This window comes from Erinaceus europaeus, chromosome 1 (genome assembly GCF_950295315.1).
Source record: "Erinaceus europaeus chromosome 1, mEriEur2.1, whole genome shotgun sequence".
NCBI classification, from domain to species: domain Eukaryota; kingdom Metazoa; phylum Chordata; class Mammalia; order Eulipotyphla; family Erinaceidae; genus Erinaceus; species Erinaceus europaeus.
Genome location: NC_080162.1, coordinates 87,701,875 through 87,823,770, shown reverse-complemented (window position 1 = coordinate 87,823,770; position 121,896 = coordinate 87,701,875). Strand labels below are relative to the sequence as shown.

Genomic DNA, 121,896 nt, shown 5'->3' with positions numbered 1-121,896 from the left:
AAAAAAAAAAGTTGGGCGGTAGCGCAGTGGGTTAAGCGCACGTGTGGCGCAAAGCGCAAGGACCGGCATAAGGATCCTGGTTCAAGCCCCTGGCTCCCCACCAACAGGAGAGTCCCTTCACAGGCAGTGAAGTAAGTCTGCAGGTGTCTGTTTTGCTCTCTCCCTCTGTCTTCCCCTCCTCTCTCCACTTCTCTCTATCTTATATAACAACATCATCATCAACAATAACTACAACAGTAAAATAACAAGGGCAACAAAAGGGAATAAATAAATATTTAAAAAACAAAACCCAGGGCCAGGTGGTGGTACACCTGGTTGAGCATACATGTTACAATGCGCAAAGACTCAGGTTTGAGCCCCTGGTCCCTACCTGCAGGAGGAAAGCTTTGCAAATAGTGAAGCAGGGCTGCAGGTGTCTGTCTCTCTCCCTATCTCCCCCTTCGCTCTTGATTTCTGGCTGTCTCTACCCAATAATAATAAAAGAATTTTTTTTTTAAAATTTCCCTTCTGGATTCTGCTCCACTGCTGGTGAGAATGCAAACTGGTGCAGCCCCTTTGAAAGACTGTATGGAGAGACCTTAAACAAAGATCCAGCAATACCACTTTTAGGCATTTATCCAAAAGACATGCAAACACTAGTTCAAAGGGACTTATGCATCTCTATGCTCATAGCTGCATTATTCACAATAGCCAAAGAGTGGAGGAAGCCTAAATGCCCATTGACAGATGACAGGCTACAGAAGTCATGGGATATATATTCCACTTGCAAAGCTTTCCTCCTGCAGGTTGGGACCAGAGGCTCGAACCTGGGTCTTTGCACATTGTAACATGTGCACTCAAGCAGGTGCGTCACCACCTGGCCCCTGGGATATATATTCCAGGGTGGGGGGGATAGCATAATGGTTATGGGATATATATAATCCATGAATACTACTCTGCAATCAAAAAAGATAATATTGTGTTTGGGGGAAAAATAGAGAGGATTACGCTTAATGAAATAAGAGATGAAAGACAACTACCAGGGTGGGGGTAGACAGCATAATATTATGCAAAGAGACTTTCATGCCTGAGGCTCTAAGTCTCAGGTTCTATCCTCCACAACACTATGAGCCAGAGCTGTTCAGTGCTCTGGTTGAAAAAAAAAAAAAAAGACTTAGCAAGTGCACTATCTTGCTGGCCCAATGTTATTTTTAAAACTGGACACTTAACTGAAATTTCTGCCCCTGCCCATTTATAAAATGTCAAGGACCAGGTCCTTTTTTTCTGAGGGAATCTACCTTTTTATATTTATGTAAAAATTTTTCTTCAAAAATGCAGACAAATATACCCATCTCTACTTATCTTTTGCTTCTTTCTTCTGTCCTTTCTCCCTTTCTTTCCTTCTTTCTTTTTTAATTGCCACCAGGGTTATCACTGGGGCTCAGTGAGAGGTGGGGGAGAGAGGGAGAGAGAAAGACAGACACCTGCAGATGTGCTTCAATACTCTTTTTAAAATTTTTTTTAATTATCTTTATTTATTGGATAGAGACAGCCAGAAATCGAGAAGGTAGGGAAGATAGAGAGGGAGAGAGAGAGAGACACCTGCAGCCCTGCTTCACCATTTGCAAAGTTTTCCCTCTGCAGGTGGGGACTGGGGGCTCGAACCCGGGTCCTTGAGCACTGTAACATGTGCACTCAACCAGGTGCACCACCACCCGGGTGGTCCCGCTTAACTACTCTTGAAGCTTTTCCCCTGCAGGTGGGGAGCAAGAGCTCGAACCCAGGTCCTCACGCATGATAATGTGTTCACTTAACTGGATATGCTATTGCCTGGTTCCCTCTTTTTTTATATATTTAAAATAGATTAAGTATGTTCTTTAAAACACTTATCATCCAAGACACTGAATTATTCTTTAGTAATTATATGATGGATATTCATGTTGCTTTCTGGATAGTTCCCCATAGAAATAGACATGGACTCTCGTTGCATATTATCCAGTTGTTCAAGTTTATTTATGTTGTTTCAATACACTGACAAAACTCACCACATTTGCTTGTAATTTTTTTCTCACTCATGAGTCACATTAGTTTAGAGGATTGTCTTGAACACACACACACACACACACACACACACACACACACACACACATACACAGAGGCATGTATACACACAAATATAAAAGAAAACACAACCCCACCAAAAGTGCATGTGAATGAAAGTGCAAACAGGCTTCATTTTCAAACTCTGGGATCCTTTTCTCTACTTTCAAGTAAACAGAAAGATCCTCACTGCCCTAGGCCAGGACTGGGTGAGGGATGGGTGGAGTTGCCAGGGCCAAAGTGTCAGTGACTCCAGCTGCTGGCGCAGAGCACTGGGCACCACCACTCCCTCCCTCCCTCCCTCCCTCCCTGTGCTGCGATCCCAGGTCAAGGTGCAATAATCTCATTTAGGGATAGGTCAGAGGTGAAGGGGCAGCGGGTGGGCAGGAGGCAGACTTCTTATCACTTAAAAAAAATTTTTTTAATCTTTATTTATTTTTAATAGAGACAGAGAGAAATTGTGAGGGGAGGGGGAAATAGTGTGGAAGAGAGACAGAGAGACACCTGCAGACCTATTTCACCACTCATGAAGCTTTCCCCCAGCAGGTGGGGACCAGGGGCTTGAACCCAGTTCCTTGCGCACTGTAATTTGTGTGCTTAACCAGGTGCACCACAACCTGGCCCTCTTTTTTTTTTTTTTTTTTTTTTTATCACTTTTTAAGAGATTTGGTTTCTTTGCAGAGTTTGATGTTGGTGTAGGAAGTGCTGATGCCTAAGGGCTCAGAGGCCCCCTGGAGTCGTTTTCTCCAAGGGCCTGGTCCATTCTGCTTTTCTGGCAGGCCAACCCAACTGGTGAATCCCCATTGCAAAGCCACCTTTAACCCCCCTCCTCAGAAGCTGTGCAGTCCTACAGCCTGAGCATCTGTTGCCTTCTCACACCCCAAAGTCAGTGAGTGTCTCTCCTCAGTTTAGAGACAAGCAGATGAACCCAAGGAGCTTTGCCATCACTGAACCAAAATAGAAAGACCCAGATTGTGGGAGTTGGGCGGTAGTGCAGCAGGTTAAGCGCAGGTGGTGCAAAGCACAAGGACTGGCGTAAGGATCCCGGTTTGAGCCCCCAGCTCCTCACCTGCAGGGGAGTCGCTTCACAAGCAGTGAAGCAGGTCTGCAGGTGTCTATCTTTCTCCCCCCCCCCACCGCCTTCCCCTCCTCTCTCCATTTCTCTCTCTCTTATCCAACAATAACAACAATAATAACTACAACAATAAAACAACAAGGGCAACAAAAGGGAATAAATAAAAAAAAAAGAAAAAGAAAAAGAAAAAAGAAAGACCAATCCAGATTCTAGGTCAAATGGCACTAGTACAACCTCCATGAGCCCAACCCTGAGCCCAATGAAGAGCTGCCCAGTTTCCTCCCAGGAAGCTTGTGCTTAGAGCTGCAACTAAAGGAAGATGGGATGGGAGGGGGGGGGGGAGCAACTGGAGCCCTGTGGGAATTCAGTTGTGGAAGGTGGGGCTGAATGGCTCTCCTAACAATGCTTTAAATATATCTACTAGACTGTGGCAGGAAATTAGAAGGCCTTTGGGTTCCCCACACCTAAGAGAAGGGAAGATAAAGCTTCATATTTGAACAATAATAGCCCTTGACATCATTTTCCCAATGGAACGTCTCTCCTTCAGACCTGAACCCTGTCAAACATTTCTGATCATCTTATGCACACACATACAGTCTGGAGGCTGAGAGAAAGGGCCTGACAATTGTTCTTCACTTCCAAGCAGGATCGACACTTACTGGGGGCTCCCGTGCACTGCCCCCCACCCCCACCCCATGGGCTGGGAGGCAAGGCTGGCAGTAGCTCAGTGGAAGGTAGATCCCAACTTGGCCAGAAAGTTCCAGAACCCTAGAAGGCAGTTGACTAGTAGAGTAATACAGATGGAGAATGTATACCAAGAGCTAATGAATGGGGTAAAAGGATTCAGAGAGATTCACCTTCCCAGCTCGCTTCAAGTGATCTCTGTAAGGCTCCTGGAGAGCACAGCCTTTCAAGGTCTGGTTGAACAGGACCCAAGGCTCCCAAGCTTCCTCTGTTAGAACCTCCTCACCCCACAGTAACAACTTGGCAAGGATCCGCTGTGGTAAAGGATGCCATGCCCTGCTTTAAGAGCTGCCCATCAAAGGACCTAGATTGACATGCCCCCAGCCTGGCCCTTCATGACCATTCTGATCAGGCTGTTTCCTCTCAACCCTCAACCCAGTAGGGGTGTTGGGAGGACCCCAGTGGAACCTTAACTTGTGCTGTGAGGATGGGGGGAGCAAAGTAAGCACCTTCTTACTCTGCTGGAAAAAGGGCTTGACATGGGATGCTAAAATGCCAGGTGGTTCAGAAACTGGGCATATTCAAAAAGCCCTCTTGGCCCAGAACCCCCACTCCCCTACTCTGGGTAAAAACAAAAGGTGAAAGGTAGCCAGAGACTCTTAATGAATTTTACAGACACATTTCTGGGGCTCACACTTCCATGGAGCAAGGGTGAGTGGAGCAGAGCTGGGCTGCTGTTGGGGCATCTGCCCAGGAAACCAGTCAGCAGCCCCCAAGGGGGGTGGTAGCAGGTTGTCATTTGAGTAAATATGTTTACATCAGGGTCACTTCTTGGTAAAAGGAAATGAGACAAGGAGAGAAAAGCATAGAGAGATCCTGAGGAGAAAAGGACTTCCGGTTGGAGAACTCCCATTCTACCAGACTGCTCTCAGCTGCTAAGAAGACCCTTTGGTGGTGGCTGGCTGGAGAGGCGGCTGGGCACCTCCAGACATCTCCATTGGTAACATTCCCCCAGCCCTGACACCCTCGCTGGGGCTCCTGGTACAAATGAGCTCCCAGAGGCTGAGACTAGGACTTCAAGTACCCAAGGCTCCTGTGCTCCAGGGTGCTTTTGCAGGCAGCTTGGGAAGATGGGGACAGGGAGGCACCCATGATGAGAGACAGAGGGTGTGGGGGGCACACAGGTGGGGTGTGAGGAACTCAGGTTGGGAAGGAAACCTCAACCGCAGAGGGGGAGGCCCAGCTCAGCAGGAGGAGGGCCCAGACCCAAGCCAGTCACTTGAAGGTGTCATCAACGTTTTTGAACATGAGAATGGCATTATAGATCTTCAAGGCTGGGCCCAGCTTGACGCTCATGATCTTCACAATGTCCGCCTGTGTCAGCAAAAGGAAGGCCTCGCCGTCAATCATCTGAGGTGTTGGGGGAGGAGAGGAGGAAAGGACCACAGGGGAGGAGCAAGGTGTGTATGGGAAGGGGTTGAAAAGGGGTTGGATTAAAGGAGGTGTGGGAGAGGGGATAAGAGGAAGGAGCAGGGAAGAGGGAGGAAAAAGAAAGGAGAAGGGAAAAAAGGAAGACAGCCATGGGGACAGAGAAGGAGAGAGAGAGAGATATCACTGGCTTCTCCATGTTCACATACTGATTTTTTCTCTGAATGGGCTGCATTTCAGTGTGCATTTTTACATATTGCCCCTGACCCCTTACTGACAGGTTTTTTTTTTTAAGTTTTTCTATTTTTTTAAAAGAATTTATTTATTTATTGATGAGAAAGATAGGAGGAGAGAAAGAACCAGCCATCACTTTGGCACATGTGCTGCCGGGGATCGAACACAGGACCTCATGCTTGAGAGACTAATGCCTTAGCCAGTGCACCACCTCCCAGACCACGCTGACAGGTTTTTTCCCCCCACATTTTTATTTAATATTGTTATTTTATTTATTTATCATTGGATAAAGACAGAGAGAAATTGAGAGGGGAGGGGCAGATAGAGAGGGAGAGAGACAGAGAGACACCTGCAGGACTCCTTCACCACTTGTGAAGCTTTCCCCCTGCAGGTGGGGATCAGGGGCTTGAACATGGGTCCCTGTGCACTGTAATGTGTGCGCTTAACCATGTGCGCCACCGCCTGGTCCCCCCTGACAGGGGTTTTAAGATACTTTTGTCCCCAAATGAACCCACTGGTCAATCTTAGGCTAACAGTGAGAAAAGCAGATGCTGCAGGCTCTTCTTCAGTGAGGCCACATGAACTAAGCCTGTGGCCTATTGCTTCCGTAGGTGAATCTAACCAAGTCTTTGGATCAAATGGCCTATAGGAAATTCAAGTGATGGTGGAACAATTGAAACCACAGGGAAGCAATGAGACATCAGAAGGGTCCATTCTGCAAGATTTTCTTTTCCCCCAAAGTCTTGGAAAATAAAATAAAGGAGAGGGGACTATTCTAGAATAGAAGATATTTAACAGCTAAAACAGCCCAAACCAACTGTGTGGACCTTTGAGCTCCTAGCTCAAAAACATAACTAGGGAAAATAACTAGGGAAAGTGCGATAGAGACTGAGCACTAGATGATGAAAAGGAGTGACTATCAGTTTCCTTCTTTCTGATGTGCTGGGGTTTCATACCTGCATGACTCCAATGCTCCTAGTGGACTCTTTTCTTTTCTTTTTCAAACATTTTTTAAAGATTTTATTTATTAGAAAGATAAGAGAAAGAACCAGACATCACTCTGGTACATGTGCTGCCAGGGACTGAACTCAGGAACTCATGCTTGAGAGTCCAGTGCTTTATCCACTGCGCCACCTCCCGGACCATAACTTTTTCTTTTTTAAGACATAGAGAGAAAAAGACACAGAGGATAAATATCACTGTACCTGCTGTGCATGGTGCTCCCATATGACAGCCAGCACTCAAACCCAGGTCTGTGTGAATGGTAAAGTGTGTGCTTTACTAGGGGAGCTATCACCTGGCCCTACAGTCAGTTTTTTAGGTGGGATAGTGATGTGGGATAGTGATGTGGTGCTGTAGAGGTCTTTCATTTTCAGAGATGTGTGCTGAAGGAGCTCAGCAGTGAAATGTCATGATGTCTTTTACTTCCTTTTTTTTTTTTTTTCTCTCAGCTCTGGCATGGTGTGGGGAAATTAAACCTGGGACTTCAGAGCCTCAGGCATGAGAGTCTCTTTGCATAACCATTATGCTATCTTCTCTCACATCTCATAGGATGTCTATAATTTAGTTAAAATGACAATCTAAAAACATGCCATAGGGGGCTGGGCAGTAGTGACTGGGTTAAGCATACATAGAGCAGAGCACAAGGACTGGCATAAAGATCCCGGTTCAAGCCCCGGGCTCCCCACCTGCAGGGGGTCACTTCGTAAAACGGTGAAGCAGGTCTCCAGGTGTCTATCTTTCTCTCCCCCTTGGTTTCCCCCTCTTCTCTCAATTTCTCTGTCCTATCCAACAACAATAACAACAACAACAAGAACAATGGAAAAAAGATGGCCACCAGGAGCAATGGATTCATAGCGCAGGCACTGAGAAGTAAATTGACTGGGAAAGGGAGATAGAGACACCTGCAGCATTGTTTCACTGTTTATGACACTTTCCCATTACAGGTGAGGACTGGGGGCTTGAATCCCCAGTCCTTGTGCCTGGTAATGTGTACACTCATTCAGGTAAGCCACCACCCAGCCACTCTGTTTCTTAATGTGCCAGGTGCTATTCTTTTTTAATCTTTTTTAAAAATCTTTTTTCCATTTATTTATTTATTTTCCTTTTTGTTGCCCTTGTTGTTATTTATTGTTGTTATAGTTATTATTGTTGTTGTTATTGATGTCGTTGTTGTTGGATAGGACAGAGAGAGATGGAGAGAGGAGGGGAACACAGAGAGGGGGAGAGAAAGAAGGGACATCCCTGCAGGTGGGGAGCCGGGGGCTCAAACCAGGATCCTTATGCCGGTCTTTGCGCTTTCCGCCATGTGTGCTTAACCCACTGCGTTACCACCTGACTCCCTGTCAGGTGCTATTCTTAAGTGCTTTTCATATAGGAACTCATTTCATCGACACCTCACCACTGTGAAGCAGCACCACTGAAGCAGAAAGAGAAGGCATTTGCCTAAGGTGCACCTGACCCATGACCCGTAGGTGCTACTACCGCTATTCCAGCACCCATGCTCTTAACCACTGAGTTCTGGGTGGTTCATGAAGCTCCGTGGCAGATGCTGCCCCATGCCTGGCCCTACCCATAAGCCCTTCTTGGAACCAGCTTCACATCCTATGCTGCAGATGCTATCCCGTCATCAGATGTTTTTTTCCCTTGACCCCCTGTTCCCTGGCAGGTCTGTCCACTGTTGCCAGTGGGACACCGCTGCTTCCCCCAATGTTGAGAGCTGGCCACTCCTCCCACTCTGCCTGAGGCTCAAGCTACTCAAGCTTCACACTGCTGTGTGGGTCTGTTCACTTGCCTTTCAGGAGCCCTGGGAGGCTGCTTCTCTGACACAATGTGGGGGCCCAGGGGCTATAGGGGAGGGGAGTAAGGGATCTGAGACATGGCTATGAGCAGGGCTATATCACAAAGGGAACCACAACCTTAGAGTTACTCTCAGGTGGTCTGGGGTCCAGGAGGTGGCACAGTGGATAAAACACTGGACTCTCAAGTATGAGGTCCTGAGTTCAATCCCTGGCAGCACATGTACCAGAGTGATAGCTGGTTCTCTCTCTCCTATCTGTCTCATGAATAAATAAAATGATCTTTTTTTTAAAAAAAGTTACTCTCAGGGTGGCAATGAAGCCCATCATGGATACTGCCTGTAACTCTGTGTAAACAGTTACTAGGTTACTAGATTTGTTTACTATATACTAACCAAAGAAATTCTGAAAATGAATATTCAAACAATTTTGATTTAAAATATTAAATATTAACAATTTATATATAGTATGCCATGTCATGTGTCTAACAATTATATATTTATATATCATATAACTTTATAATGTAATAATGTTGTTAATATTAAATTATTTAAAAATAGATTAAAAAAGAATTTTGTTTTGTCACCAGGGGTTCACTGTTCCAAGCCACTTTTTTTCAGACAGCAAGGGAGAGACAAGGACAGTGAGAGGGAAAAACTCTGTACATAGAAGCTACCCCCATTGAAATATAACTAAAATATGCCCACTAGCTATCCACAAAATGGAGAACCCCCCACCTCCAACTCTTCATCTGCACTATTCCAGCCTTTAGGTTCATGATTGGTCAACAATTTGTTTGGCTTTGTATGTTAACTCTCTTTTCAGCCACCAGGTTCTAGATGCTAGCAGGATGCGACCAGACTTCCCTGGACAGACAACCCCACCAATGTGCCTTGGAGTTCTGCTTCCCCAGAGCCCTTCCCCACTAGGAAAAGAGAGAGACAGACTGGGAGCATGTTCAGCAGGGAAGCAATCACAGAAGCCAGACCTTCCACCTTCTGCATCCCACAATGATCTTGGGTCCATACTCCCAGAGGGTTAAAGAATAGGAAAGCTATCAGGGGAGGGGATAGGATATGGAGTTCTGGTGGTGGGAATTGTGCGAAGTTGTACCCTATCCTATGGTTCTGTCAATGTTTCCTTTTTATAAATAAAAAATTTAAAAAAAAAAAAAGCTACCTTCAGTGAGGGCTCAAACTTGGGTTACATGCATGGTAAAGCAGGTACCTTCCTGGATGAGCTATCTCACCAGGCCAAACTAGGCACTTCTGATGGCTAAAATCCTTTCAAAAAAAACAAAAGGGGGGAGGGGGTCAGACAGTAGCACAGTGAGTTAAGCACATGTGGCACAAAGCACAGGGACTGATGTAAGGATCCTGGTTTGAGCCCTGGCTCCCCACCTGCAGGGCAGTCGCTTCACAGGTGGTGAAGCAGGTCTGCAGGTGTCTATCTTTCTCTCCCCTCTCTGTCTTCCCCTCCTCTCTCGATTTTTCTCTGTCTTATCCACAGCAACGACATCAACAACAACAACAAAACAACAAGGGCAACAAAAGGGAAAATAAATAATAAAAAAATAAATAAACAGGAAGAAAGGAAGAATAGAAACAACCCTCGTAGCCCAAAATTCCTGGTGAAAGTGTCTTTATTATGCTTCCTTTCAAACAACCTAAATAAGTGAAAATGTAGCACATAGATTTGATGTCTGGGGTCTGCTGAGTAAGGGTATGTTTCTCACTCCTTTCACTTCACCCCAAGACAACAATTATCTGTCAACTAAAGTGAACAAATAAATAAGAGCTACAGTAAAGTTGACTATGAGAAGACTTTCTATAGGACCATCAGTGCTATAACCAGATTGGGGGGTGGGGGAAAAAAAAACAGTGGGAAGTCAGGTGGTAGCGCAGCGGGTTAAGCACACGTAGCACAAAGTGCAAGGACCCGACATAAGGATCCCAGTTCAAGCCCCCGGCTCCCCACCTGCAGGGGAGTCGTTACACAGGTGGTGAAGCAGGTCTGCAGGTATCTGTCTTTCTCTCTCCCTCTCTGTCTTCCCCTCCTCTCACCATTTCTCTCTGTCCTATCCAACAACAACGACAACAATAAAACAACAAGGACAACAAAAGGGAATAAATAAATACAAAAAAAAAAGTGGGGAAGCAATTACAGAAGTTAGACCTTCCACCTTCTGCACCCCATCATGACCTTGGGTCCACACTCCCAGAGGGATAATGAATAGGAAAGCTATCAAGGGAGGGAATGGGATACAGAGTTCTGGTGGTGGGAATTGTGTGGAGTTGTACCCCTCTTATCCTATGGTTTTTGTCAGTGTTTCCTTTTTATAAATAAAAATAAAAAAAAGATTGAACAGGTTGCCCATGAGAGTGTCTGTCTATCTATCTATCTATCTATCTATCTATCTATCTATCTATTTATCATCTATCTATCTATCTATCTATCTATATCTACCTACCCACCTACTTACCTACCTACCTACCTACCTACTACCTACCTACCTACCTATCCACTTTGTTCTACCTCCTCATGAACATCCCCCTAATGACTGGTCTGTGTGCCAGTAGGAGAGTGCCTTGGCCAGTGGGTGTCTCTGCATGCTCTCTGAGTGAATCTATTCAGTCACAGAGAACCTACTTCTGGAACAGAGACTTCCTTGAGGATGGAGTGGACCCTGGAGAAGGTCATCTTCAAAGCCCACAGAGGTCCTTCCTCTCCAAGATTTTAGCTGATGCTAAAATGGTCTACCAGCACACCTTCCTTTCTTGTGACCACTGTCCTTTTGAACTGAGATTGATAGCAGATAATCTAGGGAGAGACAGCTTCACCCAATAAGAGGAGAAAACTGGAGGATTACTTTTGGGTGACTCTGCAGATGGCTGAGCAATCAATTCAAATCAATTCATCTAAAGGAAAAGCTCTAGTGGGTACCACGTGGTCCTGGTCTGTCTCATTAAGCTTGTGTGGGTGAAGACTTAGTTGAAGACACAAAGGCTTACTTAGCAGACAGATAAATTATATGAGATAGGTAAAGCTTTCATTCATGTCAGAGGTGACAGAGCAAGGATTTAAAGACATGAGACTATGGAACCAATAAGACAACATTTAATAGAGATAAATGTAAAGCTTTATATTTACTTTTTCAAAGTACAAGTGATGTACTGAAAAAAACTGACTAGACTACACTTGATAGTTGATAATGAACACATGAAGTATTGGGGGCAATTTTGTGAACCCCACACTAGCATGTGTGGCTTAATAAAACTGATGTAACCTTCAGTTCTGCTAACAAAACTGTATGGTCCAAATGGAGGAAGAAGAAAAAAAAAAAGTCTCCTAATTGGGTTATTTATAAAGTGGAGTATTACTCAGCAGTTAAAAAAATCAATGAGTGAAAAAAAGAATCAACAAATCACTAGCAGACACAATATCTGGATAAACACTTTCCCTGCACCTTAGACATGTTGCACTGAGTGAAAAGAGATAAAGACCGAAAGAGTAGCTGCTGTATGAGTTCAATTATATGATGCTCAGAAGCAGGCCACACTAATCTCTGGTGTTAGAAATCAGAACAGTGGGCTCCCTAGGAGGGTGAGGACTGGTGAAAAGGGATGAGAAAGAATCTTCTGGTTTGATGGAAAATTTTTTTTAAAGATGTTATTTATTTATTAACGAGAAAGATAGGAGGAGAGAGAAAGAACCAGCCATCACTCTGGTACATGTGCTGCCAGGGATTGAACTCAGGACCTCACGCTTGACAGTCCAACGTTTTATCCACTGTGCCACCTCCTGGACCACTGATGGAAATGTTTTATATCTTGATGGGAATCTTATATTCCAGAGGTATATGCTTAATGAAACTTGCAGAATTATAAATATATCTTTTTATTATATAAGCTACACTTTATCTTCATTAAAATAAGCTAATGTAGTTAGTGTATTGCACGAAGGTAAAAGACTCTGGGGTTGGGGGGAGGGTTCAGGTCCTAGACCATGATGGCAGAGGAGGACCTAGTGGGGGTTGTATTGTTATGTAGAAATGTTATGCATGTACAAACTATTGTATTCACTGCTGACTGTAAACCATTAACTTTCCAATTAAAAAAATTAAATCTAGGACTGCAAAAATAGCTCACTTGGATAATGCACCTGCTTTGCCAGATTCAAGCCCAGTCCTCATCACACTAGAAGGAGCCTATGGTATCTTCCCCTCTGTCTCGGTATCTCTTTCTTTCTATCTAAAAAAGCCAACCAGGAGCAGTGAAACCCTGGTGACAACAAATATAAGTGATTATCATTGTGTGCAGTCAGGGCAGTGGCACTGTGGATAAGGTGTATTATCAGGCATGAGTTTGTGAGTTTAATCTCAGCACCATGTTTGACCAAGTGTTGCTGTGGTTCTCTCTCTCTCTTTCTCCTAAATCAATAAATCTTAAAAAGAAAGAAAGAATGGGAGGAAGAAAGAGAGAGAGAAAGGGGAGTCTGGCAGTAGCGCAGCGGTCAAGTGCATGTGGTGCAAAGTGCAAGGACCAGCGTAAGGATCCTGGTTTGAGCCCCCAGCTCCCCACCTGCAGGGGAGTCGCTTCACAGGTGGTGAAGCAGGTCTGCAGGTGTCTGTCTTTCTCTCCCCCCGTCTTCCCCTCCTCTCTCCATTTCTCTCTGTCCTATCCAACAATAATAACAACAGCAACAATAAAAACAACAAGGGCAACAAAAGGGAAAATAAATAAACATAATATAAAATAAATAAATATCATTTAAAAGAGAGAAAGGAAGGAAGAAAGAGAGAAAGAAAGGAAGGAAGGAAGGAAGATGTCTGGGGCTGGGCAGTGATGCACCAGAGAGAGCACACATGTCCCTAGGCTCAAGGATCCAGGTTCAAGTCTCTGGTCTCTACCTGTAGAGGGAAAGCTTCACAAGCCGGGAAGCAGTGCTGAAGGCGTCTCTCCCTCTCTATCACACCCTCTCCTCTCAACTTCCTTTGGTTTCTATCGAATAAATAAATATGATATTTGAAAAGCAATAAAATAAAATCTAAGGTCTGGAGATGCAACTCTATGATAGAGCACAAGATTCACATATAAGGGGCCCTGTGTTAATCCCTGGCACAACAACAACAACAAATCAAGGTGACAGGGTATCCCTTGTAGCAGGTGTACTGTCTAAAAAGCTGACAGAAGAGGAGGCCGTACATGCTGAGGAGGGCAGGAGGTATATGAGAAATTTACATAACTTCCTCGCAGTTTTGCTGTGAACCTAAAACTGATCTAAAAATTAAGTCTCCAGGGATGGGACAGTGCCACACATAGTATATCGCAAGCATTACCATGAACAAGGACCTAGGCTCATGCCCCCTGTCTCCACCAATGGGAGGAGGGAAGCTTCACAAGTGGTGAAGCAGTGCTGCAGGTGTCATTCTCTCCCCCCCCCACCTCCCTATTCCCTCTTGATTCCTCTCTGAGTCAGCATCTCCTTATTTATATAACAGAGATAGGTCTGGAGAGAGATCTTATGGACATGGTATGTTCCTTGTCATGTGCACAGCCCAAATTCAATAAATACGTAAGTAATATATAAAAATCTATTTTGAATAAATCTAGAGCAGGAACAACCCAGTGTGTTCTGTGCTGATCAAAGGGTATCTGACACACAGGACACAGCTCTGAACACACAAATACCCTAAGAAGGTCACCAACATAGAGGGAAAGTGCCCAGAATGAGGAGAAAGGAACTCTGTCACACAAGCATCTGATGAAGATACTGGATAAAGAGATTATGCCAGGGAGAGAGGCACAAACTTCTTTCTCAAGGGCCCCTGATCTGGAGTAGGCATCTATGGGGAGCTGAGATAACACTTTTCCTTAAGAAAAAAAAGGGTGGGGTGATTTTTAGCCAGATTCTTCACAAAGAAACTTCAGGGGTTCCTTCAGGTTCAAAATCTAGCAATGAGGAGAGTTATAAAGTTCTTTAAGGAAGGGCAACTATACATCAGAAGTCAGAACTACCATAATTACCATTAGAGGCCAGGTGGTGGTACACTTAAGTGCATACATTACCATACACAAAGACCCAGGTTCAAGCCCCTGGTCCCCACCTGCAGAGGGGAAGCTTTATTGGTGGTGAAGCAGTGCTGCAGGTGTCTATCTCCTCTTTCTTCTCAACTTCTCTCTATCCTGTCAAGTTAATTAATTAAAAAAAAATAACTACCATCTATTAGGTTTCACTGTCTCAGGCACTCAGGCATGGTGATCTGTTTTTGTTTTTTATTTTTATTTTTGTTTTTCTTTAGATCCAGATGGAGCGTGAAAGAGACCTCAGCACTGAAGCTTCCTTCAATGCATTAGGGATCTGGCTCAAACCTGGGTCTTGCACATGGTAAAACAGCACACTATCCAAGGGAGTTATTTTGTAGGTCCTAGGTGATCTGCTTTATGTATTATTCTATGGCACTGCTAGATAATCATATACCCATATGCATATACTAGTGATATCAAGTCTTGCAAGTTAGCATCATTATACCAATTTTATTTATGTTTATATTATTATTATTATTTCTATGGGAGATTCAAGTGTGCACAAATTTGCCATTCACAGGCCATCTTTTTCATTCAGAAAGAGACAGAAAGAGAAAGGGAGAGGCGCCACAGCACTGGAACTTTCCCTGGTGCTATGACACTTCCACATGGTGCTGGGCCTTGAAGCTGGGCTGTGCATGAGGCAAGGAACACATTGGAGCCCATAGCTCTCTCTTCAGACCTATCTCTGTTATATAGCTAAGAAGATGCAGAATCAGAGACAGTAAAGAGCTCAAACTGGAAGAATGGGGGTCAGACCCAGGCCGTCTGCAAAGTAAGTGTTCTTTGATCTATAGCTCACTGCTTGCAATCTTTGAGGAGCTCTTGAGTCTCATATTACTATTATTATTATTAGTAGTAGTAGTATTTATTGTATAGAGATGGAGAAATTGAGAGGAACAAGGGACAGAAGGGGAGAGAGAGAGAGAGACACCTGCAGCACTGCTTCACCATGAAGCTTCCTCCCTGCAGGTGGAGACTGGGGGCTTGAACCTGGATCCTTGCACATAATAACATGTACACTCAACCAGGTACACCAAGAGCCCCTTAAGCTCTTGGGTTTTGATGTGAAGTGTATGTTAGGGTCCTTGCAGTAAACTGTAGTCCCTGTGCTGTTCAAAATATAGATTAATATAGAGGTTGGCACTGGTGAGGTTAAGTTTGGGGAAAAAACGGTTGAGCAGAGAGCAGAAGGGTGAATGGAACCTGTCTCTAGGAACTCCAGCCTTCCTGTGGCTGGTCTGACCAGACTCCCCAAGCTGCACCAGAATCCATACCAGACTTTTCCTAGAGACAAGGGTCACTGTGACTTGGCCCTCCCTAGCCAGATGCCATGCTGGTGAGGCACATGCTTCCTGCCATGTCAATAACAGTGACCCTTCTCTGTCCCTGTTGTGCACTTGTACCTTACCTCATCTTTGAAGAGCCGTGCTTGGTCTTCACAGCCCGTCAGGGTCTGAACGAAGCCAAAGACCTTAGAAACGGAAGAAGACAAGTTGCTAAGGGAGTGGAGGCTTGGGAGTGCTGGGTCAAGGAAGCCATGGTGCCTTTGGAGCACTGACTGAATTGCTTTCTCACAGGAGCCTAAGAGGGGCCTTGCATCGCTGTGCTGCTGGGTGCTCAAAGTGGGGCCCCTGCTCTTGAGGCCCAGGGCTGACACCTGCCTCTCTGGCTCCATTTCCAGTATGTCCCTCTCCACCCATTCAGATCAAAGCTTCTTTATCCTCCCCTGCTGGGCAGTTAGGACAGACTGTGGCCAGAGGTGGAAAATGGCATCAGGAGCAGAGTTGGGGCTCTACTGGAGGAGGGTCTTACAAAAGCAGGCTGGGGGGTGCACACTGCTCACCTCATCAATGGTCCACTTGGCGACGGTCGAGGCCGAGATGCCTGCCACTCCTGGCAGGAGCTTGCAGTGCTGCTCCCAGCACACTGAGAGAGATCGATCAGGGTGAGCTGACAAGGCTGACATGAAGAGGGACTGGTGCATGACATCGGTAGTTAGTGCTGGAAAGCAGAGGCAGAGGCTGGCAGGCTAGTGCCAGGGACTAACCTGGCTCCTGAAGTCTGCTCGAACCCATCCACTGGAGAGCTGCTTGTAGAGTTGGCAGGACTGACCGCCCCCACCCCTACCTCTGTCTCAGAAGGCCTGGCAGAGCCAGAGGCTAATCTAGATTCCTTGACCCTTCCTTCCATCCCTCTGGCAAAGTAGGTTGCAGGACATTTCTCCCCCCACCCCATCTCATCTCTTTGTCACCTCAGGCCTGACAAGGACCCTCTGCTGAAGCTGCTGCAGCATTCTTAGTCTGTTTGCATAACCATTATCTATCTATCCCCAACCAACACCTTAAAAACATCACTCTTGGTGCCAGTTGGTGGCGCAACTGATAAAACACACAAGTTACAATCCTCGAGGACCAGTGTTCAAGGCCCCGTTCCCCACATACAAAGGGAAAGTTTCACAAGTGGTGAAGCAGTGCTGCAAATATCCTCTTATCTATCTATCTATCTATCTATCTACCTACTATCATCTATCTAGTTGTGTAATTCTCTGGGGAAAGAAAAAACAATGAAATAATATAAGGAGATAGCAAATAGTTATGTAAAAAGAGCTTCATGCCTGAGGCTTTGTTGTTCCACATTCAATCCCCCACATCACCATAGGCCAGAGCTGAGCAGCACTTTGGCAATAAGACTAAAAAAAAGATTATTGCTATCTTATATCCAAGGAAATGTAATGTATACAGCACATCTGATGTCCATACTATCTGCACGTTTTTCTTTATTTTTAAAATATTTCATTTTTTTCTCTCTTTTTTAAAATTTTTTTATTCCCTTTTGTTGCCCCCTTTTTTATTGTAGTTATTGATGTCGTCGTTGTTGGATAGGACAGAGAGAAATGGAGAGAGGAGGGGAAGATGGGGAGAGAAAGACAGACACTTGCAGACCTGCTTCACCACCTGTGAAGCGACTCCCCTGCAGGTGGGGAGCCGGGGGCTCAAACCGGGATCCTTACGCCGGTCTTTGCGCTTCACGCCATGTGCGCTTAACCCGCTGCGCTACCGCCCGACTCCCTAAAATATTTCATTTATTTTGGATAGAGACAGAGAGAAATTGAGAGGGAAGGGGGATTGTTGTATGCTCTCCTCCTGCCAAGAAAATTGGTTCAGTCCTGCTAATTTTCGCGGGCCCGCTTGTCCCCGCCTCAAGGAACCCCGAGAGGGTTCCAGAGTTCCAGACTTCTTGGTGCTGCTGCAGGGGAAGGAGGCAGCTGAGTTCTGTTTGGTGACTAGTTTGGGTTAGTTTATGAATCATTGTTCCTGAATAAAGAAATACAGCTTCCCTGCCCAGCCGTGTGTCCTCGAGTCTCTGTTACCCGCCCGTGAAGCTAGCCCGGCCAGCTGGAGCCTCTGAATCTTAACAACAGGGGATATAGAGAATAAGAGTGTGCAGGGGTAGATAGCATAATGCTTATACAAAGAGACTTTCATGACTGTGGCTCCAAAGTCCCAGGTTCAATCCTCTGCACCACCAAAAACCAAAGCTGAATAGTGCTCTGGCAAAATAAAATAAAAGAGAAAAGCCCAAAGAAGACAGATTCCCCCAAAACCTAACTCTGGCTGGACTCAACAAATGACACTCAATGCCTAAACAACTGAGAGAAAATCTAAAATCATCAGATAAAAAGAGGACTACAGGGAGTCGGGCTGTAGTGCAGCGGGTTAAGCGCAGGTGGCACAAAGCACAAGGACCGGCATAAGGATCCCCACCTGCAGGGGAGTCGCTTCACAGGTGGTGAAGCAGGTCTGCAGGTATCTATCTTTCTCTCCTCCTCTCTGTCTTCCCCTCCTCTCTCCATTTCTCTCTGTCCTATCCAACAACGACAACAACAATAATAACTATAACAATAAAAACAACAAGGGCAACAAAAGGGAATAAATAAATAAAATAAATATTTAAAAAAAAAGGACTACAAAAGTTGAATAAGGGCAAGAGATTGGCTCACTTAATAATGGCCTGTTTGGTCAATATCACACCATCTCTTCATCTGGGGCCCTAGTTAGAGAAGCCTTGGGTTCCCATACACATATGATGGGCCTAGACCTCTAAAGGGTCCCTCTCTCTACCACCACTGGTAGCTTGCATAAGGAACAGCATCTTGTGGGCCCTCCCAGGACCTTGTCCTCACCATAAAGCAATAATGGTAGGGATAACCACAGTTTCCGAAGGGAGGCTAGGGGTATCCTGCCCTGCCACTCAAAAAAGGCTGGTCCTGAAATAAGTGTAGCCTACAATGTTCCCAGTTGTGACCATGAGCTCTAAGCTCAGACCAGTAAGGACTTAGAGGTTACACAGGCTCTGGTGCTAAATATAAATATATATATATGGGCCCTGGAGCAGGTGTATGGAGGTGAATAGTTAATTTTAGCCACAGAATTTTTTTTTTCAAGAAAGGGAGCTACTTCCTGCACTAATCTAACTTTTTAACCCTTTTTCTCTACTCTGACATCATTCTGTCAGGCAATATTCTTATCCAACCTCAGGCTAGCTAACTAACTCAAGCAAAACTACCATCATTGTGTGTCCCCAGGAACATGCCAAAAATGGATTTCCTAGCTTTCTTCTACCCTAAAATCCCTAATCTCATCTGCTCTAATCCTACATTTTGGCTCCTGTTCATTAACCATTTTGTTTCAACTTAGGTTATGCCATCTTCCAGACACCAATTACAGATGCTACCATGACTCCATTCCAATTTCTCTGGGAAGACAACTTCACCAGTGTGTCCTGGACCCTCACATCGTCAGCACTCTGGTCCACTAGGGAAAGATAGAAACAAGCTGGGGGTATAGATAAACCTTTCAGAGCCCATGCTCAGCGGAGAAGCAATTACAGAAGCCAGAACTCCTACCTTTTGCTCCCCAAAACAACCTTAATCCATACTCCCAGCAGGGGAGAAGTGATAGGATGAAGATAAGAGGACTCTGAACTCCAGCTCCATCAGCACCCAGAGAGAGAGAAGGAAAAGAGAGGGATGTATGGAGGTAGTTATGTTGTCATGAGTGGCTTGAAGGAAGAGAGGATTGAATCAGGAAAAAAAAGGGCAACTATGTATAAATGAGGACAGATAATTGTAGTGATGATGGTTGGCCCATGTCTGCAACCTTAGGGGAACTGTGGTGGTTTGCAGTAGGGAGAGTGAAGACTCAGAACTCTGGTGGTGGGAATGATGTGGATTCAAACGCCTGTCAACATGTAATTCTGTAATATAAAAATAAATAATTTTTAAAAAGATGACTATAAAAATAATAAAAAATTTAAAAATTATTAAAAGAAATAAGTCCCCAACAACATTTATGTGCCAGGGTGATGCTCTGATTCTCTTCCAATTTCTCTTCTGAAACAAATAACAAAGAAAGAGCTATTTTTGTTATTTTCCTGAGTTATGATTGGCAGAAATTTACTTCCCTGGAGGTTGGGAAGTTTGAGATCAAGACACTGGCCAGCTGGGTTCCAGTGAAGTCTACCTGTCTTCTTGCTTTGCTCTCGCTTTGTGGAAAGAGTGAGGGAGTCTATTTCATAAAGGCATGAGTCAAGTGTTCTACCCCTCGTGTCCTAATCATCTCCTAGGAACCTGCCTCCAAATACTAGTACCTAGCAAGGAGTAAGTTTTAGCATTTGAATTTTAGAGTGGGACACAAATATTAGGTCTACAGCACTCTTACTAGTGGAGGTGAATAAACACAGGAGGCTGGGGGAGATAGTATGCAAACAGATTCTTATGCTTATAGCTCCCAGGTCACAGGTTCAGTCCCCAACACCAACACAGAACAGAGCTGAGCAGTGTTCTGGTAAAAATAAATAAATTAATTAATTAATTAAAAAAAACCCAAAGGATTCGACTTCCGGAGGTGGAGCTACGAGCAGCAGATCGCTTTCTCTCCTCTCCTCTCCCGGATCAACTAGGAATACCAAAGGAGACCACCCGGGACCGAAACAAGACAGGAATAGAATGACCACAGGAACCCAGTAAATCACCCGTGAGTACAAACACGCGTGGCTGGTGACAGAGAGGAGAGAGGGGCCTAAGGAGAGATTAAGTGACTGCTAACAGTTCAACAGTTTATCAGTGGAGACACCACCTCCAGTCTGCTCCACAACAAGGGGACAGCAGAAGGGAGGAGAGGACTCCCCAGAGACTCACCAAGTGCAACTCTGAGTCTCCATTGCTACTACCCTCAGAATCTGGAGCAGCAGCAGGAAGGGACACCAGGTGACAGAGATCTAACCAGGAAACTCAGAAGACCTATACCTCAGTGGCATAGCTGAGGGGCTGTGAAAGTCTCTTTGCATAACCACTGGATTATACGATCCCAAACAGCCAGGCTCTTTTCACAGTGCTAGATGGAATAAAGACTCGTCACCCGACCTGTGCTGGATTAGCACATTCAACGGCCAAGCCTTTCCCGCTACGAGACAAGTTCTCAAGATCTTCCCGCACAGTCATCACCGCCCAGCTATCATCCACATTGGTCTCCAGCTCCCACTGATTCTGTGCTCGGAGAAACTAAGATGGAACTTTCGGAAAGCAATCTGGCGTCTGTTCAGTGATCTTACCAACAAATCTATTCCTGCAATTCCAATTAACTCTATCCCCTCTGAAGATTCCTACAGGCGCTTCCGCCAAGCCATCTTCAAAGCAGCTTCCCAAGCCATTCCTCGTGGGAGACGTGCTAACTATACGCCTTGTCTTGATGTTGAATTCGAGCAACTACTAAAGCAGTATGATGAGTCGGGCGACACAGATGTGGCTGACCATCTCATTGCCTCCCTGGATGCAGCATGCCAAGCCCGCTGGCAACAACTCACAGAAAGTCTGAACTTCACCCACTCAAGTAGGAAGGCCTGGAAGCTTCTTCACAGACTGGGTGCCGGTAGCCAACCCCCTCCCGTCTCCCATCCTCCCGTATCTCCAAACTCAGTGGCCAGTCACCTAACTCAAGTTGGACGTGCTAAGATCGACCTAGTCTGGAAAAGAGAAATTTCCCATGAGTGGTCATCCCACTTCCGGTTATCTTGTCCATCTCCAAAACTCTCTCCCTTTACACTGTCTGAACTGGAAGACGTTTTGAAGAGGGTTAAACCGGGAACAGTTGCTGGCTATGATAACATCACCCCAGAACTCATTCTTAACCTGGGTCCCGTGGCAAAGAAGTGGCTCACTTCATTCCTGTCCCACATCTTGGAATCTGAGTCTATGCCCAAAGTTTGGCATCGTGCAAAGATTATAGTGGTTTTGAAACCAAAGAAAGACCCAACCAGCTATAGACCAATTTCTCTCCTCTCCATGTGTTACAACCTCCTTGAGAGGCTGCTTCTGTCACGTATTTCTCATCTTACAGAGAAATTCCTATCACCCGCCCAAGCTGGTTTCCGCCCAGGAAGATCTACCTGAGAACAGCCCTGGCCCTCTCAACTTACATTGAAAATGGATTCCAGAAGAATTTAAAGACGGGTCCTGTCTTTGTTGATCTCACAGCAGCCTATGACATGGTCTGGCACCGTGGTCTCCTAGTCAAGATCTCAAGATGCCTGCCTCCATGGGTGGCCAACACTATATCGTTTCTTCTCCAAAATAGAAGATTCCAGGTGTATCTGGGTGACAAGTCTAGCAGATGGAGACTTGTCTCAAGTGGCCTCCCCCAGGGCTCTGTTCTGGCTCCTACGCTATTTAATATTTACATCAATGACCTCCCAGAAACTTCTTCAAGGAAGTTCATCTACGCCGATGACATCTGCTGTGCAACTCAGGCATCCAAGTTTGACATCCTCGAGGAAACACTCACGAAAGACATGTCTCTGATATCTGATTACTGTAAAAAATGACGACTAATCCCTAGCACTGCAAAAACGGTATCATCTGTTTTCCATCTACACCATGCCTCGGCCTCACGTGAGCTTAATGTGCAGCTTGGCGATATGAAAATCCGGCATGAAGCCCAGCCAGTCTATCTTGGCGTTACTCTCGATCGCACTCTGTCATTTCACAAACATCTCATAAAAACTGCAGCAAAGGTGGGCGCGAGGAATAACATCATTGCAAGACTGGCCAGCTCCTCATGGGGCGCGAGCGCTTCCACACTACGATCATCATCTCTGGCATTATGCTATTCCACTGCAGAATACTGTGCCCCAGTATGGTTCTGTAGCCCCCATGTCCACTTGGTCGATTCCAAATTATATTCCTCCATGAGGATCATTTCTGGAACCATCCGTTCTACCCCAGTTCCATGGCTGCCAGTTCTTAGCAACATCGCCCCGCCAGATATTCGTTGGGATGCGGCATCATCTAAGTTCATTTCCCACGTCTATGCTCGACCAGACCTGCCAATATACGCGGATATCTTTGCCCACCCTGTCCAACGCTTGACGTCTCGTCACCCAATCTGGTCCCCTACGCCTACACTGAACTTCTCTGTTCCAGACTCTTGGAAACAGAGTTGGCAGTCAGCTGAGGTCAAGAACAAACACCTCATCACAGACCCCTGCAAGCGTCAACCCGGCTTTGACCTAGCACGTTATGATTGGGCCCTCCTCAATCGCTATCGAACAGGCCATGGCCGGTGCGCCGCTATGTTCCATCGTTGGGGAGCCAGAGACGACCTGAATTGCCCCTGCGGCTACAGAAAGACTATGACCCACATAGTCAACGACTGCCACCTCTCCAGATTCAAAGGAGGTCTCGAAACTTTACATCAGGCTCAACCTGACGCTGTTGACTGGCTATGGAAGAAGGGCAAATGCTAGAAGAAGAAGAACCACTGGATTATCTCTGCCACACCCTGCTTTATCTCTTGGTCAGGAGTCAGTGATTAAGCTAAGAAGCCTACTGATAGTTTAAAAGCCCTCAGGCTCCCATAGCCTACAGGGAAGGAAAAAAAAAAAAAAAGAAAGAGGCTTTTAAACCACTGAGCTCCAACTCAGGGATTGAAATAACTGTTAACTTCCACCACTGTGAACCCTTTAATTAACTTACTTAGACACAAGTCAATCCAGGCAATAGTGATCAATAATTTGAAAAGTACTGATAAAGGGAACTCATAATATATAAAATGGTTAAAACAACATGAAAAAATATTGGAGAATAAAACCAGGACAAGAGTCCACCTAAAAGTCCTCCAGAGGGTGAAGCACAAAACAACGAGTTCAACATCCAAACATTAGCTAAGGAAATAATAACAGGAGTGAATAAAGAATTTGAAAAAATTGTAACCAGAAATGCAGGAACAACAAATGAGAATATGGAAGAAAATACTAATTATCTCATGGTTATTAGAGAGCTGAAAGCTGAAATCGCTGAGCTAAGAATGCAACTAGCTGAACAAGCTAAAACAGTATCAGAGCAGGGCAACAAAATAGCTGAACTCCAGAAAACAGTAGAGGGCAGAGAGAATAGAATCAATGAGGCTGAAGACAGAATTAGCAAGATTGAGGATGAATTAGAGATAACTAAAAAAGAAGTAAGAGATCTCAAAAAGAGATTAAGAGATGCTGAAAACAACAACAGAATCCTATGGGATGACTTCAAAAGAAACAATATACGCATTATTGGCATACCAGAGGAAGAAAGAGAAGGAGAGGAAGAAAGCATTTTCCAGGCCATAGTAGTTGAAAACTTCTCTAGTCTAGACAATATCAAAGACATAAAAATTCAAGAAGCCCAGAGGGTCCCAAACAGAATTAACCCAGACCTAAAGACACTAAGACGTATCATACTTAGAATGGAAAGGATCCTGAAGGCTGCAAGAGAAAAACAGAGTCACCTACAAAGGAAAACCCATAAGATTAGCAGCAGACTTCTCCATACAAACACTACAGGCCAGAAGAGAATGGCAAGATATCTACCGAGTGCTCAGTGAGAAAGGCTTTCAGCCAAGAATACTATATCCTGCTAGACTGTCATTCAGACTAGATGGAGGCATCAAAACCTTCTCAAACAAGCAACAGTTGAAGGAATCAACTATCACCAAGCCTGCCCTGAAAGAAGTTCTGAAAGGTCTCCTATAAACAACCAGACCACCACAAATAGGACATATATCAGAACACTCTAAAACTCTACAAGAATGGCGTTAAAATATCTTTCAATCTTTGATATCAGTAAATGTCAATGGCCTGAATTCACCTATTAAAAGACACAGAGTAGGAAGATGGATCAGAAAATACAACCCAACAATATGCTGTCTACAGGAAACCCACCTCAAGACAAACACAGACTTAAAGTGAAAGGATGGAAAACTATCATACAAGGCAATGGCCCACAAAAAAAAGGCAGGAGCAGCTATTCTCATATCTGACATGATAGACTTTAAAATAGATAAGATTAAAAAATATAGGAATGGACACTACTTAATGCTCAGAGGATCAGTCAATCAAGAGGACTTAACTATTATTAACATCTATGCACCAAATGAGAAGCCATCTAAATACATCAAACTTCTACTGAAAGAGCTACAGCAATATATTAACAGTAACACAGTCATAGTAGGGGACTTCAACACCCCACTCTCTCAACTTGACAGATCATCCAGGCAGAAAATCAATAAAGACATAAGGGAGCTAAATGAAGAGACAGATAAACTAGAACTACTGGACATTTTCAGAGTCATTCATCCCAAGAAACTGGAATACACATTTTACTCAAATCCACATGGGTCACTCTCAAGCATAGACCATATATTAGGCCACAAAGACAGCATCAGCCAATTCAAGAGCATTGAAATCATCCCAAGCATCTTCTCAGACCACAGTGGAATTAAACAAACACTTAACAATCAACAAAAGATTAGTAACAGTGCCAAAATGTGGAAGCTCAACAGTACACTTCTTAACAACTTCTGGGTCAAAGAGGAAATCAAGGAAGAAATCAAAATGCTTCGAGAGTTCAATGAAAATGAAGATACAAGCTACCAAAATATTTGGGACACAGCTAAAGCAGTCCTAAAAGGGAAGTTCATAGCTATACAAGCACACATTAGGAAACAAGAAAAAGCACAAAAAAACAGCCTGATTGCACATCTTAAAGACCTAGAAGAAGAACAACAAAGGAATCCTAAAGCAACCAGAAGGACAGAAATCACTAAAGTTAGGGCAGAAATAAATAACATTGAGAATAGGAAAACTATACAAAAGATCAACAAAAGTAAATGTTGGTTCTTCGAAAGAGTAAACAAAATCGACAAACCTCTAGCCAGACTCACAAAACAAAAAAGGGAGAAGACCCAAATAAATCGGATAGTAAATGAAAGAGGAGATATCACAACAGACACTGCAGAAATTCAACATATCATGCGAGGCTTCTATGAACAACTATATGCCACCAAGCTAGAGAACCTGGAAGAAATGGACGATTTCCTAGATACCTACCAACTTCCAAAACTAAGTTAAGAGGAAGTGGATAACATGAACAGGCCCATCACAGCTAATGAAATTGAAACAGTTATCAAAAATCTCCCCAAAAATAAAAGTCCAGGACCAGATGGCTTTACAAATGAATTCTACAAAACCTTCAAAGAAGAAATAATACCTCTACTTTTAAAAGTCTTCCAGAAGATTGAAAACACTGGAATACTCCCTGCCAGCTTCTATGAAGCCAACATCACCCTGATACCAAAAGCAGACAGGGACACAACCAAAAAAGAAAACTACAGACCAATATCTCTGATGAACATAGAAGCGAAAATATTGAACAAAATTCTAGCCAACCGGATACAGCAGTATATCACAAAGATTGTCCATCATGACCAAGTGGGGTTTATCCCAGGCATGCAAGGTTGGTTTAATATACGTAAATCAATCAATGTGATCCACCACATCAACAAAAGCAAGACCAAAAACCACATGGTCATATCAATAGATGCAGAGAAAGCCTTTGACAAAATACAACATCCCTTTATGATCAAAACACTACAAAAAATAGGAATAGATGGAAAATTCCTGAAGATAGTGGAGTCTATATATAGCAAACCTACAGCCAACATCATACTCAATGGTGAAAAACTGGAAGCATTTCCCCTCAGATCAGGTACTAGACAGGGCTGCCCACTATCACCATTACTATTCAACATAGTGTTGGAAGTTCTTGCCATAGCAATCAGGCAGGAGCAAGGAATTAAAGGGATACAGATTGGAAGAGAAGAAGTCAAACTCTCCTTATTTGCAGATGTCAGGATAGTATACATGGAAAAAACTAAGGAATCCAGCAAGAAGCTTTTGGAAATCATTGGGCAATACAGTAAGGTGTCAGGCTACAAAATTAATATTCAAAAGTCAGTGGCATTCCTCTATGCAAACACTAAGTTAGAAGAAATTGAAATCCAGAAAACAATTCCTTTTACTATAGCACAAAAACAATAAAATATCTAGGAGTAAACCTAACCAAAGAAGTGAAAGACTTGTATACTGAAAATTATGAGTCACTACTCAAAGAAATTGAAAAAGACACAAAGAAGTGGAAAGATATTCCATGTTCATGGGTTGGAAGAATTAACATCATCAAAATGAATATATTACCCAGAGCCATCTACAAATTTAATGCTATCCCCATCAAGATCCCAAGCACTTTTTTAGGAGAATAGAAAAAATGCTACAAATGTTTATCTGGAACCAGAAAAGACCTAGAATTTCCAAAACAATCTTGAGAAAAAAGAACAGAACCGGAGGCATCACACTCCCAGATCTCAAACTGTATTATAGGGCCATTGTCATCAAAACTGCTTGATACTGGAACATGAATAGATACACTGACCAGTGGAATAGAATTCAGAGCCCAGAAATGAGGCCCTACACCTATGGACATCTAATCTTTGACAAAGGGGCCCAGACTATTCAATGGGGAAAGCAGAGTCTCTTCAACAAATGGTGTTGGAAACAATGGGTTGAAACATGCAGAAGAATGAAACTGAATCACTGTATTTCACCAAATACAAAAGTAAATTCCAAGTGGATCAAGGACTTGGATGTTAGACCAGAAACTATCAAATACTTAGAGGAAAATATTGACAGAACTCTTTTCCTTATAAATTTTAAAGACATTTTCAATGAAACGAATCCAATTACAAAGAAGACTAAGGCAAGTATAAACCTATGGGACTACATCAAATTAAAAAGCTTCTTCACAGCAAAAGAAACCACTACCCAAACCAAGAGACCCCTCACAGAATGGGAGAAGATCTTTACATGTCATACATCAGATAAGAGTTTAATAACCAACATATATAAAGAGCTTGCCAGACTCAACAACAAGACAACAAATAACCCCATCCAAAAATGGGGGGAGGACTTGGACAGAATATTCACCACAGAAGAGATCCAAAAGGCCGAGAAACACATGAAAAAATGCTCCAAGTCTCTGATTGTCAGAGAAATGCAAATCAAGACAACAATGAGATATCACTTCACTCCTGTGAGAATGTCATGCATCAGAAAAGGTAACAGCAGCAAATGCTGGAGAGGGTGTGGGGTCAAAGGAACCCTCCTGCACTGCTGGTGGGAATGTCAATTGGTCCAACCTCTGTGGAGAACAGTCTGGAGAACTCTCAGAAGGCTAGAAATGGACCTACCCTATGACCCTGCAATTCCTCTCCTCGGGATATATCCTAAGGAACTCAACACATCCATCCAAAAAAATCTGTGTACACATATGTTCTTGGCAACACAATTTGTAATAGCCAAAACCTGGAAGCAACCCAGGTGTCCAACAACAGATGAGTGGCTGAGCAAGTTGTGGTCTATATACACAATGGAATACTACTCAGCTGTAAAAAATGGTGACTTCACCGTTTTCAGCCGATCTTGGATGGATCTTGAAAAAATCATGTTGAGTGAAATAAGTCAGAAACAGAAGGATGAATATGGGATGATCTCACTCTCAGGCAGAAGTTGAAAAACAAGATCAGAAAAGAAAACACAAGTAGAACCTGAAATGGAATTGGCATATTGCACCCAAGTAAAAGACTCTGGGGTGGGTGGGTGGGTGGGGAGAATACAGGTCCAAGAAGGATGACAGAGAACCTAGTGGGGGTTGTATTGTTAAATGGGAAACTGGGGAATGTTATGCATGTACAAACTATTGTATTTACTGTTGAATGTAAAACATTAATTCCCCAATAAAGAAATAAATTAAAAAAAAATACTTCTAGGACAAGCACTGTGAAAGGCACAGTGGACTCAGGATCAGGTGATGGGGTCAGTTCTCCTAACTTGTTCTTTAATCCTGGACAAGTCAATGGGGTCCTCAGTTTCTCCATCTGTAACTGGGCTTGGTACAGAAATATCTGAGGTTTCCACTTGTCCTTTCAAACAGCTGAGGCTCATGGGGCTTGAGAGACCTGGTAGGTACCTGAATCCCATCCTTTCCAGGAGCCCATGCTGAGGAAGGCTGCCCACAGATGGGTGAGAAACCTCCTCCAGAATCATGGGTTCCAACCCAGCTCTGTCCATGAAAGGCCTAGAAGCCTGGGTTGAGTCCTTCTTCACGTTCCTGAGCTATAACCTCTCATTCTGGAATGACTAACTTCCTGCTTTGAGGATAATTCTGGAGTCAATGCAATGGGCACAATTCCTCTGGTGGTCAGAAACTGACTCTGTGATGAAGCTGGACCAGTAGGGCATACACAGGGTGCTGGGCGAGGGCCCCAGGGCAGTCCTTGCCCATAAATCCTCATTTTGAGGACCAGGTGGCCAAGACCCTTCTCACACAGGCCAGAGGCTGCAGGAATTACCTTCTGCTTCCACCAAGAGGAAACACTGTGAAACAGCAGCAAAAGGACCCTAGATAAGAGACAGAACTATTAATAATACCAGCAGAGGGGCTGGGTGGTGGTGCACCTGGTGCACATATTACATTGTACAAGGACCTGGATTCAAGCTTCCCATCGCCACCTGAAGAAGAAGCTTCCCAACTGGTGAAGCAGTGCTGCAGGTGTCTTTCTGTCTCTCTCCCTCTCTATCTTCCCCTTCTCATTCAATTCCTTTGTCTCTGTCGAATAAATAGATAAATATAATAATAATACCAACAGGTAGTTGTGCTAATAAGCAGTTTACAGGCACCATCTCATATACGCCCCCCCAACCCTCTACCTTTTGAAGACTTAAGAAGCACCTTCTCCAGCTGGAGACTGTCATTACTAGTGTTTTACAGATGAGGATGCTGAGGTGGTATTACCCTGCCCAAGGTGACAAAGCCTATAAAAGGCAGCCTGACTTTCGGGGTGTGCTTTCTATTTGGATGCTACACACCATCCAGGTGGCCAGTCGTTCTTGTAGTAGAACTGGAATAAACTGGGTCCTCTCACAAGACTGCAGTGAAAGGGGTGGCTTTGTGTGGCCTCTTCTAGTCTCTGAGCAATATGCTCTCACCTCACTGGAGGCAAGGTGCCCAGTGTCCCTGCTCTGGACAAGGCCCTTGGACCAGTGACCAAAGATGGGAGAGAAATCTGTCACCTGGCAGAGGGCTCAATCATGTGTTTTTTTCCCCTTTTTTTTTGTTTTGTTTTTTTCCCCTTTGAATAGTTTAAGGGCTGAAAAGGGAGGAGCCTGGGGAGACAGCATAATGGTTATGCAAAAGACATTCATGCCTAAGCCTTTGAGGTCCCAGGTTCAATCCCCAGCACTACCACCATAAACCAGAGCTGAATAGTGCTCTGGTCTCTTTCTCTGTATCTCTTTCTCAGAAAGAAAGACATCTGTGTCACAGGATGTGTGTGTGTGTGAATCAGTGCCAGTATATGTAAAGCACTTGAAACTGCTGGCCCACAGCAGATGCTCGGTTAATGGCAGTCACAACTATTGTTCTTCCAATTGGCTGACAAATGAATACAGGTGGCATTCGTGTTTTCAAACAGAGAAACCACAGCTCAGGGATGTCAAGTGATATGCTCAAGGTCACACAGTTAGAAGGTAAACAGCCATGGTCGCCCTCCCAGAAGACACAGACTGGAGAAGAACGGAGCTATGAGCGTTGTTTTGTCTTCAATGGAGAACCACAGGCCTGAAGAGACTGTGCCTTTCTGCAGGCTCACAGCAAGGCCATGGGTAAAATGTGGCTGGAACCTGAGGCCACTCAAGGCCCCATCTTGTGCCTCTTCCACTGCTCTTTCCTTGTATCTCAAAGGAGGGAGCAGCTTCCCTCTGATCCCTGATGGTGACTCACTCCACTAATTACTGAGCACTTGGTGGACACTTACTGGAGGGCAAGGGAGTAAAGAGCCTGGAACTTGAGGACCAACCAGGTGGTGGCATAACTGGTTGAATGCACATGTTACCATGTACAAGAACCTGGTTCAAGCCTCCACTTCCCCACCTGCAGGGTTTCAGGAGTGGTGAAGCAGAGCTGCAGATGTTTCTCTTTTCTCTCACTCTCTATCCCCCTCTCAATTTCTCTCTGCCAAATAAAATTTAAAAAAATAAATAAATAAAATGAGCCTGGAACTTACTGGGAAAATCTTCCTGTGGGATCTTCCGATACTTTGGAGGGCGTCCAATTCTGGAGAGAAAGGGAAGAACAGGTCCATGCAGGGAATCATTGCCTGGCCTAGCCCAGGAGGTCTCGAGGCCCTGCTCCCTCACCCTCCGCACCGGCCATGATGGCGAGGCTTCTTCCTCAGGGAGAAGCCTGAGAGGTTCCTCTTACGGGCTGAGGCCTCTGAGTCTGACAGCTCCGCCTTTAGCCGGCTCTGGTTCCTCTCTGCCAGTGGGCAGCCCGAGAGGCAGTGGTGGGCTGTGAACTTGCCTGTGACATGGCCAGAGCCATCACAGCCAGGAGTGGGGCACTTCCTGGGGAAGACAAGGGTTTAATTTACTTCCTTCTTCCATGCAAGGACACTGGTGCACACAGCAGCTGGGAAACAGATTCCTTAGACATTGTCATGGTATTCTGGGCAGAAGCCCTCCCTCACTCACCGGTGGTGAAAGCTGTACTTGGAGGTCCTCGAGTGGGGCAGGGTCCGGTAGCTGAGAGGGGGGCAGTCCCCCAGGGAGGCAGAGCTGGGCTCCTGAGGTCCTACAGGAGTAGGAAGAAGAGAGTCAGCATAGGTTTTGGAGGTGGTGATGGATAGCAGGGGAGGAACAGAGTCCATAGGAAAGGTCAGCATGAGGAACTAGGTCCCCAGGCACAGGGGCCCTGAACTAAATGGGGACATTAGCTCCTGCTGCTGGGTATCTGTCCCTCTGGGGGCTGAGGGTATGACTCCCATATATTCAGCTGAAACCAGCAGGCCACATCTTCTGTCTCAGAGAAGACTCCTAGGGAGAATGGACTCAGAGCTAGCAGACCTCAGAAGCCACACCAGTTAGTTCACATGACTCTCTTTTCCTGTGTGTGTACATGTACGTGTGTGTGCGTGTGTGTGTACACTTAGCATCATAGCCTTGGACATGTGTGATTCCACTGCTCTCAAGTTGGCCCCCTCCCTCCCTCCCTCCCTCCCTCTTCCCTTCTCTTTCTTCCATTCCTCCCTCCCTCTCTTCTTTCATTTTTAATTTCAGAGACAGACAGAGTAGGAGAGACACCACAGCTCTGTTCCACCATCCAGAGAGCTTTTCCAGGAAGCCATGTGGTGCCAGAGCTCAAATGTGGAGCTTCATATATGCACCCTAACAAAAATGAGCTATCTCCTGGTCTGTTTCCCTGTTTTCATCCTCAAGACTTTGATACCTTTTTAAAGGTTCTGTCTGTGCTTGGAAAGCAATTAAGCCCCCGTATAAAACAAGGGAGTGGAGTCCTGAGAATGAGGACTGGGACTGAGCCGGCCTCTAGCTCCCTCACGCGAGGGGGAGCAGGACATTTCCTTAAGGGAGCCAGCAGTTCCCTTAGCAATCACAGTGCAGCCTCTGTGTGGCTCTTTAGATGCTGAGAGGAAGCCGCCCGCCCTATGTAAAACTAACTACCTTTTTAAATTAAATTAAATTTAATTTTTGGCCTCCAGGGTTATCGCTGGTACTCCATGCCTACACTACAAACCCAGTGCTCTTGGAGGCCTTTTTTTCCCCTTTTGTTGCCCTTTTATTTATTTATTTTTTGTTTGTTTGTTTTGCCTCCAGAGTTATTGCTGGGGCTCGGTGCCTGCATCATGAATCTACTGCTCCTGGAGACTAATTTTTTCCCTTTTTGTTGCCCTTGTTATTTTATTGTTGTTGTAGTTGTTGTTATTATTATTTTGTCATTGATGTCATTGTTGTTGGATAGGACAGAGAGAAATGGAGAGAGGAGGAGAAGACAGAGAGGGGGAGAGAAAGACACCTGCAGACTTGCTTCACTGCCTGTGAAGTGACCTTCCTGCAGGTGGGGAGCTGGGGGCTTGAACCAAGATCCTTATGCTGGTCCTTGCACTTCATGCCATGTGTGCTTAACCCACTGCGCCACCACCCAGCCCCCAACTAACTACCTTTTAACCAAGCTAACTTGCCTTTTGACAGCTCAGTACCCCAAACCCTATATGGGGAGAGGGGTGGGCAGAAGGTCTACCTAATGTGTAATAGAGACCCAGAGCTCACTATGGGCACCAGGCAGAGCCCTCAGCATTAGGCCTGGGCACAGTGTTAGAAAGCTCTAAGAAGGGAATTGGGCAGTAGTGCAGCGGGTTAAGCGCATGTGGCACAAAGCACAAGGACCAGTATAAGGATCCCAGTTCGAGCCCCCAGCTCCCCACCTGCAGGGGAGTCGTTTCACAAGCGGTGAAGGAGGTCTGCAAGTGTCTGTCTTTCTCTCCCCCTCTCTGTTTTCCCCTCCTCTCTCCATTTCTCTCTGTTCTATCCAACGACAACAACAACAATAAAAACAACAAGGGCAACAAAAGGGAAAATAAATAAATAGTAAAAAAAAAAAAAGAAAGCTCTAGGAGAAGGGGTGGTCAGAGCTGGGGGATAGGACTGGACATCACACAGGAAGGAGGGGAAAGCCCCCTGGGTACACACGTAGAGGAGGCTGCAGAGGATGGCCAGTCTTGGAGCACCAGCCTGCGGGGTGGATGTCTGGGTGGTCAGCGTCGATCCAGAAATCATAGGCATGACTCCACCCATCAAAGTGGAGCTGGTGGGGAGGAGGGGGAGGAAAAGCCCTTTAAGGTCAGATGTTCCATAGGGAGGTCCGCCAGGCTCCAGGAGCAAGAGTCTGGATTGGAGGAACCCAAGGGCTGACCCCACAATAACCCATTTCAGCCGCCATATTCCCCAAGGGCATTGCTCACTGAATCATTTGTGTTCCTCATCAGTCCCTGGGTTCGCAGGGCAAGGTTATGATGCCTGCTTTTACAGGCAGGTTATGGATGTTTTGTTACATGGGTGAGAAGGTGAAGGTTCATAGAAGGGGAATGACTTGCTTGCAGCCCACAAAGGTGAAGTCACATTTGATCCATGATATCTGGCCTCAAGTTTAGAGATCTCTTTCTCACAGTATAAGCCTACCTAATGTCTCCTTAAAGCCATGCCCTTGACCTCTAACCGATATACAGAATACCTGCCCAAGGGGGCCAGGCGATCTCACACTTGGTTAAGTGCACACATTACAGTGCATAAGGAAGTCCCTGCTCCCTACCTGCAGGAGGAAAGCTTTGCAAGTGGTGAAGCAGGGATGCAGGTATCTCTTTCCCTCTCTATCTATCTCTCCTCTCTTGATTTCTCTCTATCTATATCCAATAATAAGTAAGTAAGTAAATAAATAAATATTTAATATAAAAGTTAGAGAATGCCTGCCCAGGACAGGGGTGGTAGCATAGCGACTATGGAAAAAGTCTTTCATGCCTGAGGCTCCAAAGTAACCAAGTTCAGTCCCCCACACCACCATAAGCCTGAGTTGAACAGCTGTCTAGTAAAATTAATTGACTGATTTAAGGGACCAGGTGGTGGTGCACCTGGTGGAGCATACACATTAGAACCCAAGCAAGCACACCACCATGACAAGGATCCCTATCTTGCAAGGCAGTGAAGCAGTGCTGTAGCCACCTCTTTCTCTCTCTCCCTCTCTCTCTTCCCCCTTCTCTCTCAATTTCTGTCGCTATCTGAAAGAAATAAAGAAAGAAAAGAAGAATTAAATAAAGAGTAAATGAATAAATTTCTGTCTAGGTCTCTAGTCTGAGGGTCCCAGAACCACCTTTATCCGATGGTCCTCCACATCCTCCACGCTGGCCACACGGATCAGAGCTGGGTTCCTGCAGTCCACGGCCTCCAATTTCATGTTGACCAGGAAGCTGTGTGGGGGTCGCTGCCGAAGGACAGGGCCTTCAGGTCAAGGCCCAGCAGAGCAGAGCAGAGCTGAACCCCCAGTACTCTGTATGGAAAACTGTGGGCTCCTAAAGAGGGAATCTGGAGTCCCACCTGGCTGACCAACTGCTCCCCACCTTCCTGACATTTCTAGGACAGGGAGAGCAGACTCACCACCTTGAAGGCCCAAGTAGGTACAGCAGAGGCCCCAGTTTCTTCCAGATATTTTTCCCAGCAGAAGCTATCAGGGTCTGGGTAGTCTGGAGGAAAGATGAGAGGGGTGACCAGGTGCCCAGGTATACTTGGGGACACTCTGTCCTCAAGCAGGACCAGGCACGTGGAAGGGACAGAGGCCCTTTGAAGAGTCTTCCCTCTGCATCACCAAGACCAGCTTCTTGCAGAGAGGTCCTGGGGCAGAGGGGTGTCAGTCAGAAGCAAGCATACCACCAAGGCAAGGACCCCAGGAACTATCTGGGAGGCCAGGCTCCCTGCTGATCCCTCTCTAGCCCAGGCCCATCTAATCCTCTATCTAGGTGAACCAGTGTAATCCTCCAAAGGGAAGGAAACACTTCCTTCACCCTCAGCTCCTCCCTGGCTGAGGTTGGGGGGAAAAGGGGAGTGAGGATCATCTAACGCTCTGCCCTTAAACCTCAGCGGAGTCACAATTTGACAGGACTCTCCTGAAAATCAAAGGATCCTTAACTCCCAGGCAAAGGAGCTGAGGCTCCAGGACACATCTGCCTTCTCTCCCTGACCTTAAAGATCCACTTAATAGGGCACTAGGCAGGGCTCAGGGGAGATGAGCCTAGGGCCAGGCCTAGGAAAGGGCATTTGCTTCAGCAGCAAGTTCACCTTGTGGAGGAGTGAGGGGCTTTCCTTGCTTCTGGCACCAGCCTACCGGGTGGATGTAGGGACTGCTGGGATCACACCTGAAACCCAAAAACACTTCACTGTCCCAAGTGAAACTTGGAGGCCCTGAGCCTGTCTTCTACAGCAGCCTGAAGGCTCCAGCCTTATTCTGTTTTGTTTTCTTTTTGGCAGAGAGAAATTGATAGGGAAGGAAGACAGAAAAGGAAAAAGAAAGACACCTGCTTCACTACTCGTGAAGCTTCTGCTTCACCAAACTCTGCAGGTGGGTTAGCCTGTTTCTTAATGGTGGTTCCACAGATGGCTGATGAGAAGTCAGAAAACTCCGGCATTAACTAATAACTCTCAACACCACTGTCATAGGTGTGTGGAGATAATGTACAGGGTTGGGAGGGGGACTTACTCATCTTAGCGTTGGGATTTGTAGATGAGATCCATAGTGCTGCACTGTGTGTCTAAAGACTTGGATCAAATCCACAGGATAACCAGTTACTCCCCCCACCCACCCTCTCCAGTGTCAGGACTGATCGGAGCCACATGGTCCCTGAGGTTTGGAAGTCCTACCTCTGCCCCCGCCACTCCCTCACCCCCAGGCCCAGTCTGGGCACTCCTACTACCAGTAGTCGTAAGTATCATCCCAGTTGTCGAAGTGCACCAGGAAGCGGCTGTCCACCACGTCGGTCACACTGGCCACACAGATGAGGGATGGGTTCATGCGGTCAACAGCCTCCAGCTTCATGCCCACCTGGAAGCCCAGGGGTGGGGGACTCTGGGGGCAAGAAGAAGGGCTTAGGGCCAGCGAGTGCTAGCCCTGAGCCACCCTCCTCCCTTCCTGGTCTGGAAAGAAGGAGTAGGCTCCCCAGTAGTCACACCTGGGGGTAGGTGGTAGGGGCCCAGGGGGAAATAGAGAGCAAGTCTAGGAAAGAAGGGAAACTCCAGTGGCGCAATCAGTTAGCGTACGGTACTTATACACGAAAGAAGGATCCCTCCAGGGACAAGCCCCAGCCCAAGCCACTCAGGACCTTAACCACCACAGTCACTGCAGCAGGAGGCTATGCAGTCACCCTGAGTGTGTCAGGGTGAACACAAGCCTCCCCTGTCCAGAAGTTGGGGTTCTCCAGTTCAAGCTTGGAATGGGTCAGTAGTGAGGTTGGAAGGGAGAAGGAGCTGGCAGGGGAGGTGGGAGGCTGGGGGATGGTGGGCCCTGCCATGTGCCAGGCATAAGCTTCAGAAATCTCGTCCCCTTTGATCTTTATAATATCCTATGAGATAGGCATCGCCATCTCCATTTTATAAGTAAAATAACTTGCCCACAGTGCTTGTGTCTGGCAGGAGCAGGACTTAAAAGTTTGATTTGGGGCTGAGGAAATACCAATAGCTTGCCTGGTGGAGCATCAGACTTGCAAGCCTGAGGTTCCCCGTGTGTTCCTGGCACTGCATGGACTTGAGTGGTGTACTGGACTGTTTGTGTCTGTTCTGTGCCTCTCTCTCTCTCCCTTTCTCTCTCTCTCTGTCTCTCATGTGTACCTCTGTCTTGTCTAATACTCTTTCTCTCTTACATGTAATAGATAAAGTAAATATTCTTTGTTACATACAGTTTGACTTAAACATCTGCATCTCCTGGGTGGGAATGTTAGAGCAGAGAATTTGCAAGCTTGAAGTCCCAATAATCCCTGACAAAGTGGATACCAGAGTTGAGTGGTGCTCTGGTTTCTCCCTCTCATAAAAATAAATAACTATGGGGTCTGGGAGGCAGCACACTCAGTTTAGTGGACACATTACTATGTGCAAGGATCAAGGTTCAAGTCCCCACATGGGGGACATTTCACGAGCGGTGAAGCAGGTCTGCAGGTGTCTATCTTTCTCTCTCCTTCTCTGTCTCCCCCCTTCCCCTTTCAATGTCTTTTTTTCCTGTCCAATAAAATAGAAATTTAAAAAAGGGGGGTGGGAGTGGAAATGGTGGATTCATAGTGCCAGTACCAAGCCTAAGTGATACTCCTGGTGGTAATGAAATAAATATTTTCTAAAAAGTCTGGTGGAGGATGGGGGAGATAGCAAAATGGTTATGCAAAAAACATTCGGGGCTAGGAGGTGGCACACTTAGTTGAACGTACATATATAAGGGCCCTGGTTCAATATATAAGGACCCTGGTTCAAGCCTCCTATATTCCATCCCAGCCTGCAGGGGGTTAATTTCACAAGTGGTGAAACAGTGCTGCAGGTATCTATCTATCTATCTAATCTATCTATCTATCTATCTATCTATCTATCTATCTATCTACCTATCTACCTACCTATCTATCATCTATCTATCTCCCTTTGCCTCTCTCTCTCTTTTTTCAAAGAGATTCTTATGCCTAAGACGCTAAAGTCCCAGGTTCAATCTCTCTGTTTTTTTAAAGACTTTATTTATTTATTAATGAGAAAGACAGGAGGAGAGAGAGAGAAAGAAAGAACCAGACAACACTCTTGTACATGTGCTGCCGGGCATTGAACTCAGGACCTCATGCTTGAGAGTCCAGTGCCCTATCCACTGTGCCACCTCCCAGACCACTCAGTTTCTGTCTTTATCAAAACTAAATAAATTAGATATATTTCAAACTTGATGTAACATATCCTTAGATTCAACCTGTTACATCAGTGTAAGCCAGAACTGAGTAGTGCTCTGGTATCACTCTCTCTCTCCCCTACCCCAGCTTTCTCTCTGTATCTTTCTCATTAAAATAAAACAAACAAAATATATTTTAAAAAATAAAAAATGTCTGGTGAAGTAGTGTAGCAGATAAAGTTTGAACTCTCAAAAGTGAGGTTCTTGGCTTGATCCCCAGCAACACTTTTGCTCTGGTTCCACCCTTGCTACCCCCTGACCTCCAATTAATAAAACTTTAATGATAAGAAGAAAAAAACAGCCTGCATTCCCTGTTACAATAGAGTATAGAAGGGCTAGACAGTGGCACACCTGGTTGAGTGACATGTTACAAAGGGCAAGGACCCAGGGTCAAGCTCCTGGTGCCCACCCACAGGCGGGAAGCTTCATGAGTAGTGAATCAGGGCTTCAGTTATCTCTCTGTCTCTATCTTCCTCTTCCTTCTTGATTTCTCTCTTTCTCTATCCAATAGACAATAAATAAATAAAATTAACAAACAAAGAAACATTAGAGGGTAGAATCCCATGGACTCCCCTTGGGAACCTTCAAGGATGGTGTTTGGGGTGATAGTGAGTGAGGCAAAGCTGGGTCTGCCTGGACATCATGGCTAAATCCCTGGCCCACGGGAACACTGGGCTGCCAGTGTGATCAGATTTTAACGGGAACTAAGAGAAATGTCAACTGCTGGATAAAGTTGCTACCTGCCTGAGAGAGAGAGAGAGAGAGAGAGAGGAAGGAAGGGAGACAAGGAGTTGTTGGCACTGAGTGGAAGAGTCTCAATGCCAGGCAAAAGAAAAGAAAAATCATTTCTAAGAACAGAGGGGCTCAGACTTTCTACCAAGAACTGCAGAGCAACCCACAGCTGGGAGGGAGCAGGAGCAATGAATGGCCTGTCAGTGACCAGGCTGACGTGGCAGGCTAGGGGGTGAACTACTCTGGCCCTAGGCCTGCCCCACTCTGCCCTTTTGGTATGACTAAAGCAAAGGAGCTGCTTCCTGATGAGTAGACACTGGGCCAGCTGCAGTGACCCTGTCCCAGGGAGGCGGGCCACTCTTGCTCAGGGGCACTCACGTGGCTTTGGCTCACAAACAGGTGCTTGGGGGCAGCCTGAGCTCTGGTGCTGCGCAGGTACTGGCTCCAGCTGAACTCCTCCTCCTTGTAACCTGGGCCCCTCGGGGGGATGAACAGAGCTCCGTGCAGACAGGGGCTGGGCTGAGGCGAGGGCAGCCCACACTGAACCAGCACAATCAGGCAGGACTGAGGTCCCCACAATCCCGGAGAACCTGCCCGGGGACGCCCGGTGAGGCAGGACACAGCTTAGGTGGACACTCAGTGGAGGGAAGACAGAGCGGAAGCCCTGGGGCCAAATCAAAGCAGGGGGCAGGGGAGAGAGGCTGGTTGTAAATGGAGTGGGAGGGAGGGGAGAGGGGAGCAGGAGAAAAGGGGACCCAAAGGAAGAAGGGATGGATCTGAGGGCTCGCTGCCTCAACTGATCAATCCAGCCAGGCCTTACCTTTGGGGGGCTGCAGCTTGTGCCCTGTCTTCTCAAACCAGCCAGCAGGGTGAATGTCAGGAGAGTTGGCATTGATCCAGAAGTCATGGCACTCGGAATACCCGTCAAAGTGCAGACGCAGACGGTAGCCACACACCTGTCCCCACAGGAAGAGAAAATCACAGGTACTCTGATGCTAGCAGATGCCCCACTCCTGTGCCCTCACCTATCTTGGCCTGGCAGTCTCAGAGGCTCTAATGATCATCTTTTCCTCGTTTCTCATCACTACTAGTTTACCTCCATGCTGAGCTCTGTCCTATATTCTTTCAGTCTGGGATGAGACAGTTAACATGAGTTCTGAGTTCTGGGTATATAAGACTGGTAGTTTCTTTATTTTTTTTTTTATTGTTGTAGTTATTATTGTTGTTTTTGATGTTGTCATTGTTGGATAGGACAGACAGAAATGGAGAGAGAAGGGGAAGACAGAGAGGGGGAGAGAAAGATAGACACCTGGAGACCTGCTTCACTGCTTATGAAGTGACTCCCCTGCAGGTGGGGAGCTGGGGGCTCAAACCAGGATCCTTACACTGGTCCTTGCGCTTTGCGCCACCTGCGCTTAACCCGCTGAGCTACTGCTTGACTCCCAAGATTGGTAGTTTCTATGACACCCTCCTGCCTTTCTGAACTCAGGACTGAACCCTAAAGGCACTGATCACAGCCATGGCCAACTCAGGGCACCGATGACATCCCCTTCTACCACCCTCTCTCGCCACTGGCAGACCCTGCTGTGGCCTCACCAGCTCTGAACGTGGCAGCTGGTTCTACACCCCCGGAGCCGCTGCTCACTTTGCTTCTTCTGCCTGAGGCATCTCAGAAACTGGCCTAGGACATCCTTCATTTAGGAAGGTCTCCTGTCCCCCCAGGGCATCACTGCTCCTGTCACCACTCCTACGGGTGTCACTCTATCCAGCTGGCTGATTCCTGCCTTAAGATTTCTCCTCCTCCAACTCTCCTTACACTGAAGTATACATGTGCTTAGTAATGTCACCACCCCTTAATACTTGTTCATTTTTTTAAAAAAATTAAATTTTATTTATTATTGGATAGAGACAGAAACTGAGAGATGAGGAGGGAAGAGAGGGAGAGAGACAGAGAGACACCTGCAGATCTGTATCACCACTCATGAAGCTTTCCCCCTGCAGGTGAGGAACCAGGAGTTTGAACCTGGGTCATTGTAAACAGTAATGTGTGTGCTTAACCAGGTGTGCCACTGCCTGGCCCCGTTCATTATTTATTTATTTATTTAGCCAGAGCACTGTTCAGCTCTGGCTTATAGTAGTGCACGGGATAGAACCTGAACCTGGGGCTTTGGAGCCTCAGGCATGACATCTACCCTCTGCCCTACTCTCCCCACCCCATTCTTTTTTTTTTTTGGAACCACAGCTCAGCTCTGGCTTATGAGGATGACCTCTGAGCCTCAGGCATGAGTCTATAGTGTAAAGTGAAGCGCTATCTCCTTGACTCACTTGTAATTTATTTACTTACTTACTTACTTATTAATGAGAAAGGAGGCAGAGAAAGAACCAGATATCATTCTGGTATATGTGCTACCAGGGATTGAACTCATGGACCTCATGCTTGAGAATCCAATGCTTTATCCATTGTGCCACCTTCCTGACCATGACTCACTTGTTCTTGTTCTTTTTTTTTTTTTTTTTTGCCTCCAGGGTTATTGCTGGGGTTTGGTGCTTGCACTACAAATCCACTGCTCCTGGAGGCTATTTTTTTTCCCTTTTGTTGCCCTTGTTGTTTATCATTGTTGTTATTATTGTTGTTATTGCTGTCATTGTTGGATAGGACATAGAGACATGAAGAGAGGAGGGGAAGGCAGAGAGGGGGAGAGAAAGATAGATACCTGCAGACCTGCTTCACTGTTTGTGAAGTGACCTCCCCTGAAGGTGGGGATCCGGGGGTTTGAACTGGGATTCTTATGCTGGTCCTTGTGCTTTGCGCCATGTGCACTTAACCCACTGCACTACCACCCAGCCCCCATCTTTTTCTTTTCTTAGCTTTATGTGTGCTCTACCTCAATCGCTAACTAGACTGCTTTCTGTGGGCAGGACAGGGTCTCTCTTATCTGAGTCCAGCCTCTACCCCTCCCAACCCCCCATACCCGTAATAAGCTCCATCCATCTATCCCAAGAGAGACCATCAGAATGGAGATGCAGGCCTCAGCTCACCTCGGCCACAGTGAGGATGAAGTACATGGACGGGTGCTGAGGGTCGATGCCTTCCAACTTCATGCCTAGTCTGAAGCCATTCTTGTGATGAGTAGCCGCCTGGTACTGTCAGGATTGGAGAGGACCAAGCTTCCATCCAGCCTTATCCTTGCCTAGTGGGCTTGGGGTGAAGGAGCTGTCTTTAGACCCCTCCTGTCTGATACTACCAAGAGGTAACTTATTTGGGAATTTTTTTTTTTTTGGTCACCAGAGTTATCACTGGGGCTCATTGGTGGCACTACAAATCCACCACTCCCAGCAGTCATTTCTTTCCATTTTTTTCCCTTCTTCTTCTTCTTCTTCTTCTTCCCTGTTTTATTTGATAGGACAGAGAGAAACTGAGAGGGGAAGGGGAGATTGAAAAGGAGACACCTGCAATTTGCTTCACCGCTTCTGAAGTATCCCCCTACAGGAGGGGGATGGGGGCTTGAACTCCAGTCCTTGGGCAGGTCTTTGCACAGAGTAAGGATTATGTGCACTTAACCAGGTGTGCCACCACCTGGCCCCCTCTATTTTGGAGTCTTTTTTTTCATTATATTACTTTTTATTATTTTTTAAAATATTTATTTATGCTCTTTTGTTATTTGTCCTTGTTGTTTTACTGTTGTAGTTATTATTGTTATTACTGATGTCATTGTTGTTGGATAGGACAGAGAGAAATAGAGAGAGGAGGGGAAGACAGAGAGAGGAAGAGAAAGACAGACACCTGCAGACCTGCTTCACTACCTGTGAAGTGACTCCCCTCAGGTGGGGAGCCAGGGGCTCGAACCTGGATCCTTACGCTGGTCCTTGCGCTTTACGCCATGTGCGCTTAACCAGCTGCACTACCGCCCGACTCCCATTTGGGAATCTTCAGTGCAGAAACTCAGGGTAGAATAGCTTCCAGGTTCCCTGAAAAACATAGGCTGAGACTGGGCTAGATTTAAGGGTGACCCCTCACCCAAGTAATGGGAAGATCAGCATATGGAACTAAGAAGGCCCCAGAAGAATTAAACCAGTAGGCACAGTGATGAGTAAACTTGGCTTCCACCTTCTAATGTTTTTTTCTTTTCTTTCTGTTTTTTTCTTTTCTTCTCAATTTGCCACTAGGGCTACCACTGGGGCTCGGTGCCTGAATGATGAATCCACCACTCCTGGTAGACATTTTTTTTTTTTTAACTGAGCACTAACCAGTTCTGGCTTATGGTAGTGCAGGGGATTGAACCTGGGACTTCAGAGCCTTAGGTATGAGACTCTGTTTGCATAACCGTTATGCTATCTACCCCCTGCCCCATTTTTCCCTTTTTAACTTTTCTTTTTTATTAGAGAGAAACTGAGAGGATTGGGGGAGACAGGGAGAAAGAGAGACACCTGCAGACCTGCTTTACCACTTGTGAAGCTTTTCCCCTGCAGGTGGGGAGCCAGGGTTTGAACCTGGCAATATGTGTGCTCAACTGGTTGCATTTCCACCCAGCATCTAATTTCTCCCCAGCTTGAAATTCCCTTACATGGATCTTGTCTTCTTCAGGCCTCTAGCCAGTCTCCTTGCCCTCCCCAACCTCTTCCATTTTTCCAGCCCTCTGAGGAGTGTTTATCCCAGAAAACAACAAAAAAGACCTGCATTCAGTGGTGAGTGCGAGTCTGAGAAGACAAGCTCTTGGGAAGTGGCAATTGTCTGACTCACGTCCTGGAAGAGGCTGACAGGGGCAGTGATGGCCTTCTGCTTCTCGAGGTAGGACTCCCATGACCAGCCTTCCTTCTTCTCTCCAGACGCTGTGAAGAGAGGACAGAGAGGCTGACTCCTGGGCTATTCCTAAACACTGCTTTCCTCAGCTTTTCCCTGATCTATTTCTTTTTAAATACTTTTTAATTTATTTATTGGATAAAGACAGAGGAATCAAGAAAGAAGAGGGAGATAGAAAGGAGGAGAGAGGGTGGGGATAGAGAGCATAATGGTTATGCAAAGAGACTCATGTCTGAGGCTCCAAAGTCCCAGGTTCAATCCCCCACACCACCATAAACCATTGGGATGCATTGGATCGACCTTCTCGTGGTGCATCCCGTGAGTACCCATTCATTGGGGAAACTGATGATCCTTCCTAGCCAACTGAATCCACATGGATCCCAGTCACTTTCAAAGCCAGCAACAAGCAGCTCCTGACACCTTTCAACCTGACGCTGTTGACTGGCTAAGGAAGAAGGGCAAACGCTACAAGAAGAAGAACCATAAACCAGAGCTGATCAGTGCTCTGGTAAAAAAAAAAAAAAAAAAAAGAGGAGAGACACCTGTAGCACTGCTTCATCATTCATAATGAAGCTTCCCCCTGCAGGTGACTAGGGGGCTTGAACTGTGCTTTGCACATGGTAACATGTGTGCTCAACCAAGTGTGCCACTGCCCGGCCCCTCACTGATCCATTTCTACCGTCAGCTCCAGAATAATCATGCTGCCTCTGTGGCCCCACCCAGCCTTCATGGTGCCCATGCTCCCTCCAGGGGCTTAATTAGCTGTCAGTGAGATCACACCAAACTTTTCCTCCCTGCCCCTACCCCCAGGCCACTGGCAGCAGAAATTCTTTGAGTTATATAGAAAGGAGCTGAGGCTACAAAGTCTCAGCCCAGAGGGATCCTATTCTCAGAGAAAGCTGAGTGACAAATCCTGGGGGAGAGAAATTAATCTCAAGTGCCACCTGAACTATATGGAAAAAAAAAAAAGAGAGGAAAATTAGAGGGGGAAACATGGAAATAGGGCAGAGAAGTTCACTGGGTAGGGTACCTGCACTGCTATATGTGCAACCCAGGTTTGAGTCCCAGCACTAAAAAGGAGGTGCTATGGCAACAGAATAAGCTTTGGTGCTATGGTCTCTCTCTCTGAATAAAAAACAAAAAACAAACAAAGTAACCCAGAGCACCCAGTTCCACCAAAAGCAAAACAAAAAATTACTATAGACATAGGGAGAAATAGAGATATGAGGATACACAAGACCCCCCCACACACTTTGTATTCTACTATCTCTGAACACACACACACACACACACACACACACACACACGGGGGGGGGGGGGATGAGCATTTATTCCAATGGTGTGCCCATAGAATAGAAACTGACTGATTCCACAGTCCTCTTAGACATACACCATACACACCAACACACACTCATAGGCACACAGAATCTCTGGGCCTGGGGGAGGGGACATGCTCTTCCCTGTGTGACCTTCAGTTTAGCCTGTGATGGAATTCTGGCTTCCAACACAGTAAAAATAGCCTTTAAACTCAACAATAGTTCCCAACATGGAAGGTCAGCTTGCAAGGTCTGTCTGAGTTGCTTTCAGCTGAAGGCCACAGATGGTTAAGGAACAACAGTTCAGCCAAATCAACTCATATCCCTTGGGCAAATAGTTCTAGCTCCTAGAAACCTCTTTACCTCAATTTTGTCATGGGTATGATGTAGATAACTGTGCCTACCACAGGGTCATCAGAAAGAGTAAGTTAGATGCAAGTAAAAGATCCTATAAAATATAAAATCCAAGGGCCAGGCGGTTGTGCAGTTAGTTGGTTAAGTGCACATGGCACAAAGCACAAGGACTGACATAGAGAGCCCAGTTCAAGCCCCCAGCTCCCCACCTGCAGGGGGGTCGCTTCACAAGCAGTGAAGCAGATCTGCAGGTGTCTATCTTTCTCTCCCCCTGTCTTCCCCTCCTCTCTCTGTCCTACCCAACAACAACAGCAGCAATGGCAACAATAACAATAATAACAACTAGGGCAACAAAATGGGAAAAATGTCCTCCAGAAACAGTAGATTCATAGAGCAGGCACCGAACCCCAGCAATAATTCTGGAGGGAAAAAAAAATCCTGGGTTCAAGTTATTGGTCCTTCCTGCGCCTCCATAGAATCTGTCTGATCTGAATTCTAACTCTGCCTTGCTCTGCCTCATCTGATTATTGCTCTGATTCATTTAGCTATGGACAAACTTTCACTCAGAAAAAACAGTTTCTTCTTTGAAATTTAATCATCAGTGAATCAGTGAGAAAGAGTAAGAGAGGAGAGAGAGTGAGAACTAGAGAATCACTGTGGCATATGCAACCCTGTGGGTTGGACTCAGGATCTCATGCATGCAAGTTCAGTGCTATAATCCACTGAGTCACCTCCTGCGCTGCTCAGGAAGAGACATTTTTCCTTAGATGGAACCTAACTGACTAGAGGCATCTGTCTAGCATTTGTCTAAATTCCCTGTCTACCTTACTGAACCTTAAGGCATCTGACCCAGTTAGGCCAAAGGAAGTATTTTCCTCATTAATGCATCAATGGGGCCATCAAACTCTGAGATCTATGCCAACACAACTATCTGGATCACGTTTACACCCCCCCAGACTCCTCCTCCTTCTCCCTGCATTCCCCTCACCCCCCACTTCCCCTCCTCATTCTTTTTTTTTTTTTTGCCTCCAGGGTTATTGCTGGAGCTAGATGCGTGATGAATCCACTGCTCCAGGAGGCTACTTTTTCCCTTTTGTTGCCATTGTTTATCGTTTTTATTGCTGTTATTGGATAGGTCAGAGAGAAATCGATAGAGGATAGGAAGACAGAGGGGTAGAGAAAGACACCTGAAGACCTCCTTCACTGCTTGTGAAGCGACCCCCTGTGCAGGTAGAGGGGAGGGGGGCTCGAATTGGGATCCTTGAGCTGGTCCTTGCGATTCATTCACACTAGCAATGTGCGCTTAACCTGCTGCACTGCCTGGCCCCCTGCCTCACTCTTTCTTTTGTTTGTTTGTTGTTTTTGTTTTGCCTCCAGGGTCATTGCTGGGGCTCGGTGTGAATCCACCGCTCCTGGAGGCCATCTCTTTTTATTTTCCCCTTTTGTTGCCCTTGTTGTAGCCTTGCTGTGGTTATTATTGTTGTTGACACCATTAGTTGTTGGATAGGACAGAGAGAAATGGAGAGAGGAGGGGAAGACAGAGAGGGGGAGAGAAAGACACCTGCAGACCCGCTTCACCGCCTGTGAAGCGACTCCGCTGCAGGTGGGGAGCCAGGGCCTTGAACTGGGATCCCTATGCTGGTCCTTGTGCTTTGTGCCACGCATGCTTAAGCCGCTGCGCTTAAGCTGCTGTGCTACCGCCCGACTCCCTGAATGTGCCTTTTAAACCTCAATTAAGGCAGGGGTAGATAGCATAATAGTTATGTAAAGAGACTCTCATGCCTGAGGCTCCAAAGTCCCAGGTTCAATCACCGGTACCACCATAAGCCAGAGCTGAACAGTGCTCTGGTAAAAAAATAATAATAAAAATAAATAAATAAATAAATAAATAAATAAAAATACTTGGGAGGTAGATATGATGGGCCCAGGCCTTTAATAGCTCCCTCTCTCCACCATCACTGGCCACTTCCATCAGCAATGTCATCATAAGCCATCTTGTGGGCCTCTCTAGGACTATGCCCTCAATATAAAGCATCAATGGTAGGGACTGTCTCACTCTCTGAAGGGAGGCTGGGCCATCCTACTCTGACACTCAAGGAAAATTGGTCCTGAAATGAATGCAGCCTAGATGTTCCCAGCTGTGACCATGGACTGTGAGCTCAGACTGAATGGGATGCAGAGGTTACACAGGCTCCTGTACTAAATATGAATAGATATGGCCCCAGGTGAGATCAATGGAGTAAACAGTCCATTTTATTTAATACTTTCTTTAAAAAACAAAACAAAACACTAATATAGCCCCTTTGGAATATAACTAAAATATGCCTATTAGCTATCTACAAAATGGAGACCCCCCCCCCCAACTCTTCATCTGCATTATTCCAGCCTTTAGGTTCATAATTAGTCAACAATTTCTATAGCTTTATATGTTAACTCTTTTTTCAGCCACCAGGTTCCAGATGCTACCATGATGCCAACCAGACTTCCCTGGACAGACAACACCACCAATGTGTCTTGGAGCTCCGATTCCCCAGAGCCCCGCCCCACTAGGGAAAGAGAGAGACAAGCTGGATCAACCTGTCAACACCCATGTTCAGTGGGGAAGCAATTACAGAAGCCAGACCTTCCACCTTCTGCATCCCACAATGACCTTGGGTCCATACTCCCAGAGGGTTAAAGAATAGGAAAGCTATCAGGGGAGAGGATGGGATATGAAGACCTGGTGGTGGGAATTGTGTGGAGTTGTACCCCTCTTATCCTATGGTTCTGTCAGTGTTCCCTTTTTATAAATAAAAATAATAAAAATAATAAAAAATTTAAAAAAAACTTTCTTCAATTTTAGGAGCTACACTTTGCCCTACTCCAGCTTTCTAGTTCTATCCTCAGCTCTGTCACCATTTTCCCAGACAGTTTTAGTCCACCTGCATGTTAGCTATCAGGCTCAAGAAAAAATTACTAAAGTCATAGGCCCTAGGAACATACCTAAAATAGACTTCCTAGCTTTTGACCATCCTATGATCCCTATTTTCATCTGCTCTATTTCTACATTTTGGTTCCTATTTATTAATCTTTTTGTCCCACTTTATATCTTACTGCCTTTAAGCCACAAGTTGCAGAAGCTGGGAGCCGGGCGGTAGTGCACAAGTTGCAGATGCTATCATGACTGTATCCTGACTTCCCTGGGCAGTCAACCTCACCAGTGTGTTCCAGAACCTCACCTCTCCAGAGCCCTACCCCACTAAGGAAAGACAAACAGGCTGGAGGTATGGATTGATCTGCCATCACCCATGTGCAGCAAAGAAGCAATTACAGAAGCTAGAACTCCCACTTTCTGCACCCCAAAAAGAATTTTGATCCATACCCCCAGAAAAGGAGAAATGTTAGGGGAAGATGACCAGAGGGCTCTGAACTCCAATTCCATCAAGACCTGGAGAGAGAAGAGGAAAAAAGGAAGGAAATTTGGAAGTAGCAATAGGTAGAAGTGTGACTTAGAAAGGAATAGAAAATGGGGCTGGGTGGAGGCACACCTTGTAGAGCACACATATTACAGTGCTCAAGGACCCTGATTCAAGCCCCCAGTCCCCACTTGCAGGGGGAAAGCTTTGCAAGTGGCAAAGTAGGGCTGCAAGTGTCTCTCTGTCTCTGTCCCTATCTCCCCCTTCCCTCTTGATTTCTTACTGTCTCTATCTAATAAATAAAAAGATTTTTAAAATATTTTTTAAAAAGAAAGGAATAGAAAGCAAAGCCATAGGGGAAAAAAGGACAAATATATAGTTATAGATAGTCATAGAAATAAGTTAACCCATATCTGTGACCCTGGGAGAATTATTGTAGTTTCCAATGGAGGGAATAGGGATACAGAACTCTGGTGGTGTGAACAGTGTGGAATTATACCTGTTACCTCATAATTTTGTAAATCAATATTAAATCATAAATAAGTGAATGTAAATCTCAATTAAAAGTGTTAGGAGCAGCAAAGAAAGATTTGAAGGAAATGGTAGACTGAAATGAACAAGTGAGAAAATTAGGAAGGCTGAAATTAATTAAATCTAAAAAATTAAATTTAATCTCCTATGAGGTTAGAAAAATAAAATGAGTTCAAAGAAATTTGAAGAAAGGGCAAATAAAATTAACAAAAGTTCTGGAAAGATTAATTAAAAAAAAAGAGATTGGATAGGGAAAAGAGAAGTTGTTGATTAAAGAGTACAAACTTCCAGTTGCCAGATGAATAATCCCATGGTGACTACAGTCAGTCATGTGTGTTAAACACTTGAAAGTTACTAGGGGGAGTCAGGTGGTAGCACAGTGAGTTAAGCGCAGGTAGTGCAAAGCACAAGAACCCGCCTAAGGATCCCGGTTCGAGCCCCTGCTCCCCACCTGTAGGGGAGTTGCTTCACAAGTGGTGAAGCAGGTCTGCAGGTGTCTATCTTTCTTTCCCCCTCTCTGTCTTCCCCTCCTTACTCCGTTTCTCTCTGTTCTATCCAAGAATAAAGACACCAATAACAACATCAATAATAACAACAACAACAAAACAAGAGCAACAAAAGGGAATAAATAAATATAAAAAAATTTAAAAAAAAAGAAAATTACTAGGACAGTTACCTTAAATGTTCTCACCACACACATAAATGGTAACTGTGGGAAATAATGCAGCTAGCTAGTACAGTGGTGGAGACCATTTGCAACATATAAAAATAATAAATCAACACACTGTAGAGGGCTGTGGAGACAGCATAATGGTTCTGCAAAAGACTTTCATGCCAGAGGCTCTGAGCTCCCAGATTTAACCCCCAGCACCACCATAAGCCAAAGCTGAGTAGTGCTCTGGTTTATTTTTCTCTGTATCTTTCATTAAAAATAAACAAGAGGGGGTTGAGCGATAGCTTAACAGTGGGTTAAGCGCACAGGGTGCAAAGTGCAAGGACCTGCCTAAGGATACTGGTTCAAGTCCCCGGCTCGCCGCCTGCAGGGGAGGTCGTTTCACAAGCAGTGAAGCAGGTCTACAGGTATCTATCTACCCCTCTCTGCCTTCCCCTCCTCTCTTGATTTCTCTCTGTCCTATCCAACAACAACAACATCAATAATAATAACCACAACCGTGATTAAAAAAATAAAAACAACCAGGGCAACGTAAAGGAAAAAAAAAAAAAAAAAGGCCTCCAGGAGCAGTGGATTCGTAGTACAGTCACTGAGCCCCAGCAATAACCTTGGAGGCAAAATAAACAAACAAGAATATTATAAAAACACATTATATGGGGGTCGGGCGGTAGCGCAGCGAGTTAAGCGCACGTGGCACGAAACGCAAGGACCTAAGTTAAGGTTAAGGATCCCGGTTTGAGCCCAGGCTCCCCACCTGCAGGATGGTTGCTTCACAGGCGGTGGAGCAGGTCTGCAGGTGTCTATCTTTCTCTTCCCCCTCTCTGTCTTCCCCTCCTCTCTGCGTTTCTCTCTGTTCTATCCAACAACGACGACATCAACAACAATAGTAACTACAACAACGGTAAAGCAACAAGGGCAACAAAAAGGAAAATAAATAATAGAAAAAAAAAATTGTAGACCTCACACTTACAAACATCTCTATGACAATTACACATAATCAGTAAGCCTGAATTGGAGGAGAAACAAAGAGAAAACACACACATAATAATAAAGGACATCCAGAGGGGATAGAGAGAATAGCGTAATGGTTATGTAAAAGACTTCCATGCCTGAGGTACTGAGGTCACAGGATCAATCCCCAGCACCACCATAAACCAAAGCTGAGCAAAGCTCTAGTCTCTCTCATATTTTGATAATTCTCAATAAATTAATTTTAATATTTTAATAAATTTTAATATTTAATAAATCGAATATATGTTAATAAATAATATATTTTAATAAATGATAAACAAAATATATAGAGGGAAAAATAGGAGGAGAAAGAAAAGAAACCAAGGGGACCAGAAGATAACTCAGTGGGTAAAGCATGGTCATGCTTGAGGTATTGGGTTTGATCTCTAGAACACATGGAAACATCATGAACAGCACCAAAGGAACTCTATGAGTGGTGGAGTGGTGCTTAGGTATCTTCCCTGCTCATTTCTCTCTTTATCAAAAGAAAAAAAAAGTGGGGAGTTGGGCGGTAGCTCAGTGGTTTAAGCACACATGGCGCTAAGCACAGAGTCCTGCATAATGATCCCGGTTCAAGCCCCCAGCTCCCCACCTTGCAGGGGGGTCACTTCACAAGCGGTGAAGCAGGTCTGCAGGTGTCTATCTTTCTCTCCCCCTCTCTGTCTTCCCCTCCTCTCTCCATTTCTCTCTGTCCTATCTAATAACGACGACAACAATAAAAACAACAAGGGTAACAAAAGGGAAAATAAATAAAATTTTAAAAAATTGAAAGAAAAAAAAGTATCCCAGGAGGTGCCACAATGGATAAAATATTAGATTCTGAAGCTTGCATCCCAAATTCAGTCTTCAACGTCACATATGTCAGAGTGACACTCTGGTTCTTGCTTTCTCTGCCTCCCAATAATCTATTAATGATTTTTTTCTTCCTTTTTTTTTTTTTTTTACCAGAGCAGTACTCAGCTCTGGCTTATGGTGCGGGAAGCGGGGGTGGGGGGGTGGGGGGGTGGGGGGGTGGGGGGTGGCACTAAGCCTGGGTCTTCGGAGCCTCAGGCATGAGAGCCTCTTTGCATAACCATTATGCTATCTAACCCCACCCCATTTTTTCTTTTTTATTTCTTTATTGGGGAATTAATGTTTTACATTCAACAGTAAATACAATATTTTGTACATGCATAACATTCCCCAGTTTCCCATATAACAATACAACCCCCATTATGTCCTCTATCATCCTTCATGGACCTGTATTCTCCACACCCACCCACTTCAGAGTCTTTTACTTTGATGCGATATGCCAATTTCATTTCAGGTTCTACTTGTGTTTTCTTTTCTGATCTTGTTTTTCAACTTCTGCCTGAGAATGAGATCATTTTTTCTTAAGAAGAATAAAAATTGGGTCAATGAGGCAACTCAGTAGTAAAGTACCTGTATGGGCTGGAGGTATGGATCGACCTGCCAACAACCATGTCTAGTAGAGAAGCAATTATAGAAGCCAGAACTCCCACCTTCTGCACCCCAGAAAGAATTTTAGTCCAGGGGCCAGGTGGTGGCGCACCTGATTGAGCACAAACTTTACAGTGCACAAGGACCCAAGTTCAAGGCCCTGGTCCTCACCTGCAGGGGAGAAAGCTTCACAAGTGGTGAAGCAGGGCTGCAGGTGTCTTTCTGTCTCTCTCCCTATCTCTCCCTCTCAATTTCTGTCTCAATCCAATAATAAATAATATTTAAAAAAAAAGAAGTTTGGTCCATACTCCCAGAGGGGTAAAGGATAGGGGAAGAAAACCAGAGGGCTCTAAACCACAGTTCTACCTGGACCAGAAGTGTTTGTCTCCAGGAATCTTATTTTTGGATCATCACATAAAGGGAAGCAAATCTGGAAAACACTAGAAGAAGTCAGGTTTCCCTCATCAAAGAGAAAGCAGGAAATAGTAATAGGTGTAGGTGTGACTTAGAGAGGAAGTGAAGGCAGGAAAGTAAAAAATGGGGGGGTGGGGGAAAATAGATATAGATATAAAATCAACCCATACCTGTGACCATGGGGCAACTACTATAGCTTCCAATGGAGGGGATGAGGAACCAGAATTTTGGTGGTGGGAAGATTATGGAATTATATCCCTATAGTTTTGTAATATTAAATAATTGTTTAAATTAATATTAAATCACTAATAAAATAAAATACAGTGGCTGTATGAAACATTCCTTGGCACCATATTAAAAAAAAATTATAGAGGGGGGCTGGGAAGTGGTGCACTGGGTTAAGTGCACAAGGATCCCAGTTCAAACCCCCAGTTCCCCACCTGCAAGGGGGTTACTTCACAAGCGGTGAAGTAGGTCTGCAGGTTTATCTTCCTCTCTCCCTCTCTATCTTCCTCTCCTCTCAATTTCTCTCTGTCCTATCAAGATAAATAAATAAATAAATAAATAAATAAATAAATAAATAAAATGCCCACAGGAGCAGTGGATTCATAGTGCAGTCACTGAGCCCCAACAATAACCCTGGAGGCAAAAAAAAAAATTACAACTTGAATATCAGTATATAACCTGTAGCCTAAAAAAGATAAGGGAATATTATGGTCTTACAGTCTTTTGATAATCTCCTCCCTTTTTAAAAAAATATTTTATTTATTTATTAATGAGAAAGATAGGAGAAGAGAGAGAAAGAACCAGACATCACTCTGGTACATGTGCTGCTGGGGATTGAACTCAGGACCTCATGCTTGAGAGGTCGATGCTTTATCCACTGCGCCACCTCCTGGACCACAGTCTCCTCCCTTTTTGAAGGGGTGCAATACAGAGAATTGAGTTCAGGGCTTCAAATTCACTCTACCCCAGAGCCTTTTTTTTTTTTTTTGCCACCAGTATTATCCTTGGTGCTTGGTGTCAGCACTATGAATCCTCTGCTCCTGGTGGCCATTATTTCCTATTTCTTTTCTTTCCTTTTCCTTTTCCCTTTTCTTTTCTTTTCTTTTCTTTTCTTCTTTATTAGATAGGACAGAGAGAAATTGAGAGGGAAGGGAGAGATAGATTGGGAAAAAGAAAGAAACCTGTAGACCAGCTTCACTGCTTTTGAAGCTCCCCCCCGTTGGTGGGGAGCATGGGCTCAAACCTGGGAGCTTGAGCATGGTAATATGTGTGCTTAACTGGGTTCACCACCACCTGCCCCGAACTAGGCAATACATCTCTATTGATTATTTCCCTTTTTAATCACCTAGTCTCACATCTACCTTCTGTGCACTAGTGAAATTGCTCTTTTGAATCACCTGGGTCACAACACAAAGACCTTTCTTTTCTTTAACTGTTTTTTTTTTTTTTTTTTTGCTTCCAGGTTATTGCTGGGGCTCAGTGCCTGTACTAAAAATAGCGTTGTTTATCGTCGTTGTTATTATTTTTGTTGTTGTTGCTGTCATTGTTGTTGGATAGGACAGAGAGAAATGGAGAGAGATGGGGAAGACAGAGAGGGGGAGAGAAAGATAGACAAACCTGTTTCACCACCTGTGAAGCAACGCCCCTGCAGGTGGGGGGCCAGGGCTCGAACCGGGGTCCTTGCACTTCACGCCATGTGTGCTTAACCCACTGTGCTAATGCCCGACCCTCACAAAGACCTTTCTTTACTCATTCCTCAACTCTTAATCTCCATGTGCTACCAACCACCCATTCCATCTTCTCATTTCCTTCCTGCTATACTCTCTTGATTCTATCTTCCTCTGATTTCCTTTGGATTTCTTCTCTTACCCAAGTCTTCCTGTTCCTCAGTGGTGGATTCCTAGAATTTAATCAATACAGAACATCCCTCCCATCTACTTACTTACTTTCTCTCTCCCTCTCTCTCTCTCTCTCTCTCTCGGTTTATTATCATGGTTTCAGCAGAGATAATTTGCAAATTAATGGTTATCACTGGACCTCTCATTATAATGCCCATAGGAAAGAAAATATACAGAGAAGAGAAAGCCAAGGTTCAAGAAGAATTAACTATAGGCAGTTAACAGGGAGTCATCATGTGCTTGAGCTTTTTCTTGTTTTAAATGTGTTACAGATATATCTCTGCATGTATTTGCTACCTCTTACAGTTAATCAAGAACTTGGCACTTGTGCTTAACATATACATCGAAGGAATCTATGCTTAAAAGAAGTTTGGCTTCATAATGCTAGTCTATTGTTTACCTGCTGAGAGTCATCAAAGCTGCCTTCAGTTTCTCCCAAGAATAAATGAGTTATCTTTTGAAAATCCAATTAAAGCATTGATTGAAAAATGTGTGGCAATGAAAATCACAGACGTCTACTCAGAAAAGCAAACATTTTACAGAATTTTGCACACAAATTTAGGTTTAGGGCTTTAGTTAAGAAGGCATTGCTGGTGTTGGGGAGAGAGTATAATAGTTATGCAAAAGGATTTCATGCCTGAAGCTCTGAAGTTTCAGGCTCAATCCCCAGCACCACCATAAGCCAGACTGAGTTGTGACCTTTTTATTTTCTTTCTTTTTTAAATTTTATTTAGTTATTATTTTCTTTTATTGTTGTTAGGGTTATGATTGGGATTCGGTGCCTGCATGATGAATTCATGGCTCCAGGTAGCCATTGTTTTTCATGTTTCTTTCAATTTTTTTTTAATATGACAGCAATTGAGAGGGAAGGGAAAGATAAAAAGATATGTAGATAGATAGATAAAGAGAGACCTGCAGCCTTACTTCACCACTCATGAAGCCTCCCCCCTTGCAGGTTCGGAGCAGGGGCTTAAACCTGGGTTCTTGGCTTCTGGTGTGATAACCCTAGGTGAGAAATATCAATAGCAATGAAAATTTGATTTGGCTATGATGGGCTGAAGCTGAAACAGGCACTATAAAGTTCTAAGCTCTGAACAGAAGTTGGGCTTCTCTGGCTGGTATGACATTTATCAAGTGAGAATAATATCCTGACAACTGGCTTCTGCCTCTGGCTCTCTGTGAGGCAGGAAAAACAGTGACTAATGCTATTGAGTCATAATCCAAAGGACTCAATACAGCTAGTGAACAAACATTTATTGAATCTACCCCTCTTCAGTTTGTGGGCTAAGCTCCAGGCATATACTGACTAATAAAATAAACGTAATTTTCAGTCTCCACCTGCAGGGTGGAAAGCTTCATAAGTAGTGAAAGAGTGCTCCCTGCTTCCCTCTAAACTTATATCTCTAGTCACATGAATGAATGAATAAATAAATAAATGCAGTTTTAAAGGAAGACATTCAACAAAGAGCTACACTACAGGTGATCCTAACTGTAACAAGTGACACTTAGTTCCAGTTGACTGATGTCATCTGGGAATGTGGATATGACAATGGCGAAGACCTGAGGGACAGAGCTAACTATGAATGACCCCTATTCCATTTTTCTCAGGAAAAAAAGGGGGGGTGAGAATGGGACCCCAGATAGAAAAGTCAGACCAATGATCATTACACATCTGCTCACACCATCAAAAGACTACAATATCTTGTGCTGCCATTAAAGACCATTCAAGTTTTTTTTGACACTGAGTCTGGTGGTGGTGAGTAGTGGGGGGCTAGGGGGGTGTACTCACAATTGGATTAGAAGAATAAATAAACATATGATATGGGAGTCGGGCAGTAGCACAGCGGGTTAAGCGCAGGTGGCGCAAAGAGCAAAAACTGGACTAAGGATCCCAGTTTGAGCCCCCAGCTCCCCATCTGCAGGGGAGTCGCTTCACAGGCAGTGAAGCAGGTCTGCAGGTGTCTGTCTTTCTCTCCCCCTCTCTGTCTTCCCCTCCTCTCTCCATTTCTCTCTGTTCTATCCAACAATGATGACGTCAATAACAACTACAATAATAATAACTACAACAATAAAACAAGGGCAACAAAAGGGAATAAATAAATATTTTAAAAATTACAAAAAAAATAAAATAAGCATATGATATGACCCCCCAGGAGACACATAAGGTAGGGGAAAATAGCATAATGGTTATTCAAAAAAGCTTTCATGCAAGGAGTAGGGTGGTAGCACAGTGGGTTAAGCGCAGGTGTCCCAAAGCGCAAGGACCGGCATAAGAATCCCGGTTTGAGCCCTTGGCTCCCCAACTTCAAGGGAGTTGCTTCACAGGCGGTGAAGCGGGTCTGCAGGTGTCTGTCTTTCTCTTCCCCTCTCTGACTTCCCCGTCTCTCTCCATTTCTCTCTGTCCTATCCAACAACGATGGTATCAATAACAATAACTACAACAACAATGAAAAACAAGGGCAACAAAAGGGAAAGTAAATAAATATTAAAAAAAAAAAAAAAAAAAGCTTTCATGCCTGAAACTCGAGTCGCAGGTTCAATCCCCTGCACCAACATAAGCCAGAGCTGAGCAGTGCTCTGGTCTCTTTCTCTCTGTGTATATCTCTCTTTCATTAAAAAAATAATAATATGGGGGTTGGGCAGTAGCGCAGTGAGCTAAGTGCATGTGGCGCAAAGCAAAGTCCGACTTAAGGATCCAGGTTCCAGCCCCCCCCCCCACCTGAAGGGGAGTCTCTTCACAGGCGGTGAAGCAGGTCTGTAGGTGTCTCTCTCCCCCTCTGTCTTCCCCATCTCTCTCCATTTCTCTCTGTCCTATCCAACAAGGATGACATCAAAAACAATAACTACAACAACAATGAAAAACAAGGGCAACAAAAGGGAAAGTAAATAAATATTAAAAAAATAAAAAATAAAAGCTTTCATGCCTGAAACTTAAGTCGCAGGTTCAATCCTCTGCACCAACATAAGCCAGAGCTGAGCAGTGCTCTGGTCTCTTTCTCTCTGTGTATATCTCTTGTTCATTAAATAATAATAATAATAATAAATAAAACAAAAAACACATATACTAATATATAAACCAGAAACCTTGTCTTTCTCATCCTCCCAACACCCAGGTTCATCAAAATATATGTAACACATCATCACAGACATAAGCCACACACCCAGCCTCATACCTTCAAAGGTATATATAAGTACACATCACACAGATCACCATACCAGGCTGGCTACTGCTCCACTCCTCACTTTCTGGGGTGCTGGTGACAGGTTGTCCTTCCGGATCCTTTCCTTCTTCTTGTTTCTCCTACAGAAAGCAATCCTGATTCCAATTTCCTGTCCTCACAGGATAGGGTGAAGTCCCAGTGTGTGATCTTGGGGCCCTGCCTAGCTCTCTGGCCACATGATGGTCTCCTCTGAACTGGTGGAAAGACAATTTCCTATGACCTGGGCTTAGACTCCTGTGAGCACACAGGCTATAGTTACACAGTTTGACAACTACTCTCCTAACAACAACTTTCCAGGTGGGGAAACTAATGAAAAATACTGGTCCTGTGGGAGTTGGGCGGTAGCGCAGCGGGTTAAGTGCAGGTGGCGTAAAGTGCAAGGACCCACATAAGGATCTGGGTTCCAGCCCCCCCCACCTCCACCCCCGGGCTCCCCACCTGCAGGGGAGTTGGGGAGTCGCTTCATAGGCAGTGAAACAGGTCTGCAGAAGTCTATCTTTCTCTCCCCCTCTCTGTCTTCCCCTCCTCTCTCCATTTCTCTCTGTCCTACCCAACAACAATAATAACCACAACAATTAAACAAAGGCAACAAAAGGGAATAAATAAATAAATATTTATTTTATTTATTTATTCCCTTTTGTTGCCCTTGTTGTTTTATTGTTGTAGTTATTGTTGTTATTGATGTAATTGTTGGATAGGACAGAGAGAAATGGAGAGAGGAGGGGAAGACAGAGAGGGGGAGAGAAAGACACCTGCAGACCTGCTTCACCACCTGTGAAGTGACTCCCCTGCAGCTGGGGAGCCGGGAGCTCGAACCCCAGGATCCTTACGCTGGTCCATTAATGCTTTGCGCCACGTGCGCTTAACCCACTGTGATACCGCCCAGCTCCCAATAAATAAATATTTTTTAAAAATATGGGTCCTGTGCTGAATACACCTGCCCACCAGGACTGTTATGCTCTAATTCTTCTAGCTTCTGTGCAGAGTCCTGTGCTCTTTAGCCTACTGACCAGACTCCAGTGATGAAGCTTTCCATCTGTCCATACATCTATCTTGTGTGCCAATTCACATGAATGCTTCTTAGCCCTGACACTAAACTAAGATGGAAGTTCTGGGAAAGCAGGATAGTGATTTATTCACATCCCTCCAACCAGGTACATACAGGACCCAATTCAGTATAGGTCCCCTAAATGAGTCATTGAAAATGTATTCTCTGGTTCAGCCTTATGACCTGGATTGATGGTAGGAGCATATTCTTACCAAGGCTTCTGTTTCTAACTCCTCCTCTGATGGGCTCTGATACTCCCTGTGCTTCCTCTTCTTCATGGGTTTGAGGAGATCTGAAGAGCTGGTGCAGGAGGAGTTCAGGCCTGAGGAGTTCTCTACTATGACTGACCTGAGACAAGGCAGCCTGAGGGAAAGAACAAACCACCCTGCACACACTCCCTCTCAGAAGCCCTGAACAAGAATGGGGCTTTGGGGAGCAAATGCAAAAAGGTGGGGCTGCAACTTCCAGCCCCCCTTACCGGTCCTGGAATAGCTGGGGACAGTCACCATTGCAGGAACCGGGGTCTGGATCTGCACCTTGCTGAGGCCCACAAGCCTGGCACTGACAGGTGCGGACATCCTCTGGAGGGTTCCGAGAGGGCTTTTCTGGAGGGTCCTGTGGGAGGTCCGCTGTAGGGGCCAAAGGAGTCTCACTCATACCCAGGTCCTGCCAATTACAACGCCCAGACCCCTTCTGACTTACCCTCCTCGCTCCCACCTCCTAAGCTCCCCTATAGCACAAGAACCCCGCAGCCTTCGCCACCTCAGGACCAAACCCTGGGCGCAGCAGCCAGGAACCCGAGCTACGCCCCTCGACCCAGACAGGTCAGACCTCCTGGGATCTGTGCTCAGGCCTAAACTCTGCGCCTGGGGCACTTACCCGACTGCTGGGTGGTCGCTTCGCCACCTCCCGCAGGGGCCTCGCCGCCGTCTTCACACTCAGCCACACCTTCCCGCCGCAGCTCGGGGCTCCGGGGATGCTCTGCTCCCACCATGTTCAGCGGCGTGTACTCACTTATCCGGAACTGGAGCGCGGGAGAGTCTGGTACCACGACTCTGGTACCAGCCCTTGACCTGTCTCCAGCGGGCACCGCTCGGTCCCCTCCTGTCGCCTTCCTTCAATCCACGCCCCCGGCAGCCAGCAGAACTCCGCCCCAGGGAGCTCCACCCCAACCACGCCCCAAACCGCGCCCCCGGGTCCTGATTGGACTCCTGAGAGCCTTCCTCCAAGCCCCGCTGCTAGAGCGGAAGCCCCGCCTCCAGAATCCTGCATCCCCACCTTCCTCAGGCCCCGCCTCTGGACCACAAGTCCTGCCCCCTGGCTGCGGGTTCTCTGGGCTCAACCAATCCCCAGACACTGACCCGCAGGCCACTCCCAGGAGGCGGGGCCGCAGCCTCGGTCCACTGGAGGAGTCGCACGGTGCCGGCGTTGGAGCTGGCCGCGGGCAGCGCGCTTAACTGCGGCAGAACCGTGGCGGTGACCGGCACCGGCACGCTGCCCGCGACTCTCTCCGAGGCACCCACATGGATAGGCTCCCGGGGAAAGCAAGACACATCTAGGGTACTGTTGGGCAAACCCAGAGCAGCCGAGCTAGCTGTGAAGAGAGAGCAGAAACGACACGGGTGAGGCTGGTGGTCTTGCCCCACTCCTGCCGTGCATATGTGCAGGCAGACGAAACGCACCCTTTCCTCCCCAGGACCACACCTGCTTGGGTATGTATGGGAATGTTTCTCTTTTCCACACCCTTGCCTTGGCCCACCTGGGATGATGAAGGCAGTAGCAGGCAGGTGCGGGCCAGAAGCTGAGCAGTCTCTGGCCACCAGGTGCACGCTGACCTCCCCGGTTGAGGGTCCTTTCAGTGTCCTCAGCATCTCCATTTCTGCATGCCTCTCCATCCTGATAGGCCTACAAGCTAAATACAGTCCTCAGGTAATCAGGTAGGGAAGAGGTTTCTTTGAAGAGGAACTGGTCACTATCAAGCTGGCAACCTGCAGAGGTGAGTAGAGTGCCTTAGAAGACCAGTATAAATTCTGACTCCCAGCCCTACTCAGGTCATTCAGTTGAGAGCTCTGGACAGGCCCTGCATCTCCCCTAGTCTCTAAAATATTGGCAGGGCTGAGGAGGCTTTGTAAAGTATAAACAGAAGGGATTTGGAGAGGAGTTCTTGTCTCTGGTCAAGATTCTGTCTGGTATGATGGGCCTAGACCTCTAATAAATCTCTCTCTCCACTGTCACTGGTCCATCAGGAATAGCATTGAGGACCCTCTTGTGGGCCTCTACAGGACCTTGCCCTCAATGTGGAACAACAACGGTAGGGACTGCCCCATTTTCCGAAGGAAGATTGGGTCAACATACTCTGTTACTCAAGGAAGATGGGTCCTGCAATGAGTGCAGCCTAGAATGTTCCTAACTATGGCTACAAAATGCAAGCTCAGACCTACAGGGATGTAGAGGTTACACAGGCTCCTGTGCTAAATATGGGCCCCAGATCAAATCAACAGGGTTTACAGTTAACAATATTTATGAACTTTTCCCATATTTGGGAGTTACTCTCTTCCCTGATCCAGCTTTCTAGGCCTATTTCCAACTCTGACACCATCTCCCCAAACAATACTTTTAGCCCACCTGCATGTTGGGCTAAATACTTTTAGCTGTTGGGCTCAGGCAAAAATTAGTAAAGTCATGGGTTTCTTGGAATATGCCTAAAATAAACCTACTAGCCTTTTCCAAAATGGAGACCCCAAATCTCATCTGCTATAGTCTTACCTTTAGATTTCTGATTGTTAAACAATTTGTTCTGCTTTGTATCTTAATGCTTTTTCAGCCACCAAGTTGCCGATGATATGGCACCAACCTGACTTCATTGGACAGATGAACTCACCAATGTGTCCTGGAACCACACACACACACACACACCTCCAGACCCCTGCCCACTAGGGAAAGATAGACACAGGCTGGGAGTATGGATTGACTTGCCAATACCCATGTTCAGTGGAGAAGCAATTACAGAAGCCAGACCTTCCACCTTCTGTACCCCATATTGAAGCTGGGCCCATGCTCCCGGAAGGATAAAGAACAGGAAAGTTTCCAATGGAGGGGATAGGATGCAGAACTCTGGTGGTGGGAATTGTGTGGAATTGTCTTGTTGGTCATTATTAAATCAATCAACCAATCAATAAAGATTATATCTGGTCAGGTACCCTCAAGACACAACTCAAACCATGTTCAAACTTACCACTTACACTACCACTAGAGTCACTTCCTTCTTCATCTGAGAATTCAGGACTTCTGGAACCAGGTTCTCTCTCACCCACAAAGATTCATTTTCCTGTGAAGTGATCACATTATTGTATTCCTTCCACTAACCCTGCTCACCACACTTTCCAGTTCCAAATCCAGAAAGAGCACTCAGATATCCATTGAACAAATGCAAGCAAGAATCCAGGTAACACTTTTTTTTTTGCTTTGACAAAGCAAGGATGCTGGTAAAAGTATTTAATGAAGAGTTTTGTGAAAAAGGCCCAATAACATAACAAATACACTTAATATTTATAATTTACTCAATTCTTAAAATGTACCAGTCACTATTCAGTAGAATTTTCTGTGATGATGGAAGTATTTTACATTGTCCAACACAGTAAGTTCCTAACCACAAATGACTGCTAAGCATTTGAAATGTGGCTAGAAGGATCAAGGAATTGAATTTTTAAATGTAATTTACTTACTTATTTTCCTCCAGGGTTATTGCTGGGGCTTGGTGCCTGCACCACGAATCCGCTATTCCTATTGGCTATTTTTTCCCCTTTTGTTGCCCTTGTTTTTTTTTTATCATTGTTGTGGTTATTATTATTGTTGTTATTGATGTCATTGTTGGATAGGACAGAGAGAAATGGAGAGAGGAGGGGAAGACAGAGAGGGGGAGAGAAAGACAGACACCTGCAACACTGCTTCACCATTCACGAAAGAGCACCTGAGTCCTCAAACATGGTAATGTGCCAATATTTAAAGTCTACAATCTTAGTGAGAGAGAGGGAAGGAGATATCAATATACCACTCCATTATCCCTGGAAGTTCTCCTAGTATTGTCCATATAGTGCCAGAGATACTCAGGCATAGTAAGCTTTATCTGCAAAGTTATCTTCTGGATCCTCCACTCCCTTTTAATAGGAATTCCAGGAGTTTGGTAGCTTCTGGGCAGTAATATGCGAGCTATTTGTTTGCAAAACTAGCTTGCAATGGTTGTTGTCTCACCCATTCCCCCCCTCTTACAATTCTTAAGCATTCATAAAGTTTCCAGTTTTTCCTCCCTGAAATAAGAGTCCATCCTCTACACTTTAGTATAGAGTGTATTATAAAGTAGGCAAAGGCTAGTATATAACCTGAGTATGGCAGCATTGCAAATAAGATTTACTTTACTTTCTTTTTATTTATTTATTTTTTCAATTTTATTATTATTTTTTTTTTACCAGAGCACTGCTCAGCTCTGGCTTATGGTGGTACAGGGGATTGAACCTGGGACTTTGGAGCCTCAGGAATGAGAGTCTATTTGCATAACCATTCTATCTACCCCTGCTCTTATTTTCTTTTTAATTATAAAATGGAATCCCTGGGGAGTCCGGCAGTAGCACTGGGGCTTAAGCACAAAGGGCAAGGACCAGAGTAAGGAGCCCCTGGCTTGCCACCTGCGGGGGGGGGGGGGGGGGGGGGTGTCGTTTCACAGGTGGTTAAGCAGGTCTGCAGGTGTCTGTCTTTCTCTCCCCCTCTGTCTTCCCCATCGCTCTTCATTTCTCTCTGTCCTACTGTCCTATCTAACAACAATGACATCAATAAAAAAAAAACACCCAATAACTACAACAAGGGCAACAGAAGGAAAAAATAAATAAAATTTTTGAAAAATGGGATAAATCAGAGCTGAGCAATGTCTGGTAAAAAAAATAAAATGGGTGGTCCGTGAGGTGGTGCAGTGGTAAAGCATTGGACTCTCAAGCATGAGGTCCCGAGTTCAATCCCCGGCAGCACATGTACCAGAGTAATGTCTGGTTCTTTCTCTCTCCTCCTTTGCCATTAATAAATAAATTAAAAAAAAAATGAAATCCCTAAATTTCTATTCCAGTTATTTTGCTTTACACAGCTGACATTTTCCAACTATTTTTCCCCCTTGGATTTATTTGTGGAGCTCCAGTGGTTAGTAAGTGGTACTTATACAGATTTATTTATTAGTGAGGAGTGAGAGAACCAGAACATTACTGTGGCACATGGGATTCTGGGGGCTGAATTCATGACTTCATACTTGAGAGTCCAAGACTTTACCCACTTCTAAGTTCCGTCCTTGGCATGTCATGTGCCAGAATGATGTTCTGGTTCCTTTTCTCTCTCTCACTGATAAACAACACAAAGACAATGCTCTTTTTTTTTTAAATTTTTTTTATTTACTTATTCCCTTTTGTTGCCCTTATTGTTTTTATTGTTGTCGTTATTGCTGGACAGAGAGAAATGGAGAGAGGAGGGGAAGACGGGAGAGAAAGATAGACACACCTGCAGACCTGCTTCACCACTTGGTGGGGAGCCAGTGGCTCGAACAGGGATCCTTAGCTGGTCCTTGCGCTTTGCACCACCTGCGCTTAACCCACCGCATTACTGCCCGACTCCCAATATTCTTCTTCTTCTTTTTTTTTTTTTTAAAGTGTGGATTCTAGAGAGAATCATTGACCAATTCTTTTTTTTTTTTTTTTTTTTTCCCCTACAAGGCTTCCCTGGAGCATACTCATGCCTGTTTGATTTCATCACTCCTGTTTTTTTCTCTTTTTTTCCTTTCCACTACACCTACACAGCTCAGCTCTGGTTTATGGTAGTGGTGGTGTGGGCATGGGGATTGAGCCTGGAATTTCAGAGCCTTGGGTATTAGTCTTTTGCATAACCATTATGCTTTTTCCTCTGGTGGACTCTTTGCTTTGCTTTCTGGATGAAGGGAAACAAAGGCAGAGAGAGAGGAGAGACACCACAGCACTGTTCCACTACTCTCAAAGCTACCTCTTTGCATGGTGATCCCATGTGGCAGACTATATGATGGGGGCTCGAACCCAGATCTCTGTGCATGGTAAAAACTGTGTGCTTTACCTGGTAAGCTACTTCCTGGCCCCAATTCAGTATTTATTGATCAGCTACTAAACATGTCTGTCACTGTTGCAGGCAATGAAGATTTGTCAGTGAACAAAACAGACAAAAACCTCTTCAGAAGTCTACATGTCTAGTGATGGAAACTGACAGTAGGATTGGTCTTCACAGGAGAATGAGCGAAAAGGAAATGGAAACACTGGGAGTGACAATTAATCCTTCAAGAAGTAGTGATGTGAACAGAAGCACCGAAGTGGGAAATAGCATCCAGAGACTAGAATCTCAAGAAAGTGGTGGCGTTTGTGTTATTTAAATAAAAGATTTTACAGCAAGTATAAACCTGATGAAAGTGATCCTCTTGAGGGGGGATAAAGCTGAATGCAGAGGAAAGAGAAACATTCTAGAGGGTAAATCCTTGACTATAAGGAGGGGAGGGGAGAAGATCCAGTACACTTTTGATGTAGAAACCTCTTATTACATGTGGCTATTAGTCTCTGATTTCCAAAGTCCCAGGTTTAATCCCTGCACCACCATAAGCCAGAGCTGATCAGTGCTCTCATAAAACAAACAAAACAAAAAAACCCTCAGAGACAATAACACACACACACACACATATACACATAATCTCTCTTAACAGCTCCTGCTATTTTTTATGTATTATTTTATAGACTCATTTTGGATAGAGACAGAAATTGAGAGTAAAGGGGGAGATAGGAAGGAGAGAGAGACCTGCAGCAGCACTGCTTTACTGCTTGTGAAACTTCTCCCCTTATGCTGCTTCCCCAATGTAGGTGGGGACAGGGGTTTGTTTGAACCCGGGTCCCTGCACATGGTAATATGTGTGCTCAACCAGGTGCACCACTGCACAGACCCGACAGCACCTACTATTAGCTCTGCATTTTCTCCCCAGTTATTGAATAGATCACTTTTCTGAGGTTTGGGACTACCTTCTCTGTGACTTGAATTCACCCCTCTTCTACCACTACCAGCCTTTGGATTTACAGTTCACAACAGCCATCGCCCCCAGGTGTGTTTTAAGATTTACTTTTTTGTCTACATGAGAGAGTTTCACAGGAGACAGAGGGAGAGAGTAAGAGAAAAGGAAGCCAGAGCATCATCCTGTTACATGCAGTGGTAGGGATTAAACCAGGAGCTTCAGGCATGCAAGTCCAATGATCTGTCAGAGGGTTTATTTCCCCAGTTGTACTCACAGTATTTTCATAAACAGTTTTCTTTGAGGTTCACACATCACCATAACCAGTGATTTGGCTCCCAGGTCTAAGTCAGGTGCAAGGAACCTATCCACAACTACCTCTTATAGTCTGGTCACACCATCTTATACAATCGTGATCTTCCCAGTCCTCTGGTCACACCTTCAAAAGTCACTCTGTCTCCTCTATGCATTTTGTCCTTTTTTAAAAAATTATTATTCCATTCATTTTATTTTCCTTTTTTGATGGAATAATATGCAGATTTACAAATTTTGCCTTTTTGAAAAATATTTTATTTATTTTTTAAAGATTTTATTTATTAATGAGAAAGATAGCAGAGAGAGAAAGAACCAGACATCACTCTGGTACATGTGCTGCCGGGGATTGAACTCAGGACCTCATGCTTGAGAGTCTAGTGCTTTAGCCACTGCGCCACCTCCTGGACCACTTTATTTATTGAGACAGGAGGAGAAAGAACCAGACATCACTCTAGTACATGTGCTGCCAGGGATCGAACTCAGGACCTCATGCTTAAGAGTCCAATGCTTTATACACTGTGTGACCTCCTAGACCACAACTTTTACCTTTTTAATATTGTCCTTTCTGTTGCTACTCTTTCCATAGTCCATTTATCTGGAAAATCATCCTTCAAGTTTCAGCTTGCGTGATATTTCCTCTCTGAAGGCTTCCCAGAGAGGAAATATCTGCCTCCTACCTCCCATACAGTTGATCACTCTATGTGCATTAACAGGTCTGTCTCCACCTCCTGCTCCCCAAATGGAACAAAGCCCCAGTGTGCAAAGAACCTAAACCAGGGGTTACAACTGATAGTCATAGCATGAATGAATGAATGAATGAATGAATGAATAAACCATACAGCTGGGAGTAAACAGTAGTCAGTAATATATGGAGAATAAACATTTATGGTATTGGATGGCTTGAATACCATTTCCTTCTCTGCAGTCAGGGGCTGGGAGAATAAAGTGGAGGGTCCCAGCTACAAATGAAGTTCTGTCTGACAGCCCTTGGCCTTCAACTTCTCTCCCAATTGCCCTCAGCCTAAGCAGCAACCTCGCCCATGTGCCCCCTCCTGGAAGCTCCCATCCTGGAATAGCTGATACTGGGGATAAAGGCCTGACTCCCTTGCTGCAGCTTTGAAAGTAACTGCAAGAATGTCTCAGTTCCCCAGTTCCTTCTCTGGACAGGCAAAGGCCTCTCTTGAGGTGACATAGGCAGTTAAACTTCTACCCCTGCCCTAGCTATGACTTTGCAGAATATCACTCTTACAGGTGATATTCCCAAAAGTACATCAATACACCCACACTCAAATCTTCCTTCATAGTCTGTTTCCTACCTAAAACCACCAGTCAATACTAATGGCTGGGTCCCATCCCAGAGTGGTGTCTGGCACCTAACAGGTGCTCAATAAATAGGGGCTGAATCATTGTGTTCCTGTTTACTCTCTCTTGGTCTGTTGCCAAGGTTCCTCCCACCCCTTGCCCTTCCAGGCCTCTCATAAATACTCAGTAAATGCCCTTGCTCTAGGGTTGTTTGGAGAGCTAGTCCCTTAGCCAGAGGCACCCCCCCTACCCCCAAGGAGCCACAAACTTGGGCCTGGACCCGCCCTGTGGAAGGCGGAAGCAGGTGGGAGCTGGCTCCCCAGTTGGGACCCGCTGGGTTCAGAGGGCAATTTAGACCACTGGGCTGCAACGGACCAGCAGCCCTGAAGAATAGTTATTTTTTTGAAAAGGCCAAAATGGTGGAATTCTTTTTATTCTTTCTCAAGGCAAAAATAATAACCTATCACCCTTCACTTTTCCATTCTAAAAAAAAAAAAAAAGGAGGGCGGGAGACACAGCACAATTGTTATGCAAATAGACTCACATGCCTAAGGCTCCTAAATCCCAGGTTCAATCCCCCACACCACCATAAACCAGAGCTGAGCAGTGTTCTGGTATTTCTCTCTCTCGCTGCATCTCTCTCAAAAAAATTAAAAAAATAAATAAAAAGGAAATTAACAGCAGGGAAGAGAAACTTTGGCAGATTACCCATTACCTAAGGAAACCCCAAACCCCGCCCTCTACACCTTCTCTGCCATTAATTTTTTTTTTCTTTTTTTAAGTCTTAATTGTATTTCTCCGAAAAACAGAGCCGCCTCCCCTCCTAGCCTCCCGATGTCGGTCAGCGGCTGCAGGAGCCCGGGCGCTGGCGTAGCTCTGACATCCCCCCGGCCCCCACCCCGCCAGGCCCCGCTCCTTCCGCCTCGACCCTTCATCGCTGGACCTCCAGCCCAGCCCGCACCCCAGGGACGCGCTCGGATGGAAGGTGCACTGGGTCCGCAGCAGCAGGCACTAGCCGTGCTGGGCGAGGTTGGGTGGCGCGCCCTCCCCGCATCTCCGGGTCCGAGCCCACTCACCCACTGATCCCTTACCTCCAAGGCCAGCTTGTGGCCGCCGGCGCAGAGCTTGCGGTCCGAGCCCCGCGCCGCTTGCGCCTGCGCGCAAGGGGAACCGAAGTGGGAGGGGGGCAGACCCGCCTCTTTGCAGAACTCGGGATGCAAATCGCGCGCAAACAGGTTTAGGGGGTTCTTCTGCACCCTCCACTGCGTGGGCCTAATGTCCCCTGCCCTTGGGGCCTTTATGTCTGGGGGACGAAGTGGGTCGAATATCCTACCCACCACCCGCTGCATCACTTCCAGTACAGCGCCGGGGACTGGAGGACAGCCTGACACCCCCGCCCTCTACCCAGTGGTCAATGACAAAGGCGAGGTTTCACTCCCTTAGGTTCCATCGCCAAGTAGCTGCATAGTCTTAACACCTTCACACCACGCTTGCACCCCAACTGGAGAATGCGAGTCAGAAAACTGCTTCAGAGAGGCACAGGAGGAAAGGAGGCCCTTGCAGCATAAGGGGGGGGGGGGGTGCCACCTGTGCTGCACTTGGGTGACCGCCCCCCCCCATAGCTGTTGGCTGGAGATGTGACCTGGTGTTCCACTTCTCAGTTTGTGTATGTTATCAAATGAAATTAATTGGAATTGCTCCCATTGTGCTGTTTGCCTTGGGCAAGTCACTGCTGCTGTGCTTTCCTTAGCTAATCTCTTTGCCTCCACATAATGTATCTACTGAAGTGTCCCATTATTGGCTCTATCTTCCACTATTGGTTCCATACTAGAGGAGCTCATTCTTAACATGTATCTCAACTGTAACTTCACCTAAATCTGTGTAATCCAAGAAGAGGCTGCACCTTCCAACAAGGAAAGTTTTTGTGTTCCTGGCAGAGTGGGTGCTCAGCAGATCTGCTTCTTCTTCTAGCGTTTGCCCTTCTTCCGTAGCCAGTCAACAGTGTCTGCTGATCTCTGTCTAAATGAAGTACTGCTTGCCCGTGAAAATAGGGCAACTCTCCACGTAGCAGGGAATCTTAGACCCCTCTCCCACACTAATAGTTTAATCTGTAGAAAAGGACATGGAAGTTTATTTGGTCTGCGGTCACAGCTCAGACCTCCCGTTGGGATGAGTGAAGGCAGCCTTAAATTAATAATTGTAGTGAGGGAGAGAACATAATGGTCATGCTGTTCCTAAAGTTCCAAGGTCCCAAGTTCAGGCCCCGACTGACCACAAACCAGAGCTGAGTGGTGCTCTGGTAAAGAAAGAGAGGGAACTATATGCAAATTTGCCAAATTGTTGTGATCTTTATCAGGTTTAAATTTATGTAGACTTAACTATTCTGGTTGCTACGCCAACGCATTACATGTGTTCTCTCTAGCTGCAATGTCAATTTTTAATCACATCTTGTATTATTGGGAGCAGAATTGCATCAGCTCAGGATACTGGTTGCCATAACAATGGAGGTCGCTTTATATGCATCAAAACACAACCTTCTATTCTTTCCCCTCATTTCTACCCAGATTAAGATTGTTTTGGATTCTGAAAGGTAGTATTTTAGATATTCATATTTTTTAAGGTTTTTCTTTTATTATCTTTAATTATTGGATAGAGACAGCCAGAAATTGAGAGGGAAGAGGAAGACAGAGATAACGGCAGCCCTGCTTCACTTGCAAAGCTTTCCCCCTGCAGGTGGGGACAAGGAGCTAGAACCTGGGTACTTGCATTGTTAACATGTGCTCAACCAGATGCACCACCACCCAGCCCTCAGATTTTTCTTAAAGTGGTGAAATCACACAAACCTAGGTCTCCTCATCAATGCAACTGTAATTTTTAAATATTTATGAAAGGGAGAGAGAAAACACCACGGCATCACTCTGGTACACGCAATGGCAGAGATCAATACTCTAGTCACTGTACCTCCTGGGCTGCACCACCATTCTTTTTTAAAAATTAATTTTTATTGCCACCAGGGTTATTTGACAGGACAGAGAGAAATTGAATGGAAAGGGTTAGGGTTAGAGGGACAAAGACACCTGCAGACCTGCTTCACTGCTCATGAAGCATCCTCTTTGCAGGTGGGGAACTGGCTGGAAGCCGAATTCTTGTATATGGTGGTGATACGTGTGCTTGATTGAGTGCACTATCGCCTGGCGTGGCAATCCCCCCCCCCTTTTTTTTTTTTTACCAGAGCACAAACCCCTGCACCCCACCTGCATGGAAGATGCCATGAACAGTTAAGTAGTACTGGAGGTGTCTACTTCCCTCTCAATTTCTCTCTGTCCTATCAAATAAATAAAAGGGCAAAAGGTTTTGAGGCTGAGATGGTTCATTCTGTGAGTAAAGTTGCACGCTTTGCCGTGTGTGCAGCCCTGGGTTTAATCCCTATGGGAGTATCTATTATAGCCAGCACCATGGGAGCTCCTTGGATGCTGGAGGCATGCTTTGGTATCTACTCTTAGCTTTCTGTAAATGGGAGAATTTTTTGTTTTGGAGGGAAGCCAATCATTTTTTTTTTTTTTTAAGAATGTATTTATTCATGAGAAAGGAGAGAAAGAACCAGAACATCACTCTGGTACATGTGCTGCTGGGGACTGAACTCAGAACCTCATGGTTGAGAACCCAATGCTTTATCCACTGCGTCACCTCCTGGACCACTCACCTTGGGTTTTAATTATTGGGAGGGGCCAGGTGGTGGTGCACCTGGTTAAATACTCATGTTACAGTGTACAAAGACACAGGTTCAAGCCTCTGGCCCCTGCCTGCAGGGGGAAAGCTTCACAAGTGGTGAAGCAATGCTGCAGGTGTCTATCTCTATTCCTATCTTTCCCCTTCCCTTTCAATTTCTGTCTCTAGCTAGTAAATCTCAGATCCTATACATTGTAATTTGGTCTTAACCAGGTGCATCAACATCAGCTCCACAATTTTTATTTTATTCCCAGAGCACTGCTCAGCTCTGTCTTGTGGTGGTGATGGGGAGTAGGGTTTGAACCTGGGAGCCTCAGGCATAAGTCTTTGCATAAACATGCTATCTACCCCCACCCCATAAACACTGTTTTCGAATTGTAATTTGTATGCTCTGTCAGTCCTGTTTCCTTAAATCTTAGTTAAAAAAGTGATGTGTCTAGAAGATTAAAATCTCTCTACTTAAGGATCGCCCTTAATCTGATGTGCCCAGACTCCCGTCATAGCGCCTGTTTTCTTCTGTGGAGAGTACCCAAGGCTCAGATCTTTTCACACATGCTAACAGTAGCCTTGGAGGCGACCGAATGAGAGCAAGACTTGCATACTAAATAGTCCTTTGCTTTATGTAATAGCATGAGTGAAAAAAAATTTTAAGATAATAAACAGTGGATCTGTTAAGAGTCCCTCTACTGGCTAGTAATCAGAAAGTGTTGTACACCATCTTGGTTTGTTTTTTGTTATCTCTGAGACTTAAATCATTCATTACAGGCTAACTTGGGAGACAAGAGCAGAATAAATTTTCCTTCAATGTGCTAGGGGCTGGGTTCAAACCTGGATCACACACATAGCAAAGCAGTGTACAGCTTTTTTTTTTTTTTTTTCATGAGAGAAAGCACTGCTTAGCCTGGTGCAAGGGACTTTGGAGCTTCAGGCATTATTAACAGGATAGAGTGGGAGATAGACCCAGACCTAGCTAAGTACCTATTCAGCTGTACCATCTTACAGAGGGTTTGAATCTTGATTCGCTCCTACAAAGTGTTGGTGAATATTCCAGATACTCACTCAATCCTTAGTGAAAAACACTCCAAAAATAATGATTAGGGTTTTTAAATCACTTTGATATAATTCCAAATGGGGCCTGGAGAGACAGCATAGTGGTTATGCAAAGGACTTTCATGCCTGAAGCTCTGCAGTCCCAGATTCAATCCCCAGCACCACCATAAACCAGGGTTGAGCTCATTAAAATATTTTTTTAATTGTGCAAATGGAAAATTGCTTTTTTCTGCCACTTCAAAATACCTTGTTCTTTTATCTCTAGAAGTTGAGTTTTCTGATAACTAAATATCAAGTTATCAAACTCTATAAGTTAACATTAATAATTTTGTTATTTAATCCTCATATCTTAATTGCCTTACAACGACCTTTTATTTTTATACTTGGTCTAGAATTTCTTCATTTTGTCGAGCATTTTGTTTTCCTTTAATCTGGAAGAGGTCCTCAGCCTTTTTTCTTGACTCCTTTTTGAAAAAGAACAGTTAGATATGCATGACCCAGGTTCAGGCTTGGCTTCTACCATGTATGTTGAAGGCAGCTTTGCTTCTCTTGCACCATTAAAAATAAAGTTATGCTGAAGACCTTCAACTGGGCTATATCTTAATGTCTGCTTACAGATTTATTGACAGCAATATCACAAGATTGAAATATTAGCTCAGATTATCACATCTAGTGATACATTATTATCTGAATCTCACTGTCACTGCTCTATAGGTAACTTGTAGGGTGACAATTTCGTTAGAAATCTTTGTTGTGTTTTAAAATAAGATCTGAGCCTTGGGTACTCTCCACAGAAGAAAACAGGCGCTATGACGGGAGTCTGGGCACATCAGATTAAGGGCGATCCTTAAGTAGAGAGATTTTAATCTTCTAGACACATCACTTTTTTAACTAAGATTTAAGGAAACAGGACTGACAGAGCATACAAATTACAATTCGAAAATAGTGTTTATGGGGTGGGGGTAGATAGCATGTTTATGCAAAGACTTATGCCTGAGGCTCCCAGGTTCAAACCCTACTCCCCACCACCACCACAAGACAGAGCTGAGCAGTGCTCTGGGAATAAAATAAAAATTGTGGAGCTGGTGTTGATGCACCTGGTTAAGACCAAATTACAATGTATAGGATCTGGGTTCAAATCTCAGCAGTGAAGCAGGGCTGAAGGTGTCTTCCCCTTTCCTTCTCTTGTCTCTATCCCAAATAAAAACATAAAAAAAGGGAGCTGGGCGGTAGCGCAGCAGGTTAAATGCATACCGTGCAAAGCACAAGGGCCAGCATAAGGATCCTGTTTTGAGTCCCCAGCTCCCCACCTGCAGGGGCGTCACTTCACAGGTGGTGAAGCAGGTCTGCAGGTGTCTTTCTCTCCCCATCTCTCAATTTCTCTGTCCTATCCAACAGTAACAGCAGCTATGACAATAACTACAAGCACAACAAAATGGGAAAAAATGGCCTCCAGGAGCAGCAGAATGCTGGCACCGAGCCCCAGCGATAACCCTGGAGGGAAAAAAAAAAACCAAAAACTTCCGGGTGCCAGGCGGTGGTGCACCTGGTTAAGTGTACTCATTACTATGCACATGGATTAGGTTTAAGCCCCTTCTCCCCACCTGCAGTTGGAAGGCTTCTTGAGTAGTGAAGCAGGTCTACAGGTATTTTTCTCACCCCTTTCCCTCTCAATTTCTATGTCCTGTCAAACAAAAATAGAAAAACAAAACATTCTAAACACAATGTAAATACCAATCTGATGAGCAAGCTGGGAGACACTGTACATTTTTACCATGTGTGAGGACCCAGATTCGTCTCCAGCCTGTTAGGAGAGCACCTGTGGGGGGCGCATGGAGATAGAAGAGCTTCACAAGCAATGGAATGGGGCTGCCACCTCTCCCTCATTCTATCTTGGAGGTAAAAAAATGTCTGATGAGAATAGAGAAATCAAAGGAACACAGAGACTCAGTGATAGCCCTGGTGGGGGGAAAAAAAATCCTAGAAATACACTGTTTTCAGTACTCTAAATTGTAATTAAGAAAAAGTAGATTAAGGTTTTAATAGTTTCCTAGTTTATCTGAGAAATTAAATATTCAAACCATTATAAGATAAAAATGAGTTTTACTTGGAAATAAAGGTTAGTGACTAGGGTTAAAGACATGGTTTGCATGTGGCCCTGGGTACAACTGCCAGCACTATACATGATCAAGTGGTGTTTTGTCTAGCTGGGGAGATAGTATGCTATGCAAAACTTCCATGCCTAAGGTTCAACCCCTGGCACCACCATTCATACACCAGAGCCAAGCAGTGCTCTGGTTTAAAAAAGTTTTTAAAGGGCTAATCACTTGTTCAAAGTAAACCACCTACCATGTTGACCTTAGTCATGTTTCTGAGACTGAAAACAAGAGTCTTTTTTCATACCCAAGTCAGGAATGGCTTGTCAGTGGCAACACCAAAAAAAAAAAAAAAAAAAAAACCATTTGCCAATAATTGCCCTTAATAGGGAACACAATAAATTCAAATAAGCCTTTCGCCTCAGTAAACATTTTATTGAAATAAAGCATTAATTATAGGTTAACAAAATGGAAGGATACCAAGGTGAAAGGTGGTAATACAGGAAGAGTGAGATTTAATCACAGTAGCACTTTAAGATCCAAACTGGCCATAAAGGCACTAAGGCATTGTAACACTAACAGTTAAGAAGGGAATTGGGTTGTTGCCTGCTTCTCTTAATATTCCATCTAGCCACACATAACTGTACAGACCCTGGATTCTCCTTAAATGTTAGCAAGGAACGAAGTATTTACTAGCAACTGTGTCCTTAAATAAGCCAATGTTAAAAAACAAACAAACCCAATGATGATATTATTAGGTCCAGGTATGGAGCAGGACCATATACTTCTAATGGCAGCTTAAGCTATGGAGATAAGCCTGAGGGTCAATTACCATGTCCTGCAACTGTAACAGGAAAACCCAGTTAAAGTCATATACTTTTGGAAAAGTAAAATTGCACATGGCAATACTTTTCCCTCCTTCCTTTTTAAAGGGTTGTGATTTTTAAGTTTACATTCTTTCCCTGAAAAAATAAGAGAACTTTAGTCAAAGTCAATTCTCAAACTAACTTGTCTTAAGCATTATATTCTAAAAGGCAGTAGAAGTCTGGCTCTTAATATAAAATCTTACCCCATTCTTTCAAATAAGCAAAATAATTAACTATTTACAGACACTTTTCTCTCAAAATCTTGTTTATATTGGAAAAAAATTTCACACAAATCACTTAAAAGCATCAAAGTAAAGAAAATAAGGTCATGGAAGAAGCGCATTATAATTGTTTTTAAAACTGGGTTCTAAGACTTTAAATAGAATGCCCAGTAATCCCTTAAATTTGTCTTTCTACTCATCAAATATGACGAGCTACTCTAACTTCATTATTCTCCAGAAGTGTACAGTGCTCTAGCACAATTCAATCTTTCTTTAATCCCCAACACAAGAGATAGCTTGAGTAGCTATCAAAGTAAGGGAGAGGGTGGCCGGGTGGTGGCACACCTGGTTTGAACGCACATCACAATGCACAAGGATGGGTCTGAGCCCCCAGTCCCCAACCTGCAAGGGGAAGGTTTTGAGTGAAGCAGTGCTGCAGTTGTCTCCCTTCCTCTCTCTCTCTCTCTCCCTCTCCCATCACAATTTGTGTCTTCCCTAGCCCAGCCCCTCTGTCTCTACCCAATAAAGAGATAAAAACCTGTATCTGTTTAGGGTTCACCCAATTTAAATTTATTAAAGTGACCATACATTGTCAGAATTTAAAAGGATTATGTAACCAGTCATCACATAATCCCATTTAGCTATAAAGGGGACTAGCTGTTTAGCGGAAATTTATAACTGACTTTAAGTGTCTGTTGAAAATGCAGTACTTGCTTTTCTATTTTTAACCTGATCAAGGAAAGAAAGGCTTTCAACATTAAAGACCCTGGAAAACACTACATTGAATAAAATTTAAAAAACTAGTTATACACTGACCACTTCTAGGAAATTAAATGGGCTAGGACTGGGAATAAACTGCAACCAGCAGAGAACACACTTTGTCATGTGTGAAGAACTGGGTTCAATCCCTAGCACGACGTGGGAGTGCAGTGGTGGTAGTGCTGTGTCTCACCTGTCTGCCTCTCTGAAAAAAATGGACTAAGTCACTCAGTGGTGGTTATTAATGCTTGAGGGCCTGGGATCATTCCCTGGTACTGCATAAAAAAATATAAAAACAGGACCCAAGTAGTCGCAATTATTTCTTGAAGAGTTGAGTCAAATTCTATTTATTTCGCCAGGCTACTTCTATGCTTGGGCTTATGGTGGTACTGGGGACTGAACCTGGGGACCTTTGGTGCTTCAGGCATGGAAGATATTTTACATAACCACTACACTTTATCTCTCCCCAGCCCTGGATCACATTGGGAATACTGTATTATTTCAATGTCATTAACTTAGGCATACTGGTTAAGAGCAACTAAAAATGGCTTTTAACTTTCAACTTAGTAAAAGGCAGGTAAGCAGCTAGGGATGTAACTCAATGTTAGAGGCACTGGGTTCAATTCCTGCCACTCAAAAGGGGAAAGAATATGATTGGCAAATTTAACAGTACAAAAAGAGTTAACCAAACTGAATGAGTTATTGCTGGTCTGAGACTTACTGTGTTTCACACAGTAAGTCCAAGGAGGACTTATACTTCCCCAAGTACCATTCACCAATATTTAAAGAAACTTAATAGTGACCTATTCAGTAAGGCAATCATCTTGGTAGCAAACTTTTATTGAATTCTTACATAACTCAGCTTTATAAAAAGCCAACATAATTGAAAATTGGGTTCTCCCTTTAAAGCCTTAAGTATTCAAAGCTTGAAACAGTTAATTTAAAGTAAGCAAACAAATAAAACCCCTGCAGCAGATCCTGCTGAAATACTTAAAAAAAATTGAACTGAGTTTAATCTTTACAAAAGTTATCTTAGCTCAAAAGCTATAAAATCAAAGTTATCTTAATTCTACAAAGAAGGGAGAGGATCTTTTGACTGCCACCATTTCTTTTGAACCTCATCTTGCCACCAAATTTGGCCACAAATCAAAATTTCTATGTGCCTCAATTCTTAGGAGTTTCCTCCTAATAGGGCCAAGTATAAACATGGAAGAATTATCTGCCTAAGCAAGGAGGAAAGTGTCCGTAATCGTGTGCAAAGAACAAGAGTTCTGAATTAATCTCTGGAACTTGATCTGGACCGTGACCTTGACTTTGACCGAGGAGATCTAGAACGAGACCTTGAAGCTCTTTTTGGTGGAGGGGACACAGAACGAGCCTTTGAGGGTGGAGCGGCTAGGGGTGAGTTGGATCGAGACTGGCTCCTTGACCTAGACTTGGACTTTATATCACCTTTTCCATTTTCTTTGGGGGAACGAGACCGAGAATGAGACCTGCTTCGAGATTTCTCATATTGATCCTTAGATCTGCTTCGAGAATGTGAGCGGGACACCCGCTCAGATTTGGGCTTTGATTTGCTCTTTGATCTGGACTTCCTGCCTTTTGATCGAGAACGAGACCGACCTTTGCTCCGAGACCTGGATCTGCATAAGAAAAGTCAAGAGAATTTTCTTTTTAAAAAAGCTTGCAAGAACAGATGAAGTCCTCTACCAACAAGTACAGTAACGTTGAGAAAGACCCAGCAGGGCACTGTTTACCTGGACCGACTTTTAGAGACACTTCTAGATCTACTGCGGCTGCTCCTTCGACTCCTACTTCGTGACCTTCTTCTAGACCTTGACCTTCAACAAGAAATAAAATAAACCCTAGTTCTGATACTACAAATTAATTCTATTCTCAAACATTTGGAAAAGAACCCAAAGATGCACAATTGAAGCCAAAAGACTGTTTTCAGTCATTACAATTTTTTTCTCTGTTCTTAGCAAATATTATTACATTGTACACCCTTCTCCAGTTTCCACCAAACTACCTTGATCTACTTCCAGAATAAGACCGCCTATGGCCTGTCCTTGGCTTATCTTCAATGAGCCTAATATTTCTTCCATTTATTTCCGTTCCATCCAGCTTGTCCAAAGCACGCTTCATGTCAGAGTAGGAGCGGAACTCAATCACACCCTCATTAGTGCGTTCTTTGTGAGCGTCTGCATAGGTTACTTCACCTGCTTGTCTCATGAAATCCTAAAAGAACACAAGACAGGTCAGACCAAAGATATAGACAAAAAGTAAATGTTTCTATTGTACTAGGTTCTCAGAAGTTTTGGAACCTATCCTTAATCATTAACTGAACGACTTTAATGCTGAATTCTAGCACACACCTTTAAATCTTGCCAACTGCAACGACTAGAAAGATTTTCTACAATAAGTCTGAATTCTGTACGAACAGGTGGTCCATATTTGTCTCTGCCAGATGTTCTCCGACTGCTGTATCCACCTCCACCACCTTTAGCACACGAAGAGAACAATTAGATGTGTTGTAATGACAGGGTTGCAAAATGTTCTTGAAAGTTAGTACAAACAAATTAACTTTTATTTACTGGAGTAGGACTTTGCTATTATATCGCTAAACCTTCGATACAGTTGTGATTTGCCATAAATTAAGTTAAGGGCAAGTCAAATAGACTAAATCCAACTAAACTTCTCCTACAATCTGTTAGAGAGTGACTGCTCCTTTATTCAATTTACCTCGCTAAGTTTTATTTTACAGAACATTGTAAAATATAAAACTTAACTGATTACATGCATTTCTACATTTTACAAAAATGTTTACTAGTTACACTAAGTACTTACATCACAGTGTGAGGTTTTTGGTGGTGGTTTGGCCACAAAACACGCAAGGTAACAGTCACCTAGTTCAGATTAACCAGTTTTGTCTAACCCTTGGAATCCTCACCATCACCCTGCGTCTAATGGCAAAAGGCTGCTGTCGTCATGGCTTCCGGTAAGGTCAGCCAAAGGGTCATAGGGCAAGGGTCACACAATGTATGGAAAAGCCAAGGCCAATCAGGAAAGGCAGTCATCTTAGCCTCAGTGGACACAGCCTCAGCCCCATTGGTCACTTTCAAATTGAAACATCAAGGACTTGTTAAAAGTTTGAATTCAACATGCAACAATTTCAACATCAAACATTTAACATCAGCACCCCCCTCCCCCGCGCGCCCACCTCCTCCACCCCCTCACTCCCCAATAACATGCCCCAACCAGTCCAGGTCAAGCATAAAGCTTATGTATTTACATCTACGTGGTGCTTAAAGAAAGACACCACGGATCAATTACTTCACGAACAGTACGTCCTTTGGCCCCTGCCGATTTTAAATAACAAATCCTGACACCCTGACTTTGGCCCCCTCCTCTCGCGTCCCGTCCCGTCCCGTCCCGTCCGCCCCAGTCCCTGCCCAGCCCGCTATGCGGGCTCCCCGCTCTCCCCGCCCAGCTGCCGCACTGACAGGTAAGAAAGGGGGATGGATACAAGCGGTACAGTCACCCCTCTCGCGTCCCATGGGCGGCACCCACTTGACAGTGCTGACAGGGGCCTCGCAGACGCCACCTCCCTCCGACTGCCTTCAGTCCCCAAAGCTCCCCGACAGACCCCGCCCCCTGAGGCACAACCCCCGAGCCCCGCGCTCCGGCGTCCCGCGGCTGCCCCCGGGCAGGCGTGAAGGCTGCGGGGCCCGGGGACACGGGTGCAAACGACCTTCGGCCACCGCGCCTGCCCGGGCTGGGAGGCTCCCTTCCCTCGCCCGTCCTGAGCCTGAGCCTGCGCGCCCCCCTGCCCCGTCCCCCCGGGGCCCAAAGGTCGCGGAGCGCGCGGGGGGCGGACTCACTGCGGCTTCCGTAGCTGTAGCCGTCGCGGTCGCGGCGCGGCCCACGGGCGTGCTCCACGATCACGCGCTCGCCGCAGAGTTCCTTGCCGTTCAGCTCGTAAACGGCGTCGTCGGCGTCGCGGGAGTCCTCGAACTCCACGAAGCCGTACCTGGGGGTGGCGCGAGGCCCGGGGCGGCGGGCGGGGCGTCGTTAGGCCGGGCGCGCGCACGCCACCGCCGCCCCCTCCCCGCGCGCGCGTCCCCGCGCCGCCGCCATCTTAGGGGCCCTGCCACGCGGCGCCGCGGCCTTGGCCGTCTCCTCCCGCCGAAGGTCCCCGGTTCCGTCGCGTCGGCCCCGGGGCGCTGCAGGCGGACGCGGGCGCACAAAGCCGACTCACCCGTTTTTAAGGTCTATTTCCAGGAGGCGGCCATAGCCACTGAAAAATCGCTGGATGTCCTTCTCTCGGACGTTGTAGCTTAGGCGCCCTATGTAGACGCGTGGCATAGCCGTGGCGGAAGGTAGCCCCGAGGGCTAGCTGCCTAGTGGCAGACCACAAAGCAAAAAAGAAAAAGAAAAAATCGGAGCGAGGGTGCGGGGACAGAAGAACACAAGCCTCACCAAGCGGCGGCCGAGTCCAGCCACACAATGGTGCGCGCGCGCCAAGGCTTCACTATAAGGGCGGGTGGCAGGGGGGCGGGGCGTGACGTCAGCGCGCAGCGCGTACCCTTCCGCGCTGGAGCCCGGGGCGCCTGGATGACTGGCCAGTTGACCGCGCGCGAGGTTTCGGGGAAGGGCGGTCTTACTCGCTCTGGAGTTTTCCTCCTCCCCCCTTGGTAAACGTAGTACTCTTTCCTCCAACCACAAACTTGTCTTCTTCATTGCACCTTAAAAAAAATAATAAAAATAAAAAAATAAACTGGCCCCCGTGAGTTCTCAGAGGAGGTAGGGCTAGGAGAACTCTGGCTTCTCATTGGCCTTTGAAGTTGTCATAATAGACTTCGGTGGTCTCTGATTGGCCTCTTAGGCCGGCAAGTTCCTCCCCCCGCAGTGGTCTCCCGCGCTTGTTGCGGCGGGGGAGCGGGATAGCGGTCTCCGGGCTCACGGAGTCCGGGGCTCTTCCTGACCCTGCGGAGGTGCGGCTTCTACCCTGCGCCTCAGTCTCTTTCAGCTTTCACTGCCTCCCCTCTTCCTCCCGGGTCTGTCTTGGGCATTGGCAGCTAGAGGAACCTGTGGATTGCCGTGTACAAGTCACAGTAAAATCTGCCAAGAGTTAAAAAAAAAGGGGGGTGGGTGGTGGTGGCCGGGGGGTAGGTAGCATAATGATTATGCAAAAAGACTCTCAAGCCTGAGGCTGCGAAGTCCCAGATTCAATCCCCTGCATCACCATAAACCAGAGCTGAGCAGTGCTCTAGTTAAGTTAAAAAAAAATTAAAAGAAAAAGAAAAAAGAGGAGGATGATATATTCCTATCCAGGAGGTGGATAAAGTGTTGAACTCTAAGGAATGGGGGTTCTGAGTTAAACCCGTAGTCTCTCATAATTCAGAGTGATCCTCTGATTCTTTCCTTCACCGTGTTCTCTCGCATTAATAAGTCTTTTTTAAAAAATGAATGGGAAAAAGATTTGTATATACATATGTTCAAAGCATAATTTGTAAGCCAAGACCTGGAAGCAACTCAGGTGTTCAACAACAGATGGGTGGCTGACTAAGTTGTGGTCTATATACATATCAGGAATAGGAATATTCAAGCATTCAGTTAAGTGTCCCTTGCATATATACCAGATAAAGAAAATACGGCCCCTTCAACACAAGGGCTGAGACCTCAGATTCCTAAATACATTCCTGAACAAATATGACTTATATCCAGACTTAGAATAGAATAACATTAATGTATAAGGAGTGTGAACTTACAATAATACTGAAGTATGTACTTGAAATAATATGAATATATAAGAAGTGTGTATTTATATATGAGGTGTGAGAATATTATTTTGAGTCAGAAATGTTAAAATACTTATTTGAGTGCTGAAGTATTGCTATAATTAAAGTGCTAAAATACTTCTTGAGTTTAAAGTGACAAAGTAGAGTGAAATATAAAACTTAGAATCCAACAACAGATGAGTGGCTGAGCAAGTTGTGGTATATATACACAATGGAATACTATTCAGCTGTAAAAAATGGTGACTTCACTGTTTTCAGCTGATCTTGGATGGACCTTGAAAAAAATCATGTTATGTGAAATAAGTCAGAAACAGAAGGATGAATATGGGATGATCTCACTCTCAGGCAGAAGTTGAAAAACAAGATCAGAAACGAAAACACAAGTAGAACGTGAAATGGAATTGGCATATCGCACCAAAGTAAAAGACTCTGGGGTGGGTGGGTGGGGGGGAGAATACAGGTCCATGAAGGATGATAAATGACATAGTGGGGGTTGTATTGTTAAATGGGAAACTGGGGACTGTTATGCATGTACAAACTACTGTATTTACTGTTGAATGTAAAACATTAATTCCCCAATAAAGAAATAAATTTTAAAAAAGAAAAGAAAAAAAAGAAAAAAATAAAACAGAATCCGTCCCAAGTCCTGCAGACCTGCATAAGATAAAAGTCCTGTGCAGAGCAAGCCTTGCATCTGTGTAGCCTGATAAAGTTCATTGGCTGGAAGCGATCTAATCCACACCCCAGCCTGGTTCAGGGATAAAAGCCCAAGACTTTCGAACATGGTTGGCAACTTTTGAACTGCATGCTAGTCTGTAAATTCAGAAGCCCCCATCCGGCATATGCCGTGGCAGTCAACACACCAACGGTCACGAAGTGTCTGCAGATTCCCGGACCAGACCCGGAAAAGGAACTCGGACCAGAACCCAGACCAGAACTAGGACCAGGACCCGGACCAGCTCCTTGACCTGAGAGACCAGACGCTCTCTGCCCGGACCAGCTTTTTGACCTGAGGACATCATTTGTCGTGACCTTACCTGCGCACCTATCTGTCCTATACTAGGAGGTATTTGGGGTGTATAACTGTAATTAATATAAGAACATGGTATCAGAGCACCAGGGTTTATAACTGTATTTTAATGTAAGAATGTGGTGTTAGAGTTTGGTGTGGTGTTAAGAGTGCCACCTAGTGTTAATAAATAAGTATTGCAGCGTTTAAAAAATAACAGCCTTGGTCTCCATTGGCATACTTTTTTTACCCTATTTAATATCAGGATCATTTGTTCACGACAATACACAGTGGGGTACCACTCAGCTATTAAAAATTGTAAATTCACCTTCTTCACCTCATCTTGGACAGAGCTTGAAGGAATCATGTTGTGAGATAAATCAGAAAGGGAAGGATGAATATGGGATGATCCTACTCATAGACAGAAATTAAAAAAATAAGAACAGAAGAGAAAATACAAAGCAGATCTTGGACTGGAGTTGGTGTATTGCACCAAAATAAAAAACTGTGAGCGTGGGGGCCGGGCGGTGGTGCACCTGATTGAGCGCACATGTTGCAATACGCCAGGACCCAGGTTTGAGCCCCCGGTCCCCACCTGCATGGGGAAAGCTTTTCGAATGGTGAAGCAGGGCTGCAGGTGTCTCTCTGTCTCTCCCTCTCTATCACCCCCTTCCCTCTTGATTTTTGTCTGTCTTTATCCAATAAATAAATAAAGATTAAAAAAAAAAACCTGTGATGGTGGAGGGGGGGGGTTCAAGTCCTGGAACTTGATGGCAGAGGAGGACCTAGAGGGGGTTAGATTGTTATGTGGAAAAGTGAGAAATGTTACACCTGTACAGAATACAACATTTTACTGTTGACTGTAAACCATTAACACCCTTCCCCAAGTGAAAAAAAAGTGAAAGGGGTCTGGTAATGGTGCACCTGGTAGAGCACATACATTACCATGCACATGGCCCCAGGTTCAAGTTCCTGGTCTATACCTTCAGGGGGAAGCTTCACGAGTAGTGAAGCAGTGCTGCAGGCATCTCTTTTTCTCTTCCTATCTCCTTCTTCCCTCGTCTCTCAATTTCTCTCTGTCTATTCAAATATATATATGTATATATGTACATATATGAGCATATATTTAAAAGTGGTATAAGAAGTAAATGGGAAAAATCTATTTAAATATCTTGTGTTATTTAAAAAAATATTTATTTATTCCCTTTTTGTTGCCCTTGTTTTATTGTTGTGGTTATTATTGTTGTTGTTATTGATGTCGTCGTTGTTGGATAGGACAGAGAGAAATGGAGAGAGGAGGGGAAGACAGAGAGGGGGAGAGAAAGATAGACACCTGCAGACCTGCTTCACCACTTGTGAAGTGACTCCCCCTGCAGGTGGGGAGCTGAGGGCTCGAACCGGGATCCTTTCGCTGGTCCTTGCGCTTGGCGCCCACCACCTGTGCTTAACCCTCTGCGCTACGGCCCAACTCCTTAAATATCTTGTGTTACTTAAGCAACATGTTGAGGGACTGTAACAATTACAGTATGACTAACTGTGAATATTGCACTTATTTTTTTTATCGCTGAGTCCTTAAATTTGGCTCCACAGCTGCCAAATGTATGTCTGATAATATACTTACATTAAGAACTGGGGGCCAGTGGTAGTAGATGGCATAATGGCTATGCAAACAGACTCTCATGCCTGAGGCTCCAAAATTTCAAGTTTAATCCCCACCACCACCACCACCATAAGTCAGAATTGAGCAGTGCTCTGGCAAACAAATAAAAATAAAATAAATAAGTAATAATGAATAAATAAAATAAAATAAAAATTAAGAGAAAAGAAGAACTGGGGGCCAGGAGGTGGCACACCTGGTTAAGTGTACCTGGTTAAGGATCCTTTTATCTTCCCTTTCTCTCTCCTTCGAGTTCTCTCTGTATCAAACAAAAAACTAATGAAGGGAAGGGGAGAGACAGGACAATGGTTATTTATCCCTGAGCCACCATAGGCCTGGGCTGATCAGTGCTCAGGTTAAACAAACCATGTCCCTCTTTCATAGGGACTCATTTGAGGAAGCAGATCCCAAGAGGCCCAGTGCTCAGTATTTCCTGAAAACTACAGGGAGAAGACAGGGAGAGGGGCGATAACTACGTACTCTGGAGTTTCCGTCTGGGGTGATCATTGAAGTTGACCCTTGACAGGAAGGAAATGCTGAAGCTCTTGGATACCAATAACCTGTGTAGCCTGCAGGTCACTCAGCCTAGATTTGAGGTGAACTTTAAAATGCTGTGTCTGCTGTGCTGTCATATTTTTAATAAACCTCGAACAACAGCAAATTAAACAACCTATGTAGAGTCCTGGCACTTGTGCACCTGGTAGAGCACACACGTTACCATGTTCGAGGACACAGGGTAAGTTCCTGGTTACCACCTGTAGGGGGGAATCTTCATAAGCAGTGAAGCATCGCTGTAGGCATTTTTATCTCTCTCACCGCTTCTTTATTTCTGTCCTTATGAAAAAGAAATAGAAATGGTCACCGGGAGAAGTGGAGTTATTGTATACACACTGACTCCAGTGATAACTTTGGTGGCAAAATAATAAAACTTATATAGAGAATATATGTCATATATATCACTTATATATTATTTATATATTATATATAATTTTATATATTTAAATTAAAAACCACCTGCAGGGAGAAAGCTTTACAAAGAGTGGAGCAAGGCTGTGAATACCTTTCCTTTTCTCTGTTTTGCTTCCCCTCTTTATTCTTTATCTCTCTCTGTCTCTCACTCTCTATCAAAAGAAAAAAAAAAAAAGCAAGAAATGGCCACCAGGGCATGGTGGGATAATACAGGCACTGAGCCTGAGTGATAATTCTGGTGGGGGAAAAAGCGATGGACAAGTAGTGTTGTTATTTAACTTAAAAGGGGTTATAGTGTGGCTGCTGCAGCACATAAAAGGATTCACAGTGGGAGCTGAGAACTGGTCTGAACAATACAAGGTCTATTAGGGTGAAACGGGTAAAAGGCAAAATAAGCAATTATCATCAAGGGTTAAGAGTACGCTAGGCCCATAAAGTCTGAGTATAGTTATCAAAAGTTTAGTCCCATAAGATAAACAGTTATCAGCTCTGGTAAAGGTTGCTCATGGCTGTAGAGGGGTCTAAAAGTTTACTGGCTAGCAGAGTCACACGTGTTCAGTTCTCAGGAGAAGCAGCCATGGCGGATACCTGGAACACCTCCGTCGAGATGCTTCTGACCAGGGGCGCGAAAGGAGGTCTTTACATCAGGCTCAACCTGACGCTGTTGACTGGCTACGGAAGAAGAAGGGGAAGCAGCAGCAGCCAAAGAGAGTGACCTGTGCTTTTATACATTCCCTTCTCTGTTTGTCTTGCCTCAGGGTGACATCATTCATATGCTAATAGTCCCAAACTCCTGTTGGGGGTCACAACAAAGTAGAATCTTAAGTGTCAAAGTTGGAAAAAAATGTACCTAGTGGATCATAGGTTAAAATTTATGTTTGCTATGTGTCAACAGTTGTACTGTGAGCTGTTAAACCCCTTCTTCAAACCCCTAATAAAATGGAAAACAATTTGAGTTTGTCACTGACTGGTTGAAAATCCCAAAGTCCATCTAGATAGAAGAAAATTCTGAACTACACTTGAGAATATATTAATTTCTGTATCTAATTCCTATGGTTACTATAATAAGTTACCATCACTTTAGTGACTTAAAGCAACACAAATTTATCCTTTCATAGTTCTGGAAGTCAGAAGCCTGAAATGGCTCACTGGGTGAGAATCTTAGTGTCAGCAGCCTGCAAGGTGTGCAGTGCATAAAGCACTGGACTCTCAAGCATGATACCTCAGCTTTGACTCCCAGCATTGCATTTGCCAGGGTGATGCTCTGGTTCTGTTTTTTTCTTTTTATTGATTTATTTATTACTGGATAGAGACAGAGAAATTGACAGGGGAGGGGGAGGTAGACAGAAGGAAAGAGACAGAGAGACACTGGCAGCCCTGCTTCACCACTTGTGAAGCTTTTCCCCTGCAGGTGGGGACCAAGGGCTTTAACCCAGATCCTTGCGCACTGTAATGCATGTGCTTAGCTAAGTGCACCACCACCTGGCCCCTCTGGTAAATAAATAAATAAATAAATAAATATTTAAGAAATCATAGTGTCAGCTGGGCTGCATTCATGTAGAGACTAGGGGGAGGGGTAGGTAAAGGATTGGCCTTGCCTTGCATTTCCCAGCATTTAGAAGCTTTCTAGCTTCTTTGTCTATTGACTCCTCTCACTAACTTCAAAAACATTACTTTAAACTCTTGATTTCTAGTGGTGCCAGGGATTGAACTGGGACCTTGGAGACTCAGGCATGATAGCCCTTTACATAACCGTTATGCGCTCTCTCTCTGGCCTCCAAGTCAGTAACTTTGATTTAGACCTTACATCCAATCATCCTTTCTTCCTTCCTTCCTTCCTTCCTTCCTTCCTTTCTTTCTTTCTTTCTTTCTTTCTTTCTTTCTTTCTTCCTTTCTTTTTAAAGATTTTATTTATTGATTGATGAGAAAGATAGGAGGAGAGAGAGAAAGAACCAGACAAAAATGCATAAGCATTATGCTATCTACCCCTGCCCTAACTACTCATTTTATTTGCTTTCCCCCCTGGCTTTACTAAAGTCATTATTGAGATACTACATAAGTGAGTTTATGATGCACAGTGTGATGGTTTGATACATGTGTATATTAAAAAATGATCTTCAGGGGGCTGGCGGTAGCGCAGCAGGCTAAGCAAGTGCACATGGTGCAAAGCGCAAGGACTGGTGTAAGGATCCCAGTTCAAGCCCCTGGTTCCCCATCTGCGTTGTGTGTGTGTGTGTGTGTGTGTGTGTGTCTCACTTCACAGCCAGTGTATCAGGTCTGCAGGTGTCTGTCTTTCCTCCTCTGTTTTCCCACCTCTCTCCATTTCTCTCTGTCCTATCCAACAACAATGACAGCAATAACAACAACAATACTAAACAACAAGGACAACAAAAGGAAAAAAGTAGCCTCCAGGAGCAGTGGATTCTCACTGAGCCCCAGCAATAACCCTGGAAACAAGGAAAGAAAGAAAGAAAGAAAGAAAGAAAGAGAAACAGAAAAATGATCTTCATAATAATCTTAGGCGGCACCTCCATCCTTTTACATAGTCATTTTTTAAAAGATTTTATTTATTAATGAGAAAGATAGGAGGAGAGAGAGAGAAAGAACCAGACATCACTCTGGTACATGTGCTGCTGGGGATTGAATTCAAGACCTCATGCTTGAGAGTCCGATGCCTTATCCACTGTGCCACCTCCCGGACCTCGTTTCTGTAGGAACAGTGACAACATGCTTTAAAATCTACCCTACTGAAAACTCGGAAGCTACTGATACAGTATTGCTAATTGGAAACTATATTTTAAATAAATTTTAAGAAGTATTTTATTTGGTAGGACTGAGAAATTGAGAGGGAAGGGGAGATAGCTAGAGACAGAGAAACACCTACAGCACTATTTCATTCACTACTTGGGAAGCTTACTACTCCCTGCAGATGGGAACCAGGGGTTTGAACCTGGGTCCTTGCACATGGTAATGTGTGCGTTCAATCCAGTGCACCACCACCTGGCCTTATCACCATGCTTTCCATTAGCCTCCCAGAACCAATTCATTTTTAGATCTAGGAGTCTGTAGCTGTTCACTGACATCTCCCAGCACTCCACCCCCCTTACCATGTTTTCAGAGTCCACTCATGTTGTTGGCAAAGAATTTTTCTGTCCGAAGATTTCCTTTTTGTTCCACCCCCATCTTCTCCACCAGGGTTATCACTGGGGCTCACTGCTGGCACTACAAATCCACTGCTCCTGGCAGCCATTTTTTCCCTTATGTTGGAAAGGACAGAGAGAAATTTAGAGAGGAGAGGGAGATAGAAAGAGAGGAAGAGAGGGAGAGAGAAAGAGAGACACCTGCAGACCTACTTCACTGCTTGTGAAGCGACTCCACCCTGCAGATGAGGAGTGCGGGCTCAAACCTGAATCTATATGTTGGTCCTTGCTCTTCATAGTGTGTGTGCTTAACTGAGTGCACCACTGTCTGTCCCCCCCTCTAGTTTTCTTTGTCTATTTTCCCACTGATGGACAATTCAATTATTTCTGTGTTGTGGATATGTTGCAGAGAGCACAAGGATTTAGCTATCACTTCAAGTTGCCAGGGCTGGCAAGATAGCTCACCTGCGAGAGTGTCTGTTTTGCCATGCACATGACTCAGGTTCCCACTGCACTGGGGAAGAAATTAAGGTGCTGTGTTATCTTCCTCTCTCTCCCTGTCTCTGTCTCTGCTTCTCTCTCTTTTTGAAACCAGAGTACTTAGTAGATGGTGGTGCCAAAAAGCGAACATGGGATCTCAGAGACTTGCTTGAAAGGCCCCCCCTTTTTTAAAAATTTAAAAAAGAAAAAAAAAAACATCATGCTGAGGACTTTGCTGATGGTTTAATTCATAGCCTGTGCTCATGATGTCACTTTGGCTGAATTAGTGAGTAGTGTTTTGTTTTGATTTGATTTGATTTGTTTTCCAGGTAGATTTTCTGTAAGTGGTACACCTTGGTGCGGAAGATGTGACGCTTTCGCCATCTGGTGGCTCTATGTGTAATAACAGTAGTACATTAGTTTCTTTTTTAATATTTCTTTTTATTTTATTTTTTATTTTATTTATAAAAAGGAAACACTGAAAAAACCATAGGATAATAGGGGGTACAACTCTACACAATTCCTACCACCAGATCTCTATATCCCATCTTCTCTCCTGATAGTTTTCCTATTCTTTAACCCTCTGGGAGTATGGACCCAAGGTCATTGTGGGATGCAGAAGGTGGAAGGTCTGGCTTCTGTAATTGCTTTCCCGCTGAACATGGGCGTTGACAGGTCAATCCATACTCCCAGCCTGCCTCTGTCTTTCCTTAGTGGGGAAACAAATAGTTAACTAATCATGATTCTAAAGGCTGGAATAGTGCAGATGAAGAGTTGGGGGGGGGGTCTCCATTTTGTAGATATCTAGTAGGCATATTTTAGTTATATTCCAAAGGGCCTGTGGCTATACTAGTTTTTTAAATTTTATATTTATTTATTTATTCCCTTTTGTTGCCCTTGTTGTTTTATTGTTGTAGTTATTGATGTCATCGTTGTTGGATAGGACAGAGAGAAATGGAGAGAGGAGGGGAAGACAGAGAGGGGGAGAGAAAGATAGACACCTGCAGACCTGCTTCACCGCCTGTGAAGCGACTCCCCTGCAGGTGGGGAGCCAGGGCTCGAACCGGGATCCTTATGCCAGTCCTTGTGCTTTGTGCCACCTGCACTTAACCCACTGAGCTACAGCCCGACTCCCACTAGTTTTTTTTTCCTCACCTGCTTCCTATTACACTTCCCTCACTCACTCCAAAGCCAACCTTATCAAAGCAAAGACTGCAAAAGCTGAATAGAGACTGGCATACTTTATTTATTTACAAATATTTATTTATTTATTCCCTTTTGTTGCCCTTGTTGTTTTCTTGTTGTAGTTATTCTTGTTGTCATCGTTGTTGGATAGGACAGAGAGAAATGGGGAGAGGAGGAGAAGACAGAGAGGAGGAGAGAAAGGTAGACACCTGCAGACCTGCTTCATTGCTTGTGAAGGGACTCCCCTGCAGGTGGGGAGCTGGGGGCTTGAACTGGGATCCTTAAACTGGTCCTTGCTCTTCACCACGTGTGCTTAACCCGCTGCACTACCGCCCGAATCCTGAAACTGTCATACTTTAATGATGACTCTTTAGTCAGGCCACTCCATCAGCCTGGCCCCTAGTCGGGGAGTCCTGAAATTCCCAAACAGACATGATGGACTTAGACCTTGAATAAATCCCTCTCTCCATTGTTACCGGTCATCTCTATCAGGAACAACACAATAGACCCCTTTGTGGGCCCCCATAGGACCTTGCCCTCAACTTGGATCAACAACAGTAGAGAATGTTCCATCCTCCTAAGGGAGGCTGGACTACATACTCTATGCTACACCTAAGGAAGATGGGTCCTGAAATTGGGGCGGCTTGGAACGTTCCTACTCATGATCACAGAGTGTGAGCTCAGATCTACAGGGATGCAGAGGTCACATAGGCTCCTGAGCTGAATATGGGCCCCAGATCATACCAATTCGATGGGGTCTACAGTTAACAATATTTATATACCTTTCCCATATTTGGGAGCTACTGTCTTCCCTGATGCAGCTTTCTGTTCCTTTTTCTAGCCATGACATCATCTCCCCAGACAAAAACTTGGATCCACCTGCATATCAGATGTCAGGCTCAGGGAAAAAAAAAAACAAAAACCTAGTATAGCCACAGGTCCTTTGTAATATTTATTTATTATTGGATGGAGATAGAAATTGAGAGGAGTTGGGGGAGATAGAGAGGGAGAGGAAGACAGAGAGACACCTGCAGCCTTACTTCACCACTTGTGAAGCTTCCCCCCTAAAAGCGAGGACCAGGGGCTTGAGCCTGGGACCTTGTACTTAACCAGGTGAGCCACCGCCTGGCCCCATTACATAAGTTTCATCAGGTATCTCATTCCCATCTCAATGAAGCTCAGGCATAGAAGATCTTAGAGGTTCCTGAAAGGAAATCTTCTAAGTAGCAAACTTTTTTAAAAAATTGATTCAGAGGTTTTCTGTCCTTTAATTAAACATCTACCCTGATGGCAATCTCTCTGCTTCAATATAGGAACAAAGTCCATCTGGAAATCAGCCATTGTCATTATATTCTTTACAGCAAAAAAAGTAAAACATTTTCATCTTGTTCACCCACTGGTTCTACTTGTGCTCCTTAGGCTATTCAAATGCCTACATATATTTTAATTGTTATTATTATTATTTACTAGAGTACTGCTCACCTCTGGCTTATGGTGGTGCAGGGAATTGAACCTAGGACTTTAGAGCCTGAGGCATAAGAGTCTTTTTACATAATCATTATCTCCTGCAGCCTGTTTTAATTTTGCTTTTAAATTTAGTTTTATTTACTAATGAGAGATGGGGGGGGGAGAAAGATCACTCTGGTACATATCACAGGGTTTCATGGAACTCAAGACCACATGCTTGAGAGACCAGAGCTTTATCCACTGTACCATCTCCCAGGCTGCCCAAATATATTTTAAAAACAAGTCTTTCAAGGGGTCAGGTAGTGGCATACCCGACTGAGCACATACCTAGTGTGTAAGGATCCAGGTTCAAGTCCCTGTCCCCACCTATAGTGCTGGGAAATTGTGCCGATGCAGTCACATCTGCTATGTTGTCCCCTCAGGCTTCTGCTAGTTCCCAGGAGAATTGTGCCTGTTCTCGGAGTGCCTGTTCAGCCATGTTGTGCCCTCAGGGCATTGTCTGTATCCCCACAATATTTGGAGTGCTTTGGTTACTCCTCCCCCCTCCCATTCTCACGAGAGTTATTATCCTATCCTGGAGTGCTATGGTTACTCCTTCCCCTTCCCATTCTTGCAAACGCTACTCCTATAAAAGCCCTTCTTCCGCACCTCGCTCTCTTGCCAGCGCTTCACTCCGGTGTTGAGACGCAGGAAAGGTTACTGCGTGAGGCGGCCATTTTTGCTACCTCCACATGGCCCAACCTGCCTCTCTAGCACCCAACTCTGAGGTGCCAGCGCAAATAAAGATTTGTGTTTCCTCTTCGCTCTGGACCCCCTCTCTCTCTTCTCCAAGGCCCGCACACAACAACACTATAGGGGGGAAACTTCATGAGTGGTGGAGCGGTGGAGCAGTGAAGCAGTGCTACAGGTATCTTTCTCTTCTTCTCTGTCCCCCCATCCCCTCATAATTTCTCTCTGTCTCCATCCAAAGTATATAAATTCATTCATAAAAAATGAGTCAGGCCACCCCATCAGCTGGGGCCCTGGTCAGGGAGTCCTGAGATTCTCAAACAGACATGATGGGCCTAGACCTCTAATAAATCCCTGTCCCCAGTGTTACCAGTCATCTCTATCAGGAACAACACAATAGACCCCTTTTTGGGCCCCCATAGGACCTTACCCTCAACTTGGATCAACAACAGTAGAGAATGTTCCATCCTCTGAAGGGGGGCTGGACTACATACTCTATGCTGCACCTGAGGAAGATGGGTCCTGATATTGGGGCAGCTTGGAATGTTCCTACTCATGACCACAGAATGTGAGCTCAGATCTACAGGGATGCAGAGGTCACATAGGCTCCTAAGCTGAATATGGGCCCTAGATTACATCAAATCGATGGGGTTTACAGTTAACAATATTTATATACCTTTCCCATATTTGGGAGCTATTCTCTTCTCTGATACAGCCTTCTGTTCCTTTTTCCAGCCATGACATTATCTCCCCAGACAATAAATTGGATCCACCTGCATATTAGATGTCAGGTTCAGGGGAAAAAAAATACTAGTATAGTCACAGGCTCTTTGGGATATAACTAAAATAGGCCTACTAGCTATCTACAAAACAGAGACTCCCCAACTCTTCACCTGCACTACTTCAGCCTTTAGGTTCATGATTAGTCAACAACTTGTTTGGCTTTATATGTTAACTCTTTTTTCAGCCACCAGGTTCCAGATGCTACCATGATGCCAACCAGAATTCCCTGGGCAGATGGCCCCACTGATGTGTCCTGGAGCCCCACTTCCCCAGAGCCCTGTCCCACTAGGGAAAGAGAGAGGCAGTCTGGGAGTATGGATTGACCTGCTGATGATGCCCATGTTCAGTGGGGAAGCAATTACAGAAGCCAGACCTTTCACCTTCTGCATCCCACAATGACCTGGGGTCCATACTCCCAGAGGGATAAAGAATAGGAAGACTATCAGGGGAGGGGATGGAATACAGAGTTCTGATGGTGGGAATTGTGTGGAATTGTACCCCTCTTATCTTATGGTTTTGTCAATGTTTCCTTTTCATAAATAAAAAAATTTAAAAAAGGGAGTTGGGCGGTAGCACAGCAGGTTAAGCACAGGTGGCACAAAGCACAGGGACCGGCTTAAGGATCCCAGTTCGAGCCCCTGGCTCCCCACCTGCAGGGGAGTCGCTTCACAAGCAGTGAAGCAGGTCTGCAGGTATCTTTCTCTTCCCCTTGTTGTATGCTTTACATTGGGTTGTTCTAGCTCTCCCCCTGCCAAGAAAATTGGTTCAGTCCTGCTAGTTTTGCAGGCTGCTTGTCCCCACCCCAAGGAACCCCGAGAGAGTTCCAGGGTTCCAGAGTTCCAGAGTTGGAGAGTTCTTGGCGACGCCATGTGAGAAGGAGGCAGGAGAGTTTTGTTTGGTGATTAGTTTGGGTTAGTTTATGAATCGTTGTTCCTGAATAAAGAAATATAGCTTCCCTGCCCAGCCGTGTGTCCTCGAGTCTCTGTCTACTGCTGCGACGCTAGCCAGGCCAGCTGGAGCCTCCGAATTTTAACAACACCCCCTCTCTGTCTTCCTCTCCTCTCTCCATTTCTCTCTGTCCTATCCAACAACAACAACAACAATAATAACTACAACGATAAAACAACAAAAGGGAATAAATAAATAAATAAATATTAAAAAAATTATATGGAAAAAATGAGTCATTCAGATATTTGGAGGCTGCATCTGTGTCTTTTGCTCAAATCTCTCTTCTGGCTCGATGTCTGCAACCCTCCACCCTCTACTGCCCCCTCCTTCTGTTGTCTGTGTTCAAATTCATTTGCCATTCTGGTACAGATCCTACACTTAGACTCATTTGTGGTTTCCTTCAGGTGCCACCTCCTGGATGAGTCTAGGGAGTACCTGTTGCTGCTATGACCATACTGTTCTCCAGGTCAGTCAAGAACTGCAGCCACTGTTGCCATGGATGGTGGTGGCTGCTGTGTAATTTGTACTCATTCCTCCTCTTCTGCGGTGTGGAACCAGGCTGGTACAGAGAAGCTCCTGGAATAGTTCGTCAGGGCAGACAGACAATGTTGAAAATGGAAGCAGGACAGGCAAGAGGATGGAAACCCAATGCTTACTGTTGGGTAGGTTCAGCTTCATTGGTAAAGTTCCTGGGGCAAGCAGGGGAGACAGCATAATGGTTATGCAAAGAGATTCTCATGCCTGAGGCTTCAAAGTCCCAGGTTCAATACCTCTATACTACCATAAGCCAGAGCTGAGTAGTACTTTGATAATAAAATAAAATAAAATAAAATAAAATAGTTCTTGGGACAGCTAGAAGACTGAAGCAATGATGAGGTATACCCTAGTTGGGGCCAGGCAGTGGCACACCTGGTTAAGCACACATATTGTACTGCTCAAGGATCTCGGTTCAATTCCCCACTCCCTACCTGCAGGGAAAAGTTTCACAAGCAGTGAAGCAGTGCTGCAGGTGTCTATCTCTCTCTCTTTATCTATCTCCTCCTTCCTTCCCAATTCCTCTCTGTATCTATACAATCATTAAATAGTAAAAACATTTAAAAAAAATTTTTTTAAAAATATTTATTTTATTTATTTATTCCCTTTTGTTGCCCTTTTTGTTTTATTGTTGTAGTTATTACTGTTGTTGTCGTTGTTGGATAGGACAGAGAGAAATGGAGAGAGGAGGGGAAGACAGAGAGGAGGAGAGAAAGATAGACACCTGCAGACCTGCTTCACCGCCTGTGAAGCGACTCCCCAGCAGGTGGGGAGCCGGGGTTTGAACCGGGATCCTTATGCCGGTCCTTGTGCTTTGCACCACCTGCACTTAACCCGCTGCGCTACAGTCCGACTCCTGTAAAAACATTTTTTAAAAAAGGAATATCCTGGTCGACCCTGTGCCAGAGGAAGAGCATGAAACCCTGGGGAGACTCGGAAGGTAACTACTATAGACTTCACAGCACACCTCAGTGGACACTGTGCCTGTCAGTCCCATGAGAAGCAATGCCAGCACCCCCTCCCAGATCTTCCCCCCAAGCTGGAGCATATAAGTTGCTGTGTTTCCACCTGGCACTATGCCTGCCTGACTGGCAGATATTTTATCCATTAGCTGCACAAGCTGTTATTTGGATACATTTAAGCAGCGTATTCCTGGTGTCTTGGAAGTACTCCTTCTTCACTTCAGCTCTTACTGTATGCACGCTAAAGTCTGAGAAGCTTTCCCATTGTGAGGTGCAAAGAGGGTGTCTTGCTTTTTTACCTTCCTCCTGGATTCTTGAGAAGTGTTCCCACTGTGAGGTGCAAAGTGTGTGTGTGTGTGTGTGTGTGTGTGTGTGTCTTGCTTCTTTACCTTCCTCCTGGATTGAGAAGCATTCCCACTGTGAAGTGCAAAGGGAAGATTTTTATTTTTTAATAAAAAGGAGACATTAATAAAACCATAGGATAAGAGGGGTACAACTCCACACACCAGATCTCTGTATCCCATTCCCTCCCCTGATAGCTTTCCTATTCTTTATCCCTCTGGGAGTATGGACCCCAGGTCATTGTGGGATGCAGAAGGTGGAAGGTCTGGCTTCTGTAATTGCTTCCCTGCTGAACATGGGCGTTGACTGGTCGATCCATACTCCCAGCCTGCCTCTCTCTTTCACTAAGTAGGGTGGGGCTCTGGGGAAGTGGGACCATCCTCCTGGGTTATTGTGATAGGAGAAATGAAGTACTTATATATTAGTGAAACTGTGGTACCTAAAGGACAAAATGTGCATCTAACATGTCTCCGGAGGCAAAAGTTCAGCTGAAATTGACAAACTAGGTTAGGCTAAATAAAATAACCTTCAGCGGGAGTCGGGCGGTAGCGCAGCAGGTTAAGCATACATGGTGTGAAGCACAAGGACTGGCGTAAGGATCCCGGTTGAAGCCCCCGGTTCCCCACCTGCAAGGGAGTCACTTCACAGGGGGTGATGCAGGCCTGTAGGTGTCTATCTTTCTCTTCCCTTCCTCTCTCCATTTCTCTCTGTCCTATCCAACAATGACAACATCAACAACAATAATAACTACAGCAACAATAAAACAACAAGGGCAACAAAAGGGAAAATAACTAATAAAAATAAAAAAAAACCCTCATTACTTTATTTGTAAGGGTTATTTCACAAGGAATGGTTAATGCCTTAAAACTGAATTTGCACAGAAAGGATGGCAGAAACTCACACCCCTTCCCAGAACACAGTTCTAACTGTGGGATGGAAGCTGAGACCGCCTGCATACTGCTCCTGTTTTATCTTGTGGCCTCCCAAATGCAAGGAGTTTATTTGGGAGGTGAGTCTTGAAAACATTAGCTGGAGAGAGAAAGCCTGGAAAGATGCATTCTCGGGGTGATGACATTGGTGGTGGGTAACAAGCATTTAGTTCCATTGTGGATTTGGGGAGACAGTGTGTTCTATAACTTAGATGCAATAAAGGGAAATGGTCTATTCCCAACAGAGGGGTGAGGAATAAGAGAGAGATGTGGTGGGGGTAGGGGGTGGGGGTGGAGGCCCACTTCTGCCATTATATTCAGTTCTGGGAGGGGCTGGGTTGTGGTGCTTCCGGCTGAGTGTACATATTTTTTAAATGTTTTTTTAATTAAAAAATAATTAATTAATTAATTTAATTAATTAATTAATTAATTAATTAATTTTTATTATTTACTTTCCTTTTTGTTGCCCTTGTTGTTTTGTTGTTGTAGTTATTGTTGATGTCATTGTTGTTGGATAGGACAGAGAGAAATCGAGAGAGGAGGGGAAGACAGAGAGGGGGAGAGAAAGACAGACACCTGCAGCCTGCTTCACCACCTGTGAAGTGACTCCCCCTGCAGGTGGGGAGCGAGGGGCTTGAACCGGGGTCCTTCCGCGGGTCCTTGCTCTTTGCGCCATGTGCGCTTAACCTGCTGTGCTACCATCCGACTCCCTGAGTGTACATATTACAGTGCACAAGGACCAAGGCTCAAGCTTCTGGTCCCCACTTGAGCCAGCAAAGCAGTGCTGCAGGCTTCTTTCCCTCTCTGTCTTCCCCTTCTCTCTCAACTTCTCTGTCTCTACCCAAAACAAACAAACAATCAAAACACCACAAAGTTATGTAGCCATGAGGATTGAACCTAAGGTGTCATGCAAGGCAAATGCTCTACCATTCCCCTAGTCTGGAAGACAGGATATTCAAATATCAGTGACATTGGCTGAAGCCTGCTTCTGAGACTGTCCATCTCTGAATATTCCAGTCTCAGTAGCCCAGTATCTCCCTTAGTCACCAGCTAAAGCCTGGGTCAGAGAAGAGTGGGTATTTTCAGCAAGCTGACTTTGGCTTATGCAGAAGAGTGAAGAAAATAAACAACTAGCATAGCATCTGCTCCAGGCATGTCAACTTGTCTCCATCCAATCCCATTCCCATGGTGTTGACCCTGATTAGCACACATCAGTGTATGCCTTCTAGGGAACTGACCTGGCATTTTGGCCGTGCAGCTCATGACAAACATCTGGCCAGGATGCCTGTCATTGTCCATCCTTCCTCCATCAACTTCTCCTGGATTTGACTATCCATTTGACTGTTGCTCTGCTGTTGCCATAAAATTTCATTGATAGGGCGGGGGTAGATAGCATAATGGTTATGTAAACAGACTCTCATGCCTGTGTCTCCAGAGTCTCAGGTCCAATCCTTGGTCCACCATAAGCCAGAGCTGAACAGTGCTTTGGTAAAAAAAAAGAAAAGAAAGAAATCCTGGGTTTGGGGGAATAGAGTTCAGTGGTGCTTGTCTGATGTCAGATCAAGCTTGTCACTGCAGCTGAGACCCTTCCACCTCTCTGTCTCTGAAGCTCTCCACTTATAAAGTGGACACAATAATGAAACTAATTGCTCAGAGTATTGTAGTTGTTAATGGATGATGTAGGGGAAAAGTGTGGATGTTAAAAAAAAAGACAACTTTTTTCTTTTTTAAAATATTTATTTATCCCCTTTTGTTGCCCTTGTTGTTTTATTGTTGTAGTGCCGGGATAGCCTGAGGGTACTTCTTCCCGAGCTAGTGCTCTCTGGGTTGGAGATCACTCAACTGGAGCTGATCTAGGCTGCTGTGTGGGAGAGGGATCAGGAACTCGTGCTGCACCAACTTCCGCAGGAGATACACTCTGGAACTCTCGGAGCCGGAAAGCAATTTCCAAGTGTCTTTAATCAGAAGAGCAGCTGTTTTTATACTCTCCAAGTAGGGTGGAAACAGGATGTGATATAGAGAGGGTGGAGAGAAAAGTGACTGGTGAAAATCAGAGTGTGACAAAGAAGGGATCAGTGTGTGACAAGGAGGGGGTGGAGCAGGAGAGAATCCTATCATAGAACCACCAATGCCCTGGAGTGCTTTATGTAAAAGTGATTTATGTAAATAGACCAAAGCTTTGGATCAGTAAAATCCCTATATAGGCATATGGTTAAGCAGAAGCCAGGGGGAGATGGCAACTACCCAACATTGTAGTTATTATTGTTGTCATTGTTGGATAGGACAGAGAGAAATGGGGAGAGGAGGGGAAGACAGAGATGGGGAGAGAAAGATAGACACCTGCAGACCTGCTTCACTGCTTGTGAAGTGACTCCCCTGCAGGTGGGGAACAACTGTTTTCTATAGAGAAAACAGAAATATAGGTCTCTCTAGTTTGAATAGTCTTTTCTAGGAGCTTTTGGGCTCTGGGAGTGGGGAGGAGACAGCAGTGGGGAGAGGAAGGGTTATCTCAAAAAGAGAGACCTTCTCTGAATTCCTGGCCAGGTTGTCTGTAACTGCAGTCAGATTTTTGCCCCCAGGGCTCAGTAAAGAATCAATGTTCAGGAAAGGTGTCTGCCAATTATTTTTCTTCTTATTTTTTTATTTAAAAAAAATCTTCAGGGAGTTGGGCGGTAGCGGCAGCAGTTAAGTGCACATGGCATAAAGCGCAAGGACCGGCATAAGGATCCCAGTTCGAGCCCCCGGCTCCCCACCTGCAGGAGAGTTGCTTCACAAGTGGTGAAGCAGGTCTGCAGGCGTCTGTCTTTCTCGCCCCCTCTCTGTCTCCCCCTCCTCTCTCCATTTCTCTCTGTCCTATCCAACAACAATGACATCAATAATAACTACAACAATAAAACAACAAGGGCAACAAAAGGGAATAAATAAATATAAAAATTAAAAAAACTTAAACAAGGGCAACAAAAGGGAAAATAAATGACAGAATTTAGAGGTGATTACCAAGTCAACGGTAGGATATGGAGATGGCTCTCACCTAGGGACTCTGGGAAATGGTGTAAAGCATACATGCTTCTTTTTAAAAAATTTTTAAAAATTTATTTTCCCTTTTTGTTGCCCTTATTGTTTTTTTGTTATTGTAGTTATTATTGTTGTTGTTGATGTTTTCATGGTTGGATAAGATAGAGAGAAATAGAGAGAGGAGGGGAAGACAGAGGGGGAGAGAAAGACACCTGCAGACTTGTTTACTGCTTGTGCAAGTGGGAACCGAGGGCTGGAACTGGGATCCTTAAGCTGGTCCTTGTGCTTTGTGCCACGTACGATTAACCCGCTGCACTACCGCCCCAGCCCCCAGCATACATGCTTCTAAATTACCCCCGTTAAGGGGGTGGGGGAGTGGAAGTGTTTATGCTCTGACTCTTGTGGATCTCTCAATTGAGGAATTGAGGCTGCTCCCCTAGTGTTTATATCCCAGCACTTTCTGTCTCTCTCACTTGTTGTCAAGACTGTAGACATAAAGTGCAAATGTTTGGCGGCTGTAGTATGCAACTAGAAATGGTAAGACCTCGGGCATTAAAGTCAGTCACTAAGAAGGTCCACTACAACATGCGTTTAAAATAAATATATATTTACCCTTGGTGTATTGCACCAAAGTAAAAGACTACGGGATGGGTGGGTGGGGGAGTACAGCTCCAAAAAGGATGACAGAGGACCTAGTGGGGGTTGTATTGTTATGTGGAAAACTGAGAAATGTTATGCATGTACAAACTATTGTATTTACTGTCGAATGTAAAACATTAATTCCCCAATAAAGACATTAAAAAATTAAAAAATAATAAAATATGTATTTATCTTATTTGACCAACACCTGCAGCACTGTTCCACATGAAGCTTCCTCCTGTAGGTGGGGACCAGGGATTTGAATTCAGGTCCTTGCACATGGTAATACAAGCACTTAATTAGGTGGGTCACCACTAGGACCACTACAACATGTGTTGAAGACCTACTCTGACCCAAGCAATGACACTCTGCAGTTTCAATTCTTTTTAAAAAATATTTTATTTATTTAATAATGAAAAAGGAGGAGAGAAGGAGAGAGAGAAGGAACCAGACATCACCCTGGTACATGTGATGCCAGGGATTAAACTCAGGACCTCATGCTTGAGAGTCCAATGCCTTATCCATTGCGTCATCTTCTGGACCACTTTGCAATTTCATTTATTTTTGCATTAAAAATTATTTCTGAGAGAGCATCATTCTGGCATATGTAATACCAGGGGTTGAACTCACTGCCCCAATGCCTGAGTGTCAATGTATTGCTCCTGGGTCGCTGTGATCTCATTTAACCTCTGCCTGAATCTCATTTTATCTCCAAGCCTGAATCTTGGTTGACCTCCTCTCCCCAGACCTACTCCTCAGGGTTGGTAGTCGGGTGAGGTAAATGGATGTCTGTGGCAGCCACAACATTTCTGCACCAGAAATCACAGCCATCAAGCAATATTTTAATGCAATATGTTTTAAAAGGTCAAATGTAACAAATCCACAATAACAAACTATCAGAATTTTTAATCAAGAGAGGTATCAGTGCTGAACTGAAACAAATTGAAGCCTGAGGCAAAAGGAAAATTCAGTAATACTGATTTTATTCATCACAAAAAGATTTTGGTATTCATTTGAATTACTAAAAATTATTGGGCAGGGGTAGATAGCTTAATGGCTATGCAAAGAGACTCTCATGCCTGAGGCTCCGAAGTCCCAGGTTCAATCCCCTGCATCACCATAAGCCAGAACTGAGCAGTGCTCTGGTGTTTCTCTCTGTGTCTTTCAAAACTAAAATAAATAAAATACTTGTTTTAAAAAATCATTGCACTGAAGCATTATCTTGATTACAGAATTCCATTTTTTTTTTTTTTTGGCAAGTCTATGTATTCGGTGTCTGAGGCAAGTACTTCCTCATCTTTCCCTTGTCCTGGGTTGGCTCTGTCTTTCTGCAGCTTTTCCTGTCCAGCTAGATTACACTCAGTCTACCAGCTGCTAGAGCTGAAAATCTGGTGTCCTTTGTGGTGAGCACCCCTTTCCCCCCTCCCCACAGTAGTATTAGGTTCACCATTTCAGGCCCACATCTAAGTAGCTCTCAATTCTCAATTTCTTCCATCACCTTTGCCATCACTTTTTCTTAAGTGAGGTCCCCCTTTGACACCTGGGAACATCTTCTTGTAAACTCTGATGTGTTTGTGCTTCTGGCAGACTTGATTTTTTATTTATTTTTAGAGAGATAAAGAGAAAGAGAGAGATGGAGGGAGGAGAGAGAGAGAGAGAGAGAGAGAGAGAGTCCAGAGCACTGTTCTGGCAAAGAGAGAGGGAGTCCAGAGCACTGTTCTGGCAAATGTTAGTGCTGGGAATTGAACCTGGGACTTCAGAGTCTTGGGCTTTGAAATCTTCTGCTATCTTCCCAGCCCTCTGGCACACTTGATAGTGGTAGTTTCTCTGGCCCTTTTATTTTTGCTAGATAGGCCAAAGTCACATATTGAGAGGAGAGAGAGAGAGAGAGAGAGAGAGAGAGAGAGAACAGGGAATCCTTCTTGCTGTACAATGCCTGCCATCAAAATTTTGGAAACTTTATAGAAAAGAGAGTTTGGTGCTTTTCCCTTGAAAACCAGTTAGTCAAGAGACAAGAGTTGCTACAAGAAAAACAGATTTTTTTTTTTATTGCCACCATGGTTATCGTTGGGGTCCTGATGGACATTTTTCTTGTGAAATCACCTGTGAAGCTTTCTCCCTGCAAGTGGGGAGTGGGAAGGGGGGTCCTTGCACATGGTAAAGTGTGCCCTTAACCAGTTGTGCCACTGCCTGACCCCAAAGAGAAACAGACTTTAATCAGGTGTTAGCAGAACCTGAGAAGATGGTCAACAAGTATCAAAAAACCATCTTGGGTGGTTAGATGGCTCACCTAGATCGTCTCATGCTTTGCCATGCAAGCCCAGCCCCCACTGAATTGGTGGAAACTTTGGTGCTATGGTCTCTACCCTCATTCTACTTGAACAGGTTGGACAAGAGTGGTGAAGCCCTGGCAACAGAAAAGCAAGCAAGGAAACAAATGAACATAAAATAAAACAACCAACCAAGCAACCTAATAAAAAAACAATCAGGGCTGGGCTCTGTTCTGGCTCCTACGCTATTTAATATTTACATCAATGACCTCCCAGAAACTTCTTCAAGGAAGTTCATCTACGCCGATGACATCTGCTGTGCAACTCAGGCATCAAAGTTCGACATCCTCGAGGAAACACTCACGAAAGACATGTCTCTGATACCTGATTACTGTAAAAAATGGCAACTAATCCCTAGCACTGCAAAAACGGTATCATCTGTTTTCCATCTACACCATGCCTCGGCCTCGCGTGAGCTTAATGTGCAGCTTGGCGATACGAGAATCCGGCATGAAGCCCAGCCAGTCTATCTTGGCGTTACTCTCGATCGCACTCTGTCATTTCACGAACATCTCATAAAAACTGCAGCAAAGGTGGGCGCGAGGAATAACATCATTGCAAGACTGGCCAGCTCCTCATGGGGCGCGAGCGCTTCCACACTACGATCATCATCTCTGGCATTATGCTATTCCACTGCAGAATACTGTGCCCCAGTATGGTTCCGTAGCCCCCATGTCCACTTGGTCGATTCCAAATTATATTCCTCCATGAGGATAATTTCTGGGACCATCCGTTCCACCCCAATTCCATGGCTGCCAGTTCTTAGCAACATCGCCCCGCCAGATATTCGTTAGGATGCGGCATCATCTAAGTTCATTTCCCACGTCTACGCTCGACCGGACCTGCCAATATACGCGGATATCTTCGCCCACCCTGTCCAACGCTTGACGTCTCGTCACCCAATCTGGTCCCCTACGCCTACACTGAACTTCTCTGTTCCAGACTCTTGGAAACAGAGTTGGCAGTCAGTTGAGGTAAAGAACAAACACCTCATCACAGACCCCTGCAAGCGTCAACCCGGCTTTGACCTAGCACGTTATGATTGGGCCCTCCTCAATCGCTATCGAACAGGCCATGGCCGGTGCGCCGCTATGTACCATCGATGGGGAGCCAGAGACGACCCGAACTGCCCCTGCGGCTACAGACAGACTATGACCCACATAGTCAACGACTGCCACCTCTCCAGATTCAAAGGAGGTCTCGAAACTTTACATCAGGCTCAACCTGACGCTGTTGACTGGCTATGGAAGAAGGGCAAACACTAGAAGAAGAAGGGCTGGGGAGATAGCATAATGGTTATGTAAATTACTTTCAAGTCCGAGACTTGGAGGTCCCAGATTCCATACTTAGCACCATCATAAGCCAGGGCTGAACAGTGCTCTGGTAAAAAAAACAAAACAAACAAACAAACAACCTTCTCCCTGAAAAAACCAACAAACCTAACTTATTCTCAGGCTGAGGTTTAAGGTTTATAAAGTGTAGTGGTTCTGTGGGGGAGGAGTCCTGTCACATTGTCCTCTGGCTTTTCAATTCAGGGGACATTTCAGCTGCTGGAAAGGATGGGGTTAGACCAGAAACCTATTGACACCTTACTCCCACCTCTTCATATGCTATCTCTCATAGCCTGGGGCTTACACTGTATTATACCAAGGTTTAGAGTCCTGTGCACAGCAGGGTGGGTGGGACTTAGTCCTACAAAGCCTAATGTGGAAGGACCCCTGCTGACCTCTTACTCTTAGGTCTTGAACTTCTCTTCTTCCATCTCCTCTGTGCTCTGTGACAATCACATTCCCCCAATCCCTCCTTTTTTTTTTTTTTCTCCAGGGTTATTGCTGGGGCTTGGTGCCTGCACCACAAATCCACTGCTCCTGGAGGCTTCCCCCCGCCTTTTGTTGCCCTTGTTGTTTTATCATTGCTGTGGCTATTATTATTGTTGTTACTGACATCATTGTTGTTGGATAGGACAGAGAGAAATGGAGAGAGGAGGGGAAGACAGAGAGGGGGAGAGAAAGAGACCTGGAGGCCTGCTTCACCGCTTGTAAAGTGAGTCCCCTGCAGGTGGGGAGCCAGGGGTTTGAACCAGGATCCTTACGCTGCTCCTTGTGCTTCGAGCCCTGTGGGCTTAACCTGCTGCGCTACTGCCCAACCCCCGATGACACACTTAAAAAAAATTTTTTTAATTTTATTTATTTATTTATTTATTGGAGAGAGACAGCCAGAAATTGAGAAGGGAGGGGAGATGGAGAGGAAGAGAGACAGAGAGACACCTGCAGCCCTGCTTCACCACTTGTGAAGCTTTCAGCCTGTAGATGGGGAACAGGGACTCGAACCCGAGTTCTGGCGCACTGTACTGTGAGCGCTCAGACAGGTGCGCCACCGCCCGGCCCCCTAAATTTTATATTTTCTTTTTTTTCCCCTTTTGTTGTCCTTGTTGTTTATCATTGTTGTTGTTATTATTGCTGTTGTTGTTGCTGTCATTGTTGTTGACTAGGACAGAGAGAAATTGAGAGCTGACTAGAAGATAGAGAGGGGGAGAGAAAGATAGACACCTATAGACCTGCTTCACCACTTGTGAAGTGACCCCCCCTTCAGGTAGGGGGCTGGGGCCTCAAACCCGGATCCTTACTCCAGTCCTTGTGCTCTGAGCCAGGTGCGCTTAACCCGCTGCTTTACTGCCCGGCACCCAATGACACCCTTTTGATAACTAAAATATAGTTATTCTCTCTGCCCTATCCAACAACAGTGACATCAATAATAACTACAACAATAAAAAACAACAAGGGCAACAAAAGGAAATAAATAAATAAATAAATATTAAAAAATAAGGCGGAGGGTAGATAGCATAATGGTTATGCAAACAGACTCTCATGCCTGAGGCTCCAAAGTCCCAGGTTCAATTCCCAGCACCACCATAAGCCAGAGCTGAACAGTGCTCTGGTTAAAAAATAAAGATAAAATATTTTTAAAAAGTGTGTTTTCTTGTTGTTATTGTTTCTCCACCAGGACTTATATTTTCTGAGAGCAAGAGCCACTTGTATTTTGTTCATTTTGCTGTCCTCAGCCCTTATAGTAGTAGGTGTTTAATAAATACTTGTGGAAGCGGCATCCCTACTTCCCCTTTCCATTTTCTAATCTCAAATGAAATTTGCAGGCTGCTCACAGGGGTATCTTGTTGAACTACCTTGAGAATCATTTCAGCTGCTAGGAAGTCTTACTCTTTAGAAGTAGCCTCCAATATGCAACTCCTTGGCTTCTACAACTCACATTGCTAAGACAGACCCCAGCAACCTACCTTCTTTCCAGCAAGCTACTCTCCCTATGTTTAGCGAAATGAAATAGGAGTAGCATTATTCTTCAAGCACTAGTCTACAATAATTCTATAAACTTGGCAAACGAGTCTCTGTGGATTGCAGTTTTCCCATCTTTAAGATGGGAGTAATATTAATACAGGGCTTCTCAATCTCAGCATGGTTGACATTTTGGGTTGGATAATTCTTTGTAGGGTGGTATGTGTATGTGTTGTGCATGAGAGGATGGTTAACACCATCTACCCACCAGATGACAGTAGCACAACTAGTTATGACAACCCAGAACGGCACTAGACTGCACTAGACAGAGGGTAAAATCACCAGCTCTCACATTCCTGTCCCCCCTCCCCACCAAGAATCACAACCTTTGAAGGTTGTTGGTAGCTTAAGTGACATAGATCATGTTACATGCTTATTAATATGCCTGGGATAGGGTCCAGATTTAATGCATACTTAAAGACTTGTGAGTAATTAATTAATTAATTAATTTTTGGCCAGCAGGAATATGCCTGGGGCTCAATGTCTGCATGATGAATCTGCTACTCTTGGCAGCCATTCCCCCCACCTCTTTATTTGATAGGACAGAGAGAAATTGAGAGTGGAGGAGTGACAGAGAGAGACATACCTGTAGGACTTGTTTCACCACTTGTGACACTTTCTCCCCCTGCGATGGGGAGCAGGGGCTTGAACCCAGGCCCTTACTCATGGTAACTTGTGCACTTAGTCACGTGTCCCACCCAGTTCCCCCACCCCAACCCATATTTATTATTATTATAATCATTATGCCGAAAGTCACAAGGAGCTTCAGGAGAGAGATGCATTTAAGGAGGCAGGTAGACCCTGGTAAACTGAAGCCTGCACTAAGGGTATACTGAACCATTGACAGTTGCCTCTGCTTCCAAGCACAGAGTGTTAGATTTTCAGGAAAATTTGCAAACCAGTTGCTAAACATAGCCATCTTTGAAATTGGCAACGGTAGAAATATTTACACTAGGGGAATCAGCACATGCTGCATCACAGCTTTGTTTTCAGATAACCCTCCCCCTCCCCAACTACCACAGTGCTCCTTATTGACAGTCCTGTGGCTTGATAGCTACTGATATTTTTTTTCCCTCTGAGGTAGAGACAGATTGGGAGAGAGGCAGAGGGAGAGAATGAAAGAGACCATGGTGCTGGAGCTTCCTTCAGTGCTGTGGGAGCCAGGTTCAAATCCGGGTTGTGCACCTGGCAAAGCAGCACACTATCCAAGAGAGCTATTGCAGTTGTCTGCTACTGATATTTTGAAATAGTGATGAACATAAGTGACATTTTGATATACCTGAAAAACCAACAACATGATATTGTTAGGAGAAGGTTAGTACTAGAAAGGACCCTGAACCTCAGTTTCTCTCAGACCAAGAACTTTTGTGGCTGGAAATCTTTGTTTTCACCCAGCTACTAAAAGGGAAAAGAATCTGGAGAATACCTGAGGAAGCTAGGCCGTTTCCCTTACCTGGGAGGGAAGAGTAAGGAGGAAGGGCACCCGAAAATTATTATATGTGTAGGTGTTGTTACAGTGCGAGAATTAACCACCATCCACTGCAAAGAGGCAAAGATGTTTATTCACGAATTGCAATCCGGGCCGAGTGGTGACTGATGTTAGTCTACCAAGCTCGACCCTGAACAAGGCTCAAACCACACAATTTATAGGAATTCAGACTATACTCAGGGAGGGGGAACACATCACCTTATCAACCTACAACCAATAACAGGCTATAGCAAACACAAAATCCAATCATTTCAAACTTAGCAAAAGCATGATCCATTCAAAGCAAAGCGCAGGCTAGTTTCAAACATTGCAAAGTCACACAACCAATAGAATCTAGACAGGTAGGGTCACCACATCTTCTCGCCATCAACTGCCCCTTCCTGGAAAATAATTTCCTTGTGCAAAGGCCCTGATAAGCCTTGCCTGTTTGCAGGGTCTTTCAAGCAACTTGCAAAACAACCGATGGCCTTCACTGATTAGGTCCTGTTTTCCAAGGGGGAAAGGGCAAGGAATTTTCCATCTCACACCACAAACAACTTATACTAAAAGCACTTAACAAAAACTGCATGAAAGAGAACTTTTAAAACTACTTGTAACATTCCTTAAAACTACTGCTTCTAACAGGTGTAGCTTAGAAAGGAAATGAAGGCTGGCTGGCTTCTAGAAGAGTTTGAAAGAGCCTAGTTCCACGCCATTTTGCTTTTTTTTTTTTTTTTTTAATTTTTATTTTTGAGTTTATGGTCTCATTTATTAAGGTTGGGAAAGAGCACACCTTGGTTACGTGTAGGGGAAAGCAACTGTCTAGAGAAGAGAAGTATGTCTTTGTTTTTTTCTCCTTTTGCCATTTTCTGTGAGTGTCTGGATCATTTCTGTTGGGGGTGGGTTGGGGCTGAGTCCTGTGTGAAGCCCTGACCCAGGCTCAGATAAGGTGAACAGCTTCTGCCACATGAAGTGGGTCACAGCTCTAGATATCTTCAGAGTTGTCCTGGGTCTGTGGGGCAGGCTGAACAGATGCCACAGAAAGAAGGACAAAGAAGGGCCAAACACTGGCAACAGGTTTCTGTTGCCCCTCATCCTTGCACTGCAGGGAGTGTTGGAGGTGCCGACATTGCTCTGGCTGAGCCTCTAGGCTGCACACAGTGCCCAGGTGGGCTTGCATCTTCTCCTGAACCTTCTCTCATCCAGGAAGGGAGTCTTTAGCAAGTTACAGAGCTAAGAATCCCCACTGCTGGAAGCATTTGTGTAGAGAATACTGATAGCCTGGTCTAGCTCCTTCTCCAGATTCATGACATATTCCATACACCCAGGACTCCCTTCCACTCTGGTGGCTCTGACTCAGGCTTGGAGAATAGTATATCGCCTCTGTAGTATTCCTTCACAAGCTTTAACAGCCTGAAGTAGCCTTCCTGGTTCTCAGACAACTCACAGAAGAACACGCCCATCTCCTTCAAGGCATCAATCTTCTTTAGCAGCTGAAAGCCCATGTAGCTGTAGAAATGTTAGGCCCTGAGGTTGTCTGCTCAGTGAAGTCAGGTTAGAGTCATGGTATCATCGGCAAAATAAAATGAATTAAGAAAAAAAAAATCAGGGAGTCGGGCTGTAGCGCAGTGGGTTAAGCACAGGTGGTGCAAAGCACAAGGACCGGCATAAGGATCCCGGTTCGAACCCTGGCTCCCCACCTGCAGGGGAGTCGCTTCACAGGCGGTGAAGCAGGTCTGCAGGTGTCTATCTTTCTCTCCTCCTCTCTGTCTTCCCCTCCTCTCTCCATTTCTCTCTGTCCTATCCAACAACGACAACAACAATAATAACTACAACAATAAAACAACAAGGGAAACAAAAGGGAATAAATAAAATAAATATTTAAAAAAAAATTAAAAATAAAAAAAAAAGAAAAAAATCTCTGCTGTAGTGATCACATTCAGTAGTAAAGTGAAAATGAACTTGGACCATCGAGTCAGATTGGTCTTGGTTTGAATCCCAGGTCTGCCAGTTAGTTAGCTGGATAAATCTTAGTTTGTTCAGTCTCAGATGGTGGGGATAATGATGATGACAACTGATGATTTTTCCCTCCACAGTACTGCTCAGTTCTAGCTTTTGATAGTACTTGGGACTGAACCTGGGACCTTGGTGTCTCAGGCATGAAAGTCTTTTTACATACATTTTTTGATATCTCCCCACCCCTCAGATTGTGGAGAGTAAATAAATGGATATATTTGAAGTATTATAAGTGACACCCAGGTGTGTATGTGTGTGTATTATAGAAAGAGACTTTAAAAAAAATTTGCCACCAAGCTTTACATATGCATGATTCCATCACTTCCAAAGAACTTTTAAAAATTTTTTTCCCTTTTTTCTAGAGGGTGAAAGAGGAGGGAGAGAAACCACAAAATTGCTACACTGCTTATGAAGCCTCCCCTTTACCTGGGGGCCCCCATGGAGTGACTGGGCTGGAATCTGGGTTGCTGCACATAGTGAGGCATGTGCTCTACCAGGTGAGCTATTTCTTGGCTGTGACTTTATAATACACATATATTTATAAATTAATTGCCACCAGGAATAGTACTGGGGCTCAGTGCCACCACTGACATCCATTGCTCCCAGCAGCCATTTTTCCCCCCTTTTTAATTTTTTAAAAATTTCTTTATTGGGGAATTAATGTTTTACATGCAACAGTAAATATAATAGTTTGTACATGCATAACATTTCCCAGTTTCCATATAATAATACAACCCCCACTAGGTTCTCTGTCATCCTTCTTGGACCTGTATTCTCCCCACCCACCCACCCCAGAGTCTTTTACTTTGGTGCAATATGCCAATTCCAGTTCAGGTTCTACTTTGTGTTTTCTTTTCTGATCTTGTTTTTCAACTTCTGGCTGAGAGTGAGATCATCCCATACTCATCCTTCTGTTTCTGACTTAGTTCACTTAACATGAATTTTTCAAGGTCCATCCAAGATCGGCTGAAAACAATGAAGTCACCATTTTTTATAGCTGAGTAGTATTCCATTGTGTATATATACCACAACTTGCTCAGCCACTCATCTGTTGTTGGACACCTGGGTTGCTTCCAGGTTTTGGCTACTACAAATTGTGCTGCCAAAAACATATGTGTACACAGATCTTTTTGGATGGGTGTGTTGGGTTCCTTAGGATATATCCCCAGGAGAGGAATTGCAGGGTAGGTCCATCTCTAGCCTTCTGAGAGTTCTCCAGACTGTTCTCCACAGAGGTTGGACCAATTTACATTCCCACCAGCAGTGCAGGAGGGTTCCTTTGACCCCACACCCTCTCCAGCATTTGCTGCTGTTTCTTTTCTGATGTATGACATTCTCTCAGGAGTGAAGTGGTATCTCATTATAGTCTTCATTTGCATTTCTCTGACAATCAGAGACTTGGAGCATTTTTTTCATGTGTTTCTCAGCCTTTTGGATCTCTTCTGTGGTGAATATTATGTCCATGTACTTCCCCCATTTTTGGATGGGGTTATTTGTTTTCTTGTTGTTGAGATTTGCAAGTTCTTTATATATTCTGGTTACTAGTCTCTTGTCTGATGTATGGCATGTAAAGATCTTCTCCTGTTCTGTGAGGGGTCTCTTGGTTTGGGTAGTAGTTTCTTTAGCTGTGCAGAAGCTTTTTAATTTGATGTGATCTCATAGATTTATGCTTGTCTTAGTCTTCTTTGTAATTGGATTTGTTTCACTGAAGATGTCTTTAAAATTTATGTGGAAAAGAGTTCTGCCAATATCTTCCTCTAAGTATCTGATAGTTTGTGGGCCCTTTATGATTTTTTTTTTCTAATTTTTATTAGATAGGACAGAGAGAAACTGAGAGTAGATGGGGAGATAGAGAGAGAGAAAGACACCTGCAGAACTGCTTCACCACTTATGAGGCAGATGCCCTGCAGTTGGAGAGCCAGGGCTTGAACCCTGTTCTTGTGTGTGGTAATACGTGTGCTTAACCAGGTGTGCCTCCACCCCCTTCACCCCAATATTTCTTCTCTATCCCAACTGTCTGCATAGGTCTCTGAATTTCAGTAGCAGAGGTAGTGACAGATCTCACTCCAGATGGCGCTCCTGGTTCATCGTTATTTTTCATTTCTTTCTGTATGAAAAATTTGCCATTTGTGTACCCAGCAGAACAAACAGCATTATGACTTACTTTTCACAGAGTGTGTACTAGATTTCACATGCTTTAATGCTTGATTTTCCATGGCATTTGAAACTGTGACTTTTTTTTCTTTAACCCCTTCCTTTGGGATACAGGAGACATCATGACACACACACCCCGTTTCTGTTTTCTCATTGCCCCCCCAAGGTACAATGAAGGAAGAACCACACTGCCTTCCTTCTTTAGCTTCTGAAGCTTCACTATTCTTGGGCACAGGCCCATTTTTTCCAGCTCATTAGAAGCTGGAGATAAGATAAAGGAGGGCAGAGTCGTTAGGTAGCAATTTATATGTAGATGTAGAGGTGGGCAAAGAAAGAATAGGTCTGTGTTCTGCTGAGATACTCTGGAGAGCCGGCATTAACTTCCAGGGCACTGGGCACATACACACAATCTCTGCAATCTCCATACTCTGCTAAACTCAGGACATGTCTCTTTGTCTTCACCCACCAGACAGTGGAGGCTGAAGTCACACGGTGTCACCTAGGGAGGGACAAGCACTTGGAACCTGGAGCCATTGTCAGGTCATTTTATAAGGAACCTCCCAACAGAGGTGGTTTCTCTGACCTCATATTCTTCCTGCTCCCATGCTGTGGTTTCTGGGTTGTCCCCTACCCCCCTTTCCTATTTAAGCTTGTCTTCTGACTTCGGAGCTTGGAGCAGAGGGGATAAGATGTCTTGTGCATTCTCTACAATTAAGCAGTTGCTGTGTTCAGCTGGACTGTATATATGTGCAGAGAATGGTCCCTAGCAGCCCTAGCACCCCCCACCCCTGGGGGTGGGGTTGGTTTCAAGTTACAGTTCTGAAATGTCAGGAATTAAAATGGGGGTGGTGGTGGTAGTGGCAGGGAGGGGGTGGTGGCAGGGAGAGGGGCATGTTCCTTCATCTTCATTGCAGGTTTTGTTCTCTGCTGTCAAGTTTCTATCACCTTCTTCATCTCATCCTGGATGGAACTTGAAGGAATCAGTGTTAAGTGAGATAAAGCAAAAAAAAAAAGCAAAAAAAAAAAAAAAAGGATGAATATGGGATGGTTTTCCTTGAGAAACCAGAACAGAAAGGGGGAAAGACAAAATAAAACTTGGATTGGTTTGGTGTAGCAAAGGACTCTGGGAAAGGAGGGCAGGGAGAGGGCTAGGAGGAAGGGAAGTGGTGGGCTAGGGGTCGTCCTGGTTCAAGATGGCAAAAAAGCACCTGAGCTGTGGGTGGGAGTGTTTTGCACACACCTATCATGGTGGGATGTGAAATCATGCCTGTGTGTTAACAACTGTACTATTAATCATCAACTCCCCAATTAAAATAAACAAACAAAAAACATCAGCCTGTTGTGATAGGAAAGAATGGAAAGGGGAGTCGGGCGGTAGTACAGCGGGTTAAACGTAAGAACGTGAAGAATAGAAAGAGGGGGCTGGGTGGTGGCGCAGTGGGTTAAGCACACACGGAATGAAGCGCAAGGATTGGAGTAAGGATCCCGGTTCCAGTAAGGATACTGGTTCGAGCCCCCAGCTCCCCACCTGCAGGGAGGGGAGCTAGGGGCTCCCCAGGAAAAGACAATGGAAAAGAGACTTGCACCCCAGGCGTTCGAAGTTGAAGTGCAGATTGACACACACTACCAGAATCTTCTAAGCCCTGTTCAAATCAGTCTCTTGAGAGAAAACCAGGAAGTCAGAGATCATCTTTTTATCTACACCCAGTTAAGGCAATTACTGAAGAAAAGTCAACTGGTGGAATACAACCTGACTCATTACAAATGATGAGGGGAGGGAGTCGGGCTGTAGCGCAGCGGGTTAAGCGCAGGTGGCGCAAAGCACAAGGACTGGCATAAGGATGGTTCGAACCCCGGCTCCCCACCTGCAGGGGAGTCGCTTCACAGGCGGTGAAGCAGGTCTGCAGGTGTCTATCTTTCTCTCCTCCTCTCTGTCTTCCCCTCCTCTCTCCATTTCTCTCTGTCCTATCCAACAACGACAACAACAATAATAACTACAACAATAAAACAACAAGGGCAACAAAAGGGAATAAATAAATAAAATAAAGATTTGAAAAAAAATTTAAAAAAAAGACACTGTTATAAAAAAAAACAAATGATGAGGGGAGTTGGATAATAGCAATAAAATCAAACTGTTTATTTCTTTGCATTTCACTACATCATTTTTAAGGCTTAACAATGTTTATTTGTTTATTTATTATTGGATAGAGACAGACAGAAATTGAGAGAGGCGGGAGAGATAGAGAGAGAGAGAAAGAGACACAGGGAAACCTGTGTCTTCACCACTCGTGAAGTTTTCCCTCTACAGGTGGGGACCAGGGGCTTGAACCTGAGTCCTTGCAAATGGTAATGTGTAACTTAACCAGGTGCACCACTGCCTGGCTGCTCTTTTTCTTTTTTAATTTAATGAGAGAGGATGAGAAAACCAGAGTCTCAGTCCTGCAGATGAAGTGCCAGGGATCAAAATATGTGAACATACCTTATTGTGATTTTAATTAATTTTCTGGGGAGGGGTGACAAATTATATCGAGCATGGTTTTAATGTGCTTACAGACCAAACGTATATTTTCTGTGTCTATTAAAATCCTTCACAATTTTATTTATTTATTATTTTTTATTTTATTTTATTTTATTTTATTTTTTTTGCCTCCAGGGTTATTGCTGGGGCTCAGTGCCTGCACCATGAATCCACCGCTCCTGGAGGCCATTTTTCCCTTTTGTTGCCCTTTTTGTGGTTCCTATTGTTGTTATTGTTGCCCTTGTTGTTGTAGCCTTGTTGTGGTTATTGTTGTTGTTATTGCTGTCGTTGTTTGTCAGATAGGACAGAGAGAAATGGAGAGAGGAGGGGAGGACAGAGGGGAAGAGAAAGACAGACACCTGCAGACCTGCTTCACCGCCTGTGAAGCGACTCCCCTGCAGGTGGGGAGCCGGGGCTCGAACCGGGATCCTTATGCCGGTCCTTGCACTATTTTATTTTTTAACCAGAGCACTGTTCAGCTCTGGCTTATGGTGGTGCGGGGGATTGGACCTGGGCCTTTGGAGCCTCAGGCTTGAGAGTCTGTTTGCATAACCATTATGCTATCTACCCTCCGTCCTATCCTTCACAATTTTATGGACTTTTAAAAATTATTGTTTAAAAAAAAACAGAAGCAAGCAAACTATTTCTAAGACATGTGAAAACTATCGTGATTGCCTTTGGATAGGAGGGTGGGGACACAGAACTTCAGTGCTGGGTGTGATGTGGAACTAGATACCATAATCTTACAATCTTGTAACCCACTATTAATCACAAATAAAACATGGGGGGAAAAAAGACAAAATATTGGTTTTAGGATATTTAATTTTTTATTTGCATATAAGCAATTAAAGACTGTGTTCTTTTTTAAATATTTATTTATTTATTTTCCTTTTTGTTGCCCTTGTTTTTTATTGTTGTTATAGTTATTATTGCTGTTGTTGTTGATGGTGTTGTTGGATAGGACAGAGAGAAATGGAGAGAGGAGGGGAAGACAGAGAGGGGGAGAGAAAGATAGATACCTGCAGACCTGCTTCACCACCTGTGAAGCGACTTCCCTGCAGGTGGGGAGCTGGGGGCTCGAACCGGGATCCTTATTCTGGTCCTTGCACTTTGTGCCACGTGTGCTTAACCCACTGCACTACCGCCCGACTCCACAAAGACTGTGTTCTATCACTAAACTATATCCCCGGCTCCCACGAGTTAAATATATATATTCTGGGGTGAGTGAGATAGCACACTGGTGCTCAGTCTCTCATAAGCACTGCCAGAGGTGAGCAGTGCTTTGTTTCCATTTATTAAAAGAAATAAATGGTGGTCTAGGAGTTGGTGCAGTGGATAAAGTAGTGGATTCTCAAGCATGAGGCCTCAAGTTTGATACAACAATTTGTTCTACTTTATATCTGCTTTTATATCTTTTTCAGTCACTAGGTTCCAGATGCTACCATAATGCCAACCTGACTTCCCTGGGCAGATGACCTCACCAGTGTCCTTCCTAGAGTCCTGCCCCACTAGGGAAAGAGAGAGACAGGCTGGGAGTATGAATCGACCTGCCAATGCTCATGTTCAGCAGAGAAGAAATTACAGAAGCCAGACCTTCCACCTTCTGCACCCCACAATGACCCTGGGTCCGTACTCCCAGAGGGATTGGCGCAGGCGCTGCCATGCGAGCTGCTTGACACGGTACCAGCTTCACAGGAAGTTCAGCATGGGTGGACTCTCCAGGCCAAACTAAAACCATCTTGCCTTTTGCCATGATTAAGCCTCTGTGTGGTCTTAATAATATTTACCTATGGCCAGGCTCAGAGCCTGACCAAATGACAAAAATAATGACAAGACTTGCACTGCACTCTGTAAGATTGGTCATAATGGAACAAGAAATATCAGTAATGCAGAATTTTTTCAGGAGGCCCCAAAAGGAAAAAATGTTTTCCCCTTTATCTACACCACTTCTTTTAGTATTCCCCCTAAAATATAGAGAAAGATTGGTGAGTCCCACAGTAGAGGGGCCACCTTACATAACATAAATAATTAATGGAAAGTTATGGTACCTGGCTAGATACAGCCTTTTAATCTACCATCTACCACTATGCTCCCACCTCCTTATGCAGGAATAGTACACAATAGTACACAAGAACCTAGGTCACATAGTGAGCATACATAGAAGATGGAGTCTAGGTAGAGAGTTTAACTTGGAACAGAATAAAACAAAACTCCTTGATCAAACAATGGAACAGATTTTGTGAAAAATGGGCTGCTCAATTTGTTTAAGGCCCCTAGAAACATAACAAGCTTGAACTTTCTATAAACCATTGTCTTCTGATTCACAGGGCCAAGAGAATGGCATAAAAGGTAGAATATTAATCTTAATCAATAGGACATTTGCCTAGCACACAGGTACAGGAAAAACAAAAGACATAGAAACGGTGATGTGATCTCTAGGGTGGAAAGTGCCCCTGGAATGTAAATGTTCCACAAAGCAGGTGTTCCCTACCTGTGCTGTTCTTACTTGGTGATTTTTGTTTCAATAATCAAAGCCTTGGTGATTTTTGTTTTAATAATCAATACCTTGGTGATTTTTGTTTGAATGATCTAAGCCTTATGAGACTATAAAAATAAAGTTCTGCTTAAGTAAGACAGAGATGTCTGCTTGAGCTTGATTCAGCATCAACTCACTCTCAGTCTTCATTCTTCACCGACGCCCCTCATCCTCCAGGCTAACCCTAATAACCTGCTGGGGCTGGCCCTCGGCAAGGGATAAAAAATAAGAAAGCTAGGAGTGTACATAAACACCATTCCCACCACCAAAGGGCTGTGACCCATCCCTCCCGCCCACTCCCACCCCCCACTGGCCCAGGAAGCTACATGTCTACTCCTAGCAAAATGTAGACATATAAATCAGTAGTTAATTAATATGAGAGGGGGAAATCAATTGTATGTCTCAAAGTTTCTCAAAAGACAAACTGAATCTTTTTAATATATAGGCTACGTATTTGATATGTGGACTCTCTCAAAAGCCTAGACCAAGTAGATTAGAAGCTTCCAATAGCACAGCTATATACAAGATACTGGGTACTGTACAGCAAACCATAACAAAGGGACTTTTCAAAGTTAACCCATTTAACAAATAATGTGATAATAATATTAACTATTGATTGTCTTTTTGAACCCTAAGACAGCAGGAACCTCACATCTTCACTATAGAGCCCCTACTTCCCCCAGTCCTGGCACCCTTGGATAGGGCCCACTTTCCTGTATGCATCTCCCAATCCAAACCAAATAATATTGCATCCGCCGATCACGACTGCCATCTCAACATGCTTCACCTCAGACTGTATCCAGAGACTTCACGTGTGGAATGACAACCCTTCAGCTTCATTACTCGGGTGAGACCTTTCCTTTAATAGTACACTCTAATTTCATCTCAGGTAGTTCACTTTCTAACAAAGTCCCATAACCTAGATATACACCAGTTTCTGTGAGAGAGAGCTTATGTGCACACGTATCCATAAACTACTGCAAAATATATACCTGAAAGCAGGATTACACTAGAGTTTGCAGTGAGTACCTCCCTAACACTTCCTCTCCACTATTCCAAGCTTGGGATCCATGATTGCTCAACAAATTGTTTGGCTTCATATGTTAACTCTCTTTTCAATCACCAGGTTCCAGATGCCACCAGGATGCTGGCTAGGCCTCCCTGGATTAAAGACCCCACCAATGTGTCCTGGAGCTCAGCTTCCCCAGAGACACACCCTACTAGGGAAAGAGAGAGGCAGACTGGGAGTATGGACCGACCAGTCAACGCCCATGTTCAGCGGGGAAGCAATTACAGAAGCCAGACCTTCTACCTTCTGCAACCCTCAACGACCCTGGGTCCATGCTCCCAGAGGGCTAGAGAATGGGAAAGCTACCATGGGAGGGGGTGGGTTATGGGGATTGGGTGGTGGGAATTGTGTGGAGTTGTACCCCTCCTACCTTATGCTTTTGTTCACTAATCCTTTCTTAAATAAAAAATTTAAAAATAAAAAAAAAAATAAGAAAGCTTTCAAGGCGTGGGATGGGATAGGGAGTTCTGGTGATGGGAATTGTTTGGAATTGTACCCCTTTTACCCTATGGTCTTGTCAATATTTCCATTTTATAAGTTAAGAAAAAAGGCTGAGTGTGAGTCACCCACTTTTGTTTTTTTACAATAGGATCCAGAAAAAAATATATGCTTTGAATAATCGTTGTCGGAATTCATATGTACATAGTATACATGCATGTAAACATGTACTATATACAGCCACACATATCTGTATGTATATATGCACGCACACACATGCATTTTTTCCATTCTGATAATTGCATGCTGAAATTTTCTCTTTTTAAAATTTTTTATTTTTTTATTATTAATTTTTTTATTATCTTTATTTATTGGATAGACAGTAAGAAATCAAGAGGGAAGGGAGGGATAGAGAGGGTGAGAGATAGAGAGACACCTGCAGCCCTGCTTCACCACTTGTGAAGCTTTCCCCCTGCAGGTGGGGACTGGGGGCTCCAACCTGCGTCCTTGCGCATTGTAACGTGTGCGCTCAACCTGGTGCGCCACCACCCAGCCCCCTTTTTAAAAATTTTTAAAAATTATCTTTATTTATTGGATAGAGACAGCCAGAAATCAAGAGGGAAAGGGAGGGAGAGAGACAGAGAGACACCTGCAACTCTGCTTTACCACTGGCAAAACTTTCCCTCTGCAAGTGGAGAAGGGGGGGAGGGGGAGCCTCTATCCTGGTCTTTGCGCTCTGTAACATGTGTGCTCAACTAGGTGCTCCACCACCTGGTCCTGCGAAATTCTTTTTAATTTTATTTTTTGCCTCCAGGGTTCTCGCTGGGGCTCAGTGCCTGCACGATGAACCCACTGCTCCTGGAGGCCATTTCCCCCAATTTGTTGCCCTTACTGTAGTCATTATAGTTATTGTTGTTATACCTGTTGTTTTTGGATAGGACAGAGAGAAATCAAGAGGAGGGAAGACAGAGAGGAGAGAGAGGTAGACACCTGCAGATCTGCTTCACCACATGCGAAGCGACCCCCCTGCAGGTGGGGAGCTGGGGGGCTGGAACCAAGATCTTTATGTTGGCCCTTAAGCTTTACACCATGTACGCTTAGCCAGCTGCGCTACCCCGAAATTCTCTTTTTTTTTCTCTCACTCTTCCCACCTTCGCTCCTGGCTTCCCCCTTTCCCCAAACAAAAACAAAAACAAAAAACCTTTTTTTTTTTTCCCCATTGGTCTCCTGGTTTAGGAAAGCGCCCCAGATATGGTAATAAAGTTCAAGCAGAAGCCCTAGCCTGGCACCAGCAGAATGTTACTTTGGGCGAGTGAAAAGAGTTGGCATGCAGAGGATGCTGCGGGGGCCACCATCTTCCTGAGTCACCTCCTCCTGTAGGGTGGTGCTCTCTGCTGAGGCTCAGATATGCAGAGCATGCTGGGGGAACCCAGGCCAGCTTCTGCTTCTTATCCCTGACCCCATAGGCCCCCTTGGCCTCCAGGGTTCCACCCCTGCTTTTGCATTTCCTGAGATGGGCCCATCCCTGCAGACAGGAGCAGTGGACATCGCAGCTTCGGCAGTGGTAGGTGCAGGAGGCTGCTGGCGGTCTGGGCTTGCGTCTGTCTGTAGTTATTCTGCCGAGTCTGGAAGCTCTTGGTTGATGAGGCTTTTTGGCACTGCTATAAAGAGCTAAGCTTAAAGAAGGACTGGAAGCCAGGTAGTGGTGCACCTTGTAAAGCGCAAGTTACTTTGCGCAAGGACCCAGATTTAAGCCCACCCACCTGCAGGAGAGAAGCTTCAGGATAGGTGAAACAGTGCTGCCTACTTCCCCGCTTCCCTCAGAATTTTGCTATTTTAAAAAAGCCAAGGGGAGGGGAAAAAAAAAGGAAAGAAAAAAATGGCCACCTGGAAGGTGGATTTATTTATCTAGCAAGCACGATGAGCCCCAGGGATAAGCCTATAGCAATTCAAGCCAAAAAACCGAAAGGGCTGAATTTGGAAGCAGGGCATGGCAGGGAAGATGGCGCTACAGGTTGCTGATTGTGAAGGTTCGAGGGGCTGGGACAAGGGGCAGTCAAGCTTCCTTCTGTTCCAAACACAGTTGAAGCCAGAGACAGATGGGCAGCCCCGATAGCACATGGCTTGCCTATTCATTTGCTCAGTGGTATTGTTTGGTGTGTAGAAGTTTCATGTCTGAAGTTTAGTTTGTTCTTTTCATTCTTTATTGCTTTTATGATTCATAAAGTGGTTATTATTATTTTTTGTTATTCATTTATCTATTCCCTTTTGTTGTCCTTGTTTCTTTTTATTATTGTAGTTACTATTGTCGTCGTTGTTAGATAGGACAGAGAGAAATGGAGAGAGGAGGGGAAGACAGAGAGGGGGAGATAAAGATAGACACCTGCAGACCTGCTTCACCACCTGTGAAGCGACTCTCCTGCAGGTGGGGAGCCAGAGGCTCAAACCGGGATCCTTCCGCCGGTCCTTGTGCTTTGCACCACCTGTGCTTAACCCGCTGCGCTACCGCCCGACTCCCGGTTATTATTTTCTAATTTGTGCCCAAGACACATATATAAGGAGCCAAGTCCCTCACTTGAGAAGAAAGTCTCTTATGTATTCTTCTAGAAAATATATTGCTTTTTTTTTCTTTAATAGTCATTGCCATGGTTTCACTGCTCCAGACTTACTTTTTTTCAGATAGAAACATACAGACACAGAAACCACAGCATAAAGGCTCCCTGCAGTGCTGTTGGGGTGAGGGTATAGCAAAGAGGGTGCTTTTCCAAGTTGGCTGTCTCGTGATCCTGTAGCTTCATCTTTGGGTTCACAATTTTTTCTTTTATATTTTAATTCTTCCCAAAGATAATTTTTAAATTATTTATTTATGAATTTATTATTGTTGTTATTTATTTATTTATTTATTTATTATTATTATTTTTTACCAGAGCACTGCTCAACTCTGCCTTATGGTGATATGGAGAATTGTGTCTTCGCTTTATTTTTTCATTTAAATGTAAATTTAATTAATTAGTTAATTGGATAGAGACAGAAATTAAGAGAGAAAGGAGAGATTGAGAAGGAGAGGGAAAGAGAGACACCTACAGTACTGTT

The 121,896-nt window shown here is 44.7% G+C and overlaps 2 protein-coding genes and 1 long non-coding RNA gene across 5 annotated transcripts; 1 reads left to right on the top strand and 2 right to left on the bottom strand.

Moving 5' to 3' along the window:
• Positions 1-1,963: 1,963 nt before the first annotated feature.
• Positions 1,964-62,408, bottom strand: L3MBTL1 (L3MBTL histone methyl-lysine binding protein 1). 3 transcript variants are annotated; one of them, XM_060190374.1, is made up of 22 exons: positions 62,188-62,408; positions 60,712-60,864; positions 60,314-60,546; positions 59,832-59,976; positions 59,431-59,581; positions 59,165-59,315; positions 57,900-57,984; positions 43,586-43,674; positions 41,884-41,988; positions 39,665-39,800; positions 39,223-39,434; positions 36,122-36,273; positions 35,490-35,566; positions 34,812-34,897; positions 34,528-34,638; positions 33,354-33,468; positions 31,341-31,440; positions 31,008-31,214; positions 30,875-30,924; positions 16,231-16,388; positions 15,796-15,858; positions 1,964-5,248 (listed from the first exon to the last, which is right to left on the bottom strand). In XM_060190374.1, exons 2-22 carry the CDS (start codon positions 60,845-60,847, stop codon positions 5,114-5,116), a joined length of 2,697 nt encoding a protein of 898 aa, XP_060046357.1. In that variant the 5' UTR covers positions 60,848-60,864; positions 62,188-62,408; the 3' UTR covers positions 1,964-5,113. The 3 variants fall into 3 exon arrangements, with proteins under 3 accessions (XP_060046357.1, XP_060046361.1, XP_060046368.1); XM_060190378.1 differs by having other exon boundaries at positions 31,017-31,214; XM_060190385.1 differs by having other exon boundaries at positions 31,017-31,214; positions 39,223-39,314.
• Positions 62,409-62,511: 103 nt separating this feature from the next.
• On the top strand, positions 62,512-65,399 carry LOC132538145 (uncharacterized). Its single transcript, XR_009549587.1, has 3 exons — positions 62,512-62,939; positions 64,921-65,049; positions 65,142-65,399. It is a non-coding gene; the product is annotated as an uncharacterized LOC132538145 (long non-coding RNA).
• An 11,761-nt stretch (positions 65,400-77,160) lies between these two features.
• On the bottom strand, positions 77,161-80,865 carry SRSF6 (serine and arginine rich splicing factor 6). The gene is made up of 6 exons (XM_007535261.3): positions 80,597-80,865; positions 80,220-80,368; positions 78,714-78,838; positions 78,368-78,576; positions 78,096-78,179; positions 77,161-77,981 (listed from the first exon to the last, which is right to left on the bottom strand). Exons 1-6 carry the CDS (start codon positions 80,701-80,703, stop codon positions 77,615-77,617), a joined length of 1,041 nt encoding a protein of 346 aa, XP_007535323.1. The 5' UTR covers positions 80,704-80,865; the 3' UTR covers positions 77,161-77,614.
• Between the last annotated feature and the right edge of the window lie 41,031 nt (positions 80,866-121,896).

Excerpts from the sequence above, each read along its gene's own strand:
- L3MBTL1 (XM_060190374.1), bottom strand. The coding sequence starts at position 60,847 with ATGGAGAGGCATGCAGAAATGGAGATGCTGAGGACACTGAAAGGACCC. Across the intron at positions 41,989-43,585 it reads CTGTCAGCCTCTTCCAGGAC|TACCAGGCGGCTACTCATCA; the intron begins GTGAGTCAGACA and ends CAATCCTGACAG. Across the intron at positions 34,898-35,489 it reads GCCCCTCACTCCTCCACAAG|ACTACCCAGACCCTGATAGC; the intron begins GTGAACTTGCTG and ends TCTTTCCTCCAG.
- SRSF6 (XM_007535261.3), bottom strand. The coding sequence starts at position 80,703 with ATGCCACGCGTCTACATAGGGCGCCTAAGCTACAACGTCCGAGAGAAG. Across the intron at positions 78,577-78,713 it reads GCAGTTGGCAAGATTTAAAG|GATTTCATGAGACAAGCAGG; the intron begins GTGTGTGCTAGA and ends GTGTTCTTTTAG. Across the intron at positions 78,180-78,367 it reads TATTCTGGAAGTAGATCAAG|GTCAAGGTCTAGAAGAAGGT; the intron begins GTAGTTTGGTGG and ends TTCTTGTTGAAG.